Source organism: Agelaius tricolor, unplaced genomic scaffold (genome assembly GCF_023055355.1).
Source record: "Agelaius tricolor isolate 1412-34295 unplaced genomic scaffold, bAgeTri1.0.p SCAF_8, whole genome shotgun sequence".
Lineage (NCBI taxonomy): Eukaryota > Metazoa > Chordata > Aves > Passeriformes > Icteridae > Agelaius > Agelaius tricolor.
Window position 1 is genome coordinate 28673765 of NW_027269268.1, and position 144179 is coordinate 28817943.

General features: G+C 35.3%; 1 protein-coding gene across 1 annotated transcript; it reads right to left on the reverse strand.

Annotated features, from left to right (window-relative positions):
• Window positions 1-1473: 1473 nt before the first annotated feature.
• On the reverse strand, window positions 1474-117814 carry GPM6A (glycoprotein M6A). Its single transcript, XM_071432104.1, has 7 exons — window positions 117241-117814; window positions 39689-39881; window positions 26937-27093; window positions 13194-13347; window positions 11034-11110; window positions 9665-9730; window positions 1474-3720 (listed from the first exon to the last, which is right to left on the reverse strand). Exons 1-7 carry the CDS (start codon window positions 117275-117277, stop codon window positions 3568-3570), a joined length of 837 nt encoding a protein of 278 aa, XP_071288205.1. The 5' UTR covers window positions 117278-117814; the 3' UTR covers window positions 1474-3567.
• Between the last annotated feature and the right edge of the window lie 26365 nt (window positions 117815-144179).

Below are 144179 nucleotides of genomic sequence, written 5' to 3' on the forward strand. Positions count from 1 at the left end.
CAATAAGTACTTAAAATCAATGCATACATATTACAATTTAATTAATTGCATTAATATAGGACTAAAAGTTGCATATATAATTTTAAATTCATTTATGTATATATTTCCAGTTATAGTTGAAATCCTATTAATTTAGGTCCCGTGGGAAAAAATATAATTAACCATTTTGAAATATTAACTAGGCATATAATTTCAGTATAATCTCCTTTTTTAACTACATCACCAAACTGTATGATGTATTGGCTTAAAAATTGCCATTCTCTTTACCAAGGTGTGAACACTTAGCCCCACATCTGCTGTGCACTGCTGTGCATTGTCTAAATCACGCTGATTCAATGTTTTATCTGCTTGTGCTCAAAGCAGAAACACTGCTGCTGAGGGAAACAGTCCTGCTGAGGGATAAAATAATCTTGTGCAAGAGAAAAGGGGGTGATCTGAGTGGGAGACAGGGTCTGGGAAGGATGTCTATCTCAAATTTTGTATCTGTTTTGTAACACGTTATTAGTAGTTTTTATGGGGCATAGTAAGCTGTGATGAACATGCAAAATTGAGTATCTAGGGCTGGAATCCTCTTAAAAGGAAAATTTTTGTTTAACTGCAGCCTTTTGTCCAGCAAAAACCTGCCCCAAACAGATTAACCTCCAAGGTTTTTCTTGCTTCTTAAAAGCACAATAGGCACAAGTTTAGATTAAGCACAGAAGCATTTATAGAAGGCAAGATCCATGCAGCCTAACTCAGGAAAAATCAGCTTAGGCTGTCAACAAACAGAGAAGTCTCTGGAATAAACCAAATATGCTCAGACTTTGAAGTGAATCACTTATGACTGATGTGCTGTGCTGTGGGAAGCTCCTCTATTCCTTTGGCTTGTGCTGCTTCTGCCATCCTGACACAAGTCCTCATCAAGAGCACATAAAGAGCTCCATAACAGCTGGCTAACTGAGAAAAAAACACATTGTCAAACTGTATTTTAAATAATTTCCTTAGTGATATCAGGTTAGTTGGCACAGCTATAGATCTCTCTTAACCATTTAAATTACTTTACATGCTTGTAAGTAATGTAGTATTGTTACTGAGGTTTCAAGGTATTAGCTACTGTACCATCCACAAATCAGTATCCTTAGCAACATTCAAACTGCTGTCAGACCAGTTTCTGCTGAGCTGTTCCAAATGACACTGTAGTAATGGGAATATTTCCAAATTTTTCTTTTGACTGATATGTTAAAAATATAGCAAGTATGGCTTCTGCTACCTGGCACTTCCTTGACTATGAAACTCTGCTCTTAGAACTAAAACACTTTACTCTCTTAGTCTTAAGATGTATGATTTCTGACACTAAATGCTGATTGGGAGACAGATTTAAAGCAGTCTGTGCAATAGCAAGGTCTGTAGGAGAAACAAGCTTCTTCCATTTCTGGTTACAGTGACCTGTCCAATATAGGCAAAGGAAAACTACACAATGAATTAACAAGAACACAAAGTACACAAGTGTGTTTATTACATTTTGCAAGCACTTTGTTCTACATTTCAAAAACGCCACCATCAAGCTGTTGGCACATTTATGTACAAAACAGATTAATTGTAATGCCTGCTACAAAGCATTCTTTGTGAAAATACAAACTCTAATACCAGAGAAGAGCCAAAAGCATTAACATCATTACATGAGTTTAAAAGACATAATTTTAAAAATCAGCACAAACATTTTAAGACACAAAACTGAAACACTACAATATAGAGTCCAAAAAGAGGTTCCTAATACTTTTTGCAGAACTGTAATACCGGTACTGCACATTATCAGAAAACTGTTGACCCCATAGGACAGTTTAAGTATAAAAAAAAAAAATCCAAACCAAAGCCAAAACCCCAAATCAAAAACACAACAAAAAAACCCCCAAAACAAGCAAAAAAAAAAAAAAAAGAAAAAGAAAAAGAACTCAACCAACTAATACTACTTAATGCATTATCATGCCACAAGTAACTATAGTATTACCTTCTACTTACTACAAGAATTGTTAAAAATTACTGATGATGCATGACTAGTAATAGTACAAAGAAGAGTTTTACTCAAGAAATTTTATTAGAAATGCACTTACACTGAGAGAGAATTCACAATGGTCCAATAAGTGCACAAAACTACCTAAGGTTTTTAACACTGACAAAAATGTCTTGTCAGGCTACATCACTTTAAAAGACACTTTACAGCATTCTTGTAGCATTAGAAATAGGCAAAAAAAAAAAAAATCCACCAAATTTGGTCCAATAATACTGACTTTTCTTAAATAGGGTTTTTTGTTCTGTTTTTGATACAGGTAATTCTTTCAAATTAAGATGACCTATCATTCTGATAACACTTTCATATCAAAATAAAGGTTCAAATATATTACTACACTTTGAAATAATAAGCTCTGTAGTGGTCTTTCACCTTACTTCAACGTAATACAGGTAAACCATTATGTGTAGGAAAGCTAGAAGCCAAGCTATAACATTTATGGAAGTCTCCTTTAATATATCTTTTACAGTTCAGACAGGTGCAATCCATTTAAATTTTTAAAGCAGGTAAAAAGACATCTGACTCCTATGGTCACTGCATTTTTGATATATTACTTTCATAAATGTAGCTAAGCAGTAATTTCTTACATCATCACATGGACAGCTCCAATTTAGCATAACCATCATTGAATTAAAGAGAGATTATTCTGTAGAAAACTATGAATAACTATATCACTTAATTAACAGTTGTCTATATACCATAACTCGTTAACAGGTAGCCGTGGTATTGAATTCCTTCAAAAGGCAAGTGGCCATGCATTGTTAGCACCACGGACTGCATGCTCACAATACAAACAGGAATTATCACCCATGGAACTTGAAACAAGAGAATATTCTTTAAAAACATCAATAATACAATGTTAACAAAGATAAGAAGCACTTTTTTCTTTTTTTTGTTTTTTTTTCTTTTTTCGCTTTTTTTTTATTTTTTTACCCACTATTACAAATTTAGAAATTGCACCTTTGATTGTTTAAAACGTTCTTAGGACCTTCATTCAAGTTGATCAGGGTCCCTCTGGCAGGTTTTCCATATATAAAGGAAAGTCATCAGAATGTTTTCTTTATATATTGTACATCATGTACAATGGTCCCTTTGAAGTATACCTGTAGTTAAAGTAGTTACTGAACTCAAAACTAAAAAGTATAAAAAGCTACTTTTTTTCCAAAAACATATAAGAAACAATGCAAAAGGTGTTATGCATAACACATACAAAGTGATTAAAAAAATCAAACACATAGTTGTATTTGACAATAGTTTAGTATCCTTGACCTATCAGAACTAATTAGCCTAAGGGGATTCAGGAAAGGCTATTTAGGAGCTTTGTGGTATAGAATGGTCACACAAAGTAAGAACTAATTAAGAAACCAAGTGCTAGACAACCAAGAATTGTATGTAGGTGATATGTAAGTCACCCAAACTATCTTTTGTGAGAAGCACTTTCAATTGTTTTTAAAATGGTAGGATGGCCTTTAGTTAAACAACAAAGCATTCACATGTTAGGAAGTAAGACAAGGTTTCTTTTATGTATAAGCATTGAGCCGCTCTTTAGAGCGAGTAGAATGAATATCATGCAGCTCTTGTTCCTCCTTTGATTTAATATCCTCATATTTTTGCATTCTGCAAGCATCTTTCACATAGGCCCAGTTGGCAGACAAGACCATGAGATAATGAACCTGTAAGAGAGGTAACACAGCATTAAGAAACAATAGAGGTAGTCAGAATAGAGCACATGTAAACTTGGAGGCTGTAGGTGCTCATCAGCAGGAGCTAGGTAGTCTTGTGTCAAGAAGTACTATAGAACCATGATGGCAAATTCAGGCTTCATTAACCTTCAGATTATTCATCTCATAGCTGTTACTGTTACTATAACTAGTAGTTGGTAGCAATAGATACAAGGAAAAAATCCCTAAAGCCTGAAAAATTCAAATTCCAAATCATCCCTGCATTATTTTTCAGTTAGTTTGCAAAGGTACATGTAAAAATGCCTTCTGTGTTATGTATTTACTGTACACTTTTCCCCACTGAAGAAATTTTTGTTAAAGTAGTTCTTAACATCAAAATATGTCATAGACACATCTTATGATTGCATATCTAATACAATTACAGAAAGTTTTACTTCTTGATTTTTGTTAAGGTTAGCATTTTCGTTTCATTTAGCCATGACTTCTTTCAACTACAATTCCAGCTTTGTATTTAATTCATCAATCTGGGGAAAAATTGTCAATAATTGCAAAATAAGTTCAGTTAGGCAAAATGTGACAAAATTTAGTTGAAAAAAATTTGGATGTCCTGTTTACTCTGTATTTAGTCAGAAAATAAAAGTGTTCCACAAGGATATTCAACAAGTTTTTGCTGGGACTCTCTGGACATTTATTCCCTCCCTAGCAGGTTTTCAGACACTTTCGGAGGAGAGCATCTCTAATTTATGTTAATCTGCTTCCTCAGAAGCAATGCGCAATTTTGCGAGATCCAAAATATTTTACCCCTCTCTAAGAAATTAAGAAATTATACTGGGATTCAGTTAATGGAAAATGGAATAATAATACAATAAATAATAAAAAAACACCTTGAGATTATGCAAACTCTCCTTTTCATGTTGTACTATTGTACATATGAGTATGTTAGATGCATATTTAAATGAACAGATTCATTCTAATACGTTTGGGGTTTTTTTCTTTTGGAATATTTGGACATTTTTTTCACAACTGTTTGTTGGCAATTGTTGCTGATTAGTGCAGGCAAAAGTACATTTCTTAATCTGGATAATTATGATCAAGGAAAGCATTCTGAAGCCCTTAAAAAGACCAGGTATTTTTTCTACCTTTTTTATCCTTATGTTTTATGTCAAGTTTCCAATTAATCCTTATTTAAGGAATACTATCTGACTTGAGGAGACATAAAATTAGAAAGAAGCTGTTCAGAGAATCTGTCCTCTAGGGAAAAAAACTAGAGAGTAGTATTTCTACATATCTTAAGGATTTTCTTGATATCTAGAGCACAACACTAGCAAAGCAATCCATAAAGTATAGATGTTGGAGATGGCAGCATGTTGTGTGTCACTCTGGAATGCTCTCTAGTCATAATTTAGTACACGGGAAAAACACCTTCTATCCTAACTCAGCTCTTCCAAAAGCTTTCACCATGGGTAGTTTCTGGATCAGGCATTTTTAGATCAAATGGGAGACCCTAATCCTGGATCCCCATTGTACTGAATGAAATGCCTTAAATTCTCCGCAGTAAAACTATTGAGAAAAATCAAAATAAACAGGCTGGTAAAATTAAAAATTTTGTCATCTCAATTGCAATTTGCATCCAATGAAAAGTCATTGGATGCAAATTGAGTCTGAAATTTCAATTAAAAATACAATCTGAAACTCAAACAGATTGCAGACATGATAATCCTGAAAGTGGGGGCTATCTGAGCAGTGTACTCACATCTTCATGACCTTTTAAAACATATTTGCCAGAAATCCTTGCAACTGAAGAATCTGTGATGAAAATGGAATGATATAGGCACTTTTTCTTATCCTCACAAAATATTTGGTAATGACCCAGTAAAACAAAAATTTAAACTTAATGTCCTGCAATATCACTCATCATTTTTCTTTGTTAAAAAATAGACTACTTTGAAGGTATACTGGTAACAGTTGGACCTTCCTTAAACACCCATTCTTTGCCCATCCCTTCCTTATGAAGATACTGAATCAAACTACTGTAATAACTGTCAAAAACTCTTGGAGTTCATATTCATTGTAAGTAGGAAGGTTTGCCAGGAAACTGCTACTTTAACTAATATAATATCGAATATATATCCATGTTTACAATGACGTATACATTGAACAGTACCACCACCTTTGTTTTTTATTTTAACACCAAGTTCCTAGATAACATTGCCACACTAAGGAGGTCATTTCTAAATGGCTGTCTAATTGCATTTCACAATTCCATGACCTGAATAGCCTGAAGCCAGTGGGGCCCTCGTCAAGGCTTACTTAAATTGAAGCCAGGCAGCTTCCACAGTCTGCCTCAGGAGGTTTCAATTACAGACAATATGCAAGGCAGTGCAGGGTCTTTCCATACCTATTCCTGCTTAGATTTCTTCATAAGGTGAAAGTATGCTTCAGTGTTTAGAAATTGTGGAGTTGGCTATTTGAGGTTGGTTTTTTTTGTTCTATTTTTCCATACAGGACATGTCACTATTTCCCCAAGTTTAAATAACTTTAATTCCTCCCTTTACATGCATCTCACATCCTACAGAAGACCACAATCATACTGGGGGAGAGGAATAGACCACTTTACACTTCCATTGTTCCTGTTTCAGGAGACCTGATTGCATCTCCACCTTACAGGACATAATTTCTGTGGAAGTTAAGGCAAAAGAGTTACCAGCTCATATGGTAACTTTGAGAAAGGAAATTTTACATCTCATAATTAAGTTTTTCCACAGTGTTTCTGGGGAAACATAACAGCTATAATGTATACTGGCTTTACAATCAACTGTTGAATGCTAGAGCTTACATTTAAACAACTTCATGTCTTCTGTTTCTATCTAACACAGCGCTGACAACAGTAACATTTGTAAGTATGCATGTATAAAATTTATAAGTAATTTTCTATTCCATATGCCTTTGTTGTCCATTCAGACATAAGAAAGAACAGTACTGCTCAGAATCATATATGGTACAAATTAAACATGATTCAAATGCCTGGCTATTTTTTCCATGGTAAAGACTCTCAAAAAGCATTTACAACATAAATAATTTATCAGGTTTCAGTTCTTTTTTCCCCATCTTGCATTGACATAAGAGTGATAAATTTTCAAAATAAACTCTTTGACTGTGTTCTTTGCTGCAAAATGAAACTTTCCCTGACACATACTGTAAAATATATGAGGCTTTATATATATCAGTCCTAAAATGTAGGACAATTCTCCTTTTGAAACCCAAACCCAACATTCTCCTTTGCAGACTAAAGAGGTATCTAGTGAATTGGGAAAAAATTCTAACATTCTTAAGCAAATCTGAGACCAAGAGATATGGGGAAATTGTGATTTGTGATCAAATGGTTTTGCAAGTTTTAACAAGTTTTTTTGTGGTTTTGCAATAAATGACTACTTTTTAAAAAATATCTTTTTAAAATACAGTTTTATGAAAAGTATCCTGGGGACAGATGGAGGACTTAGTATATATGAATAAGCTGATTCTTTTGTGAATTTTGTAGAATCATATTGATATTAGAGAGTTTAAGAAACCTTCAGAAATTAAATAGTCTGGCACTTGCAAATGTTTACAAATCCAGAAGCGAGGATATAGTGGAGTATATTGATATCATAACTTAAAATGTCATTTCAGGAAGCAGATTTTACCAATTCTGTCATTCAGCACTGATGTTGCACTACTGTTACTGGCTGGCCATAAATACCATATACTTACCACTTTAGTCAGATGGACTATTCTGGTTTAAAGAGTGAATTATATTAATAAGCTTTTTCTTTTGGAAAAGACTGGTATTTTAATCTAATTTTCCTGTTTAATTTTACAAACATGTTCTGGATATACACAAAGACAAATGTCATAATTTCATTTATAACTATTCTTGAAGCAGCACATATAGTGAAGGGCACTGGTTTTCCAATTACTAAAATGACTTCTGCACACTATTTCTCACTGCTGATGCATTACCTCTGTCTACTAATTTGAGTCTAAGATCTGGATAAAAAAGACATTTTCTTCCTGGATGAAATAGTTAGGACCCCAAATTAATTTTTCCTCCCTTAAATTACTTTTACCTTGGGAAAGTAAACTTTCCTTAAAGGAGAACCTTGTAATGTCTGCATGTCCAACCACAAGATTCTGAATTTTTCCTCATTTCCTTTGTGTTTGGGGTACTATGTCAAGTGTGAAGCACATGTCTTAGCCTAGAGATGTGGTCTGGTATGTTGGTTTTGGAAATTACACTATCAAAGAGTGGAATGTGCTAGTCTTTATGTACCTAACAGATTAGAATGTTAGGTTAAAAACAAACAGCATAGTTAGAAACTTGAAAAAACCGTTGCAAACATTTAATGAAACATACATCTACCAGTGCTGGGACAGTATGCCATTTACTAGCACTTAGAACATTAATTTATATTTTTGTTGGAACAGCATTATCATGTCTGCTCCGTGCATTATAGAATTCAACACAAAGCACACTTGGAAATGGGTAATCCTTCAAAAACATGTGAAAAAATATGCACCATCAAAGTGAATTCAAAGGGTGTTTGTGCCTAGTGTAATGCAGCTATGGTATCTTTGATACGCTGAGCTTCAAGGGGACTTTTTAAAAACTTCATTGAAAGTATTATATATTTAAACTATGTGGCACAATGTATTTACTTAATTTGCTTTCACTGAAGATGTATTATTTTTCATTAAATATATTTTGGTGGCTATTTGAATTCAAAACTCTTGATTGAAATGCAGAATTTTCATCTGAGCAAAATAGAATTTTATGATATCAACTGAATATACTTCAAAATAATCACACAGTGGAAAACTAATGATCTCTTTTCCTAACACTAATGATATATTATCATAATTGCTATGTGGTTACCATTTTCGAACTATAAGCAGAAAAATTTCAGTTTGAAAAAAATTAAATTATTATTATGAATTCTATTCTAGTATTACACTTATCATTTGTGGCCTTGAAACAAAAAACTACTTTGAAAATATGTATTTTTTATTTAGCTGTCTTTGCTGTTTGCAGGGTGTCATGTAATAATGAAAAAATGGCAGTAAATGCAAAAAGAAATCATTGACGTAAGAGAAGTACTAGCTTCATTGGATATTTTTGGAATGTACTTTTTTATAATAATATAATTATAAGGATAAAAAAACCCAAATCATGGCCCTATGATCCATAAAAACTACTAGTATAAGCAGTATATAGGAATCACCACCACTAACACTTTTGAAAGCATCAGAACCAAGTAACAGTCAATTTTAATTTCTCATTGCAGCATGCATAATGCAAACCTACACCAGTAGAGAATTGTGAGTCTAAAAATATCTTTATGCTTAAGCAAATGCAGCAGACAAAAGACAAAAGAGCAGGGCACCAGCTCACATACTTTTTCTCAGTGGAACCTTCTCATTGACAAAATGTCAAAATTTAAAGTGATCTTCATTATAAAGGAGCAGAAAAATTGGTCCTGACAGAAAAATCAACACATTCATATATATTCACAGAACTGACAAAAAGATTCTGCTCCTAAAATAGCAGTGTGGCAAGCCTATGAATACCCAGAAAAGCAGAGATCATAAAAGTATAATACTATGGTTACAAAATAGACATGTGAATTCAGACACTTGTCTGAAGACAGCAAGAGAACAGTGAAAATTCTTAGCATGTACTTAAAGGTGTTTTTTCAATTCAAAAAAGTAATCATGATATTCTACTTAAAAGGGAATTCATCAATATATTTTTAAAAAAAGAAGAAGAAAAAAAGGGAGAGTATTGAATTACAGAACTATATTTTAATAATAGCTTTGGGTGATAGTATGGAAATTGAACAGCTGATCCTCAGTCAGAATCAGCAATTCAGATGAGGTATAGAGGGGTATGGTGGCTTACCATAGCAATGACTGCTGCTCCAGCTCCAGCAAGTGCCACAATGAACAAGTGGAATGTCATGTTTAGCTGCAAAGGGAGGCAAAGAAAAGGACTTCCATGGTTGTACAGCAAAGAGAAAATGAACAAAAATTCAGACTGACATAGAACAAATAATTACCTTCCTGGTGCCGCCCTTCCACATAAGTAATGAATGGGAATATTTTTCCGAGAGATTGATAGCACTACATGTAATTGTGCTTGTGCTTTTTTTTGTTACAATGCTCATGTCAGGGAAAAAGCATAACTCTATTTAAATATACAGCATTTACATAATAAAATATTAAGAAATTAATTATTTAAAATAAACACTCCAGCACATTTTGAGGGTTTTGTTTGGTTCTTTTTTATTCTACAGTACTAGCTTACAAGAATTATGTTTGTGATGGCTTCTCAGTGGCAGAGACAACCTAAGAAACCCCATTTTCCCTTCATGAACTGTAGCTTTCCATCCTCATATATTGATCCACCTCCCTCTCAAATTTTTTCATAATGATATAATATAAACCAGGTTACTTACATAATTCAAATTAACCATCATCCTCACCTCACCCCAAACCAAATGATTATATTTGCTTTTAATTTCAGTGACCTGGTTTTTGCAGCAGCCACAGAGAGTCAACTGCACCACAAGAACTGATTTTGGAAGATGGTTTTGGTGTAAGGGAGGATTGTATACCTTCCCTCTAAGATTGATTCAACCATAGTAAGACCCAGTAAAACACTTAGCATATGCTGACCCTTCTGGCTTCAGAGGGATCAACATCTTAGCCTCTCTTTGTTCTAGGCAGATGTAATTTTGTTTGTCCTGTCTTCATCCTTTATCATTTGAAAACAAAACCAGAACCCTCAACTGCACTGAAACCGGTGGCATTTGCCCAAGGGAAAAACTACAAGGAAAAATGTACTAAGAGCTACAATCCTAATGCTCAACAAGGTTTGGCCAAATCCATTTGCAATCTTTACTCTCCTGCCACAAAAGTAGCCATAAGCCCTTCAATCAAAGATTCATTATATGGACCTATTCATTGTGCAGCAGAGGCATTAGCTTTGAAAAACCTCTCAGTAACAAAGAACAAGATACTGGAATTATTAAAAAAATCCAAACAAACAAGCCACAAGCATATTTAGAAAACAAATGGTTGGAGAAATTGCACTGACTAAATTTGGTAAAAGATTAGGAAAACTACTTGCTTGACTGTGTTTTTCACTGTGATTTATTTCATCTCCATAGCTAGAATTAGATCATTAACAGTAAGAAAATATATACCAGCTACTTCCTGCTGCAACATATATAATGGATTTGCCAAAAAATACTATGATATTTATTTACCTCATTAGAGTCACACATCTTGATGAAACTTTCTGATGAGGTGCAAACCTTCTTTTCCTCTCCAATAGTTACAATACCTGGAGAAGAATGAGTATTCACATTATTAGGAATTCCTGGTACAGATCAACTTCCTTTATATGAGAAAAGCTAAGAACTTATTTTAACAATGATATCTGGGGTTTGTTGACATTTAGGAGTCTGGAGCAACTCTCCTTTGAAGACAAGCTGAGGCAGCTGGGATTGCACAGCCTAGAGAAGAGAAGGTTTTAGGGAGACCTTATAGCAGTCTTCCAGGAATAAAAGGGTCTGTCAAGAGAGCTGGAGAGGGACTTTATACAAGGGCATGTGCAGTAGAACAAGGGGTAATGGCTTGAACTGAAAGAAGATAAGTTTAGGTTAGATGTAAGGAAGAAATTCTTTATTGTGAGGGTGTTGAGGCACTGGAACACATTTCCCTTAAAAATGGTGGACATTCCATCCCTGGAATTGTTGAAGGACAGGGTGGATGGGGTCCTGAGCAACCTGATCTAGAGGAATGTCTCTCTGCCCCATGGCAAGGGGTTGGAATTTGTCTTTAAGACGTCTTTCAACTAAAACCACTCTAGGATTCTATTCTATTTCAGCCAGCACAAAGCACATTATGTATTTAGTAAAAGCCCTAGTAAGAAAAAACATGCAGGTAACAATTGTTCTGCCATTTTTGAAGATATCTTTATTCCTGATTTTGAACAGCACAACGATTAAAGAACCAGAAATTATTTGCAACCAGTTTATACACTTCAAATGTTCACAAACCTTCTCTACCCTCATGTGGAAAAATGTGCTGTATATTGGTTTCAAACATATTGATCTGGTATAAAGCTTCTTCTACAAGTTATAAAAAAGCATTACACAAACTTATACTTTATTGTTTCTCTTTTCAGCAGCAATAAGTAGAATCTGCTACCTTGCTTCCTTTAGCTAGTGTCCAAATACTAAATCAAAGACTAGCTTGAAAAAAATACTGCAATTAACTTAGTTACCATGAAAAATGGTTCTTTCCTAACATCAATCAGTGTTTTTTACACTGAATCTGCAGTAAAAAGGTACATTCACAGAATACACACTGTACATATTAGTGTTCTATGAATATCCTAAATAGAATTAATGAAAAAATAGTCATGAATATTAACAAAATAAAAGGTCATAAAAAGAAAAATAATACACTTGATGGGATCTAGACAGATAATTGATTTTTAAACTCACCTGCCATGCTGTGTAGGGGAAAAAAACCAAACAATAAAAAACTCCAACTTTCCTTCCCTCTCATGAAAGAAAAATCTCAAATATTTTATTTCAGGTTAATTGAAATGTTTACTGTTATTAAAACCATTTCCTTGCAAAAGGAAATGCCAAGGAAACAAAAGGAAAGATAAGAAACCGTCTGTTAGATTCTCCATGTTATGGTCCTAGTGATTTCTCAACCCACAAAGCTCTGTAGGTTGAGAAATCACTAAGACCATAACATGTAGAATCAAACCAGTCTTGTAGAAAGATTGAATTACCATCACCAACCCAAGAATTCTCAGATATTTTAAGATCACAAATTCCTTTCTACCCAAATTTCACATTCTCTCAAAACACACATGGGTGCGTATCCCCACATTATTCTAACCTCCAGCATTCAGGCTTTAGCCCCACTCCCTCTCTCTCTTTCCACCACTTTCTTAGAGTGTTACTATCAGTATTGTTGGTCCTCATCAAGGTTTTTGAAAGCAATTGATCTTGTGTCCCAATTCACTTCTGCAGAGACAGCTGATACCCTAGGACCTCACATCTCCAAGTCAGTGTCCTACAACAAAATTAAAAGTCATTCTCCAGATAGAAGACTAATTAAGCATTTTAGACAAGTTACAGCAATTTCTGAAGAGACTAAGCCAAAGCCTCATGACAGATTTTCATTACTCTGTGAAGATTGACAAGGTTGACTCCGTTTTTGTCAGGACGGGCAATGCAGTTCATCTTTTATGCACTATTGAGACTAATGGGTAAAAGGGCAGGGAGAGACAACAATTGCTTCAGAAACACTGAACAGTTCACTTCAGACACATGGAAGAAAAGTAGTGGAATGCTTTCTTTTGTGAAATATTACTTTTCATTTAGTGCTTTTTATTTACATACCATACTGGCGAAGATCCAAGCAGAGATTAGCTCCGTCCACTACGGTGGCATTTCGGCAAATGGTCCACAGGTTGAAGTACATGTAAACAGGCAGAGAAGTGAAAGCTGTAACTCCAAGCCAGGCCAACATAAAGATGTATGTCAGCATAATAAACTACAGTAAAAAAAAGAAAAACATAATCAGTGGTAAGTCAGAACAAAACTGATTCACCATTGGAAAAAAGGAACAACAGAAAAGTAACAAATGCATCTATGATTGGCTTTGTCTGCTTCTGCCCTCATTTAATTTACAGTTTTGGTCAGATAATCCATTAATGATCAGTTCAAAATGATGCCAGAGCACTATCATGTTGTTTCTGAAGAACAAGAATTATGCTTCCAGAAGTGCAAGATAACTCCATGTTCCTCTCACCCTGGTGCCAACAACAGATGTAAAGCAGCGCACCTGAAGTACAGACAGCTCTACGCTTTGTGAAACATATCTGTCCCTGTCTCTCATCACCAGTACTCCATAGTTAGAACAGGAGGCCTTATGGTTGTGTCTTCCACTACCAATCATGAAGTAAAAAATTAAAATTAAATACTGTAGACTTTGCTTCTTTTGTTTTTAAAATTGGGCTCTTAATAAAAATGAGTCTTTATCTATGACTGCCACAAAGTCTCACTGGCAAATCCATTTGGCATTGAACCAATGAGACTATATTTTTGCCATTCTGTTATTGCATTCATACATATTTGGGATCTACAAGCAAATTCATCATTCAGAAAAAAAAGTAAACAAATGTCCTATACATATGTAAACATGCTACCTTGCTGCTCTTTTGCTGGCCTGACACCACTGGGAAACACACTTATTAATAACAAATCATCTTTTAATTTTATGCCGTGGAAAGGACATGAAGAGGCTGCATGGTAAAATGGGGAAATTAGTTTCTAAATATTGAATCCAAATATCCTCAGTATTTGTTGACTTCAGAAATGTTGATGAATCTAAACACATTACTGGAAACAAAAATTTTCATCACACTAATATTACACTAACATTTTTCTAGCTTCTTACCTCAGAAATATATTGGCTCTGAGAATAAGAAATAAGAAATATTTTTGAAAACTGAATAAGCTGAACAAATATCTGCTAAAATTAAACCTTAAAGAGTAAATAAGGGGAAAATGGATGATATTTTCTTTTTTGCTTTTGGTTTTCTTTTTTTAATGCAAGATCTCTCAATTCAGGTAATACAGGAACAAGCTTAATATATGTAGAGATTTTAGTTATGGAAATCAAATAAGGTCAGAATCTAAAAGGTAGTAAATGGTACTAAAAATTGTAGCAGAGTGGCTTATCCACATTGATCTGATCAGGAAAAGTAATCCAAAGCAACAAAAGGTCTGAATTTTAAATGAGATACCTTTATTGTGTTGAAGTTATGGGATGGATGTTCTTAAGCAATATGAAAGAGACCTTAATTTGATTTACTTTAACTCACTTCCAAATATTACTAAATAAAAGTAATTTTAATTCTGAGGAAGTGTATTTACATAGGGATTTAATGTAGTTTAATTAATCCAGTTTAAAATTTATTTCAGATTAATTTTCCTGATTGTCTCTAGGTAAATGACACTTGTCATAGTAGTTTGAAAAGCTGTTTAATACTTTTCTTATCAGCTTTCTATCCTTTTTTGAGTTAGTTCTCCATGCTTCAATACTCATTCTTTACATTCATGCTTACCAGTTTGAGGGTTACAAACTGTTTTAACTTTTTCCTCAACTTCCAGCTAGTTTAAAAGAAAAGCTGATGTGTCCAATTTGCACACAAAGATTTCTAAAAATGTATTTATGCAGGTAAGAAAAAAAATTTTCCCAATAACCCACTTACTACAAACCCAGCTGGTAAAATAGAAGAAGTCATGGCAAAGTCCAAAATAAATATGCACCCTTGAATACTGCTTTAGACATTTCCATGAGTCAGTTGCTTTATATATTGGAAAATCTATCCCATCTATTGCAGAGCAAATAGTTAACACAAGTAAATACTGTTCTGTACATGGTCTTTTTCTGTTGTTGTTGTTATTGTTCTTTTACTGTTTTCTTTTTTTTTCCCTTTCCATATTACGGTGTTAAAATTAATGAAGAAATATCTGTCTCCACCCCAGGCACACACTTACAAATGATTACTTGGAAAATTTCATAGAAATGTAGATTCAGGGATATGAATTCCCAACTAAATTGCTATGTCCGATCTTAATTTATAATCAAGGCAAAGAGTTGCACTCATTTTTATCTAAGGCAGGAATACTAAATAAGAAAGACTGTCTTTGTATAGACTTTAAATTCTCATTTATTCTAGAAGTGTTTTAAAAGTAAACCAGCCTTCTAGACTATATTCTTAACTTGACAAAAACAAGTAAGTCTGAAGTCATACTTGTGGTCCTTCTAGAATTTGTGAAATAAACAATACTTAATGAATTTAGTATATGTCTCAGTGTAGCACATACACTTATTTAATGAAGTACTAAATCTTTTAAATTAGTTATATCACTGAAATGTAATAACTGTTTTCATGACTGGGCTCCCTATAGATTTGAGAATCTTCCTGTTTTGTGATAAACACCAAATGGAGAAAAAAAGATAGGCCCTACCATGAGCATTACAAGTTCTTTTTAATATCTATTTATTTTCTGATCTGTAGTAATGATAAAGAAGCCTACTCAAAAATTTCAGCTGAGATAATACACTAGTATTTGTGTAAAGCACTAGTATAGCAAAGAGGGGGAAAACAGAGCTTATTAGCCTCTATAAAATCTGCCTTGGGCATAAAATGGTATTATAAATCTGTCATATGATAGCTGCTGTGAGTCACAAGAGCTGCCTTCTCAGAGAGAACTGTCTGCTTGTTATGGAACAGATTCTTTTTAAAAATATGAATCTGATTGGTTGAAAAATTGCTCAAATGATGATTTCATTTTAGAAACATATTTTAGAAAAGGAAGAACTTCAGTTTTCCTCTGTCAGTTGCTTTCAGCTGAAGAGCCAATGGCCAATGACATACCTAATTTCATGTCATAACACCAAGAGCACCAAGAAGACAGAAAAAATACATAAGTTTTCTTTGTTTATGTAAGAATAACTAAAATACAAAACTTCAAGTTAAACCATGGGGTAATTATGGGTTATGCCTGGAAGCTGCTATCACTGATATCAGTGTAGCAAACCACAGAAATGTGGTCTGGGCAGTAATATACTTCTTGCCGTAAGAGCAGTAAAAAAAGTTTAACTTTGTACAACAAATTAGCTTCCAGCACTAGCAGGTGGTAGCTTCTTTTTATAATTGAATGAAACTATTAATTATTTGATTTTAAAAAAAGCAAAGGGAAGAATAAAGTCTTTTTTTAGATCATTTTCTCTGGTATTACAACCTTCCCTCTTTGCCCAAGAGAACTTACAAGGAATGCTTAAGGAGCCTGTTCTCTCCAGGAATTAAATTCAGAGGCCAATCTCCTGAGATTCAAAGGGATCATTCTCCTTTGAAGTAGCATTCTGCTATGTGACAAGTTGAAGATTCCTGGAATAGCAGTACAGCATCCTAAAGAGGTATCACAGTGTTTGTCCTTTGGCATCCTAGCTATTGTGTTTACAGTGAGAATTGCTTTCTCTGATCAGTTCGATTTTCACTCTAAGAAGCCAAACACATAAACTCAAAACAAACTAGAAGGGGTAGTGAAATTCATCTATTAAATAATGAAGATGAAAGATCACTAATTTAAACTCAGCTCACATTTGCAAAGAATAGCTGAAATGAATAATTATTTGAACAAAGAAATCTTTAACCTTTTTAGTGTTTTGGGGTTTTTTGTATCATCACTGTGGCTGGCAAAATGCTCTTGCCTGATTTTGTAAGCTTTTCATTGCCTGTAATGGCTTTTCTGAGTTATAAATTATCAAAGCAGGTGAATAATCAACCTTCTGGAATGATTTTTTAAGTCAAAACAGACCAATATCAGGAAGTACGTATTTCAGAGCATATTCTGAAATTGTTTGTGTGGAGCACAACTTCCCTGGTGGTCATAGCTGGTTGAAATATTTTTTCCGCTGGAAAGATTACTTAAATCCTATTTTAATAAGATCAAGATTTCAGTTACTGGTTGGTTTGGGTTTTTTTTTTCCCTCCCTCTTTCCTAATTTATGGGTACTTGTCCCATGAAAAGCACATTCATTAAATTTCAAACACTCTTCTTGTTTTAGTTTTGTTATAAATAATTTAGTACCCTGAAGAAACATTGTATGATGGCTCAATGACCCTAGGGATAGAGACAGTGAAATCTTATCTAAAAGCTACAGTTTCTAAAAACAGAAATGGAAAGAAAAGGAAACAAATTAAACCTCATTTGTGTCATTTTATGAGGACACTACTGCTTACAACAAGAAAAATAATACAGAAACATAGCAACAAATTAAGTGCCCAAATAAAACTTAACTCCAGAAAGCTCATGTTGCCATGTAATTTAATCTTTGTTCCACAGCACTCAGTACTTACTTTTACACTTTCTCTCAATCTCATCATATATTTATTTTATACGAACTCCCTGATGTGAGCTCTCAACGCAGAGAGTTGCAAAAAGATGTGCACCTTGCTGTGTTTGCATCACATTGAGATTTATTATCCTATGAGACACACACAAAAAATGTTTACTTTCAGCTACATGAACTAAGAGGTTCCTTCCAAACCTCTTCACTGCTTCAGAAATTCCCATAAACAGCTTTTGCCAGAGATCAAAACCACACCTACAGAGATCATGTACATCCATCCTGCTCAAAGCATATCATGCTTCATTATGAAACCCTGGCACTGCTGGACACCACCCAGAATAAGCCCAGGGTGAGCCTGGCTGTCTCTTATGGGAATACTGGGAAGCAGCTGGCCTCTGCAGTGTAGTGCAGTCCAGGGTTTGGGTGCATTTTCCAGAACAAGGTGCTGTGTTGGAATTTTTGGCCACACAGAAGCATGAACAGAAAGATCTTTTCAATTTCTTCCTGAATTGTCCTGTCTCTCAAGCATCTCATTCACTTTAAATTGTCCATATATTTGATTTCAATACTAACAAAAACTTTTTTAGTTTTAGCACTTTGCCCAGCCTCAAATTCATAACTAACCTTTGCCTTTCAGACCTTCTGCTTCATCTTGTCCATTTTACCCAGAAAAAATTCCTCTGAGTTATTACTACTGTCTCTTTACCCTGAACACATTCTGCATAAATGCATTTGCATACTCTTTTTAAATTATTTATTGCAACTGACACATATTTTCTCAAATGCTGAAATTTGTCTTGATGCAGTTGTACTGGGAGAGTACTGATAGAGTGCACAGTTCTCTCTTCAGGTTACAAGTCAGATTTAAAGCACTGCACGTTCCCACTTCAGGCCTGTTGTTTATTTGCATTCAATTTTCTATAATGCAGGGTTTTGACTACACCTTACATCAACAGTCCAGACTCAATAAGGGCTCTTTATCAATAAACTTTTATGACAGAGCAGTTTAATGATTAGATAATTGTTCCTATTCATCACCTACATTATTACCCCACAGAAATTTAGTTCTTCTTTTCAGAAGTTCAGATTTAATCCAGCAGATTTTTGCAATTTTTTTTTTTATTTTTAAAAAAGACTCTCTCCATAAACACTTCCACCTCTTCCCTAAGGATTTCTTTTTGTGACAGCATTTTACATGTATAATTCCTCACACACAAATATGAAAGAGAGTTAGTATAAAACTTGCTGAGTTCCTCTGGAAAACATTTTAACAATGCAGAAGCTCAAAGAGCCTCAGCTGCTTATTTTAAAATGTTGTCTAGAACCAAAAATTCTATTATTTATTAAAATGTAAATAAATGGCAAAATGAAAAAAAAATAGCAGATGTCTTTGGAGATAAACTTGTTAAAGAATGACTGTTGAGTAGCTCACAAGGAAACGGTTTCTAATATTTTCATTTCTGTACTAACTAGCATCTCCAAATTCATGCCTCATTCATGGAAAGAAAAAAATGAAGCAAAAATATTTCAACTTGTCTCATTTTATATACAATGCTTTTAGAAAGGACTGTTGTTCTGATATTATCACTGTAAACCACAGAAAATACACACATGCAAAGTCTTTCTATAACATCACTTCCATTGCTAACATTCACTTGTTGGACATTTATAATTGCCTCTACAAAATATGCTTATCCTCTCTCTCTCTAACATATTATCCTCCCAGGCACAGCTCCAAAAGTCTTGTTGAAACATGGATAGATTTCATGGTGTGCCATTACTGTCATGTGGTTGACATTCCTTGGCTTGCATTCAAGTCAACTGCTTCGAGAGGAAAAAAAAAGCCAATATTAGTCCAAATTTCTCTCCATAGAGGGACAGACTTTTCAGGTTTGCCTAATTTAAATTCATTCATTTACTGAATACTACCTGATGAGAATTTCCTTTGATTATTAAAATATGTTAACAGAAAAATATAAAATCCCAGAAAATTGAAATTATATTTTGAAACAGTTTTGTTTGGCTTTTTAAGACATTTTTCTTCTACAGATAGTTTAGATAGAAGGAAAACTGATTTTGTCAAAGTTAGGATCAATTCTCACTGTTGCTTTCTGCTTTTCATCTGCACATATATTTTTCCAAAAGTGTATTTCAAGATTAAAATATTCCATGCATTATTTCTATTGCTTTGGAAACCATTTGGATGCATGTAAAAACTGGCTTACTTTTTGATTTATGCTGTTGATTTGTTGGTAGCAGTGCAGGGGGAGATTTCCACAGTCATGTCAGAAATCATTCTCTAAGAAATTGATTCCCTTTTTGAAATATTGCTTAGTAAACAAATTGATGAAATATCAATTTGAAGAACATGACTTCTCATTGATGCAAGACAAAGTTTTACCTTAAGATGATCTGATTTTTCTCTATGGTACTTCCTTAGAAACTAAACATGGTAATTTATTTTTATTTCTGAATTTTCTTTAGTATGTTGATGGGTTTGTAGCCTTGTGTTGCCTAAAGTTATCATTAGCTGTTTTATATCCTTCAGGCAAGACTATAATTTTTGTAGTCTGACAGGCTTCTGAAACCCTGTAGAAAGCATTGGATCTTTAGTGCTGCTTGACAAAACCAGAATTTCCTATGTAATTTTTTTACAATCTTTCAAACAGGAATTATTTTTTTTCAAAATGCATATGCTCATATTTTCACATTCAAAAAGTTGACCTTCTCTTGTTTTTCTTTCTGGTGGTATTTCTCTAATGCTAGGAAGTACTGTCTAGGAATATAGTTAAGATATTTGCTTTGCATTTAAATGGGATTGAAGATGAAAAATTTGGTTTCAAAAATGGCTTTTTAAAATATGGATTCGTCGCTTTTAAAATATGGATATCTTCATTAAATAACGTTTTTCATGTGCTCTCCTCCCTATGTTCATGCCACATAACTATTCAATTCAAAGACATTAAGTACAAAAAACAATCAGTTCAATCATTACCTTTTCCCTGGCAATGTAGGCTGATCCAAGTAGTAAATTTACAGGGTTATGCTACCAAACAGCTGATAATTTTTTTATAAACCATACTCTAATGGTTTTCAGTGATGACAAATTTTCTATACACAGATGAAGATGTAACACTCAGCTGGGAAACGACTGAACAGTACAGATTGTTTACATTTTTCACATTTCCAAAATTTGCAATGCAACATTTTTTTAGGAAATTTTCATGGTTTGTAGTTGGACAAAAAGGAGTGAAGCTTAAAGTAGTAAGCAGAAATAATAGTTATAAGACTAAACAAACGTGTCACTCAAGGTTAATACTTGGCTGTCAAAAAAAAGTGCTTTCTTTCCTGATAAATTCTTAATGGGCTTTGAGAAGCCTGTGTGAAAATGAAAGGGTAGGGACCTTCCTTGCTTGATTCCTGTCTTGCCAAGCATTCAAAGTCAATAACACAGTCTTTTAAGATTTTATTGTGACCTTAAATAAATTTAAAAGTTTCCCTCCTTCCTATGCAAGCAATGACCAAAGATATTTACAGAGCTAATTATTTGTAAGACATCAACAGGAAGATGCAGTTCATAAGAAGAACAAAGCTATGGCTTCTGTGAATTTTCTGTCACCATAAAAATAATGAATTTGTGATAATTCCACTGATATTCAAAGGCTTAAATACCTATAAAAAAGTAAGATGTCTAGATGCAGTTAATAAGTTTCTCAGGTGAGGGCAAGAATCAGGGAAAACTGTCATCATCTGAAGGAAAATTCAAGTTAAAGCTGAGATGGATTATCTGAACATAGGGGAAATAAAGCTATCATCTTAAGCATTTTGTGATGATCCATAAAATAAAGTTAAAGCAAACGGAGAAACTGCTCCCAAAGTCAAGCATACTTTGGAAATGCATGACAGCAGTTTATTAACAAAAAGTTCTTGCTGACTGAGCTTACATGCCAAGAAAAAACCTGTCATCCATGTGCAAGACATAAAGCACAATGTGAAGTAAAACCACCCAGTTTATCACCACCAACAACAACATTGCTGTCAGCAAGCAGCAAGACCAAGAGAAGATGAGAAGGTACTGGGAAGGCACATTGCAATGTCTGGCACACCCCTCTATTAAAGGATGTAATGAATACCACAGTCAACAAAAGGGCTGCATATACAACACATAGGAAGTTATGGGAGAAAAAGAATATCAAATGAAAGTATTATTTTATATGTGCAATATTCCTGAGTGAGAAAATCTGGAACTATATAATAAAGAAAAACAAAAGGGCTTCAACAGATTACAGAAAAAAGACAGAAAAAGTAGATTCAGCACATAGACATACATAAAATTTCTGAGCTCATTGTAAAATATTTCTAAAAATATAACAAATAGTGAAAAAAACCAACTATCTTCTTTCTTTTCAAGACCCCATATGTATATTAACAATGCAGCTGGGAGAGAGTGACATAAAGATGACTCTCTTAACCATTCAACGAGCTTTGAACTGTTGCTACAGCTTGATCTTCCTGTTTCAAGATCAAGAGCAGAAAACTGCAAGGAACACAGTTCTGTAAAGAAATTTCAACACTGGTTTAGTATCCAGGGATAAGATGAATTCTAACAACCTATAAAATTGCTAATATGTTTTCTTTCATCTACTAACTCCAGCAGTGTTTAGACAGCAAATGTTATTCACCTAAATTGCAGCTAAAGGGGCCAGGCAGGATACATCCAACTAACAGTATATAACTGATTGAAGAACCTAATATAAAAGACATAACTTAAAAGACTTGAGGGTTATTTTTTTTGCAGAAAATAGGACAGTCACAAAAAAATTCAATTCACCTGATAAAGTTTGCCTAAGCTGCCCTCTCCTTTAACTACTGAAGGAGCATAGGTTTTTTTCTTAGCAACCTTAATTAGGTGGGATATATCTGTGCCATAATATAATCCCTCTGAAGTTAACTATTCCATTAGCTACTGGGTAATTTGTGGGGAAAAAAAATCATGTTCCTGGTTTTGAGTTGAGCAATCTGAAAGGTCAGAGCAGTATGAATCTCACCTCCCCCATTTCCCATATCACAGTGTGAAACTCCATACAGCATACACAACTAATCATGTATGAGGACATGAGATTTTTACATACTTTCCCTAGTTAAAATTGTTTTAAAGTAATCTGGACCCACAAGGATATCTGCTGTCTTGGAGAGAAGGTCCTTTATTTCTCACAAATATGGTATGAAGCATACTGCATTCCTCAGATGGAGCAGAATTTAATAATCAAGGCCTCCCTGTCTGTCATATCAGCAGTTTTACCCCAGAATATCCAGACATGGTATCTAATTTTCAGAAATGAGGGCTTCATTTCTAACATTCAGAAATAATACATCTGTTCTGGGTGGGAAAGCCAGCTGAGCCTGCACTGAACTCTCTTCCTCCTGTTACACAAAGAATCAAATGTCAATATGACGCAGTTTCACTGCCTCCAGAATAACTGGTCTGGTAAGGAAAAGATGCAATGATGAGTTCACAGATGGTTTTTCAAAACATTTGTGCAGCTTCCACGGTTTTTTTTGTGAAATAAAACCTGGAAATATATTGGGAAGTTCATGTTTTAGTTTAGGCACTCAAGAAGCATGTATGAAATAGCCCATAGGTAACCAGATAACCAGAATTATTTTCAAAGGCAGAAAAATCCTTGTCAGTAATTAAATGAAATATTCCTAAAACTAAAGATACAGAAGGTATATGTAAGTGCAGTTTAGAATATAAAACATCTTTCTCTAGAGCCTTAACATGGTTCTCTTGAAAAGCAAGGTACAAAGAAATAGAAATATAACTACCACAATGAAGTCTTCATATATTTGTTTCTGATGAAATAAAATAAAAACCAAACCTCCTTTCCCATTTTATAGCATAACATGAGGGGGAAAGTGTCATTGTATTTCTATTGACTCTGTGAACAGATACTCTAAAACAAGGTGTTAATGAGGCTTTCCATGGCCAAGGGAGCTGAATATAATAGGAAGGGTATTAAATTGCAAACATGAAAACAGCGTTACAGTTGGCATCAGGCCTGTCTCCCATTCTTTACTAATCATGCTGCAGCACAGTTATATATGAATGTTTATTTAATACTCTAAAAGCATGTTCAGGCATGGAAAAATGATGCCTAGAATGAAAGGCATCCCTCCTCAAATGTGACTGGCATTGTTTTACTGCTTTTGTTTAACTTTTCACAGTAAATTGAGTCTGCAAACAGTGCCAGTGAGAGCCTTCACTGTCACTTTCACAAGGCCTCTCTGAGAGGCCCTACTCCATGGAAGCACTGACATGACTTGGATGCTAAGCCTCTGAATGCTCATATCAGCTGTTAAGTCAACTATACATTCACTGGAAAGGTTAGGCTGAGCTATTTTTTTTTCCATTACTTCAGGCAAAAAAAATTTCTTTTGCCAATTCAGAGCTAGAAAGTGAGCTATTTGCAGCTAAGGAGGGAGGTCAGGAAGAGCACATGAAAAGTTCCTTCAGATGTTGGCTATCAGTGTTCTCAAAAGTCTGCTTTTCAAAAATATTTCTTAAGAAAGACAAAAAGGTGGGTTTTTTTTTGTATATTTATATATATAGAAACATACCTTTTTTATACAAAGTTAAAATAAATTTTTCCTTCATGAAATTTTTTATTGATTTTTTCCTACATTTTCATAATAGGCTTAGTCACAGACATAAGAAATTTGCTCCTGCAAAATATTAATGACAAACAACTGATGGCAATGGTAAGCTGAAGGACTTCCTTTTCAGACTTTAAATGAAATGTTAAATGTTAAACTTCTATTTAGAAAGATATCAACAAATTTGATGTGAAATCATAGTCACAACTGGAGTTTTTACAAAGGTGTTTTTGATGTGGAGCCATTTTCATAATTTTAATTTTTCAAAACAACAAATATCCTTGTGTACATTTCTGTTAGTATTAAGGCATTGCTAAAAGAAACCAACTGTTTAATCTTTGACAGTTTAGATTTTTAATATCTACAAAATTACTAGCTCAAAACTGTATACAAGAAGCTTTCTTGCAACTTGTAGTATCTGCCAACCCTTTTCAATAGCATTATCTCATTTTGGCAACTGTACAGAACAAAATTTATTACAGCACTATTTTAGCAATTGAACAATCTGGCCTTGACACACCATACTGATTTGGTTTCATTTACCTCTCCACTATTCTTTTTGTTGTTCTTAGGTCTTATTTCTTGATAACATTGCATGTGTTATGGAACTGAATAAATTCTAAACACATCTGTCTTGGATTGAAATATTTTGTGATTCCAAATATATGTATTTTTTAAACCTAAGATGTTATTTTTTCCTTAAGAATTTTAAGTATGAGACAATGAAAATCAACCTTGTCAAAAGGATATCAAGTTTTAATTGATATATATTCTCTAGAGTACAGACACTAAAGCCAGAATAATAATCCAAAATAATTCCAGACATTTGTATAGCAATCTTACTGACAGAGCATCAAAATGAGACAAGCAATCAAACCGCAGGTTTGGGGTTTTTTCACTAGGAAAAAGAAAAAACTGATTTCAAGAACAAGGACAACAAGGTATTTAACTCAAACTAATTGATGAGTTGTTGTAATTGTGGTCATAAAGAGTATACAGCCTGAACCTTAGCTGCACCATGTACATCAAACCAGGGCTTCTCAAAGTAAAACACAAACATTGCAAATTACTGATGAGGAAAGCAAAGTATTGAAGGAAATAATTTCATGAATAACTAGTAATAAGAGTGATATTAACCATGAAATAGCTGCTTAACCATTCATTTCTTCTGGACACATACTATAGAATTACAGTTATCAAAACTGAGAGAGGATATAGCACTGCTCTGCTGCAATACTGAGGACAGGCATTCATAGAAGCTGTGAAGAAAAAGTGTTCTGAAAATCTTGCTACTCTATACAGAATTGGAACTAACTCAGTAGGCCCTCAGTGAATACAGATTAGAGATTTCTTTCCAGAAGATGAAAGCAGTGTTGGCATAAGCAATGACTGCTCTTAATTTAAAACGTTCTCAGTCTTTTTTTATATACTTATTTAAAGGTTTTAAAGCAATCTTAGTCAAAGTGCCAAAATCATAGAACGATGACAAGAACAAAAGAAAAGGAGACAAAACCTCAGGATTATTGTGGAGCAGGTTACATTTACATAGAGATGACATACAGACTGCATTCTCCAATTTACAAGAGACAGGTCATCTGTGTCCAGTTTAACCTTAAATCTCAGGGTATCCAAAGTACACGTTTTGATAGTCTTTGTGTGACTGGAAGCAACTATTGCTTATATTTGTTCGGACTGTATTGCACTTAATTAAATGTTGACACTTACAGTGGGAAACCCAACCCTGCCTAGAATTTATAGGTTATTTATCATTAATATAGCATAAAAATAAATGTACTCTAACACCCAGATCTATTTGGCTGTACTTATTCATTTAGTATTCATCACAAAATATGAGGTTTTCATGCAGACTGTGTTTTCAGAAATATCCAACTCCAACAGCTACCAAGTACACAGGCCTTTTAGCTTAGACATAGAGCAGTCAAATAAAAAAAAAACAAAACCAATTAGTTACTTACCTGACACTGAACAGAAATTTTAAAATAATCCCATTTGAAGCAGTCAGCAACTTTAGTATGATAAAGTTCCATTTAAGTCCTAGTACAAATCAAAATTTTTTGAATCCAAATTTTCCAGGGTCATAAGTGAATGGTCTCTCCAAACCAGAGATTACCACAGGAGTAAATAATGGCCTGTTTGCCATTTAGAACCTGATAACAGGTCTCAGCTTGCTCCAAAGAGGAACAGGCAAGATTTCTTAAATAACTGAAAATATTAGTAAGGGAAATATTTCATTCCCAGTAGAGCTGGAAGCCACACCGTTTTAGTCCTGCTCAGTACAGCTTATGTTGCTGAGGTAACAAGCTTTCTCACTCAGATGGCAGAATTCATTGCTCCTGAGAAGCAAGAATTACTTAGCATTTAACCAGTACAGAGAATATTTATAACACTCTGTTCTCCTTTGCTGTGATTTTTAAACACTGAACTGAGGTATCACAAAATATTAAAGAAAAACAAAACCAAAAAATAAACATCACAAGGCGTTAAAAATATATACAGAGCATATTGAATTTGTCACAAAAGCTTTCTTAGCCACTTACCCAGGCACTCACACATCTGCCACAAGTGGTGATTTTGAAATCTCCATAGAGATCCTTGATGGCACCAGTTGTAAAGAATCCCTCCACCATCAGCAGAATGCCATATACAAAGAATGCAGCTGCTACACCATATATCACGTACTTGAAGATGTCAATCCTGTGTGGGAACAGCAAAAATTAATTATCTGCATAAATATTTAAAGCTGACTCTGAAATTTCAGGGTGAGATAATCAGACCCCCTGAGTCTCAAACTGGAATGACTGACTGGAAGTGCTGATGTGCCATAATGACAAGTGAAGCTGAGGACAGGAATGAACTTTGAAATAAAATAATGTTGATATAAGAAACACTGGGTCGTTTAATCTAATTAAATGTAAAAATGGATCTGTTTAGGTAATACAGCAAAAACTGTCACATCAATTTAAAAGTCAGTTATTCCTCGGTTTTTTCCTCTAAATGAAGTGGAAGAGGAAAAAAAAAAAGGAAAAGAAGCCAAAACCTGACACATCTCCTAAGTCATACATTCTATCCAGCACTTAGGTTATAGAAGTTATTTAGCTACAATCTTCAATCAAACTTTCTGCACATACAAGTCTGCAGTGTCAGTCTGTGCTACCTTCTCATTGTTATTCTCCCAATTATTCTCCAGTGGACAAAGTGTTTGACACAAAATAATGAAGTCATCAGGACAGATCCCATACTTCAAATCAGAAACATATTATTCCAGAAGAAATGAGGTCAGATCATCTGGAATTCGTCTATAATGGGGCTTTAAAATATAATTTCACAGGCACACAGCTGGAGCAATGGAGGGATGGCTTGCAGTGTGACATGTAGGGTGCTGGAAGGCTCAGTTCACTACAGAGATTACCTGGGTTGTGAGGGTGCTCTGCCCAGCACTGCCTGTAAGTTCAACCTTGGCTCAAGGAGACTATGCCTCCTAAATATTCTCTCATGACCAGCATTTGGTACAAGATTTTTGAGAGCACCTCTCTGCTCTGTTATCTAAACTTGGAAACATTCCTACTGACCATAGCTTTAGATCAGCAGATTTCAAAGTTTTCTACTTGAACTTCTCTAAAAAAACTATTTTTTTGAGAACTAAAATTTACCACAGTTAATTTTCAGTTTGTTGATGTGACAAGGAAGGAGCTGTACAACTCTTTATAAAATTGCTATATTCAGATTTAAGATGGTACTAAATTCCAGTCTTATTCTCCAGGTCAAGATAGATACCTCCTAACAGACAAAGACAAAAAAAATTGCTGAGAATCATTAGGATCTGCCAGATGAATTTTGACATGCCATCACCTACACTGGATGTTTTCTCAAGACAATGATTAATATTTTTATTGTCATGAAAGGAAATATTTAATGATAACAATTCCTTAGGAGCACACTTTCCATCATCACTCAAAAAGACAACTCATAATACACATTTTACATGTATAATACAATAAAAAAGCTCAAAAACCTGTTAAAATGCCTTTGATCTTGAATGGTTTTCAAAAGATTCAAAGTCAGGTTCAGGTCTACATTAAAAAATGCAATCAAAATGCAGTTAAACTTCTGATATAACTGGGGATGGGAGAAGTACTGGAAATGAATGCTTCAGGAAATGAGATAGGTTAAGTTTTTCCCTGACATTCTAATACCAAAGCACTTCCAGCTTTTTTTCTTAACATTGCTTTTTGTTTCATACTCAAATGAAAGCTAGAATAAGTCAATTTCTGTATGGAATAGACACTTGAACAATTCAAAAAGGTGAAAAAAATTTAACACTTGATGGTATGATGCAGATGAAATTTATTATTATTGATATGTATAATTCTGATTACATTGCAAAAATCTCATTTCCCTGATTTGATAGTAATTCAGCCATTGTAACATTTTTTAAACAACAAAGCTGTGATTTAAGTCTATCTTGTCAATAGTGATTTTAAAAAAAGTTTACAAAACAAATAGCAATTTCGTGGTTATTTCATAGAGAGTCTTCCAATTCCTATATTATATACTTTAAACAATTTTGACCTTCACCAGTGGTTGAAGTCTGGGAGTTCTGCCAGCAGCAGCTCCCCTCAGACCTCAATGTGCTCAGTTACAAGCTCTCATTGCCCTAAAGAGATTAGGACTTTTGAGAAGTCCAGAGACTATTTCAGTCCTTACAACAGCCCTTTAAACCATCTGTGCTGAGTCTCCCACTGAGCTGCTTGTGTCAAAAAGTGTGCTAAGAGATCTCTGCTTTTTCCTCAGCCTTATGTGCATCTACAGGAATAACTTTCACTTAAGCCTTCCTTTCACAAAAGGAAAAAATATATATAGCCCAACAGTAGCCAAATATAGAAATCTATTTCCTTCTCATCCACTTGTTACAGAGAAGTCATAAAATCTCTATTCATCAGCCTATATGGGATGAAATAGCCAGGCTTATTCCAAGGGAAAAGGATTTCCTATACAGCAAAGAGTAAAAAGATAAATGAAAATTGTGAGACAATCACTCAACTACCTCTTTAAAAGCCAGATAGAATTGTATTGCAGTATAGCTACATTTAGTGTCTGCTCTATTTAAAGAAAATATATTACAACAATAACATTATATGTATATATATATATATATATAGTTTTGAAGATATTATTGCTATTAAGTTATTCTGCAGCATTTAATACAGTTCACATAAACTTTTATTTTCTCATTAAGCTATAATAGATAAAAGATAGACCTTATAAAATGGAGATTGCCTTTCTTTAAAATAAAATGTGATTCTTTGTGGATGAACTCATGGAGATTAATTGCCATCTGTGCTTCAGCAGATTCTCAAATGCTGCAGACAGAGCACGAGAGCAACCAGGGAGGGAGAAGGGAATGGCAGAAGGGGAGATGAACGTGAGCCAATGGGCTGGATGGGTAAGGACAAAGAAAAAGAACAAGAAGGGCTTACACTTGTGTAAGGTGAAATGGAAGGAAAGATGTGGGTAATGAGCAAAGGAAGGAGACAAAACAATAAAGATAAAATTTTGTTCTTCTGTCAGAATTGGAAAAATATATACTATTTTACAAAAAAAAATTATTTTGAAAAATGTATATTATTAAAACTACTCTGACCTAGGCTGCTGAGTAGAATAAGCGGAATGATTATCTAAACTTAAAATAATTGTGAAAAGCAAGTTAGTAAAAGATTTTTTTAAAAAATACAGAATAATCTAAGCCATATATTTGTCTTAATCTGGTAGATTCTCCATGGATTCTGGATCTGCCCTTCCTCACGACACTATGTTCAGAAATGTTAAAAACATTATTGTTTTTAAATTGCAATTTAAATCAAACTGATCTTTCAATTTTTAGCTCTTTCTCTGCTGCCAGGTCATTAATTATTCCATATTAACCAGACTACCCTAATTCATTAGTCTGAACCTGGATTCTATCCAACAAGAAACATATTCAAAATATCTCTAGAGAAAACACTTTCTTTTTCTGGCAGAAGGTATTCAGGGAAGCCATCAGTGCTAACTTCTCAATGAACAGGTTGGAACTGAAAACCGAGTAGACAATCCCAGCAGAGACAAGTCAGAGGTGAGTGAAAATATTCTTAGTGAGTCAGACAAATGTTGACAAAGATTTCCTACTGTGTATTTTCATGGTGTTTTGGCAAATTTAAGTATTAAAAATTATAATAAATCAACAAGAAATAAAATAATTTCTTAAACAAACTTGTCTATGTTCAGCAGGATTTTGTGAAAAGTGTCTTAATATAGTTTTGGAACAATCTACATACTTGCTAGGGATATTTTTTTTTCAATTTGGTTAATATAGGAATGTAGTACAGATATTTAGTTGTAATTAACGGCTAAAGTTTACACTAATTTGCCCTATGACACGATTCTTATGCTGCCCAGAAAACCATTGATATTCTTAAAAATTATGTCTACTTCAGTCTAAACAAGTGATAAAAGCCTAATATTCCAAAGGTTTCATTGGCCTATCCACCAGAATACCAGATATTAGTGTGGGACTTATAATTCTGTCTCATGTTTCTGTTCCAGAATTTATAACATAACTTCTCCAATATATAAAACAATATTAATATATTACAGGTGTTAAGTAGAAGATGATTGTCAGTGAATTGTACCTATAATCTCTGAATGTAAGAAGTTTCAGGCAATTACATCTATTTCCAAGCTAAAAACTTCCAAAAATAAAAAGAAAAGAATATAAGAAAAATAAAATACCAGAGCAATCAAAGTACTGAAATGTTAATAAGATTACCATAGTACAATATCTAATGAAAAACTGTTTTTATTTTTTTTTTTTTCAGCCTGCATAGAAGATTTAGAAGGATGAGAAATACATGCAAATGTCACCATTAGGGTAGAATGGCTTCTCCTGTTTTGGAGGATTATTTGGTTTTTTTAAAATTTGTTTTCTCTTTCAATGACGGAGAAGTTTGAATACTTGATGTTTACGTCTAGAACACACAATGACCTCTGTTACTCTGTAAACCAGCAGAAATGCTGGCCTCCATGCTGATCCTCTTGCCCCCTAAGGCACTGATGCTATGAGGGCGTTAGGACACTGAGATAGCAGCCTCCCCCCTCATACTGTCTCAAGCATGTAGAAATAGCTTTGCAATTGTGTTTGTAGAAGACAGACAAGATATAAGGGGATGTTTGCAAGCAAAAAGGTCTGGTTAGGCTATGCAGAAACCAAGGCCCCTGGAACTTTTGAAAAGATGTACTCAGGCTCTTCTGCAAACCAGCTGGGAACAATTTCTTGGTGTCAGTTCATGATACTATTCACTTAAATAGATTGAGGAAAGAAGATAGCTTCTTCTTAGAAGAAAGAGAAATTGCTAGGAAAAGGAGGAGACAAGTAAAGACAAACTTCTGAAGGAAAACAAATAGGGAAAAAGAAGAATTTCTTAATAGTCATGTACTACCTACAAAGTAAGACAAAAACCCCCAAGTAAAAGCCCATTGAGGTAAAAGAAATTGAAATATTCTCACTGTGAAGGGAAAAAAATGAAAATACAAAAAAATTTCAGCATTAGTCTATGAGGATTTTTTCTAGATTAGGTTAATAAGGAGTCTAACTTCTAAATTTCAGGTGGGAAGAAAATAAAACTGGAGTATAGAATGCTCAACTAAAGTTCATTAGGAAATGACAAGAGAAAGGATTAACAGTAAAGAAAGGATAAGACCAAAAAAGACCAAAAAGTAATTTTTATTAAAGTAGAAACAAAATACAATAGAAATATTGAATAATATTGAATATAGAATAGAAGGAAAACAGAGACTTTGATTATGCATTTCTGGAGGAAATTTGTAATTGTGTAATCATAGAAAACATTTGCTCAAGACTAAAGCCAGATTGTAGTATTATATAAAGGAGACATCATCCTACTACAATATGCAAGTTACATTCATATTCTACAAGGGCCAGATTTTCCTGTTCTGATCTGAAACAAAGCTGATGTGACAGAAGTACCCATTGTTTTTAATTTGTGATGTACAACTCTCTACAGCCGTGCAGAATAGAACCCTGGATCATCATCCTCTACAAGTGCGTTGCTATCTTCCTAGGAATGGAATGGTTGAGTAGAGATTTCTTGCAGAACATCTAAAAAGCCATCAAACTAATGGAAGAAGAGCAAAAGTAGCACAAACCACACCTTTGTTCTGTGAGTCTTGTAACTTTCTTGAAATAGGAAAAGATCCAGCATAAGAATTTTAGTAATCATGAGAACTTTGAGTCCAAAACACTGAATTTTTACTACTACCGACAGACAAGGCTTCTCCTCAACATTGTTTCAGGGTTTTTGATAACCTGATTTGTTCTGTCTAAAACTAGTTCCTTAGAAACTTTTTTTAGAGACACTCATTACAGAAGAGATCAGAAGCCTCCTTTGTCTGAAGAAGGCAAAAACCCCAGTGGAACTGGTGCAGAGTACTGCACTGACTTGTGGTGGAATTACATGATGGTTGTTGTACACTGTGGGTACTGAATTTCCAGGCAATCTTCTGTAGCAGGAAAGTGTAAAAGATGTTGCAAAAGCATACGGCAGGATTTGTGAGTGTTTCATTAGTACAACTACAAACTTGGAGGCATACAAAGTACATACTGACAGTGTAAGACTGACATCTTGTTACTCTATGTCCAGATTGGGATCAAAATAGTGAATTTACCCTTTTCAGATATCCTGTGGAACAGAGAGCTTGTTTTACATGCTGCATAAAGCATATTTAGCAATATGGATATTACACATAAAGATACACTTTCCATTTTATCTGTTTATCTGAACTAAGACTAAAGAGAAATAAAGGCAGTTAAAAAAGAAAAATATATTTCTATGGAGATGAACCACCTATTGAGAAAGGGAAAATCACAAGACATTAAGTTATTATAGCTAATCTAAGATTCCAGTCAACCAGGAAGGAGAGCTACTTAACGCAGTACTAAATAATACAGATGTCTGCTGAAAAGTAGGAGAATGTATTTGCACGGAAGAAGACAGATAAATTCTTTATGTAAGATCACTCTGCTGGTATTCACATGCACTGCTATGAATTTTCCAGATTATTCCACTGGTATTCTCATGGGGTGAATTTCCTTATTCAATTTCATAAAGTGAGGACTATGTCTTGGCAAGTAATTGCCAAATCCTAAATTTTACTTAAGTTCTCATTGGTATTGCCTTTAACAGAATAAAGAAGACTGGACTACATAATATAGCTGAGTAGGTCGTAAATGTGACTTTTCAGTGCTGTATAATCTTGTAAAGGTCATGTTCTCAGGTGCTGTGATATTTTTTGCTGGATTTGATGCATCTGCCAATGACACCAGATCTAAAATTCTATGTTCTGCATCTAATATTTAATATGCTGTATTTGTCCAGCTCTGCTATTTATATGTGACTCAGTTATTCCAATGAAATAAAAACTGTTCTCCTTAAGTAACCTGAATCTTCAATGACGTTGTTCTCTCTCTGGTGGTTCCTGCCAAATTATAGTACCCAAAGAAGACACATGGGTCAAGGTTGGATATTCCATGCAGAGAAAACTTCATTCTTCTGCACAATCTCTGTTGGTGTTTTCAAACGTGCTATGGCACAGACCTGTCTAAGTTAGCAATTATTTGATAAAGAGCTTTATATGTTTTGCTTTCTGTAATACAAATAAAATATAATGTACGTTCAAATTTAAAGAATGCTTTTGTAAAAAGATCAAAAATATATAGGGAAAACCAGATTACTACTGTGTATTAAGTAGATGCCTTAAACAGAATCATCACACATTCTAATGCAAATGTTTATAAATACCAGATTTAATATTAGCTGTCCTTTACTACAGGACACATTGTAATAACCTTCATGGTGTTCCACTACTATAAATGTAGAAAGATTGATGCTAACAGTAACATTTTAGTGCTACCAGAATTTAACTTGTGATAGCAGCAAAGTCAACAACAAAAAAAGACAGGAAATCATAACATCCATTTATCTACCTCTCAAAAACATTGTTTTTTATCCCTAAGAGGGGAGATACAAAAGATTGTACACCATTTTTTTTGTTTTACTCAAAAGAAAACAGTTGTACATACCTATGTATATTACAAAACAATACTATTTAATAAACCCTGACTATATACTAACAGAAAAGTCATCAACAAGCATCAAACTTGGCCACAGCAGTACCTGAAACACAGGTTTCACACCCTGAAAGGAAGGAAATTTTTAGACCTAGGAAGGTGGCACCAGTACAGTGTCTATGCAACTTCCTGAAGAGAACACTGTGGCAACAGAATTACAGATTGCAACTTCATTTAGTTTACTATTTAGTTTCACACCTTTAAAGGAAGTGAATTTACAACGACATGAATTAGCTTTGACAGTAGTAAGAAAAGGGGTTTAATGCTACTATCAGGGAGACTGCTTCATTTTCCACTCTAGGAGCATGATTCCCTTGTTCCATGGCCTATATATCACAAACATGTGACAGATGGCACTAACTGGCTTTGCGCACTAAAGAGAAAGAACTGGAAAAGGATGCTGCTGGGAAATACACAAAACGTATCTTGTGCTGCTGATTTTCTAAAACCTTCTTTTGGCATTTGTTCCAAATACCAGAAAAATATAAAAATCCAGCTCATGTGATACATGCCTAATAAGCATATGTCTCTTTCTGCTGACTTTGTGATGTTCTCAAAATCAGTGATTAATTAAGAAAATCTAGTTATACCTGGTACTTTGCAGATAGTGTTCACTGCATTTTATTAAGTTATTAAGAGAATGACTGAAAACCACATCCACCTCAAGCAGATGGCTCAGTTTTAGTCAAACCTACAGAGTTGATAAACTGACAAAGTCAGCAACATAAACCATTCACCTCTTGCAGTTAAATATTATAAAAGCAGTTTTCAGGATAATTTAAAGCATCATATGTATTTTCTTAGGCTTCCTTTGGATCACAAGGAAGTAAAATAACTTCTCTACAGCCACTGAAAGAATCCACATCCCAAAAAAAGGCCTATGATTTCTGCAAATTCCTAAACAACCTTTCCTTCACTTGGTGGGGGAGTGGGTGGAGGGAAACATTTACCATTAGAACAGTGATCTGGTTGATAGTGAAAAAGTCTGGAACTGGAGGGAATGAAGCATCCCAGAAGTCATTCAGAAAGCAATATAATTACAGGTTAGTCTCAATGAAAAGGGCACACATTGATAATTCCAAATGTCTTTATAGCCATCCAATTCATAAAGGTTTATGGATTTAAAAATTACTGTCTAAAGAAAGAAGAGTCTACCATTCAGCTGTGTGATTTTTGCAGATACATTCTCTCTATAAGGAATACCTGTCTATACAGCATTTGTTCTCGTGAATTTGAACACATTTGATTTATATTAGCTTTCAAGTATTTAGAGTAACTCTTTTACCTTTCTCCCCCGAAGAAACTAAAGTCAGGCTTTAATCCACTGCTTTGAGACAAAATCCTTTAAAAAAAATTATTGGCTTTTTTTAGAAATTTTTGGGCTCTGCATCTCATTACAGGCTGAATTTTGGGTTGTATTTTCCCCCTAAAAACAAGCAAGTGAAAAAGCACTCTCTCTACCCATCATCTCTCTAGGTTGCCTCCATAACTTTGGAATTATTGACCATTATCATTCTGTATTGTAACTTGGAAAGAAAATCATAAATTTGAGAAAATTTATGTAACTGACTGGCATTTATAGAATTTAAATGGCAGCTACAAAACTTGCTTATAGTTTTTAAATTACAAATACTTACTACTTGCCTGTATTTCCACAGCAGATATGATATGCAGCTGTTATAGACTCCTTGAATTCAGACAGTAATCCTGGGAGATGGAATGAGGGACCAGTCTGCAGGACCAGCACTCAGATCACCTCTTTTATTCCACAGGGCTGTTGCTTTTGGCTGAATGCCCAAGGGCTGAACACTCCAAGTGAACTTTGCTGCCTATTGAAGGTTCTTCATTAATTAATCTCTCCCCAAGTGTCAAAGCATCATGTGGAGTGTGGGCAGCCCAGAGCAGCCCCAACCCTGTGGCCAGGGGAGTCTGAGGTGAGGGTCTGAACCCCTCTGGCTTCATTGAAATGTGGGCCATGGGAAGGCTGAGGAGAGGCCAGACAGGGACAGTCAGAGCTGTTGATGCCCTCAGGGACATTGATATGGGCGTTTCTGAATGGCAGTGTTGGGTCAAGGTATTTTGGCTCTTATTTTAGGCATTTAGAGAGTGTTTCATATTTTGTTTATGCCCTCATCATGCCCTACTTCCTCTACAGAGGTCTGCTGCTTCTTCTAAATTATAGCCAGTAGCTGCATTGACAGAGATAAAAGATACAGGGTGGCTTGTGAGTTGTGCTATTTGCATTCAGAGCACAATGCAAAAAGTTAAAACTGCCTTTATCTATTACCACCCACATAAATAACTCAGATTGGGATTGATTTTTATGCTGTATGACATTTAAAATGCAGCATGCTAATAAAAATATAGACAGAAACCATAAGCATGATTAAACAGAATCTAACACACTTCACTCCACTGCAGCATCTGCCTGGCACATTTATCACAGAAGGACAGACTCCAGGCCAGCCTGAGACACTTCACAGCACTACAAGCATTAAGAGCCCAAATGTGTCAAATAACCTTTAAAAAGTACAGTTGGGTAGGGCACACTGCTAGATTTTTTTGAAGTTCTTATAATTATTAATCATAAAAATTAAAAAAGAAATAGGTTTTAATTCCATTTCAATGTGTATTATTTTAAGGATGTAGGCACTACAGTGTTTATTTCTACTTACATATTATTCTTTCTGGTTTTTGGTCTTTCAAAAGTATGATTACTATAGAGCTACTGCCAACAGTTGATCAATACTTGTGAGAAAATATCAAGGATTTATTCTCCCTACAAAATTATTTTAAAAGCAGTGTAATGTCTACTTCAACAGGTAGAAAATTAACATGTGCAAATTTCTTTGTGATTTGCACAGTTTACCCAGTTCAAAGCAATTGCTTATCTGCTTCTAATCAATATATTTGCTCCTCCTGCCTTTAAGACATAAGGTTAGATATACCTTTCACAACTGAATAAAATCAAATTTCATTTTACAATAGGTCTACCAAAGAAAGAATTGGGTTTAATATCTCTTTAAGTTAACAAAGAAAACAAACAGGTCCAAAAGCTACTAACTGCAACAACTAGCTAAGAAAAACAAATGGCAGGGGGAAAAAATTACAATTCCTTAATCTTTTATGATGAATTATATGCATTTGGACTACATTCCCTGACTGATACTTTCACGTTAGCATGTGACAGAGAGAAGCTGAAAAACATGCTATGAAGAGAAAGCATTGATTTGTGGCTGTTCTGCACTAATAGCTTCCTAGGGAGTAATAAAATAAGTTAGAGCCTAATAAAATGACTGATCTTTCATTCAGGATAACAATGAACCTTAGCCACCAAGTCAAGCCAGACTCATCATTCTAAATGACAATACAAAAAGGCAAAGCAGAAGATACATCTTCCCCTTAACCCAACATATTATTATACAAGAACATAAAAATTCCTTGATCCAAAGAAGAAATTCTAATTTGCTGTAGCAGTGACATACTTATTTGGTTCATGCTCCCTTCTGGCTACCAATCCCACAGTGAGAACATCTAAAATTTGCAGAGGAGCTTTGGAAAGGATGTTGATAACATACCTCAAGAGAAGTAAAGAAATTTCAGATTCCATTTCTAGCTCTTGTATAAACAGTGGTACCCAGTCAGATCAAATACACATATATCTTGTTCATTTTTGTATGTCAAACAAGGAATATAAGGAAGGAGGCACGCAAGACAACAGGATAACCTCCAACACTAGTCAAGCCTTTGAGACTTCCTGAGCTGGATAAGTCTGTGTGTATTAGAAACCATCAATGGATTTGTTTTTCATGATTACCCAGTCTTCCCTTGAAGCCATAAAAATTCTGGCATCCATAATATGCAAATAGGTTTAGAGTTTTGCTATGAAAAAAACTGAAGAACTTGCTCCTGCTGAATCTGGTGCCTACTACTTCCCTCTGATACCTCAAAATTTTTGTACTGGAATAGAAAGACAATCCAATCTTGCATGTCTTATTGATGATACTGTGCATTTACAGACCACTCTTGCAACAGTTCTTAATTACCCCTTTTCTAGACTGAAGAAAACAGTCAATTTTTAACCATGTTTCCTACACTCAATTTTTAACCATGTATCTCCTGTTCTATAATTCTATAATTTTCTTTGCTTTCTTTGAGGAACCAACGTTTTATACAGTATTTATGATATGAATTAAAGATGACTTATATAATGGCATAAGTATTTTCTCTGTTTCACTTTGATTTTTCCACTTGTTGGTACTTGGTTTGTTTTTTGATCACTCCTAAGCCCTCAGATCATTGTTGTGGAACTATCCATCAGAAGAGGTCAATGTTTTTGATGATCAAATCACTTCACTTTTACGAAAAATATTCATGAAAGAAAATAATTACAAATTTAAGGAAAGGCTTCTTCAGCTTTAGTTACAACCATCAGCAGATAGGTAAGATTTTAATTTCAAATATCTAAGAAAATCATGTCCTAAAGAGAAAATTTTAAAGACACAAGAAAACATTTCATTTAATTTCAACATGCAATAAGCTATTTTTTTAAGGTAATAAATTTAACGAAGAGAAGTTGATGCTCAGCAAAACAAAGGTCTTCCAGAAATAGATTTTCAGGAATAGCAAGGCATGAAACCTTCAAAACAGCTTAATTCTAGAAAAACCAGAGGCAACAGAATTTTGACATTTCAAGTCTCAGGATTTTGAACAGCTCCTTGGTTACCTCTTTATTGTGTTTATTCCCAGAACTGATACTTGTTGCACAAGTCTGCTTTATCTATTTATAGTTTGTGGCCACAGGGTTTGTTTGTTTGCTTGCTTGCTTGCTTGTTTTTAAAATGCAAGGATGCATGGAACAGATTTATTGATATTATACTAAAAAAAATTTTAGTAATAAATTAATTAAAGCTGTGGGATATTTAATAGTATTACAAATTGCTTGTAAATACTAAAAATATTAACTTGGTCAAAACTTCATCAGCTAAGCTTATCCAAACCATTTTCTTTATGATATGATTCACTAAAAAAATATTTTCTTGAGTCAAATTTATATCCCATGTGGAATTTTTCAGCAGTTTTAAAAGGAGACTAGTAAAAAGTACTTACAGGGTGAAGGCATCGATAACATCTCCTGCAGATCTTGTCATCTCAAAGTAGGTTTGCAGAATGTTGACGGTTCCTGAAAGTGCTTCATGCCCACAGCCACAGAACAGTGCAACTCCAGCATAGAGCAGGATGGTGGCAATCAAAGATGCGTAGGGAATGCCTCCCAGGCATTTGATGCAACACTCGAAGCATCCTACAAGAAAGAACAAGAAAAGGTTATATGCTACTAAATTATATCAAAAAGGCAAAAAGAATGTTTTTCTTGTGAGAAACACTTCTGAAAATGAAAGACTGTAGGCCAAAGAGAGTTTAAGTCGAGTATAACAACCCAGACTGTGAGAAAATATGTGAAAGGTTAGTCCAACTTCTGAATTTTCTCAGTTGCTACTTGACCTATTAAATGTAGACATGCCATCTGATTAACATGAAAGGTTAAGCAGTCAGTTCCTTGCAGAGCTTCACGCTTTTATTCAGAGCAGGTTACAATGTCAGTCTTAGGTTATATCTATATTCACACTTCCTGCTGGTCATCTATCAGATTACTGAGGAGGACTCTCAATAACAGGAAAACCACTAAAAAAAAATAAAAATATATTTTCAGTCCAATACCTTCCGTCATCATAGGTTCATTCCAATTTTTTTGGACATACACTTCTGACAACAGAATTGCTCCTGCTCCTTGTGTATACTCAAATAACTCACAAGCATAAATAAAGACATCGATCAAAGAATACAGAATTAGAAAAAAATTTAGTTGAATTTTCTCTCAATATATTTTACTCTGTGTGATGTTTCTTAAATGAAGGTAATTGCTCTTGAGTTATAAAAGGCCAACTTCTTGTCCTGCCACCGCAGTGTCTAAAACAATGCCCAGTTCCGCAAAAAAACCCACATTCCTTCAGTAAGTGTGCTCAAGTTTCTGGCACTACCCTGCCTAGTTTCATGAATGCAGCATCTCTGACTCTTCCAAATCTCATCAATCCCATAACACCTCTTACATTCCATGGAACCCTTCCTATTGTCTTCTGCAGGGACAGGGAAGGTGGGATCCACTGGCTGAGAGAAGACAAGCAGGAAGTAATCAGAAGCTGTGTTTTCTCCTAAGCACTACCAGTTTATAGCAAAAAGGACCTGGCTAGAAAACAAAGTGAGGCATATAGATTTTAAATATTTGCACAGACAAAGACCAATTAAAAATTACATATAAGATGCTCAACAGGTATGATTCAATATATTTTAACTTGTTCCAAAGTCTTTATGCTGTGCTAATTATAGTACCAGAGATATATCAAAAGAAAAAAGCCATTCTTTAAAGACAGAATGTCTACTTTCATTATGTCTAATTCCCAAGTGTAGCTTCTCTATGTAATTTCATATTTTGTCTTTTAATTTGGTATATTTCTATTTACTTTAGCCTAGATAAGCCAAGTAATAACTTCCTCTGTCTGTTAAAACCTTCATTCATCTACATTTACTTTTAATTTACTTCTTTTAATGAACAAATATTAAATAGTCATATATATATGTTTAGCATTTATATATGTATATAAATTTATATACAAGATTGCATGAACAGTTTAAGCCTTTTTCAAATATGTACACATTTTACCCAAATAGAAACCCCCTGCTATGTTGTAAATAAAAGTAATATTATGGAAGGCAGTATTCTAATGGCTGGATAGCTCTTGGTAAAAAAAATATAGTATATTAAACATTGAATATACTAAATACATAAAAGACAAAATAATACCCAAGTATGTATGCTAGTTGTACAAAAAGAGAAAGTTATAGCTTGAGACTACTTTTGTTTAATGCCAACTTAATGTATCAGAGTCAGCTGTGAAATACCAGAGGTAAAATGTGCAAATCCATACATTTAAACTGCTGCCAAAGTCTTGCTGAGTAACCTGTAGTACAAGTCACCCACCTGGGGCATTCACCACACACTACCCAAGGGTGTAACACCTTCCAGGCTTTCAGGTGAGAGCATTCCATCTCCCTGCTGCCCCCATCTCTGAGCCCATACATTACTGGGTGAAGAGCAGATTTTCCTTGCAATTCCCACCATTCCACTGCACTGGCAGCAGGCAGCTCTCCTCTTCAGCAGCACAAGGCTTTGGATGTCCAGGGATGGATGAGCCTTTCTTTAGTGACAGACTACAGGGGTCTTATACCCAGGGACTCTGAGCTTTTCATCAGTGCAAGAGCTTAAGAACAGACTGGAAAAATTTATAAATGCTTTTGGAGTAGCTAATTCTGCATACAGATAACTGTAGTAATCTCTTAAAACTTCTTTGGTCCTGTTTTCTAAGATTATCCAACTGTGGTTAATTCTTCAATATTTAAAAGACTATACAAATACTAAAAAAAATCATTCACTGGAAAATCTTTGTCTTAAAGGCAAAAATCCTAAAAGTATATATTTGAAATAAGTTCACTGAACAAGAACTATAGGACAATACATAGTTACCTGACATCAGAGGTTATCATAAAATGCCCGTTACCATTATCAGCACAGAATAACAGCAGGAAAAGCCACAGAAAACTAGTACCACTGTACATCTATTGACATTATATGAGAAAGTAAAAAAGGGGAAAGATAACAATAGGGTAATAATAGGAACGATGCATGAGGGCTTGTAAAGTCAAAGATTAAAAAATAGCATAGACCTAAATATTTTCAGGGACACACGGACTTTAGGGATTATTCTTGATATTTTCTTGATATAGCTTGGTGCAGGGAAGGGGAAGAGATTTTGTAAAGGTTTCTTTTTCCCCTTCTGAGAAAGATGAAGTAGAAGAGAGAAAGTTGAGGGCACTGCTGTCTGGGAGCAGCTGGCTGTGCATTACCTCCTGAAGCTGCTGCACCTCACTCTTTAGGTCCAGTGGGGGCTGAGCACACACTCAGATGTTCCAAATTTGAATGTCATCAAAACCCACAGCCAGATATATTACTTGAGCTTTATTATAGTGAAACAGTATAAAAGTATATCAAAATAGCATAACAAGGTAAAACCAGTATAAATTATTACAATGTAATGATGTACAATCCAAGGAAAAATTCAATCAAAAATAAATCAGCTTTTTCCCCCTCACCTCAAAATTTGTAAAATAACGGAACCAAATTTATAGTTTGTGAAGAAGTGCTTCTGTTCATCTCTCACATTTAAACTATTCATGTTTATAAGCCTTTGAGGGAAGCTTTTATTGGTATATTTCACCAACCTGAGCTCTTTTCATTCATAAAAATATACTGGAAAAATTAATTCAACCACGTGAAATTTTCAGATAATCATATATTGTCAAAGCCTTGCTCATTTACTTCACTCTTCTATAGCCCTACTACCTTTCTCACTGCTTACTTAATGAGTAACGCCAGAGTTTTCAGTCCTGTCAAAGCAACTGAAAAGTAAAGAAAACCAGTGAATCAGCGTTATGATTTTAAAGTGGATATTACACATCATTCATACACCACACAAGGTAATGTGCTACAGGTAATATCTGCTCCAATTCTTTTCTTTCAATTGCTCAGAATGTGCAAATGGCTGTTTAATAGCAGAACAATAGAAGCGCTATTTTAACCTGCACAGTGATATTGAATCACCGGCACAGAGTGTGACTCAGCTGTGAGAGTGTGTGGATGTCTGTGTGAGACAGGCAGTCATTCACCTCTCCCAAGGCACTTAACACATACAGCCACAGAAATAATTACTAGGAAAGATGAAAAAGATTCTATGCTCCTTTGATGTTTGTTCTCATCTTCAAATACAGTTTTCAGTACTTTTCAAACTGTTCACTCTGCACAATACACTTGTGCTATATAATTCAACATCCACTGTTCTTATTTTACTTATGTATACCAATATTTTTCCTTCAGGTAAAAACATAAATCTTATGGGGCCACATGTCTTTACCAAAACTGCAGGAAGTAATTGAAAAGAGTATCCCTTTTTGTGGTTTTCAACATGAAACTCTGTACTGTTCTTTTTTTCCTCTGTTTTATTAAAATCATTCCATAGAGAAAATTCAATCATGAAATACACAGAAAATGACAAGAAATTTTATTTTATGCAAATAAATTAAACTCCAAATACTGACTATATTCAGCTATCAAAACACAACATATTAATGTTGCATTACATTCATCCAATTCCAGTCAACAGACATCTCATAGACAACTACCTCTTTGCTCCTCTTAGTACAATTATTACTGTCTACACCAGACATATTCTAGATATAGATCTCTACACTTCCTTATACAGGCAAATCTGTGCAAATCTCTTCTCATTTCTGGGGTTTGGGTGTAAATATTCTATTATATCTTCAATTGCATCAGCCAAAAATAAGTTGACTTTCTGTTTATACAATCTCTACATTTAAAAGGCAAAAAATTTAGATATTGAGCAGAAGAAGAAATTTTCCCTGTGATTTAAATGTAATTATGCACACAAATTGCATCACCACAATAATTTCTTTGTTTGTGTGTTATGATATGTGAACTCTTTCTCCTCATAGTAGATCAGGACATATATTTAACAAATAAAATACTCAGTCCATTTCTGATGCCACTTCTGTCTGTGAAAGTTAAATCAATGACATCAGAACCAGTTTCAGAATGCTGTTATGCTACTGCCTTTCACATAAATGGTTAAGAAAACCCATTCACCCCAGATATTAGTATGAAGAATATCAATATTAAAAATATATTAAAACTAAACATAGAAAATACAGAAGGATATTCTGGTTTTGTTTTTTTTTATCATTTCCAACTCATTTGCAGCTGGAACACCTAAATGATTCATCAGAGACAACTACATGTCCAAAGAATTACTGATTAATCACAGATAATTACATCTCTAATGGGACCAAGTACCTCTGAAGAACATACAACATTTTAATAACATTTTTTCTTAAATTACTTTTCTTAAAGAGTTTTCTATCTAAAATTAGAAGACAGGACAACAAAGTCCAAGTAAAATGCCTGAGAACTACATACACTTGAAATGGAAAACAAAATAGCAAAATCTTCTGTGTCTTCCATGCCTGGCCAGGCATGCATTTTCTTCATATCTAAATTTGTACCACTTGTCACACAGCTTTCATGGCCAATCAACTCAAATACAGTTTCACAGCCCCATCATGAAGCATGAAGATTTACTTCCAAATTCTATTAAGCTAGGACTTAACCTCAAGTCAAGCTACTGTTATATAATATTTTAATTGATAAGCAGAGCCATCAAAACACAATGTATTGGATAAAAAGCAACACTTTTTATTTATATCTCATTCCCTCAATTACTCAACATGCAGCATGATCTCCTGATCTGAAACTGGACCCCAGGACTTCACAGTATAGCATCAGGTAGAAGCAATCCAGCTCCCCCAGTATTATCCCAAGAACAGAGGAAGGACAAGACATTCACAGTGTGGTTTTATAAAGCTGCAAATGAGGTGAAGCAACATTGGGAATGAATCACCAAAGATTACCCCTGCACTTTGACCTGGAAAACCTGCTCAAGAAATGCTGCATGCACAATCCCATGTGATTTGACCCCAGGCTCATTAATGGAATATATCCCACTCTGCTCCACCCTCTCCCATTATACAGGATCTACTGCAAACTAGACCAGTAATGCTAACAACTGAAGTTGCCTCTTGGTCTTGTTCAGGAGATGATTTCTCATTTAAATTAGCCTTCAATAAGAATGCTTACAATTACAGAATTACCTATCAAGCAATAAAAAACAATTTTACCACAAAATTAATTCTGATATCCTGACTGCTATAACTACAGTGGAAAAGTAAATTTGACATTGAACACTTGTAAGAAACATGATATACAGAAAAGCAAGAATAATGCCCCAACAAACACAAAAGGATTTTAGGAAATAGGCAACTAATTGCATGAAAATAAAATAAAAAAAACCCCACAAATATTAAGGTATCCTTTTACACATTAAATGGTGTATCATTACTGGATCTACTTTGACTTATCCGCACAGTGTGACTGGATATTAGCTAATCAGATATCAGCTAATACAGAAAATGAAAATGTTAGTCCTGAGGCTTTTACAGTCATTCTGCAGTTAATAGCTGCTTCAGTTACTGCACTCAGCATGGGACCAAGGCTAAGAGGAATCATAAAGACTTTTTCTTATTTAGATGCAAAATGCCTCAAACTAAATTGACATAATTAACACTGTGCATTGTTAAAATCACTATAATATGTGTTTGTTCCTGAGAGTCCCAGTGGCCAAGATGACAGCTTTAAGCAGTGGAGATATAGTCTGGTTATGCTGGATTTTGGAAGCAGCTCCCACAAACCCAGCCCTTTACCAAAATCACTGTCCTCATATTGTCTTGCATTAAAAAAACATCCCAGAAACCACCTTTGTGGACTGGCTAGGATAACATTGGGGCCCAGGGAATTATATGGAGGATAAACAACTGCAACTTGCAGCCCAAAACTGCTGTATAACATCTCACATAATTCCTCCTTTAACTAAAAAGCAACAAAATATTACCTTTGCAACATCCATCCCGCCCATGCTCTGATTCTCTATCTTGAGAAATGTTCAGTCATAAAAATAATATGGCCTCAGATATTTGAATGATACTGGGATTATGTCACCATGGACATCCCAGGTCCACACACAGACATCCCCCAGGGGCCCCAGGCCAACTACACAAGTGATCATTTTGCAGCATAAACCCCCACAGTTTTAGACAATAGACTACATTTTGTCTATAGGTTGATACAAGGATTTTCACTAACATAAAAAACTCAATAAAATCCTTCTAAGAGGTTTCAAAACAAAATGAAAAGTTTCATACTTTTAATAAAGTGGTCTGAAAATGTAGGCTTAAGAGCTGAATGTGTACGTCAGGAATTCCTCAGTGAAAAAAAATTCACATCTTTATTGACAGCTTTAAGAGGTGATGCTTGCTTATGTGGCTAAGTGCTGAAATACTTGAAATTGAAGAAATAAAAGCAAAATACTGAAATACTTGAAATTAAAGCAATAAAGGTAAAATAGTAGATCCTTCAACATGTTTTGAAATGAAGAAAATATACAAAATCTTCTCTGTAGTCATTAAAGAAAAAGGAATAGAGGGGTCACAGTCTAAGGAACATAACTGAGTTCAGCTCAGTTTTAGCTACCACTTTTAATGAAAAATTGAAATAATAAACTGCTTGCTTACTCTAACCTACAACAATACATGATTTCTCAGTACTTCTACTAGGAAAATACATTATTGTAAAAACTTTTCTAAACTGAACTTAATTCTTGGAGAAGTTTGTTAGAGATTTTAGAATTCCAATACCAGCCTAGGTCAGTAGTCCAATGTAAATTCAAGGGTTTCCTGGAATGCAAGCAGTATTTTGTTTTTAAGTTTGTAAAACATCCTCGTAGCACCACAAATATTTTTAGAAGAGAAAATTGTGCAGCAAAATATTTTTTTCAAAAAGGAAATTACTAAGACCTTCAAAAACCTAATTTAAAATTTATTTATTAATGACTTTTTTATCCTTAGTGCATATGCAAATTTTAAAGTTATTTCCTACATGGTAATTTTCATTTGAAATATGTGGAGCTGGAGATTGCATGGTATTTTAATAAAATACAGTACATTACAAAAAATCTCTCTCTCCCTTTCTCATATGGATGCTGTCTTGATCTCAGTAACAGATAACAGTTCAATCTGAACAAGGCTAATAGAATTAGTACATTTTTTGTACACTGCTTAATATTTGGTATGATTTCATCCAAACTGTCCCTTGTTCTTGTCTCTTGTTCCTTGTTAAGCACTCAATACTCCAGTTCAATTTGTAAAGTTTAACAAACTGCACTCATGACAGAAAAAAAAAGTAATTCAGCACGCTCACTAATAATCATGGTACCTCCTACATCAGAAATATAACTTAGATTTGCGTTTTCATCATATGCATTGAACACATTTCTGCACTTATATTCAAGGCAATTAAATCTCAAATGGATTGCCTATATAGATACCCAATAATTCACTGTGCTAATGCAGAGTTAGAGTAAAATGAAACATGCTACTTTGCCAATGAGAAGAAATATTGTTTCAAGAAGCCTTCGTCTATAACACATAGCTATTCAAACAACTATGTTTAGGAAATCCACCTTGCCAAGTGACCTATAACATCTGTGTTACCATCAACTGATACAACAAATTTTCAAAGCCAAATAAAAGGTGTATTTTATATTTGAGCTAAATTATATTAAAAATAGATTTTCAGCTAAGTTTAAAGACAGCTAACTTAAAGAAACATGGGTTTAATTCTCATTGAAGCCCAAAGCATGAAAACAAACAGCAAGGAAGAAGAGATCCTCTCTTCCTCCTGGTTTAGGAGTCGCATGTGTGTACTAATCCCCCACATAACAAACAAGCTTCTCTTGTTCCATCCATCTTAAGTGCTCTTAAATCTAGAGGGAAAAAACCCCAAACAGGATACCTACAGCCTTTTTTCCTAAATAACTGAAACTCAGCTTAGGATAGCTGAATGTGGATAAATGCACATATATATTTATATACACACATACAAAAATCCATTTTCCATCATAGTGGACTGTACTCTTATCAATAATCACACAGCTTATTGACTTCCCCTGTTGCACCAAAGTATTCTGCCAAAGTATTTGTTGGACTTGGATAACTCTCTAATGAATGGTGAGAATCACACATTAATGGAAGAGCACTGTGAAGCAAACACCTGATCAGTACCTTTTGGCAAAATGAAGATCTAAGTTGTAATGACATCAGAGAAACAGAGGCTTGGCAATAAAGTCTCATAATGAGTCATGATCAAAGGTTTATATTTCATGCAGTGAAGGTACATTCCAAGCTTTAGCAGAGACTGCACAACACCCTGAGAAGCTACTCTGTATTTCTGCCTGACTCCATAACTCTCAACAACAGAGGGAAGCTACCTGGGATTGAATGGAAATACTTTTTTAAAGCAAGATGCCTCATTTGCTTTGCCAGTCAGACAGGAAACTAACCTTTTCATCACTCTAAGGTTGTTTTTCTTTGCTTCTTTGATGGACTGGTAAATGATCATCCTGCATGCTGCATGCTTCCTTTAAGGTATCAGTGCTATCTTTCCCAGCCCTGTCAAATGTAATTCTAAGAACTAATTTAAGCAAAAGCTCCTGGCTGCACATCCCACAACTTGTCAAAGAAATTGGCTCAGCTACTATTTAGGTACCTACACAAGGCTCCATTTAGTAAGGTATTGAGAATGTGCTTGGCTGAAAACCTGTGGCTTGTCCAATTGACTTAAAATCAAATTAACACTGTAAATAATAAAATATACAGAATATGATGTAGGTATCCAGAGCTAGATGACATTACACCAGCTGATATGACACCTTCATTGTTCCACACTCATATGAAAAATATTGCATATGAGATATTTATGAATGTCCATGGTTCTGTTTATCTATGCATAAGGGGGTATTGCTTCTGGTGAGAAAGAAACACATTATTAAGAAAAAAGGTTGGAAAAGAGACCTGTACATGCTTGGGAAGATGGCTTTTATCAGTATCAGTATTGCTTGCAATGTAAACCAATGCAATTTTTGCAGAAAAGTATAAATTAAAATAATTTAATTATATACGTGCAAAAACGTATACATTCACACCTTGGACATAAACGAGTACTCATATTTTGGATATTGATGATTACAATAATGTACAGAACACTGTGTTGGGATTAGCTGCTATAGAGTCTTCAGTACATTAGGTTCATTGCTGTTTAATGAGACAGATCTCAATCTAGCAGCTAATAGGTATTAAAGTTACTGACACAGAGCAGTCACTGCCTAAAATACAAATCATTCAGGCATAACACAGTCAATCTTCATAATCTTAAAAAAACTTTATGGCTGATTTAACACAGACAACATTTGACAGCCTCAAAATCGCTCTTAAGCTAAAGGGACAGGAATAAAACAAACTAGCTTCACAAACATGATACAAATAATGAAGATGTGGGTCAGTTAATTCAAAGAGTTTGTCCATTACGTGTTCTCCACAGATCATGTATCTAAGATTTGTACATTAAATACATTAAAATTTATTATTAATAAATGGGTTATATGCACATTACATATATCAATAATGCATAGATGATGATGGAAACAATTATAAGTTTTTATTGTTTGATTCAATTGAAAACAATAACTTGCAACATTAATTCCATGCAACACTTACTACTTTAATTATAAAGTGAATTACAATGCCATGGATCACAAAACCAGAAAATAAGTATCCTTTTCATCTCTCTCATCTAGAGTTCATGGAATCAATCTCTCAATTGTTTTCCTTCAGCCTTGAACAGAACTATTTCTCCCAAAGGAAAAACTACTATGAAGTATGTACTGAAATATAATTCTGCACTATTTTTTCTCACTCACAAATAGGTTGAGTTATACTAGGCTTTAAGCTATATATTTTTTCTTCTTTTTTTTTGGTGCATTATTCAGATCTTGAAAACCCCAAAACCATTGCTTCATGATTTTTCTGTGCACTTATCTGTTTAAATGGAATGTTCTACAAACCTCTTTATGGGTATTTGTGGGTTCTGCACACCTTCATTTTAGAGAAGATAGCATCCTCCTTTTTTTCAGGCGTTGGAACAGACAAACAAACAGGTTAGTGGGCAAGTGATTTTCAGTCTGGTAGTCAGAATAATATTAATTTGATTTCTTGGAATACTTACATTTACACTATCAAAGCACACATTGCTGTTGTTTCCAATTCTTAGTGTTTAAAACTCAGAAATAACAAAACTGCAAGTAGAGGTGAGATACAAATACTTTGATCTCAGGAAATTTTCCAGCAGCTGTGCAGGTCATGGTGGTCAAAAGCATATGAATAAAATACTAAATATTAAGCATACTTAAAAGATCTTTTTTACCTCACAAATCTTTTCAGTGCTGAAAAGGATAGGGTGGGTATTTTGTACAGCTGTTAGCTGAAAAGCAGTGGATTTCTAGAACTCAAAAAGCCCAGACTTTTGGAAATGGTATCAATGAAAACTTTAATTTAATTGGAATTATGTAGCCCTTTCTCTTTATTCTACATGATATGCAACTTTTGATTCTAATGTCCTCATGTTTTTACATCACTTTTATCTCAAAAGCCTCTTTTTGCTTCATCTGCTCCCTTTACCCTCAGGCTCTCTTCATCTTGGCTACTCCTATTCCCTTGAACACCTATTTGCCTGAGAAACAATCAGACCTGATAATGTTGCTTCCTCGCCTGAAAGCCGGGAGACAGAAAACTCACCTGCTCTGGGGAATGAGCAGCAGGAACACAGCATTGCTTCCCTCTTCTCTCCCCATCCTTGTTCACCACCCCCCTCCAAGGCACTGAGATATTCCTCAATGAAACAGACATGCACAGGCTGTCATATTTACTATCCAAAAGGGTAGAACATCTTCAACTAAAGTAGTAGAAAAAGGAATTATAAAAAGCTTCAGTGTGAAAATTTAAATATTCTGAATATTTCTGTCCGGAAAGAAACCCATAATCCTTTAATGGAAGTATTTTACTGCTGTCACTTTTACACCTCAGAAAGGAAAAATAGTAAGAAATAGATCATGATAGGGCAGATAACTGCTATCCTTCATGACATGACTACTTATGAGGACTGTTCCATGAAACTAATTAATGCCATCGTACATATTTTAAAAATATGTGTATGTATAACACTTTAAAATATGCTACTTGAACCCTTCTACATGGTAATAAACAGCTTAATCTGATTTAAAAACACAAACCAATGAATCTATTATTAAGCAGGTTTGCAGACATAAATAAAACACAAACATAAGTGTTTGTTAATGAACTTGGAATATACAATCTACAGGTATCATTTAGTCAGTGCAAATTTACACATTCTTTTTTTTTTTTGTAGATAATAACTTGAAAGATACAGGTCATAAGCAAAGTCTCTGTGGACCAGTATGTTACATGATTTCTCAAGTCTACAACTAAAAATCTCAGTGATATAAAACTGAAGGGGTTTTTTTAGAACAGAATCATTAAGTTTCCTTCTACCAAGACCTCAGATTAAGTTATGTATTCCTTCTGAATGGAAACATCTGCAACTGACTTCTACTGGCTTCAAAAAGCCCATAAAAATAAAACCTAAGCTATCTCCCACTGGAGTTAAGCAGCTTTTATTACTGACTCCCACAGGAACAGAAAACTCAACAAGTATTAATTGTAAAAACAAGTTTTAAAGTAAGGGAATGAATAACTGTATTGAGAAAAATGGCTCTCAACCAAACAAAATAGAATCTAGTACAAGATCAATCTGCACCAAGCATGCATTTCATTTTCACTCTCTATGTAGAGTGGAAAAGGCATTTAGACTTGCACATTAAAATACCAAAATACATTTACAAACAGTATTTGGTCACAGGAAAACTGAAATCATATTTCATATTTCTTTAACTCACCTGCTGCTTTGCCATGAAAGACTACCTTCTTGTTTCAGAAAAGTTCATTTGTGAGATACTTAGAATTATTTTTTTCTCATTGAAATCTAGAATTAGAGAACTATTTTTAAGATGGGCACACGAAAGAAAGGAAAGATCTGTCAAAGACCAAAGGCAATACAAGTTGGGAAGCATGCTAAAACAAGGAAGTAGAGTTGCCATATAATATTTTCATTCTAATAATGGCAGACATCTCCTAATCGTTTTTTTAACCATTTGTTCCATTGATTATGGAACCAAGCCAGACCAACCTAATCCTTAGACAAAATTTCATTAAGACTGTAACTTAGGGTTTTCTTTTTAAAATTTCTCTAGAAAGAAATCAACTTCAAATAATGCAGAATGAAACCTATTGAAGTGTGACTTGCACAAAATATAAACTACAAGACTGCATGAAATTCAGCACTAGACTAACAGTCAAATAGATACAGTTTCACCTATAGCTCTAGGTATAGATATTGTGTCATATCTATATACCAGCTCATGTTTCCTATGCCTTACCTTTAAATTAGGCAATGCCTGCAGCCATTGAGTACAGTTAATGTTGGCTTTAGACCATTTTCTTATTATAAATTTTGTTCTTCCTAAAATATGAAAGAAAGGAAAGCTTTTGCATGAAATAGAAAAAGACAGGCCAATCCCAAAATAAGGAAGCACTGTCCAGCAGCACGGATCAATGATGACTGCTCTCATTTTTCATGCCTCTCCTTTTCTGCTACCTTGCTCTACACCTGGAGATCCCTGTAGTTCTTCACAGCTACACCACTGCGATGGGCTGCTTGCTAATCTCACATATCACAGCCAGAAATATCTACTTTCCAGTAAATTATTTCACTGAAGCAGTTCCAGAGGGAGAAATCAAACCAAGCAAAAATCAAGATGATGTATCACATTTGCATAGAAACAATAGATGCAAAAAAACAAGTTAAAAAGAATATTTCACAGAAGTATTAGCACTTTGTCAGTGAAAACAGTCTTTTCAAAATTACGTGTTTATATAAAATTTATATTGGATTTTCCTTCTTTAAAAGATGTGTAGATATTTTATTATAAAATAATAGAAAACAGAAAATTCTAAAGTAGTGTGTTTGTCTTTGAAATGCAAACTCTTTTTCTCATAATGTCAAAAGGTTTGAACTTGAAAGCTTTCTAATGTAATATATGTAATATATTTTAATATAACATAACACATAAAGTATCTTATGAAATTTGCTGGTCATATAAGGCAAGATCACAATAGAAAGGGAGCAACAGATATTTTAGGAACACATAGTTATTACTATACAAATAAAAGACATTTGTCTCTTACACAAGTGATTTTTTCCCAAGGATTACAGATATAAGTCCTGTGTCGACTATGGTCATATTTGGTGAATAAATTTGTTTTCATTTTATTATCTTCAATTTAAAAGTCTTCCTACTCATTCAATAAACATGAACAAAATAACTTTAAGGCCTCTTTGAAAAAGCAGTATAACGTTATATCTAACCTTTTTGAAAAAACTTTTTTTTTAGAGGAAATGAAAATATATACATTTTTTGCACCAAAATTAAAGACATGATCATGGTAAACAGCTAAATTTTTAAACTTGAAACTGTCAAAATTAATCCATTGCAGCTTTTCTGCACTAATTAAATTAGGTTAGCACATCTATCTCCAGAGGTAAGCCATTTAGTGTTACAAAAGGTCACAGTCTCAGGAAGTCTTACTGAGCTCCTATACAGTCTCTTCATTGTAACACTATGCTAAGAGCAATATATTTTACTCCTGGGAAATAAAAAAGTACAGAAGTGAAAAGGTCAACAGGCAGAGAGGTTTAAGGCGAAAAAAAAAAAAAAGAAAAGGAATAAAACAAAGACAAATGCATTTGAGGAAAAATAATTTGCTGATGTAAAAGATATGCACATATGTGTATCCATATCACACATAAATATTCATACAACTTAAGTTAAACTCTAGGTTTTCTTTGAAAAACAATTGGAGAATGTCTTTTTTACTGTATCAATTTTTATGTCCATGGCAATTATGTCTAGGCCATTCAGTCTGGGATTTCTAGTAAGCCTTACAATGCCATTATTCCAGGCACACACCTTCACCTACATTTACATAGGAAACTCATCACTCCCATGTGAGAACAAAGCTCTGTTCTACTTAACAGCTGCTGCAGTGTGATAGCAGGCAACTGTCACAGTACTCACAATGGGAATATAGAGAAAATTTTTAAAAAGGAAGAGCTAGATTCTTTGTGATCTGATATCATCCATACAAATAGCAAGTAGATAATTAATTTATTTTCACTGCCACTACACTTCTTTTTGCAGCAGTGAAGGGGCTGCACTGAGCTATACAGACAGGCAAAAGGGTTTTGACTACTTTAACAGGTATTCTGAACAATGCTTTCACCCACTTGCCTGAAACATTTCAGAAAAATGTTCCTTTAAACCAATCTGTTGAAAGGGACATTATGATTTTCACAGATTTTTTAAATTTTGGGGGGTCTATTTGTTTTTAAAATGTTTTAGCATTTTCAAATGGATGTGTAAATTTAAGCTTTCTTTCTTTACCTGTTTTTGTATAAAATATTATAATAAAGCCAAAATTAAAATACACATTTTTTTTATAAAGCCAAGAGATTTCCCTGAATTAACAACTAATAAAATAAAGCTTCACAACTTTAGCTGTTTCAGAATAGAGAAGTAGTATGCAGAGCGGATAAGTGATGCTTCTTGTATTTTTAGACTTTGAAGAAACAAGTCTGGGGCAGGCTTTGGTTGATTGTATAATTTTCCTTTGTTTTGTTGTTTTTTTTTTCCAATTAATTCTAAACAAAGATTAGACAGCCTTCCTACTTTGCCTCTTGCATTACCTGTTCTACCTGGAGGTATTTGAAGAGTTCTGAACTTTTCATTTGGGATTACATACATTATCTGCACTCTAGACAAATTTATTCTGATTCACTTGCCAAGTACCTGGACTATCCCTTTTACATGCAACACATGAAATGAAACTGAGGGCAGTAAACATCATATAGAGAGATACCCAAGGATTTGGAAGAAGGCTGTTTTGCAAATCCTCAATGTATGTGGAATGAAGGAGACTGAAATACTGAATTTTAAGTGAACACCACATATTCTGATTAGATATCAACAACATGAAGAGCCTATCAACAACTTGAAAACTAACCAATTAGCTATGCATAAGAGAAATATGCAAGTTATTGGCATTTACATTTTGATGAGTGTTTACAACTAGATGTCATACATGACGGCAGAAACCAGGACACTGGTTTACTATTTAATTTACTGAAACAACATTGATTAGAGAATTTCCATTTTATGAACAGGATGTAATCTAACATGGAAAGCTGCAATATTCTCTGTTTGTTAAGACACAAAGAACATGAGCAAACTACAAACAACTCATGCATATAATGCTATAAAAGTATTGTAATTATACATATTTTGCTGTTAACATTGCAACACTGTTGGTATGGATTTACAACACTGTTTTCTTAGTTTACTGGAAACAAATCCTTTAGTCTTTTTCATTATACACAGCCAAATCTAACAGTGCCTGAGAGCAGATGAATGCATAAAAGTTCTCTCCATAATGAATGATCTTCTCCCCACGTGAAGATTTCAGAGCTCTGTATGCTGCAGGCAAACATCACTAGGGAGCACTGTGAGAAGCATGCTAACTGCTATTGTAACAACAATAATTGACTCTAATTCCACACACTGCAGATAAATATCATGGGAAATTTCCAAAATTGTGCTCAGATCACTGTTAGTCAATCCACTGCGTTCTTAGAAAAAAGAGAATCTGACGTTCTTTTCCATTTTAATGCAAGGAGCATATCAGTGTGTTACATGGGTTTTGACAATCAGCTTTCAACCATGGGATAACAGTAACCAGGCTAGGTTACAGACACCAGCACAGGGAAAAAGAATTCATCTGCCTCCAGGGATTTCATCTGCTTCCTGGCCTAGTAGAAATCTTCAAAAGAGATGATGGAAAAAAATCAATTTACAGTAAATTATTCCCTTGTGTAGCTAACAAAACTCACTGAGCACTGTGAGTACAGTAGCTTTTTGAATAGCTAAATTCCTGGTGGGCAAATCTCAGCGTGGATGCAGGATACATAGTCAGGGAGGCAGATGTGTACTTACTGAGTATATTAAAGGGTAAATGCTTAGAGTTTCAGCAATGCTACAAAATTACCTTCCATATGACCCTCAAAGACTCCAAACAGACATTACTGACTAGGTTCCATATAATAGCACGTGCAGGCACTATATAAAGCACATCTTCCTTTTCCAGTTACATAATTTGTCATGTGCCTTTCCCTATTCTTTTTCAGCATTACACACTAACAAGGTTTTACATAGCCAAATACAGATATTGGGAAAAAGAAATTATTTGCTTTTCTGTATTGAAAACACTACAAAACTTTATTTTGGTAGACTGAAAATTCAGGCTACTTCCAGAGGACTTAGCTTTACAGACTATTGAAGAGCCTGAGTGAAGTAAAATTCTCACACTATTTACATAGACCTTTGAATAAAATTTCAATAACCAAATCAGAAATTGAAGGAGTCCTTGAGTAAGCCAAGAGACCAGTTAATACACGATACAAGGTAATGGAGATTAAATGGACGCTACTTTTTTCTTTTTTTATCATTTGCTAGTAATATTTGAGAGCACAAGTGCTTCTCCCACAACACAACAAACTCACTTTATAAACCAATGGCCTTCTGGATAAATGATAGTAAACATTACCTGCAATCACATACAGTGGCCTCCAGAAACCCATCTTTAGAATAAGAAAACTCATAACTAGATTTATTTTTCTTTTAGGTTTGTTTGAGCTCTGAGCCATGAAAGAATGACACATATATGGTACAAAGGAATTTGCGTGATATGAGTAAATGTACAAGTTTAATGCAAATAAATTTCCATTAAAGGGCAGTTCTTCTTGGAGAGAAAAGCAAAGAAAAAAGCTGCAATTTCCATAAATTGCCAAATATAACTACCAGAAACTTGTATTTACTGCCGGTATAGAAGACACATGCTTTTCTCTAAACATTTGGTTACAAAGGGAGCAGACAGTTGAATCTTGTATTTGCAAATAAATGCGACTTTCATACATTTTAGATTCTGACAAGAGAGGGCCAGCAAAACAAGGCCAAACCATCATGATTTTTTATCATCAGACCCTCACACAAACTCATCTTTTCTGTAGGTGAGGATAGCACAAATACATGAAGGTTGACACTACATTTTGCCAATTAATTCTAGTAAGGTCAGTAAAAAACCCCTACTGAATCTTCAAATGTATGTCCTCTAATGACAGAAAACTGCTCATTTCCACAAAGTACAAATGGCAATGTGTTTATGTGAGCTCATCTAAATGACCTTAAAGGACTTTCTTCTGTTTCCTCCAACAGTACCTTCTGAGGAAAATCACTCTAAAGAGACATGAAAAGGTCAACATAATGCTTAAGATGATGATGATAAAGAACCCAAGAATCCTTCTAAAACTTGGCCATGCATTCAGACAGAAAGTGTACATTTCAGATCCACTCAACTAATATTTAATAAAGAAATCAGAGAATTCAGAAAGTATCTAATATGGTGGGGCAAATACAACAACGGAAAACTGCAAAACACACAGCAGGGTGCACACCTTCGTCCAAACATGCATTCTAGTAAAAATCCTCTCTTTTGGAGAGCAGATGGTATTTCAGCATGGAACAACTTGCAGCTCTGCTGATGAAAGGTTTTTTGTAGGTTTTTTTTTTTTTTTTGCTTTGGCCTTTTTTATTTTAAACCTTACTACAGCTTGAAAGACTCCTACCAACAAGCTTTTGAAGAGCTATGCTGGCTGAATGGGCTCCAAAATTGCACTAAAAAAAGACGACAGTTCATTTTCTAGATGATTCCCACTCCCACACACCTAAAGTTAGGATGGTTAAGTATCACCAAAGTGTTTGTTCATGTTCTGCTCCATGTGCAGTTTTATATCAGAGTAAAAACCCAGTACAATGCCTGGGAGTCTGGTGCAACATTTATTTCTCGTGCAGTGTTAAGGTACACTGTCACACATCCAGTTTCCCAGCCTTCTTGGGAAAGTTATTCCTGGCCATTATACTGGTGTCCAATGCCAGATGGGCTTCAAGAATCACTGAATATGTTCCAGTTAATTTTTTCAGATAAAATCTACTCACACACTTTCTTGAAAAGAAGAGGATCATAATTACTCATTAGAAACGTACCTTTTTGCAAAGACAAAAAGGATTATATTTGCTCATTAGAAACACATATGAAAGTTTTATTTTCTTGTCACATACACAGACAAAATTGACTAATAGACATTTCTGGTTTCTGTTCTCAAGATGTCTAGGAACGTCTTCTCTGAGGCATAAAGAAAATCTCCCCTTGACTACTATCCCAAAAAGCCTGGACCTTTTAAAGGTCAGCAGCAGCACATTACAGGTCCTCCCAAGACAAATATTTCTGCAGTCATCAGTATGTAATACTGCACTAGTATTACAAAGACAAGACAAATACAAATGCAGAAGTTTGTAAAAAGAGGATCAGTAAAAAATGACAACTGAACAAAAAGAAAGCAAACCTGCATTAAGAAACAAGTTAGACTAGACTACTGTTGAAACTGCAGAACCATTATTAATACTGTTATTTAAAATAAGATTTTAAAGTAAATTCTTTCAAAAGAATAATAGCTTTCAAAGGTTCCAAATATTCAGAGCAGCCAGGGGAAGTTAATGTGCTGTGAGTTCTTTAAACAGGAAACTTAGAAGAATTTTAAGAATGTTCTAGCAAAAACCATACCTCTTTGTCTCAGTAAATGAGAAACAAACTTACAGTGACATTGGCAACAAAATATGAACTTACTGCTTGTCAAAATCAGTTAAAATGTTAGAACCTACTTCTATTGTGCAGTTTGCACTTCCAAATCTATAGTCATTTCACTAAACTGTGTTTTAGCTGTAGGCATTTGTGTGACAACTGTAGGTAAGATGGAGATGTACAGTATCAAAAGTCTCTATGAACTAAATAATCTAAAAGACTAGTTTTTAAATCTCCAGGAATAGTTTTAGTCTTCCACTTTATAGGTGTATAAAGTAGGAACCCATTTTCATCCCTTAAAAAGGTCCTAAAAGAAAAACACTGGCTCAATAGTTCATCATGATTTTCTCTATTAAAATGCAAACATACGCATGTTGTAATGATTTATGATATGAAAAATAATTATCACCCAACCCAGGATTATATATCAATATTTCCCCTGCCTGCAGAACAGGAAAAAGAGCAATACAGCTTTTTGTGACCAATCATAGGCAGCTGTTAGGATATGGGTACTCAGCATTTTACCTTATCCTAGCCCCAGTTGTTTTTGACCTGGTAGCCCTTCTTTCCTCTCTAGAGTCCTCATAAGTAGATTTACAATGTCCAGTTTCTACAATAAGCATGGTTATCTTCCCTAGAGACAGAAGGGTTTCCATGGATTATGTATGTCCAGAACAAACGTTACTACAGAATGAAAGGAAACAGGCTGTGAAGGCAACCAGGGAGGAGCAAAAAACAACTGCGCTTACAAGAGAGGGTTATTCAGTGAACAGAACCAAGACAATGTAAGTTAAGTTTTATGAAAATTGTTTGGCCAGTTTTTTCATTAAAACCTGTGCTTAAGACCTCATGATGTTGTTTGCGTTGTTTTAGACTCCCTTTTGGGAAGGAAAAAAGTCTTAAGAAGAAGACAGAATGCAGGACAAAAATATGGAAGGAAAGAGTCAGAACTGATATTCTTAATACTAAGGAATGCATATACATTTTATTTGCACAGTACAAAAGCTTTTTAGAATATTTCAAAATCAATTTCACATTATTTGAAAAATATTTGTGCCAAGGCCACTGCTGAAATTCAATTAGGTTGAGAGACCAAATAGCAATTCTTTTATTCTTTATTATTTCAAAATATATTTTTTATATTATGAGTACATAATATGAATAGGGTTTTTTTCTCAATATTCCTTCCCCTTCATTGCCCCATGTACACCTTCACACTGTGATATCAAAGCGCTTTGGCAATTTTTTTTAATGATGCAAAATTAACCTAGAGCATTCTAAGTCAAATTAAGTCTGCCCAAGACACATAATAAGTGTCTATTTCCACTGCTTTGCAAATAAAGGATTCCAGAGTGTAGAAGAAAAAGTATGCCACTATGAAATCAATATTAGCATGGTGCTGAAACATAGACACATTTCTGTCTTGAACCACTAAAGAAAATCTTAACATCTTGCTGATAATCTGAAAATAATGGATTCTTTTTCTTAAAAAGAGTTGGGCTGGTCAGTGATTTTTTTGTTTAAAAAAAAGTCATTGTAAAGAGGCAAGTTCAATGAGAACAAAATATTTCAGAGGAACGTATTTTTTGGATGAATTTTTGTCATTTCTAGACTGGAATGTCTGTTTAAAAACAGCAGAACACAAAGATTTGACTAGCGTTTACATTCAAAGGAGAGATGTAAATTTATTTTAGAAAGTCGATATTTATTTCTCACAGAACTATAGCTAATTTTTCATGATTTGATGAACTTAATTTTTTTTGTGACTGTAAATTTTTTGTAATGCCAAATCATACAGGTATGCACAGCAGTAGGCCCAGGATCTCCATCAGAGCAGTTGTGCCATCATAGAGCAACACAAGCTCCATAATCCACCTGAGAAACCCACTCGGTCGTTGGCCTATATCCTCTCCAGTGTACACTGATAAGAATACCTAAGCTGGTTTTTTATGCATGAAGCAAGATCAGAAATGTCCCCAAGAGCTGCAGTCATATTTTAGCTTCTTTTTTCTTCCTCCCTTTAAAGACACAATCATTTTACAATAGGTCCTCTAAAAACACATAGCCCATTCTTGTATCATTGTGATAAGATTCTGAATCATCACATAAAGTCTTCAGTCCACAGAGTGGATCAGCTAGGGGGCTCTAATTGAATTTTATTTTATACTCATACTTTATAGCTTTTATAGTAATCTTATTTTCTCTCAGCAGACTTAATAATCTACAGTTGTTTATTTTTCTGATGTAAGTCTGTTGAATATCTTTCAAACATTTACACTGACCATGAGATGAATAAAGATGTGCATAAGTCAAAGCTTTTCTGTAGTTGGCTTAATTGAGATTATCTATGCAAGGGTGAAGGAACAGTTTAAAGATAAAATGCATTTACTAAACAAGAGAACAGAGGCGGTGGCAATGACAGTAAATTAAAATAGAGTTTACTACAGTATGGAACTCATCAAATATTTACGTCCCTCAAGTGTACTCTCTCCATAGAGCTACACAGGCTGACAATATTTTCCTTTTTATTTTGGGGGTTTTTAGCACACATTCAGTTCTTAAGCACAGTTTTGCTATCAGATCCCATGCATGTGTTTTGCACTAAGGATGGATTTTGGTTGTTTACATTATGTGTCAATAAAACAACATTGATAAATTCAAGATCTTAAAAGTGAAAGAAAATGAGAGGTAATGCAACTTATTTCAACTAAGAATAAAACTATTGCTATCAGATATAACTATTTATGCAAATAAATTTTTGTTATTACTGTATGATTCCCGTCCAGAAAAACTATTGTCATATTCCATTAAAAAGTGCAGAATCCAGATAATTAATATGGTAGTATGTCCAAGTGTAAGTCACTCTTTTTTTCTAAACCCAACCAGCTACTTCACCACTTCACACTCTGCCTCTTTCTGGATTTTCTCCTTCAAGCTCCAAGTGTTAAGATTTATTTCTATGTAGCTGGATCAATGAGCTCTTTTGCACTAGTTCTGAATTTTATCTCATCTGCCAAGGTTGCAGAATGATGTGGAATAAATGAACACCTGCTCTTGAAAAGGAAGCTATCTGAAACACCAGGCTTTGGCAAGATCAGTACAGAATATGCATGTCACCCAGAAAAATCTGTTACAATGGCCAGCTGCCAAGGCATTTGTTCCCAGGGAAGCACAGGTTAAAACTGCTGTCAATAATTTGTCTTAAGACAACAAAGAACCCAGTCAAAGTGGGAGAAAAAACACCAATGTACATAAAAAAATACATTTGAATATATTTTTCAAACAAAAATATTTGAGTTCCTTCTTTTCCACTATTTCTAAAGCGCTAGAAATATATTGTTGATACATTGAGTAATGATTCAGTCAGAAATGAGTCATAAGTTCATTATTCTCCTCAGGGACAAAAAATTGCTGAACATACTTTGTAACAAACTGAATTTGATGGCATAAATCTGATGGTACAAAACCTCCCTTAAGCCCCTGTTTTTTCATCAAGTTAAAAATATTGAAATAGTTATGCAAAGAAGTTTTGACTATTTAATTTTTCTTTTGTGTGCATGTGTTCTGATAATAGGACATACAGGAAAAGAAAAAAAATGAAAGAAGAAAAGTGAACTTCAATATCAGAAGGAAATAGAGATGAATTCAGAGACAGACTATAATTTTATTTGCTGTCTCAAAATGTTTAAATACAGAAAAAGCTTGATACTTGTTTAAATACCAAGTCTTCCCTGTCAGCATCTTTCAGAAATGCACCTGTCTTGGGATTTTGCAAAGAATATAAACTTCTGGGACCTACTTGACATCCATAAATGTGATAGAGTCTTAAATTTTGTTTTGAACACATCAAAAAGATAGGCATTGTTCTTTTCTGTTTATAAGGGAAAGTATTAAATATAACAGGGGCTTTCTTCTAAAGACAGTATCAAATTTTGCTCTTCCTTAGTTGAACATGGAAGACTGTAAAGGGCTGTCTTCTTTCTTCATGACAGCATTTGGCATATTCAAGACTAAAGCATGAGCTTGCTTAGCTGAGCAATATTTTGTCTTCAACCAGTAGTCAGATACTAAAGTTTTAGCAAAATTCCATCACATAGTTCTTTGTCTTTATATTATCCCTGTGTATTGGTTTGAGTATGACATACCTTTGTGACCGTGGTCACAAGGGTTCTCAGGATGAAGAAGAGATGAGAATGTTGACTCTACGATCAGAAGGCTTGACCTACTATCTCATGATATATGTTACATTAAGACTATACTAAAAAGAAATAGAAAGGAAAAGGTTTCTCTAGAAGCTAGCTAAGCTAAGAATAGAAAAGAATGAATAACAAAGATCTGTGTCTCAGACAGAGAGCAAGAGCTAGGTCTGCCATGAGTGGTCAGTAAATCTAAACATCCACAGGAGACCAATCACGGGTCTACCTGTTGCATTCCACAGCAGCAGATAACCATTGTTTACTTTTGGTTGCTGAAACTGCAGCTTCTTACAAGGAAAAATCCTAAGAAAGGATTTTTCATGAAAGATGTCTGCAACATACCTTCTTACAAGATTTCTTTGATTTCTTCAACAAAATATCTGTGTTCTCAATGACTCCAAAGTCAGGTCATTGCAGAGATCAATTCAGTGTAAGATGCAGCATTGGCATCTAAATCTGGAACAAGGCTTTTAAAGAGAACACAAATCCTATACAAATAATTAAGAAAGTAATATGGATGCTTACTTACATAGGGTTAGGGTGGGTTTTTTCTCCTACAAATAAAGAGATTAACAAGAATTCCAGTTCTTTATAAGACTTGTTTGCCTTATTGATTATTGAGTTACTTTATTTGCCTTATTTGAATGCCGAATGTCAAAGCCCAGAGGTGAAGTTAAAAGTGGGACCGATTCCCCTGCCAAGGAGAAAGCTCTCCGAGACACTGGGATGCTTTACAGAATATCCTGCTCTGATCTCAAAAGATTTGATGCTTCCAAAAAACAGCAAAGGGTTTGAGAGAGATTTATTTATATTCTTGACAAATTTGGCAAGGAAATGCCAGAGGGTTTATTGACCTTAAGTAAAGGCTTCCTCTAGTCTGGTTAAACAACTGTTTGCTTTTGGGCAATTAACTGCACATGTCCTTCACTACAGAAGTAGAACACTAAATTTCTCTGTAACCATGTAGGGCAGATGTCGATTTTAAAGATAATGGCCTAAAGATATTTCAGGGTTTACAACTGAGCAATTAGCTCAAATTTCAACTTGTATGGATTTCTAGTTGCAGCAACTTTGTCCCTACCTCATAAAGCTGGTTTCATATTAGTCTTTACAGCTCCATTTTATGAAACTGAAGATTTGAATTTGACTTTTTTTTTTCCTTTAATTTTCTGCTCTTCCCAAAGGATTTAACAGCTTACTGTTCAAAGCAGTTCTTTTGGTCATAACATGGCCTACACAGCTGTAGCTCCTAAAACTTCATAACCTGTTATAAGCAGATTTTATGCTAACATTTTTCTTCTTTTCATGAAATTAAAAAAAATCACAACATAGTGACCCACGAAGCTGATGCAGTATACAGGTTATTTCCAGTCCTATCCTAGCTCTCTAATGACACTGAATTTTAGCGTTCTGCTAGATAACATGAGGCAAGCATAGGAGTAATATATGCTAAATTCTCCCTCCTCTCCCTTTTTTCTTTTGTTTTCTTGCTTTAACCCAGAATGGAAGTGTGGATTTGTCTGGACTTTTATATAAATAACAGTATACAATATTTAAACTGCGCAGATTTTAATTTCTATCATATGATATAAAATAAGAAAGAAGAGCTAGCTCCAAAAGCTATTTAGGCCATTTGCTACTATCAGAGAGAAACCAGTCATGCCCAATGCCCTTATATCAGCTTTCTGGTATTCTGATAGGGAAATCCCTTGCCAACAGATATTCTATATCTTTGCTTTAAACAGATTTATTTGGACTAGCTTTTCCGTACATCTAACAGCCATAATTTGCATCTACTTATGTAAGAGTTAACAAAGGTATGTCCCTCTTCTTATCTCCAATTCAGGAAGATAAAAGAATAGAGAAAAGAATCTTTAAAGGTTTTAAGAATTAACAAGGAATAGTTGTTAATGAAGACCCAAGCATTACATTTGTCCCTAAGTATACTATAGGTAAATCACCATACTATAAATAATGTGTTATTTATTATAATTCCTAATTTCTTTTTAAAATTGCTGAAATGAAAATTACTGAAATATATTGATATTTATGTAATTTCATGAGTTATATGAAATTTAGGACATATCTGACATACTATGTAGTGAGAAATTGAAATATAAAATTCATATCATGTGAAAACACAAAGGAAGATAAAAGCAAAGCTAGGGAGAAAACACATAACTTGGTCACACATTTCATATAGCATCATTTCAGCACTAACCATTTAGGAAGTATAAATGAGTCACTAAACAAGTTTTCAGGTTTAAGATATTTCTTTAAGCAGGCAAATATTTCAGATACCAGTATTTCTACACCCACTAACTGAGGACTTTACCAGGGTGTAAAAAATGGGTATCCAAGATCTTAAATCAACAACAAAATGCAATATTTAGGGTAACTACCCTAATAAAAAACATAGTCTTTGAAATTGGAAGATATATTTTTGATTTTAATAATTTTATATATCTGTGGATACTTGTGGTCACATAGCCTGAGCTGTTAAACAACTAATGCTACAACACAGTTGAACAGAACATCAATACATCCTTCCTGATTTTAAAACAATGAAGAATGTTCTGCAAAAAAAAAAAAAAAAATTCCTTTCAATTAAGCAAGAAATAGGGTATTGTTTGTGGGATCATTGCTCTTCTATTATTCTTTGCTCATAAGTCAGTGCTACAATAAAACAAAACAAAACATGGTTTACTCAAAATTTTCCCTACAATTATTGCAGAATGGTATTTGGGGTGCCAAAATGTTCCATCACATGGCTGGTGCAAAATATATTAAAACCTTGAAATTATTTTGAAAAGAACCAAAGAGTGGCAAGATCTTTTCCATAGGTGAAGTTCCATAAATAAACATCTTCCTGACACCTGTTTCTTGATGCATCAAATCTCTCTGCCTCAGCCTAAAAGAAGATGAGAAGTATTGACTAAAAGAGAAAAGAAATTGTCCATCTGCTAGTTTCTGTAGGCATTAACACCAGCATTCATCTACTGTATGAAGTGAGGTAATACAGATAAAAAACATGTTGGGATTTTTTATCTTACTGGTAAATTTAGTTTATTCTAATCTCCAAATATTATTAATAGCTTGGCCTATCAGAATCATATCTTAGTCTGGAAGAAATCCTCATAATGACCTTCGAAGGGGGTAGATCTAGTGTAAAAAATTTTAAAAAATTACCATTATTTTAGAGTCCCAAGGTAGGCATATTCTTATAGAGGATATCGAAGATGTTATAGTTTCTACTGCCTCCTGAAAGATCTAGGAAGTGATAACTGAAACTTTAGCAGTTGCTTTTTTTATTAGAAAATCATACTAAATTCAAGGTAAGATCTGGAACCAGCAATTAGTTTCAGAAGATCACAGAATGCAGACAGTTTCACTTGTACAGTCCAAGTGATGCTCTCATGGAAGAGCCACTTTATTAAACTCTATCTATAGCTGCAACCTAGAAAAAGGCTTCACTACAAAGGACAGGTTTCTTCAGCTGTATTCCCATTGTTACTGGGAAATCTACTGGCAGTGTAAGGCCAAATTTTGTTGAAAGATGCTGAATGAAGAGAAAGCCTTATGATCTATTGTTTAAAAAGAAGACAAAGAACCAGAATCCTTCAAGAGAGAGGAAAAGCATGGGCTGGGTTTTTGGAGTTGGCAATACACAGAAGTGAGGAATCTACTGAAATCCCTAGTATGATCAGAATTATCAACAACCACAACAGAACATAAACAGTATGGATTTGTACAGGCTGATTTGCACTTCAGGATATTAAAAAACCATTCTTTAGCAGGAAGAATACATGACAGAACAAAGTTATCATGTGTAAATTTCTTGAGGCTGAAGACTTCAGGCTTCACTCTCTAAAATTTAAGAGACCGCAATGCTACCTGCTCTACAAAAAATACACAGCATGACTTAAGACAATAGCTCCTGAAAAGTCAGAAAAATTTCTACATTATTCCTCAGCTGTAGCAACACTAGTATTTTGGACTATTTTGGTATGAAGATTTTGAGGTATTTGCTCCAAAACCCATCCAGTTAGAGTCAAACTCCTTCATTTATTGCCACATTCATTTCTTCATGAACTCACATCACACAGAGAGGAGTTGCAACAGCCAATTTTGCTTGGATCTTTTTATACTCATTAAATATCTGATGAAAGCCAAAATATCCCCTCCATTATTGAAAACCATAACTATGGAATAGAACCCTCTATTTAAAACTTATGATGAAAGGCCATTTTCTTCTAGGAATTTTCAGGCTGAAAAGAAACCTGAGGGAAACCATAGAATTAAACTGTCTCCAAATATTGAGGAAGAGAGAATAAGCTCCAATGAAGACAATATGCTACTTGATGCCAGTTGCTTCAACTTCATTCACTCTATCAAATCTTCATATATTTGTCATCATTGTACTTCTGCAACAAGTCTTTTTTTAATGGAAATGTTGCTTTAAGAAAAGCTTCAGAGGATATCAGGTAACAATCCCAGAAACTACCAACACTACAAGTTTCCCTAATTATGCTTCTTGCCTGCTTGAGCCTTTATAACATGTAGCATTACCATGTGACTAAATATGTAATTCAAAACAAAAGAAAACCCCTTACACAAAAATAAACCTACCAGAGTTTACAGGTATTTGTCTTGGGGACCAATAGAAATTGCATTTGGCGATATGGTTTAGGTGAGATCGTAGTGGTGTGAGGTGGATGGACTATGAAGGTCTTTTTCAATCTTAATGATTCTCTGAACCTGAGATAATGGTGGCAATGAAGAGGAACTAAATTGTAATCAGCAAACTTGGGGATTAGTCTGGGCTTCATTTTGCATTCAGGAATTTGTCCAGTAATGGTAGCTGCTTTATTGTTCCACATAAACAGATGTGAAAGGATCATAATGTTCGTAGAAATTACTCATGGGAAAATTACTAATCTCAATTCATTTAACTTCAATAATCAAATGGCAAATTATGATGCAAGCCACAAAAATACAAAATATGTTTTATATTTAGCATTAATGAAGAGAAAGAAACATCAGAATCATATTTATCACTATACTGATTTAGCAATTAATGTATTAAATAGAAATTCCATGTAAAAAATATTTTAAGATATTGAGTCATGTCAATAAAGGGGGAACACTACGTAAATTTAACATCAATCTGTCAGTCAGTGAACACCAGCATAGGCAAAATGGACAAATTCTTGACCATTTTTAACAGAAATATACTTGAACTCATTTTTTAATTCTTATTTACTCAAATAGATCTTTCTCCGATGCTTGATATATAAAAATTCAGAAGTAGCAGTTACTACCATTTTTCTACAATTTCTTAATGACTAAATCTATACACAACTGCAACTAGCACAGCTTTATGCCTAAAATCATTTGACTGGGTTCATTTCAGCTGTCACTGGGGTTATGGCCAGAATGCAAATTCCCTTTAACACAAACTACTTGTGTGAGCTTTTCCTATAAGACATTCCTTCATTTACTTGAGATTTAGTGTTCAGGATGTGTGGAAGTACAGTGGTTTAAAGAAAAAAAAAAGCACTTATGAATAAATAGAAGATTTCCAATGAAATACTGACTGCCAAAAACACTGGCAAAGAAATGATACGCTCACTTGATGTCAGTGGGTTCTTCTGTATATTTCTTTGGACAGCAGAAATCTTTCAAATCCACTAAAGTATCTATAGAGACTCTTTATAAATGCACATTGTAAGCATAAAAGCATGTGCAGTTATAAAAGTTACAAAGGATGGCTGTACCATATAAAGACTGTGTCTTCGATAAATGAAGATTTCTAAATCTAAGTCAATGAAAACCATTAAAATGCAAACAGTGTTTCATTAAATTTTCTATTTACAACATAATATGAAAAGAGAAATCCTAACCTTTTAATTACAAGCACTTCTTTTGTATTTATAAGAAACTAGAAAAAATAAGTTTCAGGCATTTTGATTATCCTTGCAAAATATGAAAAATTTTTCTTGTTTCATCAGCTCTGGCTTAACACCGCAAAAAAGAAAAAAAATTGACATTATAGCTTGATAATAATATGAACTATCTTCACTGTACTTTCCAGACCAGAGGTATGTGAATGCTTGTATTTCTTCCCTAGAATGCTTCAAGAACTTCAAGGTAAGACAGTAAAACAACATATTATCAGTTAGAGTATTGATGGGAGTTAATTTCTGCACAATCCAATAATGAGGGCAAAAATGTTCTTAATCATTCATATGCAGTTGTTGAAAGTCTGATATCAGCACCTCCCTTTAAAACACTGCTACACCTTTAGGGTGAAGCTCAAAGGTACTTTGCAAAGTCTTGTCCCTTCTGCTGACCCCACTCACAACCCCATTCTAGGAAGAACAAAGGTGCAGCAAACAGCATGGGACTGGTCATTCTTCAGGATCTCCAATGCTGATATTTTGGAAGTATCAGCACCTGTTATGAAAAAAACAAATCTTCCACCTTAAATTGAGAACAGTAACAGGTGGCAGATAATTGGGTGCATGTGTGTAGGAGGACTGCAGGACTGCATGTCAAAAACTCAGGGTTTGAACTTTCAAGTAGAAGTTTGCTATTTGCCAGCGGCATGTGCACTCTGACTGTAAATCTTTCTAACATCTGGTATAAAAGTGGCATCTCCCAAATATTCCAATTTTTAGACAGATAAGACAAAACCACAAATTAGAATGCTGATCACATACTGTGCTTAAATTGGGAACCCTTGGGCCTTGGGGTTGTGGAAAGAAAAGGACAGGAAAAAAAGGGACCTGGATAGAAGGTGGTAAAGACCTTGGCTGGAGGAAAGATCCAGGAAGTGATCCTTCTCCATTCAGGAGATCAGGCAGCTGGATGGAGACAATTGTTATGGTCACCCAGGGTCATTGGCTAACAATGCCCAAGATGAGTACAAGCAGCAGAGGAACAGTACAGCTTTCAGCCCAACCCTCCTGGAAGAGCAGTAATCTCTGTGCAAGGGAAGAGTGAAAATATCCCTGTTGGGGAGACCAAGATGAATGGGGTAATGTGAGTGAGATAAACAAGTCAGGGAAAATCTGGTCTAGTTAGTTCTTAAACAAATCAGCTATGGGTTATTTATAGAATCTCACAGGTGCAAGCACTTAAAAACTTAGGCATCATATATATTTTATAATTATGGTATCAGTACCATATCTGCATATCACTTTCAAGTAAAATTTATCTGTCTTTTTTAAATGCAAGTAATTTCATCTATGCAAAGCATCTACTCTGATGTCAAACACAAATGGACATAACCAGAATTTTTAAATGATGGAGGAAAAAAAGACTGCTAAGATTTTTCTGCCTTACAAGCCAGAGAATTCTACTAAAGTATATATTGAATAATATTTTAGTCTCATACTGCAGTAACCATTTTCTACTTACCAGTTTTTCCTCTATGTACAGATTTCAACATGAAACAAGCCAGTAACAACAGAACTTTGGGGGGAAATTCAGTTCTGAGACTTATCAGGATTCTGCTCAAGTACAATGATTGTCAGTATGCCCTCCTGCTCATGATTTGCAGATTTTCACAGCTGTAGGATTTTAGAAGTGCATAGGAATCTGCAATGTATTGCCAGAATATATTGAGAGCCTTCTGGAAAGAACTGGCACAGACTTCCTGAGATCATGGTTTAAAAAGATATTTTTATTTCCAGTGTTTCTGGCTACATGGAGAGTAGGACTGTCCACTTTCTGCTACAACAATCAAGTCATTGCTTCCAAGCCTGTCAATTATGGGAATTCAAAAAATCTCTGCCTAAATGACTCATGCTTCTGCACAATCTTCAGGCAGTGACATCTGCATCTCATATCTCCACTTACTCTTGCTACTGCATCCCTGCAGACACTCCAAAAACCTCTCCAAATAGAAGTAACAGAGAAACTTGTACTAATGTATTTTCTTTGGGGAATATTTTAACTGGATGAGCCTGAGAAGAAACAGTGCACCAGCTAAGAGCCCTGGTAGATACCAGTCTGCTCGTTTCACCTTTTATTCTGAAAAGTTACCATGCCCTCACTCTACTCAAACATTAGCAAATTTAATAGGGAGGCCTGACCACAGACCCATCAGGTGTTGTGAAGGGTGTTGCTCAGCCCCACGTGTAAAAGGCCATCTGCTCACCTGTAGATGCTTGCATAGCTAGGCCTTGTGTTCCTTCAAAATAAAGAGTTCCTTGAAAAACATAACATATATTACATCCAAAACCATCAAGAGAAACAAGCCTTACTCAAATACATAAATTAAAGAACAATGACAAAATATTTAAATACAGTTCCAAAGGTGCAACATGAATAATACCATATAAGCTTTCAGTCATAAGAACCTCATTTAAATCCTAAAAGTGGTTTTCACTTTCATTGTGTATCACAATTTGTGAAATCCAGGTTATATTGAATTTGTAATATAATTTGAGTAATCCATTCACTGCAGTTAAAGGAATTTTTTTCATAGCTTTTAGAGATAAGATTTATTATCTTTTCAAGGTCAGATATTCCAGAAAGGCAGATATTTTGTCCTTAAGGCCTTCCTGATGGTGTCTCTGCATGAGAGGTGTATGCCAGCTAAGGGAGAGTGTTGATGCATCCAGAAGAAATCACACTGTGCTGCGACTCCATGAGCTTGACAGATGACCACCACATAATTCAGAGAGACAACAGTGATAGGATAAACTGGAAATTAATTCATTCTGCCATCCATAAACTTATACAAATGTAAATTACCTTTCAGGTGTTGTTTTGTTTTGTTTTCTGGACAATCACCCAAATCCATTATTAGTTTTTAGCAGCATTTCAGCCTAACAAAATTTTAAGCTATTAGGTATAGACCACCTAGGTCAAATCCACCTCAGGTTTCCTGCAGCATGCATATACAGCTAACTTGAACCTCTGTTTGTACCTATCAAGTTACTTCATGAGAACTCCTTGGAATCAGATGGAAATTCAGTTCATCTCTGAGGCCTGCAGTATGTCACACATAGAACATTAGTGGAGTGCCAGGAATGTACAGGTGTATTTGACTCCCACGTTCAGTAATCAGCCTCTCTCAAATACAAATTGTTTTCTATAAACTACCAAGAGAATGTACAACAGAAGTAAAAAACCAAAAGGACAAATATTCATAAAGTATCTCATAAGCGTTGTAGAGTTACAAGATAAGCAAGAAAGTAAGGCAGACTCATTGCTGAGTATCAATTATAAATATTTGTTTAGTCTTCCTTTCCCTGATTACTGTGTAACCCAGAAAACAACAGATTTTTGGCATTTTTATTTCTACTACCTTAGTTTCTTCTGCTGACACATAATCAATACAATTAGCAATCTATCATGCACACAAAATGAATACTTCTTTACATATCTGGGGGCAATAATTAGCCTTGTGAAAGGGATACAATTACTGTTGTTTTTATTAAACTGAGCAGCACTACAAAGACCATGCCAAAAATTCTTCTAGAACCTGAAATACTTACCAAAGCTACATGTCTATTCTATATCCCCAGTTGACCAGGAAGATAAGGTTCTGTGAAAATTTGGTCCATTAAGGGGAGGAAAGAGATAACATATACATGAGGTAGTGGTGTAAAGACCATCAGCAGGATGTCTCACTGCCTACTAAAGATCTTTCCAAATGAATATTAATGTTTAATCCACCACGTGTCATCTTGTATTACATGTCCCACATTTTACAATTATTATTTCATTAATGAAATAATATTAGCATAAAAATATATGCATTCATATTATCCATCGGTGCTTAAAGCCAAAATCTTACCTACTAAACAATGTAAGGTACAGCCATGTGCTCAGGCACCAGGACTTTCTCCTTCTCAGCAAGTCCATGGACCAATGATTTTGGGCTCCCAGCCAGCTATGCACAACATGCACACATGACTTGTGTGCCCACAGCAATCTAAAGACTGCTGGTGCTTTGTGGGGACATACCAAAACAGGGAAGGTGAATGACACAGAAAACACATATAAGGGACTTCGAATGCTCCCTACTATGATGATGCCACTGGCAGTAAGATTTTTGCCATATGTGGGTGGTTTTCACCATAGAAAGAATTTGGGGAAAGTTGCTCAAGCTTGTCATGCCAAATGATAATTTTCTCCCACTGTATGAAACAAATGAAGAAATTTCAGGAAAAAAGATTAAACCTGGGAAGACCTGAAAGAACAGATACACATTCAAATCTAAACACGAATGAAAAGGCATGAAAGAATGCTGAAATTATCACTATCATTTGGTCAAGAACAAAACAAAGTCAGATGAGGAAAAAAGAGGAAGAGTTTTATCATGATACTGCTACACTAATATCTAAGAGCATTTTTTATTACCATTCTTTACCAAAGCTTTTTATAATAATTTGGACCCCTACTGCCTGATTTAACTGTATAAATAATTGTGTATACATGCATTTTTCATCAATTTAGTTCAATTAAAATATTATTTCAGAGAATGAATAATAGCAAGGAATTCATCATGAAATGAGCATGGAAAGTTTATAGTTTTTAAGGCTCTGGGAGCCCTTAACTATATCCCCGGCATTGTATCAAGCAGGTTACAAAGTGGGACCTCACTGGAGTTGCGCAGGCCAGATAAAAGCTGATACAGCAGGGGTCAGAAGAAGCAAAAGTGACTTGAGGAAGGTTTGGGACACTCTGGAACCCCATAAATACTGGAGATCTTCACCACAAGCCTTATGGGAACAGAATGCAGGAGGTGAAATGACACAGTAAGGAGTCCAAAAATCACCTGCTGGAGTTAAACCACACAGGGGGACTATAGCTATTAGAGAACATATGCTTAGTCTTTTGGAAGTCTGCACACCATATCCAGATTGAGACATAGAATATTATTAATTAATCATAAAACCATCAACAATGAGAAGACTAACTTTCTGCAAACAGTATTTCTACAACACCTTCCCCTTTTCAGTCTCTACTGGTTTCCAGTGATTTAGAAATGAAGAATGAATGCTTGCATATAAAGAGAAATCATGACAATTTCTCACATTCGTGACAAACAAAAACCAAATCTATCTTATGAAGCTAAGGTAAGGTATCACACAGGACCTAAGAAAAGCTGATCCTGAACTCTTGCATGGCATTAAACTTTTATAACCACAAACAATATCTCAGGAAACAAGCAGTAGAAAATGAAATCTGTTCTCTGTCACAACAAAACTAAGAAAGCAAATATTTTGCCTCACATATGAAAGTATTTTTTTCTTTCTTTTTTTAAAATTCTTATGAACTAGCATTCCTGTGGGAGATAATAAAGAAAAGGGAGAAAGATGAAAATCAAGGCTTAGTTTTGTTAAAAATTTCTAAAAGACATATATAATTTAAAAATTAAGGCGATGTAAACCTTATGATTTGGGACTCAGTTCTTCTTAAAAAAAAAACAAACAAAACACCAAACTCATTCCTTTTACCTACCTTTCCTAACAGTGGTTCTATTTTCTCATTATCTCATTATACTATTCCCCAAGCTTTTCATAAATCCTGTAACCTTTTTATGAAAATGAATTAATTTTCCATTTATGCTTTTCTTATTTTCATCCTTTCCAGTTTAACTAGTGCTGACACATTGCTTCATAGTTTTCCTTTTCTTTTGGGAGCTATGTTTTTTTCTCAGCCTTACATCTTCCACTGTATCATGAAGGCACATGAGTTTTTTCCTGTTTCTTTCTTTCTGTTCACTTGGAGATGCGATCAGTCATGCCTTAACCAGTGTGTTTTTGAAGACTGTTCAGCTGCGTTCCATTTTGGCAGAATTTTTTACTCATTTTTCACATACTAACTAAATTTCTCAGTTCATTTCAAATTTGCTCTCCCAAATTTGAAAGCTCCTGTGTGGCTCTATGCAGTCTGAGCTATTCCTTCTAGGCTGAACACAAGAAGGCTGCTAACCCTGACATTAAACGCTCTAATTTCATACAATTTCAGTTAAATCATAACAAATTATTTTCTGAGAATTTTTAATAACCTTTCTGTCACTTACATTTTTTGTAATCAAATTTTCCTATGGCATTTAAACCTCCCAAAGTACTGTACCTCATGAAAACAAATGCTCAGTCATACTACAGACACAACCATACTACATAAGTTGAAAACATGACATAATACATTTGCACAAATTGATTTATGACAAAAATAGCCATTAGGTAAGTATGCAAATAAAGGAGAACACTATATAATATACATATATATACACACACATATATATATAAAAATGCACAAATGGTAATTTACTTTCTATCTCACAAATTATTTTTTGTAGCGTTTTTGTGTTGTTATTCAGATAGCACCATTATTATGCTTGGCACTTTACAGATGTCTCCAAAAATGAGGTCACTGCCTTGAAGAGCTTATAATTAACCCTCCTGTGAATTATATACTAAGTAATTGAGGATATCTATCTGCCTGTGAGCTATAGAGACAACATTATTCAGGGTTATGTATTACATATTTTTATTACTTAGGGTTCCAGTTTGTATGTTAACTAACACAAATATAAAAACAAGCAAGTGGTTGAAGATTTAAGAAAAAATTCAAGCCTGATAACAACTGCTTTCTCATTTGCTTTTCGTAGATGGAAGCAAAGTGAATGGGTTACCAAGACAACCATTTCATAAAATCAGATTGTCAAAATCTGTTAGGAAACAAGTAGTCTATAATATGAGCCTTTGGCTAAATGAAACCATCTGATATGATGGAACTCTAAAATTACCTTACAATCTCAATTAAAACAAGTTACACCCATTCAGTCTTGAATGCTGACCACTATTATAAGTCTGCAATTGTCATTCTTCAAATAAATAGTCAAAGTTAAGGGAGCAGATCTACCAATCCTTTTCCCTTCCCTGTTCTTCAAGAATCATTTTCTTTGTGCTGACCACCATAACTGAAAGAACACTTTTGCAAAGCTAGCAGAAAAAGGTTTACATCTTCCCAGCCAAAAAGCTGTACTGAAGAGATTGTTTAGTATTCACAATATCACTTCTGTCCTTCTTTGCCCTGTCTAGGCAACTAGGGAGTTAGATCCTGTGTATATAAACAAAAGAGGAGAGTGTGAGAAGAATAAAGGCTTTGCAGTTTCCATTTATTTTTGTCACTCCATTTTTGCTTCTCTTTTTCAAGTTCTCTGATGTAAAAGCAGCATAGATTTTTCACGTGCCAATACTACAAACTTGCATTGGTATTAGTATCAAATTAATGATGTAGTGGGAACATCACAGTCTCCCAGGAAATGTATGCCATTTTTGTGACACTGGTCCTGTGTATTAATCTCTCTACAAATGGAAGGGAAAAAATATTAATAAACTACAGTTTATTTCTCTTTGCTTATACATGGAATATATGCATTTTACATGCATTTAAAGAGCATTTTTTATATTAAAACATATAAAAACAGGCCTTTAAAATTATGTGCTGCTTGTTCACAATGCTTTTCCTATGAAAGATATATAAGCTTAACTCGAGCCTCTGAAATGTTCTGATTTTTCTCTTGGTAGGTTTCTAGACTCTCTGGAAAACACTAAGAGCTCCAGATGGAAGAATTTTTTGAAAAGCTTGATTCAAGAGACTTCTGAATTTTGGCAGATAAATGCTGCATATGTTGTGTGGAGGTGATCTCCTGTGGGGGACAGGAAGATGATCTCTTAATGCACATTTACCAACTGTCACAAGGCTGAAAAGAGTATGCACGTATTGTGCAAAGATACTGATCAAAATTTCAAACCCCTGTTTTTCAGTGCAAAAGCTAAAATAAACCTTAAAAGTGAACTGCCATGTTCTTCAGGGGATGAATTAAACATGCCGTTAAGTGTATACACCATTGGGAAAAAAAGTAGTCCTTTTTAACCCATATTTATATAACTCTCTTTAAAAAACCAGACTTCCAACAGCATGTTTTATTGAGAGAAAAAAAAAACAACCCAACTCTGAACATGCCAGCATCACATACAACAATCCAGCTGATATTTTCAGACTAAGTGAAGGCACAATTCTAAACTAAAATTACCAGACTAAAGTAAATAATTTACTAAGACAAAAAGTTAATTCTGTTTAAACAGTGGCAATACAGTAACCTTTCCACTTAAAATGTTTACTGATTTAGGTGCTTTAAGAAGATTTTCAGATCTGTGGCCTAAATATGTGGGGAAAAAAAAAACACAATGAAAATAAAATCGTCATTTCCCACAGGACTTTTCTACTGCAAAAAAACACAGAGCTTCCACTGGGATAAAAACAGGTTTAGAAATAATTCAGTTGTGCCACTTGTTGTGTACCATATAAATAAAGCTCCCTCTTTATCCAACTGCTAAAATCTTTATACCAGGCAGCAGCGGCATAGCCCATAGGACTGTTTTGGATAATATTAATAAGTGTGGTTTTCCTTAGAAACTAATGAACTCAGTTTGAGGATGTGAGATGAGTAGAGTGCTTATTGCAAATGGGGATCTCAGCACTCACCGGGAGATTTAACTCTCACTACTCTTCTGTAAACTCTTTTATTGCATATTAGGTATAATCTAATCTGCTAAATTCTGGCAAAAGTTTTTTTTCGGTAATGATCACATTTTAGTTCAGAAAGAAATTATTCCACATGAGTTGAAAATGTAGCCTTCATTAGGCAATTCTCTCAGCCTTAGGCTCCTGGTGTGTTATCTAGCAATGATCTTTTTTCTTTTTTTAACTTAGATTATGGTTTAGTGATATAAGACTTTCTAGAATGGCCTGGGTTGGAAGATCACCTGAAATATAATTGAGTTCCAAACCCTCTGCCACTAGCAGTGGCATCTTCCACTAGACCTGGTTGCTCAAAGCCCCATCCAACTTGGCATTCAACACTTGCAGGGATGGGGCAGCCACAACTGCTCTGAGCACCCTGTTCCAGTGTCTCACCACTGTCACAGTAAAGAATTTCTTATGAACACCTAATATAAACCTACTCCAAGTTTTAATCCATTCCCTCTTCTCCTGTCACTACATGCAGATATAGCAAGTCCCTCTCTGGCTCTCCTGTAGGTTCCTTTCAGGAGCTGAAAGGCCACAATTGGTCACCTCAAAGTCTTCTACAGCCCAAACAATCTTAGTTCTCTCAGCCTTTCCTCACAGGAGAGGTGCTCCATGTCTCTAATTATCTTGGTGGCCCCCTCTAGGCTCATTCCAACAGCTCCATGTCCTTCCTGGGGCCCCAGGGCTGGATGCAGCACTGCAGCTGAGGTCTCACCAGAGCAGAGGGGCAGAATCCCCTCCCTCTCTGTTGGCCACATTGCTTTTGGTGCAGCCCAGGCCTGGATTGGCTTTCTGGGCTGGGAGTGCACGTTGTCAGCTCATGTTCAGCCTCTCATCCATCACCATCCCCAAGTCCTTCTCAGCAGGGCTGCTCTCAATCTGCCCATCCCCCAGTCTGTCTTGACACCAGGGCTTGCCCCAACCCAGGTGTAGCACATTCCCTGCACTCCATGTGCCTTAGCACAACTTCTAGAGGATCTGTTCCATCATCTTCCCAGGCACAGAGGTGAGGCTGGCAGGTCAATTCCCAGGGTCCTCCTTTCTCCCCTTTTTAGAGAGAAGTACATTTCCCTTTTTCCAGTCACCTGGGACTTCACTTGACTGCCATGACAATTCAAATAGTGTGAAGAGAGTATCAGCCAATTCTCTCAGGACTCTGGAATGCATCTTATCAGATCCTATAGACAGATACATTCAAGTTCCTCAGGCACTCATAAATGTGGTCTTACAGTGGGAAACTCTTTTCCCCCACAGTCCTCTGAGAGACACTGACAGCAATGCCTCCCGATACCCCAAGCACTAAAATTCTGAACTACCTACTACTGTGCATTTTAGTAACAAGTTACATACTTACAAAAACAAAGGTTCTCATTCAAGTGGGCATAGTTAAGATTCAATAAAGCCCTGAACAGCTTCCCTTGCAAAATTCAAACTTAAAATAATTTAAAAGCTACCTTAAAAACTGCAAGAAGTGCACTTAAGTCTTTATTGCAAAAGATTTTAAAAAAATTTAAGGTTATATGATGGAAGAGAGTTATAAATCTGGGCATCATTATGTATAACTTCTGTATTTACCTAAAGTATGAATATACTCTTTCTATTCTCTGAAGGCTTTTTACTTTCCATGGCCAAATATTTAGTTGTCTTAAGTAATACTACACAATATTTTTTTTTAATTATCCACACCATATTGTGTAAGCTGACATATAAAAGAAGTGAGAAAATTGTGTCACGACTTTTTCATGTAGCTGAAACAAACTAGGTATTTATCATGACATTTGGCATGCAAAACAGTGACTTGGCTGGTTAGGAATACCAAGGAGGTAAATCCAGATGGGGAAAAAATTGAATGATTTGGTAATTAGCACAGTTCAAAAAACCTTAACAATTTGGATGGGCTCCAAAAAAAGACAGATGTGAAAAATGCCTCTGCAATGCCTTACTTTAGTTTGTTTATTGTTTACTCAGGTACAGATGCTAGAAATATTACAAGAATAAGATTTAAAAAACAATAAAGAACTGTCTTTGAATAAATTATCTTCTCTGTTACACTACAGAAACTTTCCTTCAAGGCTGAAGAATTAAGTTACCTTTTCTTCCTAATGCATTTCACTCTGAAAAGCTTTAAAATGGACATCTTAACAGTACCTCTAGAAGAGTATGATTAGATGAAGAGCACTACCATCCAGCTGCAATTCATTGTTTTCACATTTAGATAAGAATTACACACACTGTAGCATGTAGTGTCCTAGTATGGTATGGAGTCCACAGCTGAATTACCTACTGCAATGTACAGCTGTTATTTGGAAAGCCAAATGTAGACTTTTAGCCTCCTTACAATATATTTATATCTATGTTTTCCTCATAGAGATAATGTATGTCAGGGGCAGAGACTTTACCACATGCTTCATTCTAGTCACTCAGTTACCACTGCCACACCATTCAACCAGGATACAACTGCTCTTTGTAAATAAAATATTTATAAAACCATAGAACCATATAAAAGCTGATTCTAGCAAAAAACTGCTGGTGAGTACTGTAATTTTAAAAAGTAGCACCCAGAGTAGCAAAAATACAGCTTAAAATGTTTTTTAATGTGTCTAAAAGAGCTGTCCAAGCATATAACAGAAAAATAGCCAAGATGGAGTTGTATAGCACCAGTAGTAGTTGTACAATAGTACTTGCAGAGACAAGTAATCTTTCTGGGTCTCAGAAGAATCACTGTAAGGATTATTGACGTGAAGAGAATGTGAAGAAGTAGCTCTTAAAGTATAAGCCATAAATGCAAATTGGTTTTGTCTTGAATGTACTGCTGCCCATAGGAAGCTGAAATATACACAAAATAGGAGCTTTATCACTTGCTAATGCAGACAGAATACGAGACATCCTAATGCACGAGACCTGCCTAGTACTTGACTTTACAGTTCAAACGAAATAGACAGGATTTAAGTGGATTATATCCCAAGTACTTTGTGCATGCAGAATGCCTTCAAAACCTTCCTGGCGTGAAGCCACTTTTAGGTAAAAAATATTCCATTTTACTGGTAAGCCCTGAAGAGTCAATCCATATAAATATATTACAATAACTTATCATGCCAGACATTTCAAATACCAACAAATTTGGCATGCACACACTGAGAAGCTTTGTGTTAGTTCTCAATGTTTTAATAAGAGCAAAGTCACATACCTACAAATGCAACAGAAAGCATTTGAGAGTGTTAAGTAAATCACTGTGTATTATAAATAACTACTACATGTACTTAACCACAACTAATACAAAAAACAAAACACCAGTGCTTGATCAATAGCTTGAATAACCAGCTGTCTCTCAGTCAGAAGATGAAATAAATATCTAACAACAGTATGCATACATTCACTGTTTGTCGGATAATTGTGATTTAAAAGGCATGCTGATAGGCTCACTGCCAAATGTTTCACAATGTTGTTTTACCTAGACTATTTCTAGGGGGAAGGCAGTGAATAAACAGAAGTTAATGGGAAAAGAAATGGGTTAGGTACCTGTAACAGTATATGTTTTCAAAATAATGTTTTCATAAACATTATTTTGCACCTCTGAATCTCCTCTGCCTCACACCCAGCACATGTGTGTTCTTCTTCTTTGTTATAAAATTATTTCCTTCAACTCATTTGTAGGATGAACACTTATGTTTTTCTGTGACCACAAGAACTGATGCACCTGCTGAGCAGAGGAAGGATGCCTGGCTGCATACAGTAGAGCATGGTACAGTCAAGGCTACCATGATCTGACATGACTCTGTATCTGCTTAGACACCTGACACCTCAAGGCTCAGAGATCTGTATTCTACATCAGAATATACAAATTGCTAAATGAAAATAAGATTAACAGATTTCTCAAATCTTGCTTGCCTAGACTGTTTACTTTAGCTTTGACATTTAAAATTATGGCAAAATGTGACTCTCCAGGTAGGAGGAAGGCATAGCAAGGTGTATAAGAGTCTCAGATGACTGCATTCACTACCTGAGTACACTGGAGACTTCAGAAGTTCTCCCTAATCTACCCAGTCAAGGGGAGTCACTAACCACATCATGCCATTCCAGCAGATATGCATCCCTAGAAAACAAAGTACCTCCTTTTGTTGGCCAGTTTGAATCAACACAACTTTGTTTCCAAGATAAAAAAAATTCAACAATTATATTAATAGAATTAAATACACACATGAAACTTTAAAAATTTACCAAAAATTCAAGTGTTAAAATGTAACATGTTTCATATTCTATGCCATAAATTATTCAAGATTTTCATGTTATCAACATTTTTAGGTGTCCCAAATAAGGTGCGTATAGCAAGCTGAGAGATATTTCAATACAATACAGACCTCTGGTAAAAAAATAATGTGATGAAAGTGAGACTAAATCCTCCACAACTATATGTTTCTGCCACAGAACAAAAGGAGCATGCTCACACTAAATGTGGCTTAAGAAACTTGGGTAAAATGTAACTAGTCAGGTTTTTTACTGAAAATTGATTGATGGCCATGGCTTCAAATCTACAGCAATTTGGAACCTAGAAGGAGCCACTAGCAGCTTAAATTATTGTACAGCCATGATGCAAAAGTATGGTATAGAATACTCATAGTGGAGAAGACTCTATGAAGAAACAAAGCAGCTTAAACAACTATATTTGATTCTTTTTTGTGTAAGTACAAATCACCAGCATCACCATCTCATGAAGCAGTTTTGTATCAGTACAGACAGAAAGAACGGTTATCAGTTAAAAAAACCCAAAAAACAAACTCCTTAGGAAAAAATTCAAACCTGGAAGTTAGTATGGCATCTCTCGATCAATCACCATGCAACCGTGTCCAATACATCTATCACAATTCTGTGCTGCATGTGCATTTATAGAAATTTAAATTTGATCATATACAATGAAAAGAATAGAAAATCAAATATTAAAAGAAATATAAATCATTACAGGTAAAGAATAAATCAGGAAACAACCAGTTTCAGCAAAGTATCTTTGAGCAGAAAACCAGTTTTTACTATATCCAGCTTTACAGGCCAAATAAAAAGTTAATAGACTTGTCTTTGACCTTGCATGTCCAAAAATGAATGCAAACAAAATGCTCTTTTGTTCATTTTTGTTGCACAATTTAGAAAAAATAAAAAGCAAAATACTTCATTAAGCCACAGTATTTTGTCCAAACTCTTCCAAAAAATCAGCTACCAATATCTTTATTAGCCTGCTGCAGAGTGATTTAAGTCTAGGTCCATAGCTTTATGATGTAGCAAAGATTAAGGTTTTTTGGCTGCTGCCTTTTTTAAGTCAATAAAGACAGACAAACCAAGGCCCCCTCATGGCACGATTCTCATCAGACTAATAGACTGGGTTAAGGAACAGGTTTGAGGCTTCGATGCTCTGATGGAGCAGAGATTAAATCAATTAGGAAAGTGCTAGGATGGGCATGTCAGGAAGCGTTTTTCTGCATTAGCTTCTCCTATCAGTTAACACAGGCAAGCAAGCACACTGAACTGAGTACAAAAGCAGTGCTATGCAGCAATAACCAAGGGCAAGAAAATAAAACTGAATTTCATTTCAAATTAACAAAAGAAACCTCCACCAGAAAACCCCAAGTTTTCCTCACTGTTCTAAGCACTAAGTTGCCAGGAAACCTATTCCTCTCATTTCTGCTCAATAAAAAAAGGAAAGCAAGCAAAACATCACTGCAATGCTAAAGCTATAAAACTAAAGCTGCAGTACAAATCTATCAGTAAAGAAGTTAAAACTGAAAAGTGCTTATCAGTGTCTGAAAAGCAATGATATATTACCATAACTTCTGGTTATCATTAGTAGGTTTTTGCTTGCTTAAAAGGATGACATTTCAACAGACTTTATTGAACCCTTTTGTATGCACATAGAGGAACTCCTAATAGCAGCATCATATACACAAAAGAAAAACAAGGAGATACATGTATGATATGTTCATACCATTCTTTTTGAATGGGTAAAACCAATTTAGTCTTCTTTATTACCACAAAATTTCTATCTTTCATTTTGCTACATCAAAACCATACTATAGATATTATAAAGATGACTTAATACTGCAAACCCAAAACAGTTTGAAAATGTGCGACGATTACAAGGACGTAAATAAGAAATAAGAGAGGACAACCAGTTTCTATTTCCAACAATTGGATGAAGTCTACAGCAGGCAAATTGTTCTTGTAGCATGTTCACATCAGAAAATTCAGATAATGTAAGAACAAAGACAGTAGCATAGCCCAATGAAGAATTGCATAAAATAGCAATGCAATTACCAAAACCAACAAAAGTAAAGACCATATCCAAAAATACAGGTAAGTCTCAACTATTTTTATTATGCAGCTTCATATGAGACACTGTATTTGCACATCTGGCTTGGAAATTCCCAAATTTTGGCCATACGTCCCAGCAGCCAAAAAGGAGGCACAATCCCATTCAAGGATATACTACATAGTTATGATTCAACTTAGACAATTAAATGTTAGATAGACTGATAATTAATGACTATTTTGATCTAATGTTGTTCCTGCTGGGTTAGGCTAAGATCATAGAATCCTAGAATGGATAGAGTTGGAAGGGACCATTTAAAGATAATCTAGTTCCAAGCCCTCTACCATGGGCAGGGACATCTTTCACTAGATCAGATCGCTCAAAGTCCCATCCAACCTGGCCTTTAACACTCCCAGAGACGAGGCATCCTCAGCCTCTCTGGGGAACCTGTTCCTGTGCCTCACCACCCTCATAGTAAAGAATTTTTCCCCTAATATTTAATCTAAACCTACTCTTTTCCAGCTTAAAGCCATTCCTCTTAGTTCTGACCCTACATGCCCCTGTAAAAAAGTCCATCTTCAGCTATCTTGTAGGCTCCCAGCAGGTACTGGAAGGCTGCTATATGATCTCCCCAAAGCCTTCTCTTCTTCAGGTTGAACCACCCCAGACTTGCCCCATAGGAAAGTAGCTCCAGCCCTCTGATCAACTTTGTGGCCCTCATCTGAACTTGTTCCAACAGGTCTACTTTTTTTCTTGTGTTGGGGGTCCCAGAGCTGGACAGTTTTTCACATGGGCTCTCATGACTGCAGAGTGGAGGGCCAGACTCCCCTCCCTTGACTTGCTGGCCAAACTCCTTTTGATGCACACCAGGATGTAATTTGCTTTCTGGGCTGTAAGTGCACGTTGCTGAGACATTGAAATTCTCACCCATGAGATATTTGTCTTCAACACATTAAATAAGTCATTCTACTCTTGGGAAAATTTCTGCACCATTTTAATAATGTATTTTTTACTAGAAAACTAAGCATCTTCAGTTCAATTAACTTAGGGTGCTTCATTTTTTTCATTTTTTTTTTTTTGACACAGAGTAAAATGAAGGTATATTTTAAATATTAGTAAATCAAATAATATTCAACTTGATCCTTGGATCTGAAGTACTCTAGACAGGCAGAAAATTAATTCTGAGCACCTGGAACAGGGCAACCCTAGATATACCTACATACTAGGGAACAAGAGACTGGAGAGCAGTACTGTGAAAGGGTCCTGGGTGTCCTAGCTGAGAGAAAGTTGGATATGAGTCAGCAGTGTCCTAGCAGCCAGGAGGGCCAACTGTGTCCTGGGGTGAATTAAGCAAAATATTACCAGCCAGTCAAGGGAGGGGATTGTCCTGTTTTGCTCTGCATTGGCACACCTCACGTTGAATAGTGAAATTTTGCGGGCAGACCTCAACCCAACTGACAGCTTCATAATGAGGGGGAATGGAGGGGCAGGTACTGATCTCTTCCCTCTGGTGACCACAGATAGGACCTGAGGGAAGAGCATGAAGCTGTGTCAGGGAAGGCTTAGGCTGGATATTAGAAAAAGGTTCTTCACATAGGGGGTGGTTGGGTACTAGAACAGGTTCCCCAGGGAATGACCACAGTGCTGTCATCTTATTTTAAAAGTTCCATACCTTCTGAGTGATTTCTGATAGGCATCTCTTCACAGCACTGACTCCTCCTTCACAGCACAGCCAACAAACTCCAGCTCTCTCCTCACCCAGCTAACCCACTCTTTTGTAGCACTCCTCTTCTTATTGGACACAGCTGTGGCCTATTAAGGGCAGGCCTGTTCCTAATCTTTGGTGATTGGTACAGCTGCAACTCCTCAGGGGTGAGATTGCCTTCTGCACTATTTTCTTACATTCTATCCCTCCACACCACAGTACCAAGCCTGACAGAGTTCAAGAAGTGTTTGAACAATGCTCTCAGGCATATGGTGTAGCTCTTGGGGTTGTCCTGTGCAGGCCAGGACTTCAATGATCCTTGTGGGTTACTTTCACCACAGGATATTCTATGATTTCATACACAATGATATGAACCTGTGTGACAAGAACCATACTAGAAAAATATATGTAAACAAATAAATATATCTTCCATCAGAAAACTATTAAATGTAGTTGCAATAATACAGAGTAGGCATTTAAGATATTTCTCCTTTTTCATGTTGGTTTACTTCTTTTGTAGGCTCAGTATGAGTTATTATGGTTGTAACCTAAGCCATTTTCTCTCAGGATTTTTTTTTCCTGTCCTATTTAATACTGGTTACTGGAAATGTATTACGAAGTGATCTGGAATATACTCATAAAGAAAACAAATTAGCTAGACAATGAGACAACAGACAAGAAAAATTTAAAATCTATATAACTTTGTTACTTTATGACATTTCATAGGACAATTCAAGCACTTTTATGAATACTTCATTTACCAATGACATATAAATACAACAACTTCAAATATGGAAGATATCAGAACAAAGAATTTCACTGCTCCCTTTGTGATGTCTCACTTATTATATAAGCTTCATTTTCCTCCCAGCAGATTCTTCCTAAATTATCTTCCATTAACTACTATGAGCTAGCACTTTTTCTTTCAAATAGCTTAATGGAAAAATAATATATAAAATTCTAAAATACCTAATATTTGCATAGAAATACATCAGCTATGTGCTTTGTCTTCATCTTTCACGCTTCATTTGCAACAGCATTTATTATTTAAGCTGCTTAAGCAAAAGGCTCCTTTTATTCATAGAATCCAATAGATTCTAAATGCTTTATTTATATATACAAAATGTATACCTTTAAGATCTTGAATTTGGTGTCCCATGTGTCCTAATGTGATAGAAAAGGCAGAAAACAAGTCTGTGTGCTAAACTGAAGTACTCGTTGAAGACTCCAAAGGACCATCAACCCCAGAATCTCAGCAACTGGGAGTATCAGCTGAATTTTTAGAAATATTTTTACATTCTTATATTGCATTTCTAGCTCTGGGGCCCCAAGCATAAGAAGAACAGAGACTTGTTGGAGCAAGTCCAGAGGAGAGCCATGAAGATGAAGTAGTTATCTCCTGTGGAGTCAGGCTGAGACAGTTTTTCGGCCTGGAGAAGGCTCTGGGGAGGCTTTTAGCAGCCTTCCAGTACCTAAAAAGGGCTTACAAGACAGCTGGAGAGGGGCTTCTTACAGGGACATGTAGTGATGAACAAGGGAGAATGGCTTTAAATTGTCAGAGGGTAGGTTCATACTAGATGTAAGAAAGAAATTTTTTGCTTTAGGCAAGCTGAGTCTCATACAATCTGCTCCAAAGAGGTTTCCCAGAAAAGTGGTTGATGTCCCATCCCTGGAAGAGTTGAAGGCCAGGTTGGATGAAGTTTTAAGCAATCTGGTCAAAAGGGAAGTGCCCCTGCCCCTGCTGGGTATGGAAGGGTTGGAACTACATCATCTCTTAAGGTTACTTCCAAATCAAACTATTATATGATTTAAAAAAATTAAAAATAAGGACACCCTTATGATGATACAAAGTGGCTGCTGATCCTATATTAAGACTGGAGGGGTTTTTTTCATTTAGGTGTCTAGAATTACACATATTAAGCTACAAGTCCAACATTAGCTTGGCTTCATGTCTCTTCTGCAGAACATGAAATTTTCTTGTAAGGTGCACAATTTTCCTAGCTGGGGCAAGTGCAAGAATTTCGAGTGGAAGGAAAAGAATTAGAAGAAAGGCAACTGTGATAGTACTGCACAATAAGCAAACCTTCAAATTCTTATTTCAATAATTTATTTAGTGACAGCCTATTTAAAATATGCATGCAAACACTAGACTTCCTCATCATGTTCCCTCTTCCTCTCTCTTTTCTACTCAATCTATAATTATTTTCAGTAATATTCAACAATTTCAGCAGAGATAGAATGGCCCCACTTTAACCCGACATACAGATCAATTGTCAGAATATACTCAGGGATATAGTAAATGTAGGTGAGAAGGGACTTGACCCCAAGCATATGCTGTAACCATTAACATAGCACTCTTCATCTCTGATGCATTTTCAGATCACACTTCTCAAGATGAAACCTGGAAGTCAGCACAGGCAAAGCAACACTACACATATATGAACTGCACAAAGATGTGAAACTCACTTAGCCAGTTACTGGCAGCTCCACTTCCAGGATGTCTCTAATGCGACTTAAGGTGTTTTGGTACATACACATTGTAGAAGCCACCAGGATTAGGCAAAATGTCATGAGGTTTAGTGAGGATCAGATTAAAATGCACATACCTAAACTCTAACTCCCTTTTTGGATGAGTCCTAAGTCTTCCACTCCTTTTATACAAACAACTGCAAGAGATTAAGGCTGGGAACTTGAAAATATAGTGCTACTGTCCATCACAGCCTACATGAAACTACTGCCACAGGAAGCCTCCCTGCCAATCCAATCCAATCCAATCCTGAGTTGTGGGAGGTTCTCTGGGGACAAGCACCCAAGAAACTTTGGAGGAGGGGGATAGAGAAGAATGAAAGCCCACAAAAAAACAAGTCACAAACCCAAACAACATGATGAGAAGATTTTAGATCTTCCTGTTGGTATTAGATAGTTTTTATTCCCAAAATTTCTTTTGCAACAAGTAGAGCATTTTCTTTATTTTAAAGCACAGATACACTTTAAGACAAGCCTCTTTGGAAGTTCATGATGTAGACACTTGATACAGACCCTTGGTGCAAACCCTTGATTGCTGAGTTGAAGGATTGCTGAATATTTTGTGGCAGTAAATGTCAAAATGTACAGCTAATGTATCTGTGCATACATGTTGAAATAAACGTATTCATATTTTGTTCTGCATATATATATATATATATATAGTTATATATATAACTATAACTGATAAAGTTATTCTCAGGTCCCAGCATTTCTGCTGCAAAAATATATCACAATAAGAATTGTGCTTCCTTCCATTCCATTCATGTTTATTGACTTCAGCTTTTCTTCCATCCCACTACTGAAGAAGAAGGAAGGGGAAGGAAGAGACCTCAGAGTCCCTCCAAAAAACTTTAAAATAAATGAGAGCGGTAGAATATGTTACAATAACATTGCATACTATGCAAATAGGAAACATGGAGAGAGAGAGATGCTTTAGTGGCATTCCATTAACTCTGCAAGATCTTAAAATGCAGAAAATTGTAAATATTCTCTGTGATGTTTCAATCCATTAGGCTATGTTCTCTGTCCCTAAGAATGAAGTTAAAGTCATATGTATCCCTTTCAAAGCCACCAATCAAGCAAATATGATTGGAAAAGATACTAGAAGAAGCCCCACCTAGTTGGATCCCAGTAAAAGGATCTTCTCCACATTTCTGTACACTAAATTACATATATGTTTTATCTTTCACTTCTAGTAGGCTACTCAAAAGACATGACAGCTGGGCCAGGAAAGAGCTGCAGCTTCATCTTGAGTTACAAGTAAAATATTTAATCAAAATAATTTCAAAATGAAAATGCATTTCTTCTCTTTCTGGAAAATTATATGTCATTTTAATTATGCAGTAAATCACTTTTCAAAAATCAAACTGATAGGATTTTTAGGCTTATTTCATTTGGGGGATATGGGCATTTTTGGTGCAGGGGGAAGTTACTTTTCCTTAGCATCTTAAAGATATCCTCATCCCTGACACATTTTGCTGTCTGAAAGTTGGCAGCATCTTCCTGTATTCTCACTGCAGTCCATCTGTTAAAAGAGATCCAGTAAGTGTTTAAGATATGCTTTGCTACAGGTACTAGCTATCTCCATATACACAGTCTAGAGGAGAAAAGGGCATCACTGGAGATGAACGAAATTCAATTCTCATGTCTTTTGACTGTCCAAAGTTCATTTTGGAAAGTCCAGAACACATTGAAAATAACAGTGCTACGAATGGGAAATAAAAGCAGAGAAAGCTGTGAGATTTAAGACTGTGCCATATGTCCTCCACTGTCTTGTGCACCCACTTGAAAACAAACTCCTTAAGCACAGCCTCTAGAAATCTAAGTCCCCAGTGCCAGTGACTGGCGTTATGGCCGTTTTATTTACTGTCCCTGGCTTTTTTTGCAGCTCTGTCTCTCACATTCTTTAACACTTTCCAATGAAATATGAAGTTTTTATTCGTGAACTTGAAGAGATTTAAAGCCCTGCAGAGGCAAATAAGTTAAGATCTGACTATACATCAGTGGGGTTTGTGCAGTTTTATCAATTTCTGTAAAAGCAGCACAGAGAGTTATAATCACAGGACTACTTGGGTCAAACTGAACAGCAATACATCTAGTTATTTTGCTCGGAAGATAAATGTACAGCAGGAAAGTATTAAAGAAGTAGACTACCAGAAACTGGAAACTTCCTAAAGGAAAGAAAAAGAGACATTTCTTTTATAAAAGTAGTCCTAAAAGGCTGAAAAAATTCTGCACAGTATTATTTCCCATTTATCAAGGAAAAAAAATGTTTTCAAAAGCAATGGATTTTCTCTGAACTTGAACAGAAAATGAATGAAAAGGAAAATTTTCTCCACTCTTTTCAGCAAGAACAAAATATAGAATTGCTATTAGATTGCTAGCCCTTAAAAATTATTATGTACTGTTGTTTTTATTTAACTTTCCTATTAAAAACATACCTTCAGTTGCCTACATAGTAATTTGGCAATAAAGTTGAAAGGTTAAAGCTGTCAACTACTTCAGAAACTGTAATAACATTTTTTAAAAAATTCAAAACCTACTGTTCTTCTCCAGTTTTTTAAATTATTAGTAGTATAATGATCAATTAAATTTTTTCATTCTTCTGTTCAAAATTTGGTTTAGTTAAACTATGCAGGGAAATAATTAAGTCCGACAGGGATGGTTTGAGAGAAAAGGAGAAAAGAGAAAGATAAGTTACAAGGGACATTGGGAGAACTAAGACCTGTTAGTTCCACATTTTTTTCCCTTTTGCTTAAAATCTTCAGAGAGCACTAGAAGGCATTGCACCAGATCATGACTCAGTGTTCATCTAGCCTCAGTTTTAAACTTGAATAACTTCTATAACTAATTTTTCCACCTTCTACTTTCAGCTATGTTGATTTGGAGCTTGCCTGCTTCTTTTTTGCCCAGGGTGCCATTTTTTATTAGACCATTTACTTAGAAATACTTTCAAAACCCATTCTGAGATTCCCAAGTAGTTTGAATTTTTGCTTATGTATAAGACAGTTTCCAAAACATATTTTTTCTGGTACTTATGAAACACCTGCAGGCTCAAAACATGAAGTATGAAATATCTACCATGCAATGTGAGTTTACTCTCCAGAAGTATTTCTGTTGATCAGCCAAGGATGGGAAGCATATGAGTTATGAAGGTGACAAAAGCTATGTACTATTTCAAGTCCACATGTGCAGCATTATAACACTGCCATTCTTAGGAATGTTTTTGATTACTGAAACCTCTGTGAAAGATACAGTGAAGCCTGGCTCCCTACATTAGCTTAGCATGAATGGCAAAACAGAGCTGGCTGTTGCTACTTTTCCTACTTCTATAGCAGCTTTCAGGAGAAAACTACTCTTAGAAATTTCTACCTGAATATAGATTTTTAGAAAAAAAGCTTTGTAACTACAGAACCTTACATGCCCTCAGCTCTGTACAACTCTTTTATTTTACAGAAATAGATGGTTTTGCCAAAGTCCATACCTCTTCCAGTCATCAGCTGCTTGCATGAAACAAATGAACACATAGTCCATGGCATTGCCAGGAACAATCTGTTTCCTTCAGATGCAAGACTTTCACTGGTGCTGTGATGTGGTCAGTGTGAAAGATTTGAACCTCTCTGCAACTACAAAATTCCTTCCTTCATCCTTCACATCCTTTTTCTTCCAGTTTTAGTGGTAACATACTAGTGGTCAGTGTCAACTGTAGCAATCAGTTCATTGGACAAACAATTACTATGAACTTGTGGATGTTCAGATTCAAGCTTTCTCTGTGATCAGACTACCTTTCAAAAAACTATTATAAATTTAATTATTGCAGATGTTTTTTGAATGTTAGCATACATAAGGATTACAACACATGAAATTTTGCTTCTTTATAGATTCATGGAAAAAAAACCACTTTGTCAGGTGTTTTTCTTGTTTTTGGGAGGTGTGGAAGAGTGGAGGAGAGAATCGCAAACCTTAGCAAGATCTAAAGCAGTTATGAAATATTTATCTTTCTTGTGTTATACATTAGAACAACTAGGTCTGACTGATGTATAATGTATTCAATCCCACCAAACTAAAATAATATCCAAAGATTTTAGAACAAAGCAACATAGAACACAGAACATAGAGTGAAGTGCTGTGCATTGCTTCATTTAATTTGTAAGTTCGCATTTCTGTCCCTCCCACCACCAGAGACAATAGACACATTAAAAAAGGGGGGAAGAATCCACTGCCTGTTTCAGCATCCAAGGGATTTTTCCTCCCTGCCCTCCAGCAAGACCCCGTGAGAGCAGGAGGCTGGGAGCCTGCTCTGCGCATGATTCCTGGACCACTGCCGTTGCCTTGCCAACGCAAAGAGAGAACTCAGGGCTTACATCGGGCATTTCAATGCAGTGACCCACTTACTGTCTGTCAACAAATTCACTGGGACAATAGTGAGTGTAACACATTACAGAGATTAAATCCCAGGGACTGAACTACAAAGATGTCTGGAAAAAAATCTTTGTCAGTTTGAAAAGCCAGAACACTATAAACAGAGTTAACGGTAATATGTTTTAATCCTCCCATGTATTTGTTGCTATAAAGGAGAAATTTCTACCATGATAATCTCTATTCATTATTTGTGTATTTATTTTTTTAACTAGGTTCACAAAACTAAGTCAATATTGCCATAAGAGTAATGGGAATGAAATAGTTTTTGTGTATTGCATTCTTGGCTAGAGCTGAGCAGAATTAAGACCTGAAAACCTTCTTTCAAGCTATGAGAATGCAATGGTTAATTTAGAATATATTTGTACAGATGGCTATCGTAGGAGCAAATTGTTACAAAAACCCCCACAGTGATTTCTGCAAGACAGTTAGATCATGGATTTATATTTAAAAATTAACTATGTGCAGGCTAGTTACAGGTTTCCCATTCAGTTCTTCCCCTTTACAAATATATTATTGCAGGCATATTCAAAATCTTCCCCCTTCTTTCAATTCCCAGTTTCCTTCTGTTCTTTTCATTCTCTGCAAATAGATTATTCAAACATAAATAATTTGCTTAAAAAGGCTGGCAACTACCAAGAGAACTAAATATACATAATGGCATATTACCAAATGCAAAAAATGTATGTTTAATACATGTTTACCTACATTCTTCAGTTTCTTAGCTATATTACCCTGTCACTTTAAATGAAAGTCAGCATTTTTTTAAGTGTATGTGTCACCAGTTACCAAATGGAATTATCTGAGGAACCATGCAGTGAGCAAAAAATAGCTGCAGCCTCCTGCAGTATCTGTAGAAAAGGCTATTTTTTAATCCAATGAAGATTTATTTATATTTTTACTCTTAATATTTTGTATATTTCTATTAGTTGCCTGGCTATATGAACCCATATTGCAGCAATTGGCTATTATCAAAATTCTTGGTTTGGATTGTTTCTCCATCACCCACCCCCAGCAGAAATACCTTTCCAATTAACACCTAAGAGTGGGTATTGCTTCACATCCTGAAACTGATATTTCCAAACCTTTGAGGCTTGCAGACTCCCATAGTTTCTGTATGACATTTTTAAAAATATTATTTTCAGGAGGTGTGGGGGAAGGCAAATGTTCCTTATGCCTGCATGAGATTACTGATACCAGACAAACTTAAAGGTGAAAACTTTATTCTAAAAAAGTCAGCATCAGTGAGTGGTAAAAATTGCAATTCTAGATTATATATAATATCCCTGCAGTATTGTCTAATAGTTTGGCTAGTTTGGAGATATGGGGAACCACACACCACCCTTTTTCTTCCAGTCACCTTTCCCATGCACATTCTTTATATTCCACACTACTGATCACTCAGTCCTTCCTCTTGGCTCTTCCAGCTTTGTCTCTTTCCACAAAATTAAATCCCAGATTTCTCATCTCTTTAAAAGGCTCCCTAGGCCCATGTCACTATGCCATGCAAAAGGAACACAGGGGCTTCCCTTTCTATCTCCCAGGAGGGTTATCTTTGTTTATAATCTTGTCTTATTCCATATGCAGTCTAATTATTTTCTGCATTTGCTGTTAAAAATATCAGAATATTATAAAATCACATAAGTTAAATTCTTTAAGCAATATATATTTTATCAAATCCATAAACTCTCATTCTTCACAGATAGTACATACCAGTAACAGAGATACACAGCTGTGTTGATTTTCTCGTTCCAGTCCTTTCCCCTCTTTCTTACACTTGACTTCTCTCCTATGTAGTAACTTGCATTATTATGCCAATATTTTCCAATGTAAAACACTGTTTGTATTTACTAATTTTCCAAAATCAATTATTAAGGATGCATTTGGCTATGCATGGTGTCCCTCCAGGCTGCAATCTCTTAAATTACAGCCAAAATATCTCTAACTATTCCAAAGAGTGAAGTTAAAGAAAAATATATTAATTTTCCCTTGTGAGTGGGAAATCCAGCAAGCTTTTCTTTGAACAACTTTAAGATTATTTTTAGGATTTACAGGAGGGACTTGAAAATGGCAATGGGACAGGCCTACTCTCAGATATGTGCTCTTTGAAAAAAAGAGCACATAAAAATTCCTTCAGACTTGCTCCAATAAATTTGTGATACGCACACATACACTCTGGGATTTGCTATATCTGTAGAACACATGCTGTCAGGGATACAATCCAGGTCTGATGGGCCACAGCAGACCTTCTGTATCTCTGCAAACCAGGACATAGAAAGAATCATCCTGAACTGACTGCATCTTATGGCACCCAATGGCACCCTTGTGAACAGGGAATATCTGCTGTTTTACCAAATGCTCTCCATGATTTCCAGTTCCTTGAAACTCTTATAGAGTTCTTACAGCCCAGTCCTCTGTTCTTGATTGCAGGACACTTTAACCTTCCAGTTCCCCTCTGCTCCCCACACCAAGTAATCTGCTTTGCATCTACCAGTGACTAAAAGTACCTAGGTTTCTCCTCAACACATCCTTAAATGAGAGTCATTGTGAGAGAATGATTTCAACATTCTCGCCTCTCTGGAAGTGAAGCTTTCCAAATGCTGTCAATTCAAATTGGGAGAAAGTACTGCTTCAGCTTTCTCTCCACTTTCCAAACCACATCTGCGAGGGAAAAATCAGACTCTATGCTGTTAGGTAGTCTTCCCTTCTGCAAGTCTGGCCTTTCCTCCTGATTAGCAGCTTAGGGAAATCCCCCAGCAGATCTCAGTCCAGTGCCCCCCATCTCCATGAGAAACCACTGCAAAATGCATTTCCCAAAGCCAAAGACTGAGGGCAGCACAAATGGCAGAATTCAATCTTTTGTGCTAGAGGAACATTCTATGATTCATTGCACATATTGCACTAAGCTTTTGGCAAGTATCACCAAAGAGCAGCCTTAGCAGTGGACTATGCTAAAGCTGCTACTCAAAGTAAAGCAATGTTTTTTATATAATTTTTTAAAATAAAAATTAATGTGCGCACCCTATGCAGCACTGCAAGCTAGACGATGAAACTAGATAGCTAGAGAACCATGATCAACTCCCAGCTGACCCTGAAATGGTGCAGGATCTGCTTGCCCAGCTGGATCCCTGCAAATCTAAGGAGTCTGATGGGATTCATTCCAGAATCCTGGCAGAGCTGGCTGATGTCTTCACAAAACCTCTCTAGATGATTTTGAGTAGTCTTGGGAATCCATAAAGGTCCCATCTGACTGGAAACTGGCAAAAAATTGTCCCAGTTTTCAAGAAGGGAGAGAAAGAAAACCCCACTAGAGGCCTGTAAGTCTCACTTCAGTGCCTGGTAAAGTTATGGAGAGGATTATTCTGGGAGATATTGAAGAACACCTGAAAGACAACACAGTCCTCAGTCACAGCCAGCACAACTTCATAAGAGGAAAGTCATGTTTATCAAACCTTATTTCTTTTTATGACAAGGTAACCCACCAGTTAAAGAAAGTAAGCCAGCTGATGTGTGGATTTCAGTAAGGCTTTAGATACTCTCATCAGACCCTTCTGGACAAAAAGTCCAGCACAAAGCTGGATAAACACATCTTGTGGTTGGTGAGCAACTGGCTCACAGGTTGGGCACAAAGGGTTACAGTGGGTGAGGTGACATCAGACTGGGGACCTGTCACAAGTGGGGTTCTGCAGGGCTCCATCCTCAGGCCTGTGCTCTTCAACATCTTCATAAATTACTTGGATGCAGAAGGGATACTAAGCAAGTTCACAGATTATAGGAAACTGGGAGGAGCTGTTGGCTCCCTTGAAGGCAGGAAGGCCCTGCAAAGAGGCCTTGGTAAAGTAGAAGACTGGGCAATCTCCAGCCACAGGACGTTCAACAAGGGAAAGGGACAGATTGTGTACCTGGGATGAGGCAGCCCTGTATGTACAGTACAGACTGGGGAATGAGATACTGGAAAGCAGTGATGTAGAAAGAAACCAAGAGGTCTTGGATGACAACAAGCTGAATCTGACTTATTGTGCCCTGGCAGCCAGGAGGGCCAACCATGTTGTGGGGTGCATCAGGCACAGCATCACTCATTGGGCACTGAACCAGGCTCCCCAGGGAAGTGGCACCAAACCTGACAGAGTTCAAGAAACATTTGGTCAATGCTCTCAAGCACATGGTGTGGCTCTTGGGGTTGTCCTGCGCAGGGCGATGAGTTGGACTTGATGATCCTTGAGGGTCCCTTCCAACTCAGCTTCTTCTGTGATTCTGTGATACAGGGCTAAGAGTTTATGGGAATTCTGCAGCCAGGAGCAGGCACAGCGTTTTATGTCTGTTTTCTTCAGTTGCCTGGGGGAATTGCTACAGTCTTTGAAGCTTCTTCTCTGGCTAAAGTCTCAGTGCCAGCACCGCCCCCGACAGCTTTGCACAGATCCAACGTAAATGCTACAGAAACTCCTTCTAGCTGAAAAGTGATTTTGGTTTTCTTCCTTCAGCTTCTTGCTTCAAGTAGGAGGAGTAAAATATTGTGCAGGTATGATATCATATTCCCTAAACACAGAATAAAAGATGGAGACCCTCCTGTCCTAACAAGTCTCTCTGTACATTAAACCCTAGCAACCTGTATAGTTAGCCAATTTGCCAACCACTGGCAATTCCAGCAGCTATCCACCCTCTCACACCAAGTAAGACCATACAGTCATGTCTGTGGCCCATCAGATGTACTCCACTTTCCAGCTCCTGCAAGTGCAGATCTTCACCTAACACTACACACTAAGTCTCTACCCACCTACTGCATTCTTAGACACAGAAACTCTAATTACACATCCTTAGTAGCCCTGTTATTATCTGCTTTAGGTGCAAGGAAATTAATTGTTCAAATGAAAAGAACTGCTAAAGGACAACTAGCTTTACTGTCATAAAATAGTTAACTGCATAGGACTACATTAATTGTCATCAACTGTAAACAAGGCCTGACTTGACAGGAGGTCTCCATGTGACACTTAAAACAAGTTTGGGGTCTTTTTTTTGCCTTGTGTGTAGGTGTTTGTGGGTCTTTTTATTTGTTTTATTTTTTGTTTGTTTTTTTAACAGGTCTTCTATTGTTTCACTTTTTTATTTTGGTTCCAGAGCTTTCAGAAAGCATACACTTCACATTTTCAAGAGGTCTCATTTTTTTATGACATTAGGACTGATAATTTCATTTAATTATTATCACTTAGTCCTTGGAGATTTTGAAAATCCAAGCAGATGTGGCACACAACTTCAGGCAACAGACACCTTATGTGTTGCATAGCTGTTCAAAATTCCTTCATGCTGAAAGTCCTCATCATTCTCTTGTTGTTCTTTCATTCTCCAGTGGTAATGAATATTGATAATCATTCATTTCTTCCAGACTAGTTCACCCTCAGATCTACCTGGCTTTGCTGAACAGTGGGCATGAGAAAGCTGCAATTGCTTTCCATTTTCCTCTTTCCTAATTTCCTTTGGTGAGGAATACCAACATACAACCATGCTCTACCCCTGCTGCCAGCACAGGAAACTTTATGGGGCTGTTTTGCTTCATGATCTGAATGATGGCCCAATGCTTGCTGCACAGCAAAAGCAAATATTTTAAAAAATGCTTTCTTTAGTCTCACAATATATTCTTAAAGGTCTGTTCATTATCATTTACAGGAGTCTGTTTCACAGAACTGAGAAAACCAAACTATTTCCCAGAACATTACATACTCTACTCTTCTAACAACTACAGTATAGTTATATTAAAAAAATAAAATAGTTATTGCACACTAGTACAACCTACTATGACTATAAGCCCCAGATTGCAGACCCAAATAACATTTATTTCCTAATCTTTTGGTACTACTTTACCTGTCTCTAACTGGGACTCAGAAAAGCACTGTTTCATGACTAAACCAAACCACTATAAATTCACTGCCTTTTCCATCAGTATATCTCTCCCCCACAAATAACAGTGTTTATTATGGGCAAAAAGTTTTCTATATTTTTATTCTTGTTTTGGCCAGGTCGGAGCTACTTCTCTTCAGCTGGGATGGGCTGTGTTTTGGATTGGTGCTGAACACAGGGCTGATAATGGGGAGACGTTTTTGTTATTTCTGAGCAGGGGTTGCACAGAGCCAAGGCCTTTTCTGCTTTTCATAGTGCCACGGCAGGGAGGAAGGGGGGGATGAATGGGAGGATGGGAGGGGACACAGCCAGGACAAGTGACCCAAACTGACCACAGGGATATTCCAGACCATGTGGCATCATGCTTAGTATATAAAGTAGGGAAAATAAATGAAGGGAGGCAGGTTTGGAACGATGATGTTTGTCTTTCCTAGTCATGGCTATGCATGTTCTCCTGGAGATGACTGAACACCTGCCTGCCCATGGGAAGTAGTGAATTAATTTCTTGTTTTGTTTTTCTTGTGTACATGCCTTTTTCTTTCCCTATTAAACTGTCTTCATCTCAACCCATGAGTTCTCTGGTTTTTGCTTTCCCTGATCCCACTGCTGGGGAAGTGAGTGAACAGCTGTGTGGGCCTTGGCTGCTGGATGGGTTAAAACACAACAGCATGTCACAATATAAAGAAAGCACTACACTTATTAACAGAAACTTAAAAAAAACCCCAAACTTCAAACTTCTTAAGAAAATGCCATAAGATTAGATAGAATTATGAAGAGAAAAATCTTTCCTAAAATGTTTGAACTCATAAATGTGTTTTCATAGGTTAGTATCAAATTTGTAAAAAATTAATGCAAATCTTTCTTTTGAATACTTCATGTTTGAAAAAAGGACTGGAAGCAATTGGAAAGATGCTTCCATGGACTGACTTAGTATCATCATTAATCCTCTCTTACAAGCTAACTGTACTACTACAATTTCTGACTGGATGTAAAAGACAAAGTTCCATCCACTTTTTCCCCAACCTACATACTAGACAGTCTATACTTCAGAAAACTTTATATTCTACACTTAATCTGCTTGAATTGCAATAAGTCCTTTCTGCCTATTTTTATATATCTAGGGAAGCCTGTAATAGTTTGACATTGCTTTCAGTCATTCTAAATACAACATTTGTTGTCTGAGGGCAGAACTGCTCTTCAACGTTATTCAATGCATTAGTGGCAAACACTAGGTCCATCATGTGCTTTGACATTAAAACTAAAATACCAAAGGCTGAGGAATACTCATATTTATCACAGAAAAAAAAAAAAAGAAAGAAAGAAAATAAAGAAAATAAAACCAACCGACCTTTCAAATTCTTTGGAAGTGAGCAAATTAAAACAAAGATAGGGCCCATGCATGCCAAAAGTGTTACCAGCATTGTCAGAGCTTCCACATATTCCATATGCTATTGATGAAATATATAATAAATGTAATTTTAAGGATATTTTTTTTATTGAAGCCAGTAAGGTCAGAAATTTGCTTTTGTAATGAAACTGCTGAGAATTTTTTCATATCACAAGATTTTTGGAGCTGCTTTTAAAGAGGACTTCAAACTTGCAACAAAGTGAGGTATGCAGAGGACTGGTTATTTCTACAACTAATTAATTGTAAATCTTTTTAACAGACAGAAGTCTTAAAGGATGGGTTATAAAAAAATTTAAACAAGATAGCTTGGATAGCAGACATAAATCTTTCTATAACAGTGTTGAGTTCCCCACAGTGCATTCTTCCCACTAAGACAAATTAGATGGTGGTGCTTACAGTTTTGGGGAGAGACTGGATGTGACGCGATGGGACCACATCACTTGCATGTGCAGGAAGATGCTCAGAGGCTCTCTTTGCATGGGCTGTACACCAAATATACTCAAAGAAAGCAAACACATCTAAAAAACAGTATTTTGAGTATATTTCTGTTAAGAGTTAGGCCTGTTAATTTTCAGCCTGAAATTTTCTTCATATTTGGGTTTATACTCCATCATGTGCTGATAAAACAAAGTCTGTATTTTTTGCTGCCAAAGACAGAAAAAATTTTGTATTCATTTCAGTAGCTGAAAATGTTGCAGTCACCTTTCTAAAGAAAAATAGCCATTCATCAGAAGAAAATGCCTTTTTTTAAAACAAACAAGCAAACACAGGCTAATTTCTCTCTGTTGGGTATCACTTCTGTAAAATGACTTTAAAAAGGCACTAATGGCTAGTATAGACCTATCCATTCTGAACTTTCCATATCACATATAATAATCATTAAGAAATTCAGGTTTTTTGAAGGGAATGAAGTTAACAACTTTCTGAACTGTTCCTTCCTTTGGCATGCTGTACCGACATCCACCATATGTATATCACAGCACTCTGACTTACATTATGTCTCTGTTAAAAATCAAAGGTCTGTCACTCTTCATTTTAACAACACATATGCCATATGTATAATGAATGCAACTCCTTCAGTTTTGTTCATTTAAATAAAATATTTGATTAAGAATTAAGGTGGGACAGGAAAGAATCTTCAATTACACTGCATTTCACCCTTACCTGCAAAGAACATCAAATGGCTGCAATTTATTTATTTTTTTTACAAATTACTAAGTACTCCTTAGCACACTTCATCTTGCTTTAATATCTAGATGATTCAACTGAGACTGCATTGTAGAATTGTAAATTCTACCACCAATTAACGTGATAAACTAATCAGAATGAGTGGAAGAAATTAAAGTTTATGTATGTCCTACATTTCTTTTCACAAATGGGAAATCACGACACAGTGAATTACAGTGAGATTTTTCAGGGTCGCAAATAATTTTGTAGTAATTTCTGCAAATCAAACAAATAATCTGTTTCAGATTTTTCAATCCAGAATCTTAGATGATGTCCCAGTAATTTCACAAAACATTATCTCTAAAGGAGTAACTTATGAATTACTGGCTGAAAAGAGAGCTTGCTTTTTAATCCAATAACATAACTTTTAATACCTTCACTATTTCATAACAATTTAATTCCTCAGAATTACCAAGCGTGATGGAAATTATTGCTATGACATATTTTCTTTTTGTAATTTTGTACTCTTACTGACAATCATAAAATCATAGGATATCCAGAGCTGGAAGGACCCGCAGGGACCACCAAAGTCCAACTTCTGCCGCCAAGAGTCACACTGTGTACCAGAGAGCATTGTCCAAATGCTTTTTGAACGGTATCAAGCTTTGTGCTGTGACCACTTCCCTGGGGAGCCTCTTCCAGTGCCCAACCACCCTCTGGGTGAAAAACCTTTTCCTAATATCCCCAGGAAAAAAGAATTCATGTCTACTCGTTCCCATGGATGAAGCACATGGCTGAAACTACCTGGAGGTCTTTGGTTTGATTTTTGAAGGTTTTTCCCATTATCCCATTTGTTGAAAGGCAATTGTTGGTATTTTGTAAAGTTAATACACTAAAGAGATTTCTTTGGCAACCAGCTTATCAAAGTAAGTGTTCTGCCTCATGGAGCCAGGGACATGGAGTATATTCACTAAGAAATTTATTTCATTTTCCCTAGAGGTTTGCTTTCACTCACATTAACATTTTCATGCTTCTGTTGCAGGAGTTTCATAACCCAGTTCCACAAACAGAAAACTATCATCTCAGTACTGCTTTCTTTAAATGTTAAAATAGATTAAGATGAGTTAAGAGAGTTCACTGAAATAAATATAATCTTATTCATTTTGGCTTCATACTCCACCTCTCATTTACAAAAACTGAGACAGTCTCACAAGTATGTATTGAATACAAACCAGCCAACTTTTTGCTTTCAGTGTCCATTACCATTACAGTTGCAAGTATTCTGGCTAACTACCCATCTTATTAGCTAAAATAAAACAAAAAACTGAAGAAAACCACTTTTTTCTGTGAGGTACACAGTTCAGTAATCTAATTTTTTCCTCCTATGTGCTTTCAAAAAAAGCTTTAAATACTTTTAATTGTGTGATTTTTGAAATTTGTTTTCTCTTAAATCCAATTAAAAAGCTCAAAAATAGCATGGGCATTACTGTTTACTTTATAATCATTAGGTGTTAATTAAAGGTGTAAGATAGCAACTGGAAGATTTTTTCTAGAGTGTTTTTGTATTAATAGGTACTAAAAGACTGTGTATTAAATAAAAAAAGCATTAAAATATACAGCATTCCCAATCTTGATAAAATATTATGTCTTTGCAAACTGGACTTAGAATTTAGTGTTTTGATGGCCACAAACTATATAGATAAACCAAATCAGTTGTGGTCTTCAGCACACTAACTGTACAAAAAGGTGACCGCTGTCAGGAATACAAATGTAAGATAAACTAAAGAGAAAGAAAATAAATAGCAAATAAGCATGCAGAATGATGTTCTGGGCTAAAGCAGTTGAACTGATAAACCTTGAGCCAATGTCAGAAAGCCAGAGAATACTAGAGTACACCACGGGCTGTCTGGCCCACAGAATCCTTTATTCTTCTACAGAAGAGGGGGGGTTCCATTCATTTTTAAGCTGTGCAGCTCCCCAACATGGAGACATAGGAGAGAAAAGGAGATAACAAGCTCAAAGACAGTATTTCAGCAGATGATAGCTCAGAATAATGAAAGCATAGCTGGTAGCAACAAAATGAAAGAGGCCTGCACTACCCTGATACAGAGGAACCTAAGGCTCATTTAAACTCCTTTTTCTACATATTTCTCCTTAAGTAGGAATAATATCAAAATAGCAGAAAACAATATTCTAAATTTTAAAGAAACTGTCCTCAGGCATTATGTTTTTCAGTATGAAAAAACTCCAGAATAACCAGCTGCTGAGAGGCTTTCCTTAATAATATGGCTATTATTACTGTGAATATTCATACCTGTTTTTGAACTTCCATGTACTGCTAATAAGCAGCATCTGCTGAATACATCTGTAGGCTGAGTAACTGAGATACAAAGCACTTATTAATTACACCACTGCCATTGAGGATGTAAAAAGACTTAACTGATACCAGCTCTAAATACATACTAGATAACCATCTCCATAAGATGCCTTAAAAAATTTCCAAAATGTAAGACTTTAGGGCAGGTGTTTGCCCTCTACATATATGTAAAATCCCAATTCTCCCTCTTTTGAATACTTTATATTTACAACAGCTTTGTTGGATTGTTCAAGAAATACAGGACTGGACAACAGAAATTTTAATATTTTGTTCACTAAAATAATAAAATTGTATAATTGCAGGAGTATTTGTCAAACATTATGTCATAGAGAAACCTAGTTTCAGTTTTAATGCATACGATTGCCTATTATGAAATGAGAGCACACTGAATTAGTCATTTCCATTAAATCTATGAAGTAGAATTGCCTAGCAACCAAGAAAATTAATTCAGAGATTAAAATAAAGACTGTGACACTGACAGAGCAACTGCTATTCTACCTCAATAACCATAAAGACACCAAGAAAAGAGGTGTTTTCTTAATTCTTCTTAACAAAGGTAAAACAAACAATTTCATAAAATGAATCATAATGGACAAAGAAAAAAAACAGAGTGTCAAAGCAACTGCACACAGCAAATGCAAATAATTATGCTATTTTTACATAACTCCATTTAAATTTAAAAAAAATTGAAAGTTTTCATATTCTGACAATTGTGAATGAATTGTTGTGGAAGTTTCTAACATGTTTTCCCTCTTACAAAGGAGAAATTTGTTTCATGTTATTATTTCTATGCAAATGTTCTGTATTTTAGTACTTACTAGTTTAACTAATTATAGAATTTATGACTATGCTTACCTGAAAAAATTCTGCATCACTTCTACCCCCAGTCAAATTATTCCTAATCACACTTCAGTAGGAAAGCTTTTAAATGATAGTTTATCACACTGAGATGGTTATGGAAAAAAAAAAATCTAAATGTTAACAGATTAAGGACAGTGAGGATGAGTGCAATAATTTAGTTTAATGACTGCTACATATTGCTTGTTACATCTGGGCCATTGTGTAATTCATTGTCCCTGAAGGACCACAAAAAGCCTGGTAAAATTATCCCTTTAGAAATAAAACAACTACAATTCTGTAACAACATTGAAGTCTATCACCTTGTCAGGGTATTAGATTATTGGAATGATTACAGATCAGGGATTCTAGAGTGTGAGTACTTTCATATCTCCAGTAGGAGACAGTCCATCTTTCCAGCTCAAGAGTCAGAGTTAGTATGGAGTCAAAAAAAAAATAAAAATATCAGGAGTGATTAAGGCAAGAATAACACAAAGGAGAAAAAATATACCCCAGAGGATATGACAAGACAGCAACTGCAGCAGCTACATCAAATCTAGTTGAGTCTACATTAAAAGATAATAATAAAAATAAAACAGTAAAAGGAATAAATCAAGACAGACAAGCAGGAATAACTGTGTATTAGAAGGTAACTCCCCAGGCAGGGACAAAGCTAGTCTGCCCTCAGGAAAGTGTATTTCAGCTCTTTGGTTGTGTACAATATTCAAAAAACACACGGACCTCCACCTATAGATTCTTTAAAGTCTTGAAATCAACATACTACAATCACTAAATCCAGTTCAGTGGTGTCCAAAATGGATTTTAAAAGTTCATACTGTGAATAATTATGTAATAAAGTAGATGTACTCGTCTAGAAGGGGATATGACATGTAACAAAGGAAGGATATCTGCTGGAAGTGCAGACAATACAGATGGCATAGACATGTAACAGATCAAAATGAAAAAATATTAACAGCAAAAGTCCCCATTAGATAAACGCAGCCATAAAGCAGATAAAAGAGCCCAAATGTCCTTAACAGGTTCCCCTATGTCTTAAATATTTGATGAATGTACCAGATGGGGAGGGGGGAGAAAAATATTCTGTCTGAACCACAAGCATAAACACAGCTGACCTAAAAGACCTACCCACCACTAGGTTATAATTACTCCAGTGTATTCACTAGTGAACAATGTTCATATATCTAGAATAATTTAAAGAAATTGCAAGATAACATCTTTGAGAAAAGGTATCCTCCATATGCTGCTGAACAGCTGAAACTAATTTTAATTTTCTGGCCTTTGTGCCACATGTCATGGGTGTGGTTGAAGTATACATGTTTTACTGAATTCTTAAGATCATCACAGTGATGAGCATCCTTTTTTTATTAATTTTATCTATATTAATAAAGTGGTATCATAAAAATAGAAGATACACAAATTCTACACGTAGCTGAAAATAGTATCTTTGCCTTTAAAATGTTTAACAGCACAGTTCATATGGTAAAAATCTCAGGAAAAAATGCACAGTGCTCAGACTGCACATTGTCAGAGTCCAGAACCTTTTAATAAAAGAAAGCCTTGTAAAAGATCCCCAGTTCAGAGGGATTTATTAAATCTTCTCCAGTCTACCCAAAAATACAGGCAAATAACCAACATGCTGGTCCAGACCTGCATTCAAAGATTATCTATATTTTGTTACAAAAGGACAGCAAGAGGGAAAACACCAGTCTTGCACTAGAAGCAAGAATTTAATGAACATAAACTTCCAGATAATCTTAGAAAGCAGACCATGTTGCAGAAAAAAAGGTAAAAAGAAGGTCACTAGTAGCCTGCCTTGGGAAAAATTCCATCTGCACAGTAAATTTGATGATCATCTTGGCTTAAGTATGTGAACAGGACACACAGCAAAATTGTTCAACATCACTAGAAGCTCTAGTATACCCTGCCCACAAGTAAATCCAAATTCTACTAATTCAAAAGAAAAGTACAAACAAAAATCTTAAAAAAAAGGCATCTAAGAAGAATTACATATATATTATGTAATATATTATTTTTTCAAAAACTTCAGACAGCCACAGGAGACCCAAAGCATATTAATCACTGTAATACCACGTGATACAAACAAAAAAAAAAACCCTTCAGCTCATAAAAAAACTCCTTTCAACCTTCCTTCCAGTTTCCTCTCAAACCCTTTTAAATTGCATCATCATGTCTTCTCACAGATATCCTGCCAAAAACCTGACAGCAACATGCAAATTACTCCATGGCATTGGTAGGTCTTAATCTTAGATGCTCATGTGCTTCCTTTTTGCTTTTATTGGTATAAAACCAATGGGGTTACCCACAATGCATGACATCAAATATGTATATGTAGATGCACAGAATATTCTTAGTTGGAAGGGAGCCACAAGGATCATCAAGTTCAGTTCTTAAGTAAATGGCCCACACAGGGATTGAACCACAACCTCAGTGATTGTCTTTGCAAAATCAGAGCTTTGGTCACTGACTTTTCAGATTTCCAGATTTACTGATGTCTGCAATTTTTAGAAGCAATCAAGGGCCATATATACACATATATAGTAGATGTGTTTTGTGACTCAGAGGAGTAGATGTCAAGCTGATTATGAACACCTGGAAAACAAGACACTCTTTTAATCTAGTTCAGCCATCTAGTTAAGTAACATGGCAATAAGGCTCCTGATTACCATGAGAACTGCAAAGAGAACCTGCAGGTGTTTCCAAGGAACTGCAATCTGCTACTAAGAGGAAAGGTGGGGGAAATCATGGTTATGTTTATTTATAATGTCAAAAGTGTTTGTTGGTCAGAAGCAGTGGTTAGTGTGTCAGTAAAAACTTTAGAAGGCTGAGAAATTCTCTGAAGATAATTGTGCTGCTGTATTGAAATACCACAACAAATAGGAAAAGCATTTTATATATCTAATAGACTAATTCATAATAAAGTAAATCACTTTATTTGCGTCAATCAGCCAGAAATGTAAATTCCTTTTCTATATGGGACTGGTTTATCAACAAATCATGAAAAAAGGCAAACCATTTTAAGCAGGAAGCATTTCACACTAAAGCTACTCAGTTTAAAAATCAATAATACAACATTCAATTATATAATTGAATACCTTCATGACCAACACAGTGGCTAGTAGTCAATGGTCCCTTTCTCAAGGCAATTTCAGACATTTACTTTCATCCCCAGTTATGCATATTGAGTTACTATTTACAATGACTTATCAACCCCTTACCCCCATAAGTTAAAGTACATGTTCTTTATTGGTTATAATGTTTTTGAAAAACACTATCTTTTTAGAGTTTATAAGTTCTTTCACACCATATGCATATTTCAAAATATTATTTTATTTTACTATCATCATCATTATCAGTAAAATTAAAAATTATTTCACAGACATCTGGTCAGTTAAGATTTTCCACAATGGACTAATCCAGCAGACAGAGAGGCTATATTTGGGCTCACTGCACCCAGTATCAGATACTGCATCCTCTCCTACTGCAGCTGCCTGGCCTGCTTAATACTGTACTCAGGTAAGGCACAGAAGCATTTGTCTGGTCCAAGTGACAGCAGCATGTTCCTCTCAGCCATTCCCCACCTCCTCCATTGGAAAGGGAGCAAATCAAACAAACATCTCAGAGAACAGATCCCAACTCCAAGTTGTGTCATGAACATGGTAAATAAATTATGCAGGAAAATGTGGTTGGAAATAAATTTTCATCACAGAAGTCACAGAACAAGCAGACCAATAAAGATCAAGGAGTTGCTGAATATATATCACTTAGTACATATAAACTAAGAAAAATTATGGTTTTTAAGTGGCAAAAGGTAAGGATTAATTTACTGGACAGGTTAAGGTAATTTTACATTGCCTATTGCCATTCACTAACAAGGAAAGCAATCCTCAACTGAATGACTTCACTGTTACTTACATAATTTACAAATGCTCCCAAAGCATTCATGTTACTGACAGTAACTTTCCCTGTCTCAGAGCTGAAAATCTTTTGAAGGTTGTATGGTGTGAGATGAGTCATAAAATGGTAAAAGAGACTGGGAACAAACAATGTGGCAGATGGAAGTAGAACACAACAGGGTGTATGTAATAGCTTTCTTCAGGAGAGATGAGACTCAGAGCTTTGTGCCATCCAAGCATAGGGATAAGTACTCAGTTTGGATTGGTTTCCTCATCTCACCCTGCAGTACCAATCAAAACCATGGCATCAGAACCTCAGGATCTACTCCTGCATAAAATTAAGCAAACCTAAATTCTTAGCTACGGTCAAAGCTCCTCACTTGAGAACTGCAAAGATATACTCCAAGCTCTTCCCATGGTTGTTTTCTAAATGCTTTTAAATAGATTCAAAGTTATACCAGGTGCTTACAATGGCGTGTATCTTAATAGAGTAAGGGATGATTTGGAAGGAAAGCAGGGGGTGGGAGGCTTTGACAAACTACATAAAGAAATCTAAAGTGATTCACCAGTAGCAGAGGGTGCCACTACACTGTGGAGCCTCCTACACTGGCTGCATCACCTTGCTAAGCAAGGGGGTGCAGTACCAGCTTCCTTCACCAGAGAAACTAGGCCAACAGGTCAATTGTGATAACTCTTTTCCACGTATGTGAAATGATATACTTTCCTTTTCCAACTAACAGAATCTTTCCTATCTCTCATCACTTTAGATTAAACCAGACTAACTCTCCCTTTGCCCTCACCTGTAGCCTTAAATGGCTAGAAACTGCCCCCAGTTATAATATTACCATAGTAATTTTATGGTATTATTAGTAGCCATGAACATAGTTGCTGTTTTACTTGTGGGCAAAATGTGCTTAAATTAATTGTTCACTATTTTAAAAAGATAATTCAAATGTATGCTTCTATTAACTTATGAAAAACATAAATGTTTTTTCAACTCTAGCATAATCTTCCACCATAGTTTAGTAGTGGACTTGTCAGTGCTAGGTTTATGGTTGGTTCTGATGACCTCAGAGGTCTGTTTTGACATAAATGATCATATGATTTCCCTATTACCATATCAGTTTCAGACATCTGAAGCCATCCAAAGGTATTTCAAATTCTACGGCTTACTCCTCTCTTCTTCCATTCATATTGCCTCTCTTGAACCTCTATCAGCACAATCATCAATCATCTCTACTTTTTTCTCATTGAGCCTTAGTGCAGAGCAATCCCTGCCTAATCACTTAGCTATGCTACTACTTTCTTCCTTTAAATTCCTCCTTAATGTCCAATTTTGCCTGTATAAAATCATTCTTCTGCAACCTGAGAAGTAGGATGTGGCCAGCTATGACTTAATTGATAAACATCCAGCACTTGTCATCTTCTATTACATGTTCCCAGAAGAGATTTTAAAATGCTGCAGAATTTAATTTCCATGTCTTCCAAGCATGGAAAAGTAAAAGCAAAAGAAAGAATGAAAGTGCTTCCACAGAAAAATGAAAAGCAGGACAACAATCAAAAAGAGCTACTTTTTCTCTTTCTTCCTTTTGGGTTTTTTTTAAGATGAATTAAAAAAAAAAAATGCACTTGGGGTATAAATAGGAAGATACTGACAACTAAGGGGAAAAAATATTTTTGCCTTAAGTTTTTTTAAAATTATGGCAGTAGTACCTTTCTGCAAATCTCATACACCAAAAGTGTAGCAAATGCATTTTTGTTGGTCTAGTTTTGTACCAGCACCCCAGCGAATGCACTGCTCAATTTAAAAATTGATACTAAACTTATTGTGATATTCCTTTGCTGAATAATTGTATTGTTATCACTACTGTGGAAAAAAAATGAAACCTTTTATATGTGAACCAAATAAAAAAGTCCTCAGAAACTGTCCAAGTGCAAATGTCAGGTGCTTTACAAATGTAAAAAGAAGAGTAATGCTTGCATTTAGTAGTTGCATTTCAGCAACTGTTATTTCGAAAAATGGTGTTCCAGATGGCTGAAGTATAAATTTTGGAAGGAGTACTGAACTCCTACACGATAGCTAGTAAGAAGGAGATGAAAATTTTAGAGGGGAAAAAAAGTAAAAGACAAAAATTAGCCCTCTTGAGACCAATGCATTGAAGCACAAGTGTTACCATGGACAAGCTAAGAGAATACATAAGCCATTTTTTTGTGCCAGTGGTGTTCCTCCATAAGACCCTAGAGCACACGTACACGATAGTTCCCAGTTTTGTTAATTCCTACTTGGTGAATATCTTCGACTCTCTCAATTTTGATGCTCTGAGTTTGATCCCTCTGCAGCTGAGAAAATGACAAGACTTATTCCTCATTCCTTGCACAGTGGAACTCAAGTCTCTCTAACTCCCCACTCCCACATGAGAAAGATTTGTGCCAACACATCAATGTGGGACTGGCTGCCTGTCTCAGAAACTGGCCATGTGATAAGATATTAGCAGGAATTTTGCATTTTAGTCACTTGAATTGGCTGAAAATTCTCCTGAAATAGAATTGCCAAACAGAATATTAACTGACAAAGTATTTCATCTAAGATCAATATTCGCCTTTGCCTTTTTTACATTCTGTTTTTTAATGGCTATCAGCTGCCTATATTCTTCATGGATTTTATAAAATCATTCACAGTGTTTAAAATATGAGGCAAAACAGCCCAAAAATGTTGTTGGTTTTTTTATCATTTTCTACACAGTCCTCCATATGAAACCACTAGGAAGAAACAGCATACTCTCACCTATGTATATGGAGAGAAAAAATAGGTAAAAACTATTTTGTCAAGAAAGCAAACATTATGGTTATGTGAGGCCAGTAGCATTTCCTCCATTCTTCTATGTTGAATTTTAGTGCAGTGGCAGGCTACTTAAAACAGGTTACAAAGTCACACTGCCAAGTTAAGGTACTTATCAGAAATTAATGCACAGTCACAAGCTAAAATGAAAATAATTTGTATATTAAGTATAACAATCTCTCAATCCTTCTCCATAAGGAACCTAACCACTCAGCTGAATCAAATTTAATTTTGCTGCCTCTACAGTATTGTTCTTCTTATTTCCTATTTTTAGAGTAATTGGAAACCCAGAATAGCCCTTTTTCCCCAAAGGTGAGCCTTTACTTTCACAAACTGTCAAAAAAGCTTCTTATAAATTCATATTGCTATTTTGATGGGGTTTTTTTCACTAATTATTGTAAATCAATAATTTAAAATACATTCAACACTTTTTTCCTATGCATTTACATCTCCTATGAAAAATCTTTTTAATATAGCTTATTTATGAAATTGACATCCAAATATCAAAATAACCATGAAGACTTAAATTTTCACACATTGAATTAAGGATTCAATCTGCCTTGGGGCAGTTGGAATGTTTTTTGCCCTGAAAGAGTGTATATAAAATTATAATTAAGTCTTATTAATGCTGGATTTTCATGCCTATGACTAGTATAATGTTAAGCCTGTAAGAAATACAAAGTTTTCTGCTATTAACAGAGACATTCAGTGTTAAAGATTAAATAAGCAAGCAAGACTAAATTTATTTACATCATTATCTTAGAATAAAAGCCTAATGTATTGAATAATAACATATTCAAATTACAGTTCTACGAGTCAGGGCTCCTTATGTAAGAATATTAAGTAAGGTAGCCTGTAGTTACTACATAAAGGAGAATAACTCTTACAGTATTAGAACAATTAACTTCAAATTAATATTGACTGTTATTCCATTTTTCCTTAATAAACAATATTGATTGACTACTAAGGAATATTAAGCAGGAAATACAGTGAGATAGTTTGCCAGATGCTAAAATTTATTTCTATATTTAGCATTAATTAAAAAAGAAATTTATTTACTCTGTTAGTGACTTTGTAACTGTTAAGTGAGTATTTCATCTGAGTATTACTCTTATTATAACACATATACCTTTAAGGACAGGAAACAATAAACATGATGAAAGTTAAGACCATTCCACTCTAAAGCAACTTGCAAAAATCCAATCTGAACACAAGCTTGGGAACTAAGCCTACTAAGTTGAAAAGATATTCCCAAAGTAAACAGAGATTGACCTCTGCTCACCATGTTTTCTTTAAGAATCAAGCACTACAAATGCAGATTTGTATGGAGAATATCAGCCCACAAATGTCCGCTCCTTGCCACTCATAAGGCTAAATTTAAGCACTATTTCCAAGTTCCTTTTGAATGCTAACAACATAAAAAGGATCTAACTGAAGATACAAGCATGGCTGTCACTCAGTGTGGCATTTACACCAAAGAACAAAAAATAACTCCTCTGCTTTATTTACAAGTATTGTCACTAAACAAAATCAAAGTGCAAAATACTGGGATTTCCTCACTCTTATTTTAGCCAACTTTGCAACAACAGTCAAAAGAGAAGGAAAATTCTTCTCTCTTAGAGGTAAATAAGAAGATTTAGAAGACTAATTTAGAAAAGATGTCAGCAGTGTTTGGACTGTTCGGCTGTTGGTATTTCTTAATATGAAATAAAACACATAATTTTCATTCATAATTTTAATTTCATTTCACTACTCTCTACTATCCTACTAAGTCAATCTGCCATTTTCCAAAAAGTACTGAAGCAAGAGGAAACAATTTACCCTCTCATGGCTGAAGAAGCAAGAGGCTGTGTGTACATTTTACTGATAGCATCCTAGTCTCCTTATGATTTTCTTCCAACACTCTGCTTAAAGCTCTCCTTTGCTGGTATGCTGTGACAACAAATGAAAAAAACTCTGATAATAGGCTGCAGATCCACCTATATTGCTAATGCAGGCCAAACATTATTTTCTGGAATTCAATCATTTGTAGTCAAAATAATACTACTTTTTTTTTTTTTTTTGCTATCCTACTGGTGAAATCTTAACTGCATTAGCTATACTACAGCCAAGAGAGCTTAAGTAAAATTAGGCTCTTCCTCCTGTTTGCTGCTCTATAAACACATGATGCTCCATTCATTCCCAAGAGCTTATTTTATATAGGAATTCAAACTGCAAAATGCAGTTATGGTTGAATCATTAAAAAAGTCAAATTCATCTTCCATTTAATGCAAATGGTATGATTTACTGTGCTCCAGAACATCTCTCTTTTTTTCTGAAAAAGACTGTGGTGTGAATAATCTTTCACTCCCCTGTATCAAGTTCCTTACAGTGCAAAAAATTACCATACCTGCCCTCTGAAAAGTTCTTTATTGGGATGAATAACTGAGGCTGGGGACAGCATTGCAGTCTTAGTGCTATCTCAGAGAGAAGACCTGAAATCCTGAAATGCAGGGACTGAAAATATACCTTTTTCCACATCATAAAGCTATCAGCTTGACATCATTGTCTTTCAAACACTGGCAGCTGAGACCTACCATTGCCACATGCAATTTATGCATGAGGTTTTCAAAATTAGTGTGCATCCCTAAAGACATCAGTGAAATTTCTGCCGTTTAGTGGACCTGATATTTTTTGAAAAATAAACCCAGTTTAGTTACCCTGGGTTTTCCAGACAGCAAATCTGCAGTCAAATGTCTTAGTATGTTTGAAGTCTAGGATGTAGCATAATGTCAGTGTTACAGAAATTGTGAACAAGTTGGTATTTCTGAGATGTTATGACTTTTTACCTTCTAGAATATATTTTAGTGTTAATTTACTTTGTATTTGAGACAGACTTCCTACACACTTTCAGTTCTTGGACAGCTAGCGATAATTGCAGAGCAAATACCTTTGAAACCTCCTCCCCAGCCTTTACTGAGTTCTGAGCAAAGGGGAAAAAAATAGGGTGGAGGAGGCACAGCAAGTCTTCCAGAATTTTAAAACAGGAATTTTATGAATAGAAATTATTCTTAGTTTCAATTTTTACAGCCTTATATTTAAAAACTGCTGGGCAACAGCCTTATCTCATTTAACCATATTAAAGGGAGTGATGCCAGTATGAAAACACACTTTCTGCAGCCAATAGAAAGAAAATGGGGAGGGGAGAAGATGAACCTTACTTTGAAGTGTTTCTAATAATTCATTACTTTCAGAAAAGAAAAGGAATGTATTTCCCTGCTTATAATTTTCTAAGATACAGGCATAAAGAAATCATAAGTATTAAATATTAGCATGTTGAGAGACATGCTGTGGCAAAAGGTCATTGTTTGGAGCCACTGTGTTAAGAATTATGTTTGCACTTAATTATATCTTATTTGATAAAATTCTCAGAAATAAAGGCTTCCAAATCTGCTAGAGCTATCTTGGTCATATTTATGAAACGCATCAATATGAAGTTATTCATTTCCATCATGGCTGCTAGCAAGACGTAATGCTGTTCAGTGGGAGGTTCAAAGCATCTGCTGTGAAAAGCACAGGAGCTGATAAGCAGTGACAATTTATACTCCCATTGATTTTGTATAAATCAGAAAAGAAAAAGAAAGAAACATTTTCATTCGAGATGGCAGGAGGATGAAAAGTAGAATATATGAATTACCATATATCTGAAACACTACAATTAGCAAAATTGGTCTGGATGACCTGGAACTATCCTGTGGACATCAATTAAATAAACAGTAGATAGATCACACTAAATGAAAGCAAAAAGACCCTAGAAACTATGAAAGAGAATTATCATGTCATACTAGTACCAGTCAGTCTTTTTCAAGAGCAAAATGCAAAACTTAAGGAGATCCAGGATTTCATAATCCTCCCTATACTTCCCTATCATACAGTCAAGCACCTCCAAAAATTCAGAACTGAAAATATTTTTTTAATTTTCCTCCTGAATTGCAAATTTTCTTGAAACTCTAAATATATTCTAAAAGTTGTTATAACCCAACAGGGGAACACAACATCTTGAAATGACAGGTTCACAGGTGTGGTGACAGAAACTAAGCAGCATCCCCTTTCACACCAATAAGGAAAAATACATATGATTTGTGAGCTTTTAACATTCTTGTGCCACTGTCTGTGACGACAGCTGGGTACCACTAAAGGGGAAAAAGGCTGAACACATGGCATTTTTAATGGGGGTGGGGGGTAAGTAGTGTTAGCTGTTGTAATCACACTATTAATCACACCATTTTGAGTGGCTATTGGTCATTCAACTGCTTATCATATGAACAATGAGGACACAGTTTATCAATAACAAATTCTTTCAATATAAAAAAAAAATTTCCATTTTTTCTCCGTGTTTTCTTTTTCCCCCATGTTTTTATTTTCCCCTCTCCCTAATAAGAATTTAGGGATTTTGAATTTCACACTGTTTCTTCAGGCAACATCATTTGGTAGCAATGACGTATTTTGATTTCTTGGTCACACAGTTCAATTTACTTGTTTTAAGAAGCAAAAGAACACATTTCAGAATTTTTAAAAAAGCATATGTTCTATTTCTAAGTGTAAAGCACCCTAAACAATTTGAATCATAGAGTAAAAGTATTGATTTTTACCTTCAGGAAAAAAAAAACGCACCAAAACAAAACAGAAAAACTGACCTGTCCTGTACTTTCCTTTTCTAGCTTTCATTTACAAATAATAAAATTCAACTGAAGAAACTGCTGTAATCAAGTACTAATGTACTTATTTATAAAAATAAGTGTGTATACACATGGGGCAAGCACATATATCCTCTTTTAATATTGTCATGACTATATACTGTGCATCTAGATCAAGTCCATAAACATATCGAAGCTGCATTCTGTCTAAATGGGTCACTTATAATGAGAAAGCATGACATTTACATGTAAGAAGCAGATTGATCAGGGAGCAGAAAAACAGAATATGGCATCAGTGGAGAAAAATATGCCTTTACAGGCAATTTATGCTAAATTATTTGGCAACTTCCTATATCCTCCTCAAAGAATAGAAGTGAATTAAAAAAATGTAAAATGAAAGGAATAAAAATGTAACACAGCAAATATTCACAAGGATTACCCTTTGTGCTTGCAGTAAAGAAAAATGAAAAAAGCCTTGGTTCCTTTCAGTACTGTTATGTCTCTTGTACAGAATAACACTTAAGTGAAAAGACTGAAAGCACTGTGTCTCCCAAAGATCCACACATTAATTAATTGTCCACAATCGCTTTAAATTGGACTTTTAAGTGCTAACATATCCCATAACATTCAGTTGTTTTCATTCAGAAGCCGTGGAACAGAAATGCTCTGAACATGCTGTGTACATCTTGCTAAAGCAATTTCAGCTGCAGCCTGCAAAATTCATTTCTGCAAATCTATGCCATGCAAATATTGGAATGATAGCAAGTCTGCTGCAACACATTACGAAACCAAAGTGGCAAAAAGGCAGAGGGAAATTTCAGTACTGCCTAATACATACAAAATATACCCCAGGTCTTTGTTCAGGCTGGATTCTCATTCAAGGTGTAAATACTGGTTACATTGTTAGATATCCAACTGCAACCAGCTCCAAATATTGTGTGAGTAGCTCTCTCATAGTTCACACTAGACTCCCTTGACCCAGCTAGACAAGCGTGAAAACGTGAAATAAATGAACATTAACAAAGACTAGTCTGGAAAGCAGGCTGCATTAAATGCTCGCAACATTATTCATATAGATGCAAGATTTGCTACCTAGATTCTTTTATACTAGATATCAGCTGGCAGTCCCTCTTTTAATGCTATGTGCTACTGCAGAGAAAAAAATGAAGTAAATAATATGAAAATAATATGTCTTTCCCCATCTGCCACATGCAGATATTCCCCAACCTTACAGCACGCTGCTAAGGCAAATAAAGAACAGCAAAATAATTATCTTCATGCAAAGAAAAAGCAATTTTAACACAATACCTTTCTGTGTTTGTCCCTCTTCCATATTCTCTTCCATGGCTACCTTTCTTCACTAGAAACAGCTACAGAGAATTAATCAAAAGCTTCAGTCAGATGTAGGAAAAAGTGTGGATTTTTTTTTTCCCTGGGAAGCTCCAACGGCAGAGGCTTAGGCAAGTCCTCAGAGCTTAGCTAAGGCTCCCTCACTCTCCTTGTTTGCTTGGAGACAGGCTGTCAAGTGTAATTTCATTCAAATTACTCTTCCGTGAAGATTATCAATTTTTCTTCTCAAAGCTGCCCATTGTGTACCACTGTAAGCAGGTATTCAAATGAACAGCCTGTGAATTTTGGGGGGAAATTTGGTCTGAGCCCTTATAGCAATGACACCGATTCATAAGCCTCACTTTGCATATAAAATGGAGTTAAGAAATCGAGGTTTGTATTGAAATCTGTGTTTAAATTGGAAACAGGCTGTACTGAAAACAGATGGAGGAGTGTCCTCCTAAGGGAAAGCAGACCACCAACCCATAATTCCCCCTATTTGCTACTGAAGTGGGAAAGCCCAAATGCCTGTGGGTTCTTTATGCTGTATTACTTGTCTTTCTCTCTCTCTCTCTCCCCCCGCCTCTCCCCCTCCTCCTGTATCAGCACATTTAAGAATAATATGACTCTTCATTTCTCTTCTTCTCATATATCTGTATCATCAGGAACTAGCCACAAACATACACTATTGCCCTTACAGTATTCTAAAAAATATCATTATAGCAATACAATTTTGCGTGTATGTATATGTGTTTACACACACCAGCACAATTCAACACAAGACAATAATCACTGCAAATTCTATGTACTGTACACATCCTCATTGTCACAGTAAACAGGAATTTAGAAGCAGTTCAGAGGTTTAAAGCAGTTCTTGCATCCACTCTTTTTCTGATTCCTCATATCTCAAATTAGCTTTCTTCAAAGCTCTTTTAAAATAACCGTATCTTAAAATGGTGAAGCACCACATGTGGGTATGTACGCAAGGAAGCACATACAGACACATACACTTCTAGGAGTTTGCTCTGGAAAAACATAGGTTAAATACACTGTGAGGGCACCTACTAATTTGGGGAGCTCTGCAGTCTGATTTGGAATGCAAATTGGACGCTGCAGTCTAGCAATAAATTAGCATTTTGGTACCTTTGTCTACAGAGTAATATCTCATTATTTTAAGACTTCCAGTATTTCACCAAAAGTGCAAACTGAACACAATTCCAATTTTTCTTTGCAGGTTTAACTTCTCATCCTTCTGAGGGAAGTGATTAAAACTTAAACAAAAATAAAAACTACTATGGCTGAATACTCCTATTAACATATGATAAATAGCTCATCCATTTACTTTATGCTATCTAAATACATTGGCTCAGTTTTGCCTTCTGAGCCACAAAAAAAAACCAAACAAAAACCGTTGTTTACTTTGCCTGGTTGGGTTTTGTTTGGGATTTTGTTTAGGGAGGGGCTTTGGGGGGGGGGGTTATTGTTGGGGTTTTTGTTGTTTTTTACCCTGTTTGCATATAAATCTGTTCAAATCTGGTTTGTATCAGAATAATTATCATGTATGAAGTTACATGCATATATATAATTAACTGAATCATTATTTATAAGTCAACACATTTCCTACTTTTTTTTTTCCTTTTAATTCATGTTTCTAGGGCTCTATTTTTTGGAATAACTGAAAAAAACTTATCAGTTGTTTTACTACTCAGATCTAATTGATGATTTAAAAATCAACACATTGATAAGGTCTATACATATAGAAATGCTGCAAGCACCATAGGATGTAAGCAGCTCCCATCTTTTTAGGAATTATTCTTGTAGACAGTTTTTTAGGAGAGGTATATTTCCTTTAAAATGGATCTCCTGTGTAAGTCTCCTCTGCCATTCTTTCTCTTCAAAACCTTTTCTTAGATAAGCATTAACAAATCTTCATATTTCAAAGACAGTCTGGCAAATATTTTACCGAGGCTGGCAAATTGCTTCTAAGTTGCATTTCTCAATAGCACCAAATATTTGAAATCACCAACATCCTCAACAGGGATGTTTGCAACAATGGAAATATAGGTCACTGATGAAACCAAATTACTTTGTTCCTTGAAACAAACATACAAACTTTTTTCAAACATAATAGGAAACAAAAAGAATAAAGGTTGGAAAGAGGTAACTGGGAGAAGATACAATAAAGATGGCACAATCTTGAGTGGCATAAAAGGGTCAGGAAGAAACAACTTGCTCAACAAAGGGACAGGACTGCAAAGAAAGTAGGCTCAGAAGTAAACAAAGGCATATTATACAGCATGTATTTAAGTTGTGGAAACTTGTTGTAGCAGGCTGTTGTAGAGGGGGAAAAGAACCCAACAAAATAACAAGGAGAATCTGAATCACAAGGATTCATGGATATGAAATCACTGAACTGCAAATTACTAAGGAGTAGAGGAATATTTTGTTGAAAAAGTTTTAGCCATTTCTTATACTACTTCCAAGGCAGAATGCTTTTGGCACAAATATATGAGACGTTGAGCTGAATGAATCTTACTTCCCATTATGGTCATTTTCACATCAGGTTCACACACACCTTAATTTTAATGACAGGATTTTCAACTTCCTAAAAAGACTACTACACTCACATGCCAAAGGTTAAGATGAAATCACTGTAATTGATGAAACAAAGTGTAACATTGACAAAAAAATGGCTTCAAGTTTTATTCCCACCCCTGCAATACTCTATTTTTCATTGTAAATATTACTGTTAATGAAGATGCTGACAGCTCCTCCTGTTAAACAGCAACTCCTCCAAGCTATGTAAGTGCCAAAGCTCCTTCTTCAGAGAATTCTGCTTAGTTTCAGGTGCTGTTAACTGGTCATCCACACAGCTTGTGTGACAGTGAGCAACAGAGAGAATGTGAAAGAGATTTCATGCAAGCTTCTTTCATATTTAACTGCACTTTGTTAACAAGGGTTAAAACATAAATCTGTCTCCTGAATGTTTCTTTAGAACTGCTCCAAGGACCTTTCAAGATTAAATTATGAATAGATGTTAATCCTAAAGCCAAATAACAGAAAAGCTCTGCAAGTCTTACATAGAATAACAAACCAAAGCAGAAAATGCCAACTATATGTGACTTTCTAAGCAGCAATCACAGAGGCTTTCTTTCTTCAGTATACTGGGAAACATATTTACCACCAGTGATAAGCTACTTTAAAACTGTACAGAGAAACTACACAAGCTTCTGTTTCTGGAAACACTTCTAGCACAGAAAAGAGCTATGTTAGCAAATGTAGCAAACTACATTCGACTGCCTAAAATTCCCTTTTAATGTGAAATGAGATTATTAGTGCAAGTGATCATTGGACAACCATGCCAATTGTAAATGGCAAGGCAAGACAGAACATCCAACTGTATAATGAGACTAAATAAACAGTTAATCAAGAGAATAATTGGAAGCTGATGACATTAAGGGATCCCCTGGTGTCCATTATGATATTATAAAATGTAGCTGAGCACTTACAGCTTTAAACAGCATGACAAACACCTGACTTTTACTCCCAGTTTTGTATGGCCTTCAAATCAGTTTACCATTCCATCCTTCAGTCCTATCGATTTTCAGTGACATAATAATGATAATGCTGTGGCGCAGTGATGTCTTGATCATGACAACATAATAAACTGGATTATGAATATATAATTTAAAAGCACAAAATTATTTATGTTGCTCATACTACTACCTCAATAACCAAGGAAGAAAAATCAAAAGCCAGCTCAGATTACTTCAGCTATTTTGCCTCTGACTGCAGGAGAAAGTTGTGATGGATATGGGGAGTGAAGCAATATGTGTTCTTTGTGCTTCAAGGGAATTCAATTTGGACTAACGCCAGTCAGGTCCCACAGACAGACTGCCCTTCATCAGCTGGAGCGGTGTTCCGCTCACTCCTGGAAAGCATGCTCTGGTTTCATTACATGAAAAAATATGATGCATCTATAAAAACATTTATGAAAACATAAATTATAAAAACAATTTATGTTCTTAGAGAATATTCTATGATGCAAAAAAATTCAGTAGGAGAGGAAAAGTAGGACATACATTTTAAAAATTCACTCCTAAATTCACCTAAACACTAATGTAGATGCGCAGGTAGTAATTATTTTATGTAAATTAGGCAATAGATTATAGAAATCTGGAAAACACACACAGAAGAATTAAAACTGATGCTTCAATTTTCTATTTAGAGTGCTCCACATTTTATATTTTATATTTAAAATAGAAATCTAACTATAAAATAATGGCACGTCATATTTTGTCTTTGGAATATCCCAACAAAAAGGTGTTGAAGGAAGCATTGGGAAGGTTTAAGACTTCCAAAATGTCTCTAAATGTCTGCTCTGGGATCTATATTTCATATCTACAACTTTGTGAGATACTTACAGAATAATAAAACAAGAGCACATGGCCCTAAGTTTAACTCATAGCAGACACTTACACAAGTGTCCAGGGAAAGGAGAAATGCCTAATGACATGAAAACCATCAGAATTAGTGGGGAAATGGAATGTTAAGAGAGGAAGGAAGAAAGTAGAAGGCAAAATGTAATGTTAGCAGAATCTTGTTGCTTACCCCATTGATGGGATTTGCATAGTTCCAATAATTACCAATAATTACTTTTTCTGAGGAAATAACATTCACTAGAGGAACAAACTACCAGTTTAAAACTGGCAGCTATCAAGAGATGGCAGGATGGTCATACAGCCTAAAAAAATTCAGTACAGGGCTTCACCTGATAGAAATAAGTCTCACTATTTTTTGTGCACAAGTCTGGCTCTTACATTTGACAGAAAAATAATGGACATCCTTTCCTTGATGACCTTAATTTATTTTCATTTCTTTCTGCATTCCTCTGTATTCTAACATATCTAGAAACAGAAATTTTATTGAAGAGGAGAGCGAGAAGACAAGCTCCTTGCATCTATTCTCATTATGTTCATACTAATAAACACTAACATTGTTATCATATTCAGAAAATTAACCTTTTTGTAAAAGTCTCATCTGGTTAAAAAATTTCCTTCACTGAGAAGATCTTTCACCACTGCATATGATATCCAGACTTAAAACACAAGAGATAAGAAGTAACCTGCTCATATCAGTATTCAAATATATATTTCATATACGCTATATCGATCAAGAGGAGAAAGATAATAAAAAATTATTAACAGTACTTCTGATTCAGAATACCAATCTTAATATACTTCCAGACTATTACTGGAGCTATTGTAAGTATCATCTGTAATTTAAAACCTTCAGTCTGACTGAATATGTTTCATGATTCTTACTGGTTTTACTTTTGAAAGCAAGTAAAATTTTCCAGAGTAAAATTAGTTAACAGTCAATATAATTCCTATAAAATTCTGAAGAACTTCAATCATTTTGATACCTAAGACTAAGAAAATTATGCCTTTTATATCTTGGGATCAAAATTAGTTGTCCATATTCCCAAAGGAATATGCTACTCATTTGCTAAGGTTTAACTCTGAAAAGATGCTCCTGGTTGTCAGATTGATGAAGAACAATGAACTGAACATGAATGCCCAATAATACATTTCTACATAGAGATTTCTAAATGTCATGGCTAGATTCTCCACATGGATACTCTAGACTTTAGCAGTAAGACCGTAAGTATATTTAAAGCCCAACAACTGATAGCTGTTCACATCCCCTTTCAAAACTGGACACCATGACATAAGCACAGTGTTGAGATCATCCAACAGAGTCTTTTTCACCCCAGAGAGTGCTATAGGAAGTGGATATACTAATAAACACTCATACAGATGTACATTAGATCAAGTGATTATAAAAAGAACATTTCACAGGGTAGCATACTCAACACGTACAGTTCTAGCCAGACTCTGCTTTTATCAGGGGACTGAGACTGCACTATTTTCAGAGGTCTTCTCCAAACTAAATCACTGTGATTATATTCTAAGATTTCCTACTGATATAACTATCACTGAAATATTCCATATAGGTTTTGGTGCCATCAATGTAAAGTTGCTGCTGAAAACTGGAAGTACTTTAAAACTGGCCACAGGCACACCTTCAATTTAAAAATGTACAGTGTTAGTATGGTATATTTAAGAATGAAGGTAAGGGGCACCTACATCACACCAGAATATCTACAAGAAAACAGATCTAATGGGAAGTTGTTAAATCTAAGTTGATCTTAGTGGAATTTGAAACTAGGCATTGGTGAATAGAAATTATATTCAAATTATTTCTTCCAAACAATAGAGAAATTAGCCAAGATTGGATTCTTGGACCCACACACACATACAAAACTAAATCTTAATCTGTATTTTCTTAGCTTAATTTATTTTTAAAATTAATTTATAAAAACATTATATATATTTTTAAAATATAACCTTTAATTTAATTAGGTCATAGGATTTCTCTGAGTAATACTTGCATTATGCAGGAGTTTGGACTAAATGACCACATTAGACCCTTCTGAATTTTAATCACTTAATTATTTAAAGCTGTAATCATGTTTGCTGAGAGATTTCACATCTTAATGTGCTCTGAGATCCCCTTGACTTTTGTGGTCTTTGTACATCAAAGTGCTCATTCAAATATCTTCACAATTTTGGGGTCTGATGAATGGAAGAATTATTTACAGCCAAACCCTCTTTTCTCTTCCTTTCCAAGCAGTCTTATGGAGCCAAAAAACTGTGATTAAAAACACTATCCATCCAACATGCAACAACAGTATGTGTATTTCCCTATGTGCCTCTGTTCTATTGGAGGTTATTGGTCTATTAAAGCATTCAAGTTTCTCTTTGGCTCCATAGAGTTTCTGCCTTGTCTTCAAAGTTTGAGGCATGTCTGAAAGCATCTTCTGATGATTTCAAAAGGTAGTACACGGTATAGTCCTTCATTTTGACAAGGGCTCCTAAGTTACTAGCTAAGAAGGCAGCTGGGCACAGAAGAATACACAACACATATATAACATACAATAACTGTAACAAGAAAAAATTACTATAACAGTATAGAAGTAAAGTAAGAGAGGGACTAAAGATAAAAATGCACAGACAAGAATGCTTCAAAACAGTTCTCACTATCAGTCATATCTTGCTCCTACTTAATAGAAAGAAAGAGCTTGACCATTCCTGTTGGGAAACACAAGCATCACACAGGATGACTGAATTCATGATCCCTCACTTCTAGCACAGTTCACCATGTGCTAGTGTAAGGGACTAAATTCAAGGCATCATTAAAACACAATTATGTTTAAATCTTACCTTAAGGTTTGCTATTTTGTTACCCAAGTCCTGCCTGCAAGGTGCAGATGAAGGAGCTGATTTATGGTTCATGAAGGGCATGTCTATAATTCATCCACTTCTGCTTTTCACTTCAGATTCTACAGTTTCTCCACAAAATCACAACACAGAACAAATTGCCAAGTTCCTGCATGAGTACAGCACACAAAATACAGAATAATAACCTATCCAACTGTCTAACTGCAATAACCAAGCTGATTAATTTAAAGTTATCTCTCCATTATTCTAGTTTAGGCATTAGCTTTGTTCATTATTTGACACAAAACAATCTTTACAGTTAAGACTTTTAGACAACACAAGACATAGGATCAGAATATCTTTTGCTGGAAAGGATCATCAAGTCCATCTCCTGTCCCTGTACATGATAGCCCCAAGACACACACAATGTGTCTGAGACAATTGCTCAAATGCCTCTTGAAGTCTGTCAGGTTTGTGCTGTGACCACTTCCCTGGGGAGACTGTTCCAGTGCTCAACCATCCTCTGGGTGAAGAACCTTTTCCTAATTCCAACCTAAACCACCTGTGACACAACTTCAGACCATTTCCTCAGGTTCCAGCACTGGTTACAAGGAAGTTGCAAACTGCAATGAGGTCTCCCCTCAGTATTCTGTTATCTAAGCTGTACAGAGCAAGTGACCTCAGCTGCTCCTCATAAGGCTTCCACTCAATGCCCTTCACCATCTTTGTAGCTCTCCTTTGAATGCTCTCTAAGAGCTTTATACACCTCTTACATCCCAAAACTGCCCCCATCCCTGGAGGTGAGGCTGCCCCAGTGCAGAGCAGAGTGGGACAATCCCCTCCCTTGCCTGGCTGGTGATGCTGTGCCTGTCCTGCCCCCCAGGAGAGGGCTGCCCTCCAGGTTGGTGACTCAGCTTCCACTAGTCATTGATGATGAACCTCAGCTGTCTCTCCATGGTGCTGCTCTCCAGCCTCTCATTTCCCAGTTTGTATGTACATCTGCAGTTGACACTTCCAAGGTTCAGGATCCGGCTTTGCCTTCCTTAAATCCAAATTTACTAGCATCTGCACACTTAGTACTCTTTTGAGTCCTGAATACAAGGCATTAATGAAGATGTCCCCAGTCTGATGCCACCCTATTCCCTGTAACCCTTTGTGCCTGACCCATGAGCCAGTTGCTTATCTGCTGCATTGATGTCCTTATCCAGCTGTGTGCTGGACATTTTGTCTAGAAGGATCCCGTGAGAGACACTATCAAAAGCCTTACTGTAATACAAAAATATTGTATCCACTGACTTCCCTTCTTTAATTGGTGGGCTACCTTGTCATAAAAGGATGTCATCAGGTTTGATAAGCAGGACTTTCCCCTCATGAACCTGTACTAGCTGTGATGATGACTGAGATGTTTTTCAGTAATGCTCAGAATGATCTCCTCCATGATTTTACCAAGCACTGAAGTGAGACACAGGTATCAGTGTAGATTGTTTGTGTAGATGCCAACTACAGTTTTGCTAACACTTGACTTTTCTCCAACTGCATCCATTTCATCCAAGCTCTGAAAGGAACAAGAAAGTAAAAACAAGCCAGAAAAGGGAGAATAACAGTTGAGTGAAAAAAAAAAAAAGATAAATAAACAAAAGGCAGACAAAAGGCTGCTGGGTGGGTCCTCCCATTGGCATAGAAAACATATGACTTATGGATAATTGTCAAGCTGAAAAATTGTAGATGTTTAATGATTATTATAATGGAAATTTTAGTTGCCTTATGCTTTAAAACTTGAGAGATCACAAATATACAATTTGTAAAATAATAGAAGTGAGACTCTGCTTATAACAGTACCAGCAAACTTTTTACTTGTTACCATACCCCCTAATGAGCAATGTATGCCTGTCTCTTATAGCTTCAATGCAACAAATGTAAGTATTTTCTAGTTTCTAAAGAAACTTTTGTGCCAAAGAAAAACCAAAAAATTATTTTTTTAAAGAGAAAAATTGCAGACTTCTAACACCGTTCAAATTAGAGATGAAGCGCACCTATATATCTATTTGTGCATGTATGTGTATATATATGTAGATTTATGTGTATAAACACACCCATACACATATATACTCCTATGCAGTTCTATTCAGGTGCAAAGTGTCCAAAAAGTGAGACCTTTATGCAATATGCATGTCCCTCAACAAAAGGCATGTAAATCATGTCCTGACAGAACATACACTGCACCCCTCATCCCACCCCTTTATCATCCTAGGAAATCAGAGAAAGAGATTTAAAAACCATAACTGAAACTGAGTGTTCAATTACAGGCTAAAAAAGAACAGTTTATAAATATCTTCTGTGAGCACTGGTTTAGTGATGCTGGTTCAGTGAACTCCCTGGATCCTGTAATCCCTTTTTTAATCTCTGTTACTTACTGCCTTTGAAAGATTCAAAGTAGCATTCAATATTTTTATTACAGAGCAACATTACAACAGGACAAGTCGGGGAAATAAAGATTAGCAAAACTTTTTTTTTTTTTTGAAGCGACACATTTTGGGTGGTATTCAAGCTAAGATTCCATTACAAATTCTAATTGCAATCTCTTAATACAACATAATTAGAGGATCGTCCTAATCTGGAAAACTAAATCACATAAATGGATTACAGATCAGTTTTCAGATGACCAAAAGGAAAAAAAAGGTTCCCACAAAGAGTAAAAGCTGTCAGATGGTTAAAACACGGCAAACAAGACCACATTTCCTGAATTATCACTTTTACTCTAACAGAAGTAAACTGATTACTGGTTTAGATATGTTTTAAATATCAGATTTCTCTAAGCCCTCTTTACACCTATTAAGACATACACCCTAAGCTGTAAGAATTTTAGCAAAGCATCACATAATATTTTTTCCACTAATCCTCGTATAAATATAATAATTGTAAAGCCAGCACTTACTCTGGTAATGGATTCTCAGGAAGTCTACTAGCCTGTCTCTCAGACTATGGTCCAAATAATGGAAAAATCTGGGCTGAATAAAAATCAGCACTTTTTAGATGTTATTATGTTCATGACAGTTATTCTACTATTATTTTACCACTAAGAATTCAAGTTTGCATCACAGCAAAATGAACACTGTTCTCTGAACTGTGTAATGCCTTATAATCATGAAGATTTTTTGTATTTCTAAATAGATCTGCTAGCAGTGTAGACTATAACAATGCATATCTATTCCAAAAACTATGTCCTTATCACTTAAAAAAATATTTTGTATACTTAGCACATAAAACCTAAAAGAAGTAATCTCAGATGTTCAGGTGTGAATTAACCACATGCATAATTTTTGAAGGATATGTTTAATAAAGTACAACTTGCTATGTGCTTTTTTTAATTATCCTGCACTAACAAGATTTTTTCCTTTTTTAAAATATTTTGTTCATACCTGTAATAATAACAAACATCAAAACATCATATCTTTGTTTCATTTATTTTTAAAGAGAAAGAGAAATTTACATATATTAAAATGTAAATATAGTTTTGCACTGGATGAAGACACTGATGAACTGAGTACGTTAATAGAGAAGAAAACAATCAGCAAGACACTGAGACATTAGATTTCAAAATATACAGCAACCCACAGAAAAGCTATGACAAAACAGAGAAAAAGAACAGAGCATATCAATCATTGTTTTACTAAAGTTCATATGGGGAACCCTAAAAATAAGGAAACTTGATAAAAAAGAAATTACCAGGACAGCTAAAAAATTAAGTACTCAGAGAAGGCAAAAAACCCCCTTTTTTTGAAAAGTGACTTTACTAGAGGCACAGCATGCAACTAAAGATTTGAGAAAGAGTAGAAGTTACCTTAGACACAGATGGGTTTTGCAGATTTTTCGCCACATTTTCCTAAGCAGACTATAGTATCTTATAAGTTTGCAAGATCTACCTGTTAGGAACCCAGCTGCAGCTGTCACTCACTGCATATCTATTTCATTATAATATGAACTTTGGATGGAAGGATGAGATATATCTGAGCAAAACCAATGGTAGATGCAAAATGAAGGTTCTCCCATGGTAGAAGACACTATGCAAAAGAGATGATACTTGCTTCTCAAGTATCATCTCTTTTAACATTTCCCACCTTCTCTTGGAAGCGAGGAACCTGTGTCTTCAGAGCAGAGGCTCAAAATATTCACAACCTGAATCATGTTTTCTCTCTGTCTCTGAGAGAGAGAAAAACAAAAATGTTTATGTGCTTATTATTGCAGAAATCACTTGCTTACAGTGCTTCAGCTCATTTGAACATATACCTACAGAAAAACTGCAATGGGGGAACCATTCTGAAGACATAATGAGGAATTAGTGATCCTGAGGTATATGCTGAGCCAGCTAAGCCTCCCCAGCTAGTACCCATATGTCATTCCAAGTGGCCGCTGAATGACCCCATGCTCTGTCCTGCCTTGGTAGCTTGCAGGTGTTACAGGAGGATGTGCAGATGGTCCTGTCTGATGTTCTGACGTGTATTACATGTCCTTCGTGGACATTTCACACTCATTAGATCACAAATTATTGGTTTTATTGTGATGAAACAGACCATTTTTAACTGATAAATTTATTGGTGAGGAAGAAAAATATAAAAGCATGGCAGGTGGTCAGATACATTGAACCTCAACAGAGGGAAATTCTGTGCAATGTGTCATGGACATCTTGAAGAAGTCTGTCTGATGCTGACAGGCCTCAGGGGCTCCTGGCATCAGAATTGACATAGGATTAACACATTAAAGTCACTTTCTAATTATTCTGTAAATAGCATTAACCGCATTTATGTTTGAATCATTTTTCTTATCATCAAGACCCAGAAAAAACAAGTACAAAAGAACCATAAAAAACATGACACTGTATTTAAACACAAGGGAAAAAACTCCTGTTCAGTCAATGACAGAAAACAGACACAGTAAAAACTGGATTGCTCTCATGGCCTCCATCAGTAACTTTGCAACTTACATCTGTATGAGATGGAAAGTGTTAACAATATCTAGTATTTAGTCCAATCCAATTTTTTACTTTACCACTGCATGCTTCATTGTAACGATGCCTTCTTTTTCCTGCCAGATTGAGACTCTATTCTACAAGGTGAAGTACACACCCAGTATCTTCTTATCTCCCAATATTTGTTTCTTTCTCAGCCTTTTAGCCTTCAAACTCTAGTGGACATAAAAGGGAAGTAAAAGGATGATAAAGGAAGTATAACTTTTCTTTTCTGAAGCACAACACTGCCAGTATGAAGCTAAATTTATAAAAGGAATGCTATAAAAAGCAAAAGCAGAACAAATAAACCTACAAAAAATAAAAAATCCTCATTTCCATGACAACAGAAACACATCATTAAGGGCCACTAAACTTCAGAAGAATGTTTTTCTCTAACAAACAGCACATTAACTGTAGTTTTTTTAAGCATAGAAGTTCGTCCTCTGAAGTCTTCCCATAAACAAACTGATATGGGAATAAAAGACAAATAATTACTCTTGATATGTAAGAAGGAAAACCCCACTAAGTGGTACCTACAGGAAAGAAACAGAGCTATTGTGTGCAATGATTATTATCTTTTCTCTCAGAAGTCCAAAAATTTTTTGCAAAACTATGACAAAGCTACAAAATTCTCTCACACATTTTATTTGGCCTAAAGAAGTTCATTTACAAAAAAATCCATATAACTTTACTCTTCAGAGACTGTTGTACATTGTTATTTACATATTCCTATATATATGTGTATGTATGTATATATAAAATTCCTTCCTCTTTGTGGATTATATGGAAGCAGCCACAAATTTTTCATGGCAGCCCCCCAATATTTTATACATTTATTCAAGTACACACTTATGCTATAAAGATGGTGACAGAATCAGTCTCTCCTAAGAAGCAAAATATACCAGTCTTCTTATGTCACTATTATGTATCTAAACTGTCCCTTTACAGAGATCTCTGTTCTGAGCAAAATTATCATTTTAGCTTTACCTGTTGAAGCACAGGATCTCTTATGTAACACTAATTAGAAAAACACAATAAATAAATAAAATCAACTTCTTCCTAATTTTATTTCCGTCTTTCTTCCGTTATTCTCCCCAGTTTTTCCCAACTTAAAAAATTCAAGAATTCCAGAATTTCAACTATATGTCAGGTTCATTAGCTGGACAACATTATCTGGACCCAAGCTGTCTGCTATAGCTTTCCAATACCACAATTTCAGGACCCAATCCAACTTCATCATTGACAGCACCTCTTTAAACCTTACCAATGTCATCCAAAAAAACCAACTAATTTCACATCTTCCTAATTTCTTGCTCTTTCATTTTCTATCATATCAACTAGTATTTCCAGAATTCAAGCCTATCTCTGCTTTTTAAGGTGACCACTTTAAATCACTTCCCCCTTTCTTGATTTTTGTCCTAATTTTAAAAATAAAATTCACTACTTCAGCCCATCTAAAATACTAATAAGTGATCATAAAATGCAGAGACTTAAAAAAAATTCTGGCAAGGCACACTGCTAAACTTGAAAAATTATCTACTCTAGATCAGAGTTGTTATCATGCCCCATTTGAATAGATGATCAACAATGACTTGAAACATGACAATTTTCAGAAACAAAGCAACTTATTGCTACATAATTATAATATATTGCTATGTTGTATTTAAAAAAATCTCTGCTCAAGCCTTAACAAAGCATCAGAGTCATTAGATGAATAGTTTTCAGCTGACTACTTTTTCTATCTAATTAGAAAAGAACTCATACCTCATCTTTCCAAGTGGCCTCTGAAGAGGAGCTATAAGCAATGCTGCATCAGAATAAAGGCTGAAATAGCTTCCTAACTAAATTATAATTAAGAGATTCAGACAGAGTTAAAGAAAATAATGTTTGAAACTGATTATTAAGCCAAAATTATTTTGGAACATAATAAAAAGACAACATGTTCAAATATACATACCATTCCATAAAGACAGCCAGAAGATACAGGGTTGCTGAGAACTAGATTCTCAACCTGAAAACTTGAACATCTAATAGCACATCAGCTATTAAATATATGTATGAAAATAATTTTTATAGCTGATCCAACAGAGATATACATAAGACTATAAGTGTTTCAATGTCTTGACAAACATTGCAAATCGCTATTTAGACATTTTAAAAATTAATTCACTATTTTTATGCTTCAAAACCATCCTTTTATTTTATATGTGTTTTATTTTTTACACATACATAACCAACCTAGTTGTAAATCAAGACTACAGGAACTACAGACCTCCTTCTTTATTATCTCTTATTTCAAGTGATTGTGTGAGCTTCTTCAGGGCATTTTTTCTGCTTCACATTTGTATGGACAGTCCAGTATCTGCTGCTTCTTTTTTCTCTCTAAAACACAATCCAAATTTTGTTGACTGACTAGCACAGCGCCTGCAGCTATCTTTACTGAAAAATTGTCAGAACAAGCTATCTGGTGACTCTGAAAAACCTCTTTGTAGTGCAGTATTTTGTGAAATGCTCATAACAATACAATTTTAGCAGCAAACTTCCTTGCTAGCTTTCCAGCTTGCCCTGGTTCTTGGGCAATACAGGCCTCTCCCTACATGCTCAATGTCCAGAGTTGTGTTGTTTCCAAACAACCATTCATTTTCAATAATGTCCATTTGGGCCCAATGACATCCAATTCTGGGAGCTTCTGTCTTGTTTAGGACACCATTGTGAACTGTGATGGATGCATGTCCTTCATTTTTGTATTCACCAATTAGTACCTGTAAACTGTATTTTCGTGAATGTGCCAGAGCTGCTGAGGAAAGGCTATTTGCCTTGCTCGGGCTGCTGCTAATGACAAATACAAGTTTTTGGGCAACAAAAAGATTGTTTTGAAGAGCAACTCATCACCTTCATTTGGAAAAAGCTTACAGAAGGCAGCAAGGAAAACAAAAAAAAAAAACAAAAAAAAAAGCAGATCATGGGGAGGAATGCAATACACACCATAAACCACACAACTTTTCCCAAAGAACCTATCAAGGACTGCATTGATTGCTACAATCAAGAATGCTGATGAAAGATGTTGGACTAAAAAGTGAAGAGGAAGAAAGAATTAATCACCTTAATATTTTACAGACAAGAGATCTGAATTTCTATTTCAAAAGCAGAAAATTATATATTTAGGTTCATAGAGTGTCCAAACTTTAAGAAGTGGTACTCTGGTACAATCTTGTCAAATGAACAAAACGGGAATACACAATGCAAAGATGTGCCAATCTCCCACATTCAAGTAAAGCCTGAATTCAGACACATTTTTCTCCACAAGAAGGGGAGAAGGTAATGGGCTATTGGGGAAAAAATACCAAAACAAAACCAAACAAAATAACCCAAACACACCAACCAAGCAACAAACAAAACCAATGAAACAAAAAAGTCCACAAAAACTGTAGAATAAATATTTTCAAGATAAATATTTGTTTGATTTTCTTATTAAGCATCAAATAAAAACCAAAAAAATTAAAATATTTTCAATAAAATTTATTTTGATTCTTAAATTATAATGATTTATCATATTTGGGATCAATTTTCTACTAATAGCATAATACTACATCTTGTTTCTAACTGTTGCAAAAAAAAGCAATAGCAAATCTTCCAGCTTTATGAATTCCAAAAGGGTCAAGACCAAGACATTTGTTTAACTAAGACAGGACAGTAACTTGATGTCCTCCCACAATTTTTTCTTAAAGATTACATCAAAAGAAATAGAAGACTGTATTAAAAAACACATAGGCTTCACCTGAGACCAAAAAAAAGTTACAAATGAAGTTTTGGTTCTATCAGCACATTATTCCCTCATTTGGTCATTTTCTGAAGGGACTGCCAAGGTGGATGACTACCTCCCATTCCTGTCATTCCCCTGCTAACTACTTCTTTCCAGTGATGTATTCCACTATAATTGTCATATTTTCCATTATACTTCCACCATGAAGGAAAAGATTTCACTAAAAGTGGTGCAACAGCTTGCCAATACACTGAGAAAGATCTGCTGAACCTTTGGCAATTGTTACCTTAAGAAACACAACCCTGAAGACATATGTTGGGGAGCGCTGCTATGAGAAACGAATAAACATCCTTTCACTCTTTCTCCCTAACATCAAGCAGAAATGAGAAAGAGAAGTTGACAGAAGTCACACACAAAAGTGAAGAGCTCCGTAGAAACATCTTTGGATTCTAATCTGGACTGACAGCTATCCTATTTGTTACTAGTGTTATGTATAATGAACACACAACTCCTGCTACAAAGTCAGAATAACCCTCTGTTGAATGTTTTAAAGACAAAATTAGTAGCCTCATTCCAGCCCCCTGAACCAAGGTACACAAGAATCAACAATCTGCTTGGGCAAGTAATGGTTCAAGATAACATGCTAAAAAAGGCAGCAAAAAATCCACAAACTAAATTGAATTATTCATGCTATTCTAAGAGAATTACCACATCCATTACATGTATGGCCTTAGGGAAATTATTAATATTAATATATACATTTATACTGTTGAGACATTGTAATATGTGGATCACAAGGAAAATTAAGGCAACTTTTAACCAAATGCAGAAATTGTTTTCTAAATATGTTTCATTGGGCTTGGATATATAACTTAACTGTAATTGATATAATCACACTTTTACTTTCACAATATCAATTAGACATGTATTTATCTATTTCTAAAGTTGATTTTTTTTCATGCCTTTTCAGTTGTAAAATTGCCCAGATATTAATTATTTATCGATATACTTCTCAAGTAAAGCATACATGCCAGACTTCAAGGTTAATTTCTGCAGCAGAAATTCAGACATCATCTATTATCTAAAATATTTTTTCTCTATTAGCTCTTGGAGAAGAACACTGCCACTAATCAAGTAAGAGGTAAGATTTCTAAAACAGCAACTAGGTAATGCTGCAGAGCCCTTAAAATGGATTAAAAAAGCACTGTGTTTTCTTGGGTGAGATAAAGATAGGTCTCCAGGCCCTTTCCCACTGGAGCTGGAGAAAGAAACAGCAAAAATGGTCCTCCTGGAGAAAGCAGAAAGGCATCATTGCAAGATGAACATTTCTAGGGACTTCTAAACTCTCTTTTGGTGGTGTCCTATGTTGGTATAAATCTTGTGCAAAGGGGAGAGAAATAATGGGTAATAGATGAAACAAGGGACAATTTACATAAGAGGAATATTTGGAATCCCATGTAGTTTCTTTTCAATGGGTACTGAATATTTGCAGAACACTGCACCATAACAAATCCTGTTCCAAGAAACAATCTGCTGCTACTACAGACCAAGCTATCAGGAAGGGAAATGGAAACTTGCAAAGCAAAAAAAAAAGGCTTACAAACACATAGGAAAGGAGATAGGGTCAAATGAAATGCAACAGAAAAAAGAAGAAACCAAAAAACCAGAAAATTGAGGCATTTAGTGACTAGCAGAAAATGGTCTGTGAAGAAATCAGGAGCAGGGCAAACGACCAAAACACGCCAAAACTAAGCTCACAGATGCTGCAAAGGCACGGGAAAAACTCAAGGATGAAGACAAAAATTTGAGGGGAAGATACAAGAAACATTATATGGATACTGGGAAAAAAAAAATACAAAATTTGTCGCCAAACAGAAAGCCATCAAAAGGCATGGGATGCCATCAAGCGCAGAGACAAGCACAAAAGCTTGCCAAAATTCATCCACATGGAAATCCTGCAAACAGAAAAGAAGGACTTACAAAGACACTGGAATGGAGAGAGGATCAAAGGAAACAAAATTGAAAAACATAAAAAGAAAAGAAAATAGGGAAATTTAGTGACAGCAAGAAAATGGACCAGGATTACAACAGGTGTAGTACAAAGGCCAAAAACAAGCCAAAACTAAGCTCACATACGTTGTAAAGGCAGGGGAAAAAGTCAAGGAGGAAGACAAAACTTGGAGGGAAAGATATGAGGGGCATTGCATTGACACTAAAAACAAAAATATTGTCGCAAAAATGAAAGCCATCAAAAGGCATGGGATGACATCAAGTGCAGGCACATGCATCAAAACTTGCCAAAATTCATCCCCGTTGAAATCCTGCAAAAAGAAAAGAAGGATTTAAAAACACTCTGGAATGCAAATATCATCAAGGGAATTACAAGTGAAGAGGAAAAAAAAAGAAAATTGGGAAATTCAGTGACAACAAGAAAATGGACAAGTATTACCTGCAGCACAGTGCAAAGGACTAAAACATGCCAAAACTAAGCTCACAGATGTTGCAAAAGCAGGGGAAAAAGTCAAGGAGGAAGACAAACCTTGGAGGGGAAGATACGAGGGACATAGCATGGATACTTAAAAAAAAAAAAAAAGAAAAAACCTTCCCCAAAGTCACCAAAGTCATAGCCATCAAAAGGCACAGCATGCCATCAAGGGCAGGGACATGCAACAAAGCTTGCCAAAATTGATCCCTGCTGAAGGCCAAAAGATAAAAGAAGGACTTAAAAACACGCTGGAATGGAGATACCATCAAAGGAATTGCAATTGGAGGACAAAAAAACAGGAAATGGGGAAATTTGGGCAATTTAGTGGCCATATGAAAATGGACTGGGATTATATCAGAACAGTGCAAAAAACCAAAACATGCCAAAACAAAGCTCACAGACGTAGCAAAAGCAGAGGAAAAAGTCAAGGAGGAAGAAACTTGGAGGGGAAGATATAAGAGATATGGCATGGATGAAAAAAAAATAAAAAAAAAATCTTCCCCAAAGTCAAAGCCATCGAAAGGCATGGCATGTCATCAAGTGCAGGGACAGCACCAAAGATTCCCCTATTGGTCCCCATTGAAATCACAAGATTCTGTTTCCCTTCCCAAAAGGAAATGCAATACCTGTCCATGGAGGCTTTATCATTGCAAGGTCAGCAGAAAACCATGACAACAGCCACTAGGATGTTGTCCCAACACAAGAAAGACTACCTGCACCATTAAAGCTCTGCCTGGTAAACATTGGCCTGAAAAAGATTTTCAGCTTCCAGGGGTATGTTATATTGATGAGACTAAACAGTTTTCTAGTGTCAGGTTTTTATTTATTCTATCATACTTCAGAATGTGACCATCTCAGAACTCTTCTTTTAGGCCAAAAGATGCACTACATTCTCTGGGTGTTTCATTATAAAATCAATGCTCTCAGAGGATCACTTAAAATACACCCTGTAGGTGCCCATATACCCTTTAAAATTAATTTGGGAGGCATCAACCAACTTCTACTCTAGGCTGCATAATTTTAAAATTATATCACATTTTTAAGGCCACTGATTTCCAGCACTCCTTGTCTGCTTTTAAATATATCATTGCATAATTTTGTCAGGCAAAACCTGCTTTCCTTTAACCCCACTTGACTGCATTAAAGATTTTCAGTTTCTGATTAATGAAGTCTCATAAGAAATATTTAATCTCTTGACTGAGGTCAGAGACATACTGATAAGAATAGAAATACTTATTTCTTTTACCCCATTCTTTTCCAATATTAGAATTCTTATGCCAATTTTCAGGAGCTACTACTTCTGTTTTAAAAGGGTTTTTAAAGAACCTAATAAAGTTGGTTCCTAAAACTAAAAGGCTTTTGCAGACTGTTCTTATATCTCTTCAGGATAAGACAGAAGTGACAAAAGGCACATAAATAGAATGCATGTTTTGACAATTAGGAGGGTATCTAAGTATTTCTTCTTCCAAACATGGAGAATGAGACTAGAATCATAGAATGAATCCAAAAAAGCTGAAAATTATTTATATGGTTTAAATAAAGCACATCATTTGCCAAGCCCACTCATGAACTAAAAGATACAGTTTCGATAGGATATGAAATAGACTGAAGGCAGTGTTGGACTTTCAGAGATATCTGACTACACAGTATATACCATAATCTGTGACACTAACCCTGTTGCCAACCAATATTTACAAACTTTTAGGATCTACTCCAGCATTTGGGAGCTGCATGTTTTTCATGGCCAGTTCACTTCAGGAAATTCACAGAATTGTGGAATAGGTAATGCTGGAAGGGACCACAGCTGTTCATCTTGTCCAACCTCCCTGCTCCAGCAGGACCATCCTAGAGCACATGGCACAGGATTGTGTCCAGACAGTTCTGCAATACCTTCAATGAGGGAGACTTCACAACCTCTCTGGGCAATCTGCTCTACTGCTCAGACAATTGCACAGTAAAGAAGTTCTTCCTCACATTCAGTTGTAACTTCCTGCCAATCAGTGTCTCCCCACTGCCTCTTGTCATATTGCTTGGCACCACTGAGCAGAGCCTGGCTCCATCCTCTTGGTACCCTCCCTTCAGACACTGATGAGGTCCCCTCTCAGTTGTCCCTTCTCAAGGCTGAACAGGCCCAGCTCCCTCAGTCTTTTCTCATAAGAAAGATGCTCCAGTTCCTTAATCATCTTTGTCACCCTTCACTGGACTAACTCCAGGAGTTCCATGTCTCTTGTACTGAGAAGCCCAGAATTGGACACAGCACTCCAGATTCAACTTCACCAGGGCTGCAATTACTCATCCTGACAACTTAACTTTGGCATGTAGAAATCAGCCTTGAAGTATCAAGGTATATAAAGCCCACTTGTATTTTCAAGATCATGGTCAAGGCAATTGTTTCCAGAGAAACCATTCAAATAATAACATTCACATGATCTTACTGAGTTGGAGACACAATGGGGAGAAAAATAGCTTTTTCTGTGACCATTCTATTGAATTAATAACGCAATAAAAGCTGTTTTGGTAAAAAGAAATCATCACATGCACAGTGATGATTTATCTAGTATATCTAGTATAAGCTGCAAAAGCAAAAACTAATTAAATAATACAGTCATTAGAAAGAAATTAATTTTGAAAATTGATCTCATAAACCTGGGAGGCTTTGGATTTAAATCTCAAAAGCACATATACACACTATCTCATATTTCCCCAAATAAAATTGCATACTAAAGTAACAGAAAGTCCTCTTTCTGAAGAAGGTCCAACTTTGTATTATGCTGCTGACACATCTTTAAAGAAGAGAGCTTGGAAGTCATATAAACATGAAGAAAGTTAAATTCCATCACTGAACACTGATGCCACATATTTAAAAACATAGTAATACTGGGTGATGAGATCCGCTGATAATTCTGAGAATTTAGATATTATGAATAGAAACACTATGGAAGTTCCACATCTTGAAGTGTTACAGTGTTATTTTATTCTAGTAAATTAGCATGTTAGTGAAAGAGGCCATGTGATTAATATGCAATACTCTGCTAAGTGAGCTCTTAATTAGGCTAACAATTTAGGAGAAACAGGAAATAAAGGAATTAATTTAGCACTTTGTACATGATAAAAATTAAAAGTTAATGCTGTTCATGCACTGAATAAAAGTGGAGCCAGATGGCATAACCTATGAAAAAAGGCGACACAAAATTTTCATTTTCATTAAACTGTGATGTGAACAGCATCTTGTCTACTAATTAGCAGAACCTGATGATCCCACTTTCAGTATATCTAACATATGTAGCATATGCACTTCAGCATATGTAGAACTTTCTATAATAAATATTGATAAAGATACCATACTATTTATCTGATCTTTTTCCCTTGGAGTTCTCATACAGAATTTGAAGTATACAATATTGAGTTCCTATTCAGCCAGGAATATTAATTACATGGAAAGTGCAAGCAAACCACAACATTTTTCCAGTTAATATGTGGCAGTGAAGTAGCACAGACCTGCAGCATCATGCACTGTTAAAAGAAAAAAATCAGCGACATGGACCATGCCCCAGAGTACTTTTATTTCAACCATTAAAAAGAATCCTCTATCACAAAAAGGAGCAAAACAGCAATGCATTAACATATCCCCTGAAACAGGCACAAAAATAAAAATCTAAGCAGGGGTGTGGGGCATCAGTGCAACAGAATGATAAGAAAGAAATATTAGAAATGTCTGAAGATTAGTAACAGAGGTTTGATATTCATAACTTTACTATGATAGCCACTTGGCTACCTAGGACCCAGAACAAGTTGCAATGTTGTCAACAATGAGTCAACAATGAAGACATTAACATGAAACTCAGTGCAAGACCAAACCTCTGTCATTTTTGTTACTTTATTTGCAGCTCTGTTTAAGATAAATTACTGTATGTAATCACTTAACAATTACTACCTGTCCAAATCCTCACTTCTCACCTTTGACACCTTCTGCAAGCATGAAATAAATTATCTGGACTTAAACATTTGTTACAGTGTTAATTGGAGTTGTTTTATCTCAATCTACACTCATTTGTGATTTGGTCAGTTTGCCTAACAGAAATAACAATGAAATTACAGGCTCCAAATCCATATCTCTATTCTAAGTAAATATATATAAATATATCTCTATTCTAAGTAAGACTATGTGAGGAATTTTCTCCTCATAAATTATATGTCATCTAAATAGATATTTGTCATTCTATTGCCTCTCATAAGGATATGTCCATAATACTTGTCACATTGATGTACAATAATTTGCACTAACAAGTAGGTGCTAAAAAAATTCAGTTGGAATCCAAATCACATCCTTGTGTTGGAGATGATTGGACCACATCTGCAGTAAAGAAAAATATCAGTTATAATTTCTTGGTGTGTTTTGTGACACACAGGCCCTTAGTCTATTACAGAAAATCTAGAGAATCAAACATTTGGACATTTCTATCACTGTTCTACCCATAGGACTTCTGCAAGATGTACCCTAAGCAAAAGTTACAAAAATATGAAATTTTCTATTAAATGTGTATGATTAGGTTTCAACATCATCATTTCTAAAAATCACAACCGTTATGAAATCAGATGTTTTGAACACTCTCATTCAGCAAATGTACTTCTTCCCATATTCCTCAAACGACTATTTACTCACAACATGAAAAAAACCAAGTTACCAGACAAATCTAGATCCAGGAATTTAATTAGAGACACCAAACTTCAGACTGAAAATAAATACTCATGTTCAAGGTAGATGTCAGTGAGCCACAATGCAGGAGGCAGATTCATTCACATCATCTTTCTAATAAGGATTTCTGACACTCTTTCTACAGAGTGCTGCAAATTCTAACCTAAAGGGACTATAAAGCAATGAATCAAGACAAATTATGACTGCAATATGAATTGTAGCTTTTTGTAGCTTCTATTTCCTTTTTTCACTTCATGCTTTTGGTAAGCTTAAGAGAAATAGAAAAATCTTTTGCAAAAGTGAAATAAAGCTGGAATACAAAAAAAAATTTAAAAAGTCATTATGGTTCCAACAACCAATCTGAACCCTAAAGAGTCACATCTTTATTTAGTTATTATCATAGCAATTATCCCTTCTAATTCAGTGTGCTGTATTGTGTTAGCTCTACCAGAGATGATTACATAATCACTGAATGACTATATGTTAGTTGGTGTAGCAAAAGATATTATGAATTGTTTTCAACTGGTTTGCAATGTTAGTTGTGTTTATATTGTTATTTAAATTCAGCTATTATTGGAGAGTTTATTAGAATATTATGCAGTAAACCTCACTTTGGTGGATATATGAAAATAGCATTTTACCATTAAATTCCAGTGTAAGTTAGATGCTTTAATTTAAGTGTGTATCTGCTGATCTACTTCCCTCACTGTATATCAGTACTGGAAAAAACAATCAGCTCACATTCCAGTTTCAGTTATATCCATTATATCCCCTTACATCCCCATGTTTTGGAAGCCAAAGTAAGGAACTGACTTTAGGCCACAGTAATGGTCTCAGTGTGTTTTAAGATGAACATCTTTAACAAATACCATTTTCCAATCCAGAAGCTGAGGTGCAAATAAAACTACATTATTTGCATCATTTCCAAGATTAAACCTCGGAAAACAGATTATTATTATTTATTAATTTTTTATTCAAATACACGTAGTTGTTCTACATATATGCATACAGACACACATACAGTATCATCCAAACAGGTGCACACACAAGTAATGTTCATTCTTTGAAAAATTTATTATGATTTTTAAATGTTTATTATTGCATTTATTAAGCCCAGTGATATAATATAGAGCAAATAGTACAGCACTTTTTGGAATCAAAACCACAGCTTTCAAAAGGCACTAAATGAACTGAGTAAGAACAGAAGCATAACCTTTATGATCTTAATTTTCATTAAGACATTAGTTGCCAAAGAAAATAGCTGAATGATTCCAGAAGACAGAAATATTTTCAAGGTCTATTAATAACTAGATGAATGCTATTCATCTAGCTAATGTCACTCAACTAATTTTCACTCAAGCTGTCACCAGACTAATTGTAAAAAGAAATGGTATAAGCCAAAACTCATGGAATAATTATTCAGATGTATGGCTCTATGGCTAAGTAGCCTATCTTACTCAATAGGGTGGGCCTTAAGTATTGAAAATGCATCTATTACCTATACATTTTCTGAAAACAACATTAATTATAGTGCATTTCAGGATACTCCACAGAATAGTACAAAGGCATTTTATTTGCATGAGAAATCTGATTTTTTTCTGTTAGTGTTGAATTATGCTATGGTAACAAAACTACCAGACCACACACCCAGTGACAGATTTTGGATATTGAGGATGACTATGGCTAGAGAGAGTGCTAGTAAGATATTTTATTTCTTTAGATGTACAATATTTTGTTGCAATCATATTACAAAGCTCTCATACCTTCTCAGTGATTTCTCATGGGCAATTCCTCACAGCACTGACTCCTCCTCCTCCTCCTTCTTCTTCTTCACAGCCAACTCCACCTCTCTTCACAGCACAGCCAACAAACTCCAGCTCTCTCCTCACCCAGCTAACCCACTCTTTTGTAGCACTCGTCTTCTTATTGGACACAGCTGTGGCCTATTAAGGGCAGGCCTGTTCCTAATCTTTGGTGATTGGTACAGCTGCATCTCCTCAGGTGTGAGACTACCTTCTGCACTATTTTCTTACATTTTATCCCTCCACAATATTTGCCTTTCTATCTCTCATATACTGTGCAATTCATCTCTTTTCTGCAGGCTATTCACTTAAGAGTTGGACTTGACAATCCTTGTGAGTCCTTCCAACTCAGAATATTCTGTGAAATCTTTGGAATCTGTGGATTTAAGTCCTGTGACATCCTCACAGACTATGTTTGAGTTTTAGGTCAGAGTTCAGGTACACATTATTAGCTTGCCAGATTCAAACTTATAAAAAAGGTAAAGCTATTTTCAGGACTTTATAGATCACTTAGTTTGCCCTTGTGCACTACGGGTGCAAAGACCTGGGAGTTTATCACGGCACCTTATGTCTTCAGTAACACAGATCTACCAGGGAGCAGCTGCTCAGTTTTGTTCCAGTCACAGTACTTACCTATGTCAATCCAGACTGGCACTATTCTCCTTCCCCACTAATCTTCTGTCCAAACTGAATAAGTAACAAAACAAAACACCTTTTACAGGGGAATTTCACATTTGAAGAAGTTAGATTTAGGAAAGATCTATGGAAAAGCACTGGAACACAGAAGAAGACTGCTTACTGTTCCATATTACTATTACCATGAGTAAAAGGATATGAAAAGAACTGTCTTTTGGGGATCATCCATTATGACTAAAAAGTTATTACCCCCACTTACACTAAGAAAACTTAATAAAGTCCATGGAAGAAGAAAGAAAATAAAAAAGCATTAAATATTAACTAGGTTGGTGCAGATTGCCTTTGAAACTCATACTTTAGTTAAATCTTTAGGATGCAAATCTCATCCCCAGTTAGAAGAAGACTGGACTGACTTTAGGACTGACTAATACACAACAATTAAGGTCTAATGCTTACTTCACAGTTTGGCTAAGTAACAGCTGCTTGAACTGCCTCTGTAAACAAACTGGACTGAATTGACTGCAGGCTAAGTAGGCAGATATGTGATAAGAAGTCAGCAGGAAAGAAAGAAACAGTGTCTGCACAATCTAGAATTGTGGAAAAAGTGAATAAAATGAGGAGTGAGAAACATCTCAAGTCAAATCTTCTCCATAACAGCTTCAGGAAATCCCTTCTGTAACGCCCTCTTCTGTAAAAGAAGAGTTCAAAGAAAAGAGTGAAAAGAATAATGAATCAGAGAAGCAAATGAGATGAGAAATAGCAAAACAACATACTTGAAATATAGGAAAGACAGCTCTTATAAACTAAAATTCCCACTCATATTCCCCTCATTCCAATACCAGGGGGAAATATCACTGGTCTGATGCTTTTATTACATAACCAGATGTAGCTAGAATACCCATTCAGATTATTTCAGTTTGAGATCAGCTTACTTCATAAAAGTTTAAACAATTCCATAAGTTTCATTACAGCTAAAAGGTTTTTCATGTTACTTGTTTTATTATGCTACAGTAAAGTCCCTAAGGAACTGAAACAAAAGGCTGTAATTCTGTTTACTGATATGAATGATACATTGATCTTAAAAATACTGAAATTAAAATAATGTGCTTTATTGGTTGTCCTTCTTTTATACTATATGACTTTCGTAGACTAAGGTAAGACCTCTTGGAAAAAAAAAAAAAACAACTTCAAAAATGAATGGGTGGCAGGGGAAGGCTGCTCTTTTCCCAAGGAGAAGCTGAGCATGCT

What these genes read in the sequence shown, in the direction of transcription:
- GPM6A (XM_071432104.1), bottom strand. Translation starts at nt 117,277, where the DNA reads ATGGAAGAGAATATGGAAGAGGGACAAACACAGAAAG. An exon ending in AGATGTGTGACTCTAATGAG is followed by an intron (nt 9,731 to 11,033) that starts GTAAATAAATAT and finishes CTCCCTTTGCAG; the next exon opens with CTAAACATGACATTCCACTT. An exon ending in GAGCAGCAGTCATTGCTATG is followed by an intron (nt 3,721 to 9,664) that starts GTAAGCCACCAT and finishes CCTCTCTTACAG; the next exon opens with GTTCATTATCTCATGGTCTT.